Source organism: Zootoca vivipara, chromosome 1 (assembly GCF_963506605.1).
Source record: "Zootoca vivipara chromosome 1, rZooViv1.1, whole genome shotgun sequence".
Lineage (NCBI taxonomy): Eukaryota > Metazoa > Chordata > Lepidosauria > Squamata > Lacertidae > Zootoca > Zootoca vivipara.
In genome coordinates this window covers 104,124,148-104,268,326 of record NC_083276.1, presented here as the reverse complement: position 1 = coordinate 104,268,326, position 144,179 = coordinate 104,124,148, and the positions used below count along the sequence as shown (strand labels likewise).

At 41.8% G+C, this 144,179-nt stretch overlaps 1 protein-coding gene across 1 annotated transcript; it reads right to left on the bottom strand.

Moving 5' to 3' along the window:
* Positions 1-26,556: 26,556 nt before the first annotated feature.
* Positions 26,557-140,059, bottom strand: KCNJ3 (potassium inwardly rectifying channel subfamily J member 3). The gene is made up of 4 exons (XM_035131749.2): positions 139,160-140,059; positions 138,113-138,805; positions 132,060-132,276; positions 26,557-32,635 (listed from the first exon to the last, which is right to left on the bottom strand). The coding sequence occupies exons 2-4, from the start codon at positions 138,791-138,793 to the stop codon at positions 32,049-32,051; spliced, it is 1,485 nt and encodes a 494-aa protein (XP_034987640.1). The 5' UTR covers positions 138,794-138,805; positions 139,160-140,059; the 3' UTR covers positions 26,557-32,048.
* Between the last annotated feature and the right edge of the window lie 4,120 nt (positions 140,060-144,179).

Below are 144,179 nucleotides of genomic sequence, written 5' to 3'. Positions count from 1 at the left end.
AAAATCTATTCTTTTCAAGTCTCCTCCTTGATTTTCAGCACGCATCTTCTGATGTTACTAGTAAGGAGCACAGAATGATCAGTATTCGCCAGCAGCTGTTTTCAACATGGGTTGGACTTCCTACCCCCACCTCCAGACAAACTGGCTTACACTGAGTAATGAACAGGCTGGAGAAATATTCATTTCCTTTGCCATTAGGTATTTGAACCCAGCCTCATCCAACACTGCTCAAGTGGGTTCCTTGGCCCTTTGGAGAACATTTTTTTTGTTGCAGCAGTGATTTGCAGTAGTGAGAGATGGGAAAGTCCCCTTTTGCAAGCATCTTTCTGCCAACACATCTTTTGCTTTGGTAATGGACTGGATGAGAGCCAAGAAACTGAGGCTCAATCCAGATAAGACTGAGGCACTGCTAGTGGGTGAATCCCTAGACCAAGTGGATGGCCGTTTGCCTGCTCTTGATGGGGTTACACTCCCTCTGAAGGAGCGGGTAGGCAGCTTGGGAGTATGTCTGGATCCATTATTGTCGTTTGAGGCTCAGGTAGCCTAACGTGACGCAGAGTGTCTTCCATCAGCTTTGTATGGTGGCCCAGCTGTGCCCCTATCTGGACAGGGATAGCCTAACTTCTGTCATGTATGCTTTGGTAACTGCAATGCATTATACATGGGACTACTGAAGACTGAGACGCGGGTGGCACTGTGGGTTAAACCACAGAGCCTAGGGTTTGCCAATCAGAAGGTCGGTGGTTCGAATCCCTGTGACGGGGTGAGCTCCCATTGCTCAGTCCCAGCTCCTGCCAACCTAGCAGTTCGAAAGCACGTCAAAGTGCAAGTAGATCAATAGGTACCGCTACAGCGGGAAGGTAAACAGCGTTTCCGTGTGCTGCTCTGGTTCGCCAGAAGCGGCTTTGTCATGCTGGCCACATGACCTGGTAGCTGTACGCCAGCTCCCTCGGCCAATAACGCGAGATGAGTGGCGCAACCCCAGAGTTGGTCACGACTGGACCTAATGGTCAGGGGTCCCTTTACCTTACTTCTGAAGAAGGTTCAGAGACTTCAGCTGGTGTAGAATTCAGTGGCCAGTTTGCTCACCGGTTTGAGCCAGTTAGTTTCTGGGCCCAATTTAAAGTTCTAATTTTGACCTGTAAAGCCTTAAACAGTTCAGGACTGCAATACCTCAAGGACCACCTCTCCCCATATGAACTGACCCCAGACCCTGTGATGCTCATCTGAGACTGATCTTCACATACCTCCTCCGTGAGAGTTCTCGAGGGCATCAACACAAGAGTGGGCCTTTTCTGTGGTAGTTCCCCGTTTGTACAATGCTCTCCCCAGCGAGGTTCAGCTGGCGCCTTCATTGCATATCTTTAGGTGAAAACATTCCTCTTCTCCTAGGCCTTTGACTAACTAAACAATGTACAGCCTTTTAAACTGGGAGGGGTATTGTTTTTGTTTGTTACTATGCTATACATTTTGGTGTGGTTTTCATCGTAAACTGCCCTGTGATCCTCGAATGAAGGGTGGAACAGAAATTTAAATAATAATAACCATCATCTCTGCATTTCAATTAAGAAAAATTGTGGTAGTGGGAATAATTAGTAAAGATGGACCAGTACAATGTTTCTGTGCTTCCCTTGTTCAATTAATCTGGCATCGCTTTTGTTGCTACTCCATGGTAGGATCTGGTGTTCAGAAGGGTTGGTTTTAAATGGTCCCATTAGTGTTCCAGAGGTAAATTAGCTTGAAGGGGATAATTGAGAACCAAGGTTGAGTGCTTTTGAGGCTGCTGGCCATCACTTACATGTAACGCAGGTAGAAAATTGTATGGCAGAATAGGTTTGTGAGTGTAGTACTATCGTGCTTTTGCAGGGCCCCCATGTATTTCAATGGCATATGGGCAGGAGAACTTCCCACTAGATTCTGTGCCTCTGCTCCTTACAGACAAAAGCCACTTCATCTGCAGGGGATGAGAGACCCACTTCTCTGAGGACACTATCGCTAGCAGACAGCTCATAAAAACAAGATCACGGTTATTGATAAGCAAACAAAAAGGCCTTTAGAGCTGCAGGATAGCCATTTTCTGAGCTCATTAGAAGCTGCTCTGCTGTTCAATATTTCATCATTCCTTGCTCAAGAGTTTTAAAAAAATTACCCACAGAATATTGCATGGCGAGATTGTTAGACACCGACTTGCTATCAGATTGTAGGAGACACAATTCTGGCAGAAAATAAATGCTAAGCTCTAGCAATTGTGGGTGCAAATACACACACACACACACACACACACACACACACACACACACGTGGCCCTTCCCAGAGCTTTTACATTTGGACATACCAAATGGTAGCTATTTCAGAGTTAACCCATTGAAATTCATGGACCTAAGTGAGTCATGCCTAATTATTTCAGTGGGTCTGCTCTGAATAAAGCTTAGCTGCCAGTGCATTGTAAATCTCCATGTCCTCATATCATGTTACTGGAGGGTCCTGGCTGACACCTAGATGATGATCCATTCACTCCAATTGCAGGTTGCCCCCTTCTCCATTGAAAGGAAAGGGAAGCTCTTGAAGGCTGGCTTATATTCTGTTGGAAGTCACACAGAGTGGTTGGGGCAACCCAATCAGATGGGAGGGGTACAAAAAACCCTATATTATTATTATTATTATTATTATTATTATTATTATTATTATTTATTATTCCTATCAATAACCTCAACCACTGCAAGTGATTACTTAACAGTTTTGGGTTGTATTCATTCAAGAGTAATCTGATGGAGGTTGCATGCCTGCGGTAGGTGAGGCTGGAGCCAATGATGGATGAAGGCAGAGACAAACCTGGACAGGCTGCCCATTCCTGGTTCAACCAACAGCAATAGAATCATAGAATTGTGGAGTTGGAGGAGATCCTGAGGGCCATCTAGTCCAACCCCCTGCCATGCAGGAATATACAGCTGTCCCATTCAGGGATTGAACCTGCAACGTTACCAGCACCATGCTCTAACCAACTGAGCTATAGAATCCCTACTTTCCTTTAGCCCACCCGGTGAACTGTCCTATATCTACCTCAGAGCTAATATTCACATAGAGAAGTAATGTGTGTGTCTGCATTGGTTGTCTGGTCTGAAACCAAAAAGATTATTTTAGTGTTTTATACATATTTGGAAACTGCTTGATGCTGTTGGGGATTTTTATGACATGTGATGAGGCGCATGGAAACAATTAATACAATGCAGGGTAAGAAAACAGTTTCATTTGTTGCACATTGCCACTATTAATAACAACTTGTTAAAACAGAGGTGGCCAACAGTACACTGTCTGGATGTTGTTGAACTAGGACTCCCATCATTCTGGAGCAATGGCAATGCAGGCTGGGATTGGTGGGATTTGGAATTGAATAACATCAGGGGCAGGGGGACCCACGTAAAAAGCTGGTTCATCATTATACACATTCTTTATACAGTATACTTTTAATTTGGCAAAAACCTTAGAACTGAGCTATAAAGCTCATCTGAAAAGTGTAGTCTAAAGGTTCCCTTCTCCTTTATCTCATTTTCTAGGAGGTAATCCATTATCTTGTACAAGTGAAAGAAGAAAACATCTTCAGAATTGAGCACAGAGCTATATAATTAGATCGAAAAACATTGTTTCACGGAAATAAACCTGTTTGCCAATTTGTTCTATGCCAATTGTTATTAATACTAGGCTTGGTAAGATGCAGAGATCAGGTAGGCACCAGCTTCAAGCACAGCAACCACAGCACTTTTGGAATACTTGAAACAAACTAAAGCAGGTTGCTGTACTTTTCAACATGCGTTCAAGAGGTTCCGCTTAGACAATGGAACTCTTCTCTTCCTGTGTCCACCCACCAAATCTGTTCTGGGAGTGTCTCCAATCCATTGGAGCAGGTTCGGGCATGGAGGGGCATTATGGAGGAAATGGAGGGGAAGTTCCTCCTGTTAAAGACACCAAAGAAGAAATGGAAGGGGTTTGACAGCTAGAACATATTTTAACCCATCAGAAAATAATCTAGATAGATATTGATTAGTGGGTTAGACATAGAAACACATGTGAGTAGCAGGGGACCATCATGCAAATTTGGTTTTGATATTGTAAGAGGTGTCCAAATACATACGGTAGTGAATAGACAACTTCCCAAAACATACAGTAAAGGTAAAGGGACCCCTGACCATTAGGTCCAGCCATGACCGACTCTGGGGTTGCGCGCTCATCTCGCATTATTGGCCAAGGGAGCCGGCGTACAGCTTCCAGGTCATGTGGCCAGCATGACAAAGCCGCTTCTGGCGAACCAGAGCAGCACACGGAAAAGCCGTTTACCTTCCTGCTGTAGTGGTACCTATTTATCTAAATATTAAATACTGGGGATCACCATAAATCTGTGACATTTTAGTTTTGGTCATTTCCCTTACAAATATTTTTCCTGACAGTATTTACTGGTGAAATTCTATCCTTGGTCTCTTAAGTATTTGTCCTCTTGTAAAATAAAAAAATTCTTTCAGTAGCACCTTAAAGACCAACTAAGTTTTTGTTTTGGTATGAGCTTTCGTGTGCATGCACACTTCTTCAGATACCAGATGTCCTCTTGTAGATACCAGATGTCCTCTTGTAGTCTCTGAATTTTTGGACTGAAATTTGATCCCAGATACTCCCAGCAGGTGAGGGAAATGAGCTAGAAGCCGACCTGTTTTCACTCCCACCAGATGGATAGTTAACAATATCTTGAAGAAGATGGGTGAGGCTTATTAGCATAGATGAGGTGGTCATCATGCAAACTTCAGCCTAAGCTGCTTGCAAATACCGAGTGACTATCTTTAGCATCAACTTTTGCAAGATGTAGGGTTCCAAACTTTTTGCAAGATGTAGGGTTCCAAAAGCTGAAGCACTGGGTCTTAAAAGTAGTTATTTATATGATCTACTGTAAGAGAACAGCACAAAGGCAATAATCACTTTAGGGACAACAATAAGAGCACAATTATTGACACCAATTCAGTAGTGAGGTTTACAAAGAAATTTTGAAGATTTGTAACACCTTTCCCAACTTTCTGATTTATGTTTTCCTTGCTGATCTTTTGGAATATAATCTATTTTAGCTTTTTGTTTTGTTACTCTGTGCTGTGAGTTTCCCAGACTCTTAGAACAGCTTTTCAACCTACTCAAGAAAATATCCAAGACCTTACTCCTGTAAGGTCCCTCCAAGCACCACACAATAGAATTATCTGTGATTACTGTTAGAAAATTGCATTTTAAAATGACATGCTACTTTTCCATAATTATTCCCCATCAAATCTGTTTTTCCCCGTTTATAGTCAGAAGGCATTTTTTTGGTTTGTTTAAATTCCCAGTACAGAACAAAAATGCAAAACACCAGTCAATTGCACACCTTCTTCTCCTACTCAGACAATTAGACCTTAGGTAATCATTTGCATCAAATGGATGTCTGTGGATTTATCCTGTTTGTTGAATAAAATTAAACCTCTGCCCATCTCTCCAGGTTGCGAAACATAAACATCTTACTTTGCCACTTTAAAGGGTGAAAGATGCTTACTTTATACAGTCAATAACCAGAGTTTTTATTTTACAGATTAAATTGTAATAATGTTATTTTATAAAACCGTAGGAGGTATTTTTACATTTCAAATCTGTTTGATTTGTACATAAGTGGAACCTCCCTCAAGTGAGATATAAAGATATGCAATTGGAAAATGGGATTCTTGAAGTTCATGAATGGCATTTTAAACAGCAGGGACCGTGATTCCATTCCCGTCTTTCATCGAAGCAGAAATTGCAGGTAGCACTTATTAATACATGCTATTCATCATTAGTCTCTCGCTTGCATGCTGTACGAGAAGGGTATGATTTAACACTTCGGGGAGATTTCAGAATATGGCTGCCTAAATCTTTCTGCAGACATGTTTATGGCCAGGCCCTTTGAAAGCTCCAAAGAACCACTTCCAGCTTTTTGATGCCTCTAGCCATAATTGCATGGAACCAAAAATAGAGTGGTAGATAATTTGATGTTTTTATATGTAACAAATGCTTTTGTAGCCTGAGAGGACTGTGTCACAGTTTGGTCTTGCGTGCATAAAAACAAGTTGTGAAACTCATCAAAGGCCACAAAATGAAGAGGGGAAAAAGTGTCTGAATTTGAGGCTTTGAGTTGGAGGCCCCAGGCCTAATGGCCCTCCTGACCCCATGCCCCAATTGGCTCTGTTGATGGTTATCGGTACAAGCCATACATACATTTTTTGGATGTTCTGATTCAGAAAATGCCATTCCTGGAAGCCGTGTGACATCTATTCTGACAGAGCAAACTTGGGGAATTATGAGATGAACATAGAAGGTTCATGCCATCCAAGTTGGGAGCCACCACTGCCTCCTGTGGGAGCAAGTTCCAGAGTTTAACTAGGCACTGTGTGGAGAAGCGCGTTTTGCCTGTCCTCAATGCTCCAACATTTGCTGAACAAATTCTAGTGTTTTGAGAGGAGAAAAGCTTTTCTCTACCCAGTTTCATCATTTTTGTTGTCCTTTTCTGAACTTTTCCCAACTCTGCAATATCCTTTTTGAGGGGAGGTTACTGGAACAATAGGCAATATTTCAAATGCACCCAACTAACAGTGATGACAGAAACAAAATATTGCACAAAATGTACTGTCGGGCTGGCATGCAAACAGACCACTGGTTCTGCCCATGAGATGATGATGAAATAAGTGAAAGCTTGCTGCATTTCTACAACACAGAGGGAGGAATTCAACTAGCGTTTACTCAGAGTAGAACCATTGAAATTAATGAACCTGACTAGGTTAGGTCCTTGACTTTCTTTGGGTTTACGATGAGCAAACATTAACTGAATAGCACCCAGATAGACCAAACTGGGAACCATGTGTCTAACCCAGGCATCCCCAAATGTTGGCCCTCCAGATGTTTTGGACTACAATTACCATCTTCCCCGACCACTGGTCCTGTTAGCTAGGGATCATGGGAGTTGTAGGCCAAAACATCTGGAGGGCCGCAGTTTGGGGATGCCTGGTCTAACCCAATGTTTTCCATATCTAGGCAGAGGAACTATTTCGATACCACCACTAGCAAGCATAGAATTCTGCTACTCTGAAGATCTTGCTCACTGTTTCAATGTGACCAGCTGGTTTACTCCTCCCATAGGAAATTAACCAAGAAGTAAAAAAGGAAGAACTTTCGGCAGAGATAGCTTTTTTATTGCTGGAAAATGAGTTTCCCAGATATCAAAGCAGACATGAAATTCATAAAAGTCTCCACCAAAACTCCCCTAGAGAGCAATTGTTGTTTCCTTTATTGCCACAGAAGATCTGGTGTAAGCCACTGAGCAAACACACATTGCAATTATTGATGAAAAGCCTGCACTGCTTTCAGATGGCCAAGGTTTGGGCATTAAAGTCTAATCAAATGCCTAGAGTCTCATAACACAGAAGAGCATGGAAATTGCTACACCAAGTGAAGCATCAAGTGTTCTAGGTGTCATGCCTTCTTCAGATAGGCCCTAGAAGACAAGGCCACCGCTCATTCTTAAACAAGGAGGCCACTTTTACTGACCAAAGCCCTTTTTCTGGGACAGGCCTAGTTGTGTTTTATGTTTTCAGTAGTTGAGTTATCCAGTCTCCCTTTTATGGTTGCCAGCATATCACATCAATGAGGTCACTTATTTATTTTACATCCTTTCTATTCCACTTTACAGTTTTTGGAAGGAAAACAACCCAAACACCTCAAGCAGTTTACAGCATATTTTAAAATACAACATTCCAAAATCCCAGAAGAAAACATTACACAGACAAATCATTTGTTCAAAATTTTAAAAATCCTCATTAATGCAGCATAATTAGCAGCAAAACAAAACAGCCTCTTAAATGTCACAAAACATTACAAGTAAAAATAAAATAAAATAAACCCATGCATTAAAGCATTGTTAGCAGCTAAACCAAATAACTCAAATAGAAGCTGCACCCATACTTTCTGGCACAGTAACATATTGACCTCGTTCTCAAGCATTTCCACCATACCCATAATACAGTTGATCCCAGAAGCAGCTCAGGTGGGGGCTATGCTAGCTTCCTGGCAGGTGGCTCACTGTTGCTCACCAGGAGGAAGACAGAAAGAGGAGAGCAGAGCCAATCTTGTGCTATTTGGTGGTGTGCTTCTAACTTGCTCACCTTCCTGCCATCTCATCCCTCTCCCTTTTTGTAAGCAACAGCAACCCAACTGCTGGGAAGCTAGTATGGGCTCCAACCCAGCCATACAATTATGTTGCTAAGGCTTAGCATTTGGGGGGAGGTGTTATCAGCCATCCGCAGAATTGTCTGTGGGTAGCTGCCTGTCTTTAGCAAAGGCTCGCAGAATCAACAACTTGGGTTTCTCTCTCCATCCATTCTTACGTTTTAGCCAAAGACACACAAACTTGAACGCTCATTATCTTTGCTCTTTGCTCCTGCTATTAGCATGTCCCTGTGATATTTTTGAAAGGTATCACATTAAAAACACAGGTTACTCAGTAGGAATTTAAGAAAGGTCATTCTGCTTATTAGAGGGGAACAATGACATACTGTTTTGTGCAGAAGGCTTTAGCTGCTGAGTGTCAAAAGACTCCTTCCATGTAAAGTTGAACTTCAAAGTAGCATAATAATATGGTAAACAGCACAGTAACATTGTGCTTATCTCCAATCATTGCATCCTGGTACTCTAATGCAAAGTTAAACCACCAGGGCTACAATTATTCAATGAGGTAACTTTTAAGTAGGGTGGTATCTGTACATATACTATGAGTATGTGCCAATTTTTAAAGAATAATTAAATCTGATTCAAAACCAGAATTATTTAATGCTACAACCTTAACTAGGAACATGCCAAGTATTATCTGGCTTAGATTTTCAGGCCGAAATTTGTGATTTTACAGACGGAAATATTTATTTGCCCCCCTCTCCCAATGCCTTTGTGTTAATAATAATTAGGGCTGTGCATCAGATTGTGATGAATTGTGAGGTGAAGCTGGATGCCCTGGGGAATTTGGCCTTGCCAACGGTGAATCAGATCTCTATCAGGAGGCACGGATTGAAGCAAGGAGCCTTAAAGTGCTTTGTAGCACCTTGCTGATCCAGGCATCAAAATAATGCTGCAGGCAGGCGTCTGCTGAGAGCAAAAGCAATGTATCTAAGCTTACCATAACATAAGGGTAGGGTGGTGGGAGAGAAAACACTGGAGCAGAGTGGGTGCAGAGGCAGAGCCTTATTGTAATTGACACTCCAGCTTGCAGTTAGAGAATTCTTTCACCAGTACTCTGCAATTCCAGTACTGTACTTTGGGAGAGCTATGCATGAGTGAAACCTATGTATCTACTCTCAAGGAAGATGGGGGGGTGGGGAGGTGAGAGAGTACAAACAGAACTCTCAATAAGTAATCAGAAGGAATCAGTTTACCTGGAAATTGAGTTCTCCCAACTCCAAAATCATACCTTTCTTAACTAAGGGTACTTCTCCAGTCAAATCAAGGAGCCTCCTAATTGGTCAAAGTTGAATCGGGCTGTTTTATCAGCACCAAACCGAATATTAAACTTTTCTTCTTTTTAATTGTTGTCCCTGCTGTTTGGGTTTCCACTGGTTGTGGTGTCTTTCTTCCCCGTCGCTTAGTCATATGGGTGATGCCTGCCAACCAGCAATCATAGAAGTGCAAAGCCAATCAGATTTGGCCCTGTGATGACATCACTGAGAGCAAGTCAGTTTGAGAAAGTACACAAGAGAGGGCAATATAAACAAATGGAAATATTTTCACTACCAGTGCCAAAGATCATTAACGGAGAAGTCATTTTAAACGCTGCCAATGATGTTCTGGAAAACTAATGACGCAAATGCTTCAAAATGCTTCATTCATTCATTTAAAAATATTTTAAATGCTTCATGAATGAATAACTTCCTTTCCAAGTAAACTTGGCAGCATATTTAATTAATGTATTTTCTCCTCTTGAGGTCACCAGAGTAGCAGTTGAAAATTGCAGTGTCACAGTGTTCCATAATTCACTGGCAGTGAGTTAGTAGAAAGAGGCAAAGAGGCATGAACTAAGGAAGCTTTTAATTTGGTTAATGGAAACCAGATTCTCAAGGGAGACATTTTTTTTATTTTAAAAAAATCACATAATCTTAACAGACAAAAGCAACACAAAGGGAAGTGTTTATGTGTTTGACCATGGGATTGTTTCACGCAATCCATTCGGCTACAGTGGCACCTCGGGTTTTTGAGCATCTTGGAAGCCGGTGGTTCCAGTTTTTGAATGCTGAAAACCTAGACGTAAATGTTTCCGTTTTCGACTACACCTAGGAAGTCGAACAGCTTCTACTGAGTCCCCACCCCACCCCCAATTTTCTCCATTGAATTTGCAAACAGCCCTTTGCGCCTCAGTTTTTGGATGTTTCAGAAGCTGAACGGTCTTCCGGAACGGATTAAGTTCGAAAACCGAGGTACCACTGTACTTGATAAAGTAATTTTATCAGAAGGTCCACCCAACTGGTTCAGGCCTTTGGTTCTCCTGAGTAATTAATGTGTGAACGCATGGAATATCCGCACCCTCAGGATGCTGACATGCATGCTGACTGTGCCCCTGAGTTGATAGGAGCAGGTTGGTGAGGATGGGCAGAACTGTGTACCTTGCCTCCAGGAAGTGAAGTTGCTGCCACATACTGGGAGGGTGCTGGGAGGGCAACGGGAGCACTGGATTGGCCTCCCTACCACCTTTCCCTCCCATTACATGGAAGGGCACCACCACTGCTGGGAGGCCAGATGCGTGGTGGTGCCCTTCCTCATCTCTGTCAGTCTGAAGGTGCAAATGAGGGCCTGTCTCCATGATAGACCAGGGTCAACATCCCCATGGAAGGAGTCCTATGCATGCACAGCCATACTCAGGTAGAGCATAGTCAGATAAATCACATGTCTGTCTTGGGAGAACAGCTGGCATGCATTGGCATCAAGGCAGGGGACTTAAATTATTTGACAATGTCTCAAGTTAATTGAAGTGCAATAATTTGAGATTGCTACATAATGCTGCGGCAGAACTCCCAAAAAGATAAAATATAAAACTGTATTAAGAAAATGCACTCAAATTCAACTTCCTATCTCGAGCTGAGCAAGGTCTTGATACTTGATACTTGCTGGCTAAACTTTTTTTATCATTGGGTTGCTTATTGAAAGTAGCTGTGCACCTCTAGAAGTAGTCAAAGAAGTTAAGGAAATAATATTAAAACCCAAAATAACTAAATGTCGCGGATGTAAGGTTAAATTGAGAATAGTAATAGTTTTAAAAGTGAATGGATTTTGGAAAATGTGAAAATATGGAGGCTTATAGAGGGAGAAAAAATTAGGCACGGGAAAATAAAATGGGAGTTTGATTTTTCAGTGATTTGAATATTAGATGAAAATGTTAACAATTGATTTATAAGTTGTATAAGATACAAAGGTGTATTTTTATAAACTAAGAAACTGTTGCAGATGATAAAAAAGGGATGAAAACCGGGGAAGGGGGGGAGGGGAAGCCCACAAAATATGGTTTTACAATTATGAATGTAAGAAAAATTTTTCTGTTTTGTATTGTTTTTTCTCTTTTTTTGCCCTTTCTTTTTTCTCTTTTTTTCTATTTCTATTTTTCTCCTTTTTTGGTATGACAATAGATGGTTGGATGGATGGCCTCCTGCGTACTGCCCTGGTTTGCTGGAGCTCCCCGGTGGCAGGGGGGGCTTTGGGGTCAGGGGAGGGGGAGGAGGACAGAAATCCAAGCATAAAATGGACCATCTCTGACTGTTCACATGCATGGGATACTTCTGTGGCAGGGGAGGACCCATGTGGGTGGGTAGGAAGGAGGTGGAAAAGGTGTTTATGTATGTACCGTTTTTTTTGTGTTTTTTTTGTATTTTGTAAAATTAATAAAAAGTATGTTTAAAAAAAAATAACTAAATGTCTTAATTTAAAAAGGTGAAAGCTAAACAAAACTACCTAATAATGAGTGAAAGGGCATCAATAATAAACCAGATGGTTTAACAACAAGGCAGAGATTTCAAATGTGACAAAAGTCACATCTTTGTTCATAGCCCTAAAGGAAAAAGAGAATAATTACTCAACAAGGAACTATTTTATACACTCTTTCCAGAGAAGCCTGTAGCTGCCAGTTATGTTATTTATGTGCCATACACGCAATAAAACTGAATGAAGTCACTCCAAATTTGCCCACTGTGTTTCTTGAATTATTTCTGTGTGTGTGTGTGTGTGTGTGTGTGTGTGTGTGTGTTTGCTTTAATGTGGTAGGCCATAGCTGTTGATACCACACTGATTTTAAATTATCACTTAATTCCTTCCATCTTCTAGCAATTGTCATACTTGCTGCTGCTAATTGATTATTCCCACCCCCCAAGAGCATTCCCCACCTCGTCAAATACAGAAATAAGTACCATTCTAGGATCCAGCCACAAGGGCAGCCCAGTTTGTAAAACGAACTCTTCCCAAATTTCATTTTTGCATGGTACTGCAAGTACAAGTAGGAAATGGTACCAATCTCCCCACAGACCTCCCTCCTGCAAAGGGCTGCTAATTACGTGAAAATCTGCTAAGGCTGTGGGGAATCACACCTGGGAGTTAATTTAAAGGAACTCTGTTGGTGGCTAATATGTAGAATGTACCTAGTACCAGAGGTAAAGTGGGTCTGAATACCAGCTGCCAGCAGAGCAGGGTTATTACCCTCATTTCCTGCCTGTGGGCTTCCCACAATAATCTGGTAAGCCACTATGGGGTCAGAAGGCTGGACTAGATACCACCCATTATTTTGTAAGTTGTGAGTCTTTGCTTCTTAATTTGGCTCTTTTACATGGTTTTGTATGCATTGTTGTATTTTATGTCTTTGTGACTTGCTGTTATTTTTATTGATTATAGTTTAGTAATTATTTGTTGTAATGGTTAAGAGTGAATTTCTGTTTGTTTTTTTATTCGCTGGTATTTGGAGAGTTAATTTTGTTGTACTATTCTAATGGGTTGTTGGATATTATTTGATATACGTTGGTTATTTTATAGCTATGTTTTTATTATGGCTTTTTGCATTGGATTGGATAATTATAAGATATATGATCTTGGTTTATTTTGTTGTAAAGCGTCTTGTGTTTAGTAATATAGAAAGGCGGTATACAATTTTGTTTTTAAAGTGAAATATGAAATATACAGACTGATAATGAGCTGAATGGTATAGTATCCCAAATTTTACTCCATTTTGCTGGATCTGCAGTTTACACCTGAATCATTTCCCCAGTTATCTGTAAGAGACTCTAAGGAGCCCATACGGTAGTTACTTGTAAGAGTATTTTGCAAATTTCAGATAAATTTTGCTTCTCGGCGAAGGACCTTTGTCTCATTAGGCATCCAAAAGATGTTGTTGGTCTGGTATATATGTTTCCTTTCCCACAGTGCTTTGTGTCATATGAGAATAGTAGCTGTTGGATAATTAGTGCCATTTGGAGGAAGTTGTCTGAGACAGTATATGCCATATAAGCCTACAAAATGTGTAACAAAATTCTGGCTGTGTTGCAATTCCAAAAAGTCATGTTTCTGATGCAGACATATATGAGGAGGGGAAAGAAGGCATATTGGTAGCAACAAACCTTGTCCTGTGTGGTTGGGTGGAGAAAATAATACGTTTACAGGGTTCTAGAGCAAATATAACAACTGATAACTGATAACTTTTTACCAGTTTTAGCCAGGGAATTACCTCTGGTTGGTACATTGAAATCAACCAACCATAAATTTTATTTATTACATTTATATACCACCTTTATCTTCCAAGGATCTCAAGGTGGTGTATATGATTCTCCCCCTCTCCATTTCTCCCTCACAACAACCCTGTAAGGTAGGTTAGACTAAGAGATGGAGAGTGGCCCAAGGTATCCCGGTCATCTTCATGGCTGAGTGGAGATTCGAACCCTGCTCTCCCAGATCCTAGTCGAACAATCTAGCCATTACACCACACTGGCTCTATAGAGCTAGTTACCAACTAATCTAAAAGTTTCAATGGTAGCATTTGCCAAAGGAAAGGTAGGAGAGTTGTTATTTTTTCTTCAGTGTGTAACAATGCAGCAATCTCAAACCAGAATCGCAAACTTGACACATTTATTATGGGGAGCCAGCGTGGTGTAGTGGTTAAGAGCGGTGGACTCGTAATCTGGGGGACCGGGTTCGTGTCTCTGCTCCTCCACATGCAGCTGCTGGGTGACCTTGGGCTAGTCACACCTCTCTGAAGTCTCTCAGCCCCACTCACCTCACAGAGTGTTTGTTGTGGGGGAGGAAGGGAAAGGAGATTGCTACCCACTTTGAGACTCCTTAAGGGGAGTGAAAGGCGGGATATCAAGTCCAAACTCCTCTTCTTATAATAAAACCAAAGGTGGCATAGACCAGATGGCTTCCTTTGTAAGTGCATCATCAAATGGTGGCCAAATGTGGTTTCATTTTTGTGTGTGATATAACTGCAGAGCTGGATTTCTTGCCTTTTTTAAAAAAATCTTACATTTCCTGGAAGCTTTTGTTGCTCTATATGAACATATGCAAAACTGGGCGATAATGATGCAAAGTTTTCTTGAACTTGGAAATTTAAGAAAGCTGATGAAAGGGCTCTGTTTAGCTTTGATGCTCTTTGCTTCCTTCAGAAATTGGTGGTGATTAAATGGAAGCAGATCATTTTTAAAAAATAAGGGACATGCATCCAAACATTGCACTGTGACGTATCACACTAAATAGTGCTTTAGACGTATCACACTAAATAGTGGAACGTTCATCCTACCTCTACAGAATAATTTTGGTGCGTATTTTATTATTATTATTTTGTGGAAAGGAGATGGCATTGAGCTCAGCCAATGTACATCAAGCAGAGCTGAGGAAAGCAGACAACCAAGAAATAAAAAAAAACAATATTTCAGCCTTTGGATATTGCAGGTGTATAGCTGAGATACAATGAAAAATGTGAATTCATCCTGTACCCACCTCGGTGCATAGCATGAAATGATGAGATCTCCCAGTCTCATAACGGCCCTGGAGACATGCTGGTGGCAATGGAAACTTCTTATCATTCACATAAATCCTTTGACGACTAGGAAAACATGTTGCTACCAATCCAAGTTGGAGGGCTGAGGGGAATAAATTTTCAGCACAGGGGTTCAAATTCAGAAAGCAGACACATTTCTCTCTTATCTTCCTTCTGTTTTAAATCATTTGCAGTCACACACTCCCAGATGCTGCTGGTTAGATCTCTGTCAATTGGACTGCTTAGGCTGACTGCTCTCTACACAGCTGTCCTAAAAAAACCACATGTTCCAGCACATTCCTGGCTCGTTATCACCATCCAACTAGATGGCACAAGTTCTGATGTGGTTCAGGTTTAAAAGGCCCTGTTTTCTTCTCCTTCATTTTGTCTCCTTGCCTGGCCTATGGTTCTCAAACTATAAAGGATGGCTGCTCTCCATGGAAGTCCATTACAAATCAGCAAATTTTGTTGTCCTTTCTCCCCAGAACCCGAAGCACCTCATTCCAGGCAGTTTCAGGAATCAAAGTGATCTGCTGCAGTTGGATCTCCCTGAATATTCATTTCGTTGAAGGCTGAAAAGGGGGTAAGCAGCATCAAGCTTCAACTTAATATTGCTTTAAATATGCATTTTTAGACATGCTTTATCTCAAATTGTGCATTTCTGCATGCATCTTCTCTCAAAACACACACCTTTAAATGTGTTTTCGTATGTGCTTAGAACCAAGAGCTGCATTGTAACATTACCAAATTGTGAAAGCCAATGGATAGATCACAGCACACAGCCCTGACTGTTGTTGTACATAGGTAAGGGTAAAGGGACCCCTGGCCATTAGGTCCAGTTGTGACCGACTCTGGGGTTGCGCGCTCATCTCGCATTATTAACCGAGGGAGCCGGCGTACAGCTTCCAGGTCATGTGGCCAGCATGACAAAGCCACTTCTGGTGAATCAGAGAAGCACACGGAAACGCCGTTTACCTTCCCGCTGTAGCAGTTCCTATTTATCTACTTGCATTTTGACGTGCTTTCGAAATGCTAGGTTGGCAGGAGCTGGGACCGAGCAACGGGAGCTCACCCCGTCACAGGGATTCGAACCGCTGACCTTCTGATCAGCAAGCCCTAGGCTCAGTGGTTTAACCCACAGCGCCACAGTAGCCCTAAAGGTGCATACCAGGTCACTTCATACTTCAAAAGACTGAATTCTCAAGCTTCCCTACTCCTACGTCAGACACTGAAGTGTCTTAGATACTGTAGGTCTTCCATTGACAGCACATACCTACAGTGCTACTTTGGTTCTCAAACTCCTTGGTATTTGAACAACTTGGAACCCAAACACTGCAAACCCAGAAGTAAGTGTTCCGGTTTGCGAACTTTTTTCGGAAGCCGAATGTGCTCTGTTTCGAGTGCCACACTTCTGTTTTGAGTGTTACACTGAGGTCTGTCTGTTTTTGCTATTCATTTTGCGTTTTTGTTTCTGCAGCTTGTGTGTGTGTGACTGTGGAACCCAGTTCAGCTACTGATTGATTGTATGACTGCGGTACATTGTTTATTGCTTTCATTTTATGGATCAATAGTCTTGTTAGATAGTTAAATTCATGTTAAATTGCTGTTTTAGGGGCTGTTTTTAAAAGTCTGGAATGGATTAATCCATTTTGCATTACTTTCTATGGGAAAGCACACCTTGGTTTTGGAACAGACTTCCGGAATGGATCAAGTTTGAGAACCAAGGTACCACTGTATCAAGTTTATAATACAGTGGTACCTTGGGTTACAGACACTTCAGGTTGTAGAATCCGCTAACCCAGAAATAGTATCTCAGGTTAAGAGCTTTGCTTCAGGATGAGAACAGAAATTGTGCGGCGGCAGTGGGAGGCCCCATTAGCTAAAGTACAGTGGTGCCTCGCTAGACGAATTTAATTCGTTGCACGGGTCTTTTCTTATAACGAAAAATTCTTCTAGTGAATCCCATAGGAATGCATTGAATTTTTTTTGAATTTTTTTTTTTTGCCCATAGGAACGCACTAATTGAATTTCAATGCATTCCTATGGGAAACCGCGATTCGCTAGACGAATTTTTCATAAAACGAATTCGTCTAGTGAGGCAAACTCCACTCGAAAAATCCTTTCGTTAAGCGGAAATTTCGTTAAGCAGGGCATTCGTTAAGCGAGGCACCACTGTAGTACCTCAGGTTAAGAACAGTTTCAGGTTAAGAACAGACCTCCGGAATGAATAAAGTTCTTAACCCGAGGTACCACTGTATACTCTTCACCACCCACGAGGCAGGAGTCGGGCTTGGGGAAGAGGAAGAGTTAGGGATGTCAGAGGCTGGAAGTGTTGCAGGAAGGGGAGGAAGAGGCAGGCCCTGAGAGAGTCTGGCTGTTTAGGATCTCCTCCGTCCCATCCGCTGTCTCCAAGGACAAGGAGGGGCTTAAAGCGCCAGAAGCAGCAGCAACTACCGTGCAGGAGAAGTCTCAGGTTGCTTGCACACACCCTGCCAGCCGAGGTGATTTAAGTTCGGAACCCAATCTGATTTGGACCCTGAATCTGAATCAAAATTCGGAAATCTGAATCTTCAGTCCTCCCATTGAATTACATTAGGAAACCAAAACAGCCGTAGCTCTATTGTATTTTTCACATAGGTGAATGAAATTTGGAGACGTGGCAGCCCGTCAAGATTGTATTAACTCTGCAAAATTTCAGGCAGATAGGTAAAGCAAAAAGTTTGCCTTTAAAAATAAATAATTAAATATTTTTTTAAAGTAAAATGGCCATCACATTCTTGTTCTATCACATCATTACCACCACCACAATTTATTATTTATACCCCACCCATCTGGCTGGGTTTCCACAGCCACTCTGGGAGGCTTCCAACAGAATATTAAAAATGCCTGAAAAGGGCACCACACTCCTGGTATTTAGGTAGATTTCATACACAGGCATAAACACGTGCCCATAAGGGAAGTGTGTAGCATCTCAGTGGGGACGAAATATTTGGCCATTAAAATGCTGAGGCAAATATAGTTACAATGACATTGTCGGAAATTTAAGCTTTTCTTTATTGTTGAATTGCAAAGGACATTTAAATTAGTGCTTACTTTAAATCAACCTCAGGCCATTTAACTTCCCTGAAGGAACAGTAAAGTATTACAGGTAAGTACATGCACTGCACTTCAGCTCATGAGGTGGTTCTTTGGCAATTTGCAATGATGCAAGGAAACTGGTTTTAGCAGCGCAGTGGGTGGATCAATTGTTTCTTTGGTTATTTTATACTTCCCTGTCAGTCCATAAGGAGGTCTTATGTTCAGCACAAAGTGCCTCTGTAGCTGCTAAAGAAAGAAGCATAATAGAAGGTGAATGGTGTGTGTAGTGTAATACTGTATTTCTCCAATAATAGTTTTTGAGCATGTGGACAAAGGCCCAGCTTCTGAAATTCATTAATCCGACCTACCTAGGCCAGTCCTATGCCCCACTGGGGATGAAACAATTGGATGTAGCCTAAAACCAACCAAGTACAAACCCCAAAATTCTGTTCTTTGTGCATAATTAAGAGATTATCACAGATGTTTCTGCAATAATGTGATAATGGGAAATGGCACAGTGTTCAAACACACTGGCTTTTTACACAGCCCTTTTTGATGTTGCTATCTTAGTTTTAATCAGTATCAATGCAATTTTACTTCAAGGCATTCCTGTCCTTTATGTTTTCTCTTTCTGTTTTCTTCTAAAAACTGAATTCTCTGGTTATTCATTCCTCTATCCCCACAAGGAAAAAACACTGTTCCGAAATTACTGATATGATTACAAATTGAAGGTCAAATATTAGGGTGCAAAATATGGAGAACTTTTTTTTATAGAAAAGTAAAACACAGATTAAGTAAAGTCAAACCCAAACTGAGAAAAGTAAAATCAACTGATTTATGCAATAGCTGTGATAGGTGATGTGTTCACTAATGGGGAAATGTGGCTTGATATAGAAGACCCAAACCTTTTTGGTCTTATGGTCACATTCAGAATTCAGGGCAGAACATAGTGCGTGTGATCAAAAAATGCCTGCAATGTGAAAATGTCCATTTGCAAAATGGCTGCTGTGGTAGGTGCATTCAGTCAAAGAACACCCATTTCTATAAATCTCCCCCCCCCAAAAAAAACCACCCCACCTCTAAGTACTAGACAGAGGTGCTGTTTAGGCCCCCAAACACAAAGCCATTTGGGAGGGGGAGAGGGAAACAACAACTCCCCAAATAATTTTTGTTCCACTTTCACAGAATGCAACACACCAATTTTGGAGACAGAGAGAGAAAATTTCTCTGTCTTCCAGGCAAACTACTCACAAAAGGCAGTTCCCACCCCCAATTTCTCTCCATGTCAGGCAAAACACCCATTTCAAAGATGACAAATCTCTCTCTCTGCCAGCCAACGCACACCATTCCCATATTTCTTCCCACCCATATCACTCATACATACCTGTCCAAAACAGGCCCTGGGTGGTTGTACATCTTTTCTCTCTCTCTCTCCCCACCCTCCAGACTGCAGCTGTTACATTTTCTAATTCAACCCCTCACCATTACTTACCTTTCCTCCTAACACTGAAGCACAGGCACAGCCTCCTCTTGTTCTCCCTGGAGTCAGCATCCAATCTGGGCGCATCCAATCTGAACTTTTCTCTCTCTTACCCCTCTGCTGGTGGTGTCCAGTTAAAACTGCACCCTCTCTTCTGATGCAATGGCACCAGCCACTGGCAGCGAGGACCATTCTCTCTCCTCTTTTCCAAGTCTGCCAGCCAATCAAAATGGCACAAGGGCCTAAACAGGCAACATGGCAGGAAGCCTGGACCATTATAATTTTTGAACTGGCCCAGGGAGGATTAGAGAGGTTGGTAGGCAGCCTGGTAAGTCTCTGGGTGTACAATAGTGCCCTCAGGCACCATGTTGGGGACCACAGCTTACTAGCTGGATTATTGTTAAATACAGGTGTTTGTTTGCATGATGGGTGTCATGGACTGGTTGGGCACAGAATGGTGGAAGCAGCTGGGGGACAACCAAGGGGGGAAGGCTCACAGCCTGGGAAGTGGTGGTGGGATTGCAGTGAGTGGTCACAGAGAGAAGAGGGGGGAGACAGGGAAGAGGTGTTAGAAGCTGAAGAGCTAACAGGGCTCAGTGAGCTGGGAGAGTCTGTGGCAGAGAATCAGAGGCAGAAGCTGAAGCACGAGGGTGGGAGGAGGGAGACAAAGAGGCAAATATGATTCAGGCTAGTGAAAAGTTATGGGGTGTCTGCTGCTGCTGCTGCTGCTGTGAAAAGCTCCCATCCACCTTTGTCTCCCAGAACCAGAAGAGGCATGAAAAGGGCAGAGAAGTTAACAGGTTGGAGAAATTAGCAGGCAGTGTCTCCGATTGCTTGGGGGAAAGCCCTGGAGAGGAGGGGACAGGCAGCTGTGACGAAACAGGGGACCTTCATTCTCAACAACTGCTTCATGGGGGCAAGCCCTACCAGAGACGAGTTTCTGTGCTCACTGGGCCTGACACTCCTGTGCAGATTGCGTTCTTGCTAAGAGTCAACCCCAATTTTCATGGTGTGATGTACTGCTGGTTCGCTCCTGGCACTGATGTTGTAGAACATAGGGAGTTGCTTTATTCAGAGTCAGACCAGAGTCAGAGTCAGGTCCACTGAGCAAATGTGAGGTTGCGTAGTGCTGGCTGCTTCCTGCCTCCTATTCCACCTCCCAGCACTAGAAGCTAAGGGCAGGAATGCCCTTGTCCTGTGTCATCTCACCATGGTGGCTGGTACCCTACTGAGGCCATGGCCCCTGGCTTTAATTGCTTCATTTTGACATCAGCTATTTTGTAGACCATTTTCTCTAAAAGGGGGATCGAAATATTTTAATCAACAAAACATGTAAATGCATACATAGTGCGATCCTTATCATCTCTACTCATAAGTAAGTCCTACTGGATTCAATGGGTTTTACTCCTAAACAAGTGGGATTAGTCTGGCAGCCTTAATCATTACAGGATGTTCTGAAAAGTCTCACTTCATCATTGGCAAAGAGTAATTAAGTCTGTAGGTCTGTGGATCATCTATCTATCATCTATCTATCTATCTGCAATAATATAAATTCATACATCTGTCATTTTCACTTTGAGAGAAATTAAAATGATACCATGGTGAACCATTTACAAGAAGCCTAATTTTGAACCTAAGTACTATTTAAAATGAGTGCAGTGCTAGTTTTGTTAATCTGTTTACAGCATTTCCAAGTACAGGATGATTGCTATGAAAAGCACTTGAGATATTACTCCAAAGACATGTGCATAATCTCCTAGATGAAACACATAAAACTGCTGTATCACAGTCTGGTGTTGTTGTTTTTAAAAATAAACATCAGGGTGACTCCGTAGAAATAGATCAAATGTTTTTCCATCTTTATTATCAGTTTCCCAGAAGAGTTTGCTTGTTGATACAATCCACAATTGCAATTAAAATTATGTCCAGGCGGGGGGAAAAATTAAAATGCTGTTGAGCAATCCATTTTCTGAAGGAAACCAATTTCTATGTATGGATCCCCTTCTAAATCGGATCTCATCTCCACTTCCTGCCACACATACAACACAGGTTTTAGAGAGGAAAATGATTTCTCATTCAACCTCTGCTCTATATATTTAGGATAACAACTGAATTCATAGTCTTCCCTATGAAAATGGTAGTCTTGTTTATTATGAAAACTGATAATTTCCTGATATATTTTATTAGTTTTCATAGTATCATTAGTAGCATTTTTTTTTTACAAGAACATCCTAGAATAAGTCGTGGCTTAGCATTTTATAGAACATGTACCCTAAAAAAGTGCCAAATCATAAGAATGATACTACATTGTTACATATTTTTACCAGCTCAATCAGCTTTTGAAAGAAATAAGTTCCAGGTTCTTCATCTGTCATTGCTGCTGGAATCCTGTCTGAATTAACTTTTAACATCCGCTGGCACATTACAGTCATTATCACTGAGACTGGCAGAAAGCAGTCAACCAGTCATTATCCAATTATTCTCAGCAAGAAATTCTAGGGTTAAAATTCTACTGTTTAGCCCAACAGTGGAACTCATAATGCAGTCAAACTCTTCAGCCAGGCAAGTCAGGAAATGGATACAATTAAATGCAAATGAATTCAAGCCAAACATAGTTTGGTTGCTTTTAAAACTGATGCTTTGCCTTTGCTGTGTCTCCAGTGTCCATTTCTTTTGAAATCAACTATGTAATCCATTCCCCCCCCCCCTGTAATGAAAGTTCACAATTCTGCTTTTGTGCAGATCCTATTACCTACAGACAACAGCCATTGCTTTCAATTAACTTTTTCAATACTTTGTGTTTAGGGGAGAGCACTCACAGAAGAAAATGTGCTCTCAACCAGCAGTTAAAATCAAGCTTAATACTTTTTAAATGTTGCATTGCCCAAACTGGCCTAAGCAAATAAATAATTGTACTGATCAGAGGAAAAGAAATGGATTCTGATGTTCATGATCCACTAATTTATTACACACACACACACACACACACACACAGAGAGAGAGAGAGAGAGAGAGAGAGTGTGTGTCTTGACATTATACCACTTTAAAACACTATGCAAAGATCAAAATCTGAGGACTTAAAGTGGTAAACAGAAGTTGCTTGTGACACAACTTGTGGCAGGGAGAAACTCTGGAAGCTTGAAGTATGGCAGTGTAACTCCTGGTACATTAAAAAGAAATATCCTGCCAGTCACTGGAAGGTCAGTTTGAGCCAATTAACTCCCTCGAATGAGCTTTAGAGGGTATGGGGAGTGGGGAAAGGGAAGAACAGAGGGGGTTGCCTAGAATAACTTTTCCTGCATGGTTTTTGTAAACATTTCTGTACCTGCCTCTCCATTAGGAACATGGGAAGCTGCCTTATATGGAGTCAGCCCCACCTGGAGATGCTAGGGATTGAACCTAGAACCTTTTGCATGCATAAGAGGTGCTCTGCTAGTGACCTATAGCCCTGAACAAGACCCAGCAGCTGAAGGCTATAGTGGACCTCCTGCCTAGCAGCCCTCCATCCCCTCCACCATTCCTCTCCCTAAATACAGCCCAGATTCCCTCTGCCCCCAACCAAAAATAGTCAAGGAGATGGATCCCCTGTCAAGGATTTCACTTGTATTCTTGTCTCAGTTTTGCCAGGGCCTTACTGATATTTTCTTACCAACCACATTAGTGCAAATGCTCAGACTTCATACATATGTAATCAGGGCGCCTCCCCCAGGCAGAACTCACCGGAACTCAGTTCCAACACCTCTCAAGTGGGCTCCATTGCCATTATAAGAGAACAAGGGAGGCGTTCATGGTGAGTTCCGGCACTTGTTTATATATAAAAACAGCACTATATGCAATGTTGTAAAGCTGGGAAAGGTGCAGAAAAGGGCAACGGAAATTACCAAGGGGGTGGAGCGAATCCCTGTTAAGGCTTTGCAGTTCTGAGAAAAGGCAAGTAAGATGAGATGTGATAAGAGGTGTATAAAATTGTGCATGGTACCAAGAAAGCGGACAGTGAAACGCTTTTCTCCCACAACAACTCAGGGATATTCAATGAAGCTGAATGTTGGAAGATGCGGAGCAGACCAACTAGCACAGGCATCGGCAACCTCCGGCCCCTGGGCTGGATACGGCGCATGGGGGCCATTTATCCGGCCCACAGGCCACCCATGAACCAAGCCACCTGCTCGGCAAGTCCCCCCCCTGCGGTAAACCAGCGCGGCACGGGGACTCGCCGAGCGGCACCGAAAATTGCGTCTACGCAGCCGCAGAAGCGATTTCTGGCGCTGCAGACATTTTGGAAATGGGCAGCCAGCACCAGAAATTGCTTCTGTGCAGCCGCGGACATGCGCTGAAGCCATTTCTGGTGTTCCAGACATGGGCAGCGCGGCACTGGAAATCGCTTCTGCGCCTGTCCGGCCCATGGATGATGGTCCATGGGAATCCTGCAGCCCACGTTCTCGCACCCCCTTGCATAGGAGCTGTTTCCAGTTGTGCTATTCCATGTGGATGCAGTGAGCGCCTCTTCATTACACATCACACCTACTACCTAAAGGCTTTTTGCTTGCATGGGTTCATCTATTTTGGTACAGAATGGCAACATCTGATGTGGTGACTCTTGAGCACAGACGTATTTTGTTGTGGGAACGATCTTTGTCAGTTGCCCCATGCCTACGTTCTGGCATACTGTGGTATACAGCAGGTTATGGGGGAGAGGCAGAGAGGAGAAAGGCTGGGCAGGCAGGTCCAAATGTGAAATGGTATCTGTTTGAACAAAGTATTTGCACAGCAAATATCCATTATACTTACGGTATTAATCTCATGATAAACAAACTTTCCTTTTATTTATGGCTGTCCTTCATAGTGTAGAGAGGACATTTATTTATATATTCAGGTCTTTGGCACTGGACTTGTATTTTCAAAAGACTTGAATGAGTTTTATAGGACACATTTAATTTCATTTGTAGATGATAAATTGGCATGTTTATTTTGAGATGTGTGCTGTGAAAGCGCAGTGGAGTGAGGAAAAGAATTATTTAGTGTGCTCCTCTATTCAGTCTTGTTACAGATGATAATAATATAATAATTTATTATTTATACCCTAACCCTAACCCTCCCCAGCCACTCTAGGCGGCTTCTAACTGAATATTAAAAACAGTACAGCATCAGACATTAAAAACCTCCCTAAACAGGGCTGCCTTCAGTTGTCTTCTAAAAGTAAAATAATTGCTTATTGTCTTGACATCTGCTGGGAGGGCGTGCCACTACCGAGAAGGCCCTCTGTCTGGTTCCCTGCAACCTCACCTCTCGCAATGAGGGAACCACTAGAAGGCCCTCGGTGCTGGATCTCAGTGTCCGGGCTGAATGATGGGGGTGGAGACGCTCCTTCAGGTATACAGGACCAAGGCCGTTTGATTTATCAAATGAACAAGATACATGTGCCGTCATACCTTGGAAGTCGAACGGAATCTGTTCCTGAAGTCTGTTCGACTTCCAAAACGTTTGGAAACCAAAGCGTGGCTTCTGATTGGCTTCTGATGTTCAATATAGGTCAGTATAAAGACAGACTATGAACAAGTAGCATGAGCATAAAATAAGCTGCAGGTTTACTTCTTTGACCACTACTTCCATTAAATAGAAGCAATGTGATCAGGACTTGGTACCTAACTGCTGTCCAAAGAACACAGAAGAGGAGCCATGGGTGGTTCTACAAACATTAGAAATTAATAGAAATTTAGTGGTTTGCAATAAATATAAATGTATTGAATGTGATCTGAGGTTGCTGCAGCCTAGATTACTGTAACGGTCTCTAAGCAGCCTCTAGTGATTAGCTCTTTGGCCAATCCTGATTCTAGATCAACTCCCTTCATCAAAATGAATATGATTGCTGCTTGCACAACAGATCAGCTGGCAATGAGTTTGGAAAGTTGCTCAACAAGTTATGTGCTGAGAACCCGGCAGTTCACCACAATTTAAAGCAGAGTTCTTTTCCTGTATTTGCCAAATATACGTAAAACACTGGGGCATAATAAGGAAATATGGCTGCTGATCATAAATTTTAAACAGAAAGGTAATGAGGTTAGGATTCAATATGATTTAGTACGTATCCTCAATGAAGGGACATGGGTGGCACTGTGGGTTAAACCACATAGCCTAGGGCTTGCCGATCAGAAGGTCGGCAGTTTGAATCCCCGTGACAGGGTGAGCTCCCGTTGCTCGGTCCCAGCTCCTGCCAACCTAGCAGTTCGAAAGCACGTCAAAGTGCATGTAGATAAATAGGTACCGCTACAGCAGGAAGGTAAACGGCGTTTCTGTGTGCTGCTCTGGTTCGCCAGAAGCGGCTTTGTCATGCTGGCCACATGACCTGGAAGCTATACGCCGGCTCCCTCGGCCAATAATGTGAGATGAGCGCCACAACCCCAGAGTCAGTCACGACTGGACCTAATGGTCAGGGGTCCCTTTACCTTTTATCCTCAATGAATTGGCAGATACGGTCTCTCTCTCCTTTTTGACTAGTGTCTTAATATTTTTACTTCTGTTTGTTGTAATGCTTGTTTTCCATTACCAGGTGTCACTATAATGCTGATTATTAATCGAAAGACTCCCTCAGTGACAGATAAGAAACATATGCTCACAGAACAGCTTGCACATTCCTTCTTTGTTTTAGGGAGGGAGAAACCTCACAGATATATTAAACAAATGGGTATTTCATGGTATACTTTGCAGTACAGCCTGACAGTAACATGTTTACTTGGAAGTAAGCCCCTCATATATATTAAGAATATGGTATAAGTCAAATTCTGAGGCTATTTCCAAAGTCTCTATGCAACTTTTAAAACAAACTGAATATTCTTTTGCTTTTTAAGAAAGTCCATAATTAGATAAACTAGACAAACACTGGTGTTTAAATCCAATAATTTTCTGAAAGTTTAATATAGTTTTAGATAAAACTGAGCTTGCAGTATTAATGAGTACAAGAGTTTGTTAATTTTTTTATATTATCCAAATAAAGTTGTACATTTATACAGTTATAGAGTGCATGCCAGAAAATGCAATCACTTGATTCTAATTTGAATATGTACAATTTACAGTATAATTCAAGCATAAATTCAGCAGTCAAAAACACAGACCTGCTGTGCAGTCAAACAGAATTGTCTGGGTAGCATAAGCATTAGGGCCGGGCAGAAAAGCGAATGATGAAACCAGAGTGGCTGCTTGACTAGTAAAAAAGATTACTAATGAAAAAATATACAATTGCTTTAAAAAAACTGCCATTTTTTTATAACCACTCTTTGATGTATCGATTAAAAGCAAATATATTTTAATCTAAGTACACAGTGCATGCTGCAGGGTTGGCTGGACAATCTTAATTCCGGCAGGAGGAAAAACTATTTTTGCTTAATATTTCAGGTCCTTTGAATAAATTGAAGTTAACTTTTTCTTTTGAACACTCCTGTTTCTGCGCGCAATTTTGCACTGCACAGAGATTGCCTTGTACTGCATAGATGAGTAACTGCTCTTGCTGCTATGCAAACTCAGATCCTAACGCATGATTAAAGAGTAGAAGATTCATTCATTATTAAAGTTTCAATAATGGATAAAGTTAACATTTAAGCATGAGACAGGCAAGTGGCACAAAATGTCCAGCCTCCACACTTAAGTACAGAGAAGTGGGTTTTTTTTTCTTCAAGAAACAATGTGAGTTCTTTAACGTGTGTGTACAATATGCCACAGAAATCAAATTACATGTTGCCAAAGAGGATGTTAAAAGGTGGGTGTGGAAAAAACTGTATAAGTTATTCACACAGCGGAATTCTGGTCACAATACAGGTTCTCTACTTTTTGCTGTGTTTCTTCGCATGGAATTACAGACACAGTGAAATGAATTGACAGTTTGAGCTAAAGGTCGAACAGCATGCATTTCAATTCACACATTTTAAACTAGTAAACAAAATTGGAAGAAAATGCAAAGCTTGTACAAATACGGCGTGATAGACACATCTCCCTGTGGTTTCACCCCTTGGCTCCACAAGCAATGTAGCATAGTCTCCTTTTCACTGCTTATAGTTTACAAAATGATTGACTATTTTCAGGTTTTGGTAGATCTGCTACTATTTTTGCCATTGTGTTATACAGAGCAATGAATTGGTCATTCATTCATGGGTTTTTCTTTCTTTCTTTCCAAATGGTTCAGAGCCCTTTTGAGATGCTAATGTATATATGGAATCATATTTAGCTAAATGTATGCCATATGAATGAAATAACTTAAATTTTTTATTGTCCCACCAGCACTCAAAACAAACCCCCACCCCAACCAACCAATTTTCAGATTATTAAATAAAAATGGCTTCACACAGAATCCCAAACTTGGGACAGATTTAGTATTCATTGGTTTTAATTAACCCTGTTTTGTTCCACAGAATAACCGCTACTACATACTATACAAAGAACAGAGATGAGGGTGATCTAGAAGATATGCGTCAAAATGGCACTGCTACCAGTCATCTTATTATCACTCAGGGTGAGTCCCATTTATGCATGTTGAGCACTTGATGATGGCAAGATCTAGAAATGACTGGTATGTCTGCAACAGACACCTCAGAGCAATCCTGCATCTTTCATACTGCCTCAGCGCAAACGGAGGATCCAGTGATTTGAGTCCAATGGGGCAATCCTAAGAGGGAGTCCAAATTTATGCTGATTCCCTCTTCCCACCACAGCATCCCACATACATCGCATCGTTTCTGCAGCATGTTTTTCGGATGCATGGGGAGGCTGCCACAGGGAGAGAGAAAAAGGAAATCCCTCTTATGTGAGTGGTTAGCTGCAACTGAGCCAGAACGTTTTGTTTGTGGATGTTCACAAGTTCAGGTGAAATTAATCAACTGATGAGAGATCAAGTGATGCACATTCATCCATGGAATTAGCCCTCTATTTGTAGTACTGTACTTAAAACAAATAAAAATTGCTCAGTTCAAATAATCAGTATAAAACCTGGGGGGAGTGTCAGGCAAATTCTCATAATATTATTTGTAAAAAAAATAAAAAATAAGAACCTAACATTTCCTTTATTTTTCAACATTAAAAATACAAGTCCAATTTAAACGCAAACTAAATGTTTGCCATTCAAAAGTTGGTATACAGATCACGGAGCTTTGCTGTGTTCTGAATTTGTTGTCATTTTCTTTTGGATCTACTCCATGACAGCAGAGTAAGATCTAGATCTGAATAGCTACACAGCTAGCACTGTACTTCTAATAAAGCTGTGTGCACTTCTGTTTCTCTAGTTGCATTCCCTCACTTCATATTTTTGGCAAACTGACACCGATTTCAAAATCGGGATCTGCAACTGATAAGAGGGCAGAGGCAGTGAACTTTACTTCTAGTTGGACACAAGCCCTTGGGATCACCTAGTGTGTCTCTTTGAATACTGTCTAAAGATTATGCATTTACATCAATAGTAGCATTTTTGTTTTGGTACTTAATATATTGCCCTTGCTTTGCATGCTCGGGGCTTGACTGATCATCCTATTGGGAAAGTTTTACCCTTGGCCAGATAATCTCATTTATTTGTCTTTCCCCATAGCATGTAGAACACTTCTATAATTAAGCCAGATGGGTTTTATTAAACATTTTCCTGGTCCTACAGGCACCTCTGGCATGATTCACCTTGATCCCTGATGTCTTATGTGTGCAGCACACTGTAAACGGAATTATCGTAGGCTATATATTATGGGCTACTTGTATTACTCCATTTAGCAATCCTATTCTTAGGATTGTGGCTCTTGTCTCAGTGCAGGGGGGAGGTTCAGCTTATGACTTCCAGGCGATTATTGAACACTAATGCTTTAGAATTATATGAATTTCACAAAACAATTGAACATGCAAGATTCTTGTTAACTAGGGGGGGAAAAACCCTAAGAGCTCAATTTTGCCTTGTCTAAGATTGCAAAGAACAAAAGGCTTGTGCTTTTATAGCTAAGTTTCTCCTAAACAGGAATTGGCAGAAACACCTCCTATTGGTTCCCCTACCACCATTATGTTTGGCTTTTTGTTGAAATTCCACAGAGCCCAGCAGATCATGACAGTATCTGTTGGGCCCCCAAGAAGTCTGTACCCATCAATGCTGCTTTTCACCAGGGTGAACCCCCATCTCAACCACTGATTTCTGTATTAGCTGGAATTAAGCAATCCCATCCCTGGAAAATGAAATTTCCTATGCAAGTCTGTCTCCTGCCAGGAACCTCTGACTTATTTGCCTATTTACAAGAGAGGTCATGTGCAAAATTTGTTACCATTATCCTGATACTTTCAGCAGCATTTTGGCTGCAACACTGGTACGCAGAGGCAAGCACAAGGGATCAATACTGATATAGCAACATTGATGGCTCCTCATTGTATGACTTCAGATCGTTACCCCTGAGCTTGCCTATTCTGCTAGCAGATAATGTCAGTTTTAGACTGGGCTAAAAAGGTGCTTTAAAAAAAACATTTTTGTGCACCAAATGGGAGAGGCCCAGGGTCATTATAGAACAGGTGCTAATGCTGCAATATTTTTGATGATGCAGTCTTGGCAGATAGTCACCATTTATCTTCCTCTGCTTTCATGTATCTGATAATTATTGCCTCACAAGGTAAGGTTGGTAGTGTGAGAAAGCACCCTAAACTAACAAAGGCTACACACCTTAATGCAGTAGTCATCGTAAAAAAAAAAAAAAATCCCTTCCAAGTAGATTCAGATGACTAGGAGGCTTGCAATAGACAGTGAGGTGGCACTGAAATGGTGATAACATAAACCAGGCATCCCCAAACTGTGGCCCTCCAGATGTTTTGGCCTACAACTCCCATCATCCCTAGCTAACAGGACCAGTGGTCAGGGGTGATGGGAACTGTAGTCCCAAAACAGCTGGAGGGCCAAGTTTGGGGATGCCTGGACTACAACTTTCACCATCCGGGCCAGCATGGCTAATGATGAAAGTTGTGGTCCAACAAGATCTTGAGAACACGACACTGGCTACCATTGTTAAAGTCAAACACTTCCCCCAGGATTTTAGATGCTACACTTTAAGGTTCTAAGCAGTTACTGGGGAGGCTCTCAGTTGTCTGAATCCAGCTTTATTCAAGGCTCTGAAGAACAAGTTATTGGGGGGGGGTTAATATTAAGTGCAACCATCTCCAAACTGGTGCCCTCCACATATTTTGGACTACAATTACCATAAGCCCCTGGCAGCATGGCCAATAGTCAGGGATGGTGGAAGAGAGCTTGTTTCATATTATTTAAACTGTCAGTAGAGGATGAGACCCTTAATCTCCCAGGGTTGTGGGTTTGAGCTCCACGTTGGATGAAAGATTCCTGCATTGCAGGGGGTTGGACTAGATGACCCTCGTGGCCCCTTCCAACTCCTCAATTCTATGATTCTAAGCACCAATCACTCTTACTTGCTTTGGATTTTTATGCACTGTGTCTAAAATGGAAAGCTGTCCTTATTTTGCACGCATTAAACCCACTTCTAACCATTGCACTTTTTAAAAAAATATATAAATATATATAAAGCACAGGTTCAGGGATCTCTGTAGCTCTCCCTCCCAAAGAAGTGGAGGAAACTGTTAAAAGTAAACAATAAAGTTAGGAGATTAAGTCTAAAAGCATTGGTGTTCATTATTCCTAATACTGATAGTCTGAATCTAACAAAGAAACATGCACTATAACTGTCTGAACAAAACATCACAGTTTACATCAGGAGAGTAAAAGGGTACTGGGCAAGATTCAGCCAACATGAAACGTTTATCATTTCCATCGATGGAAATAGAAGCCATCTAAGCTCTTACTTAATTTTAAGAACGAGGATGCTCCAAATTGTCCTTTATGTGCACTTCTGCATAGTTCTCCACTTACCGGGGGTTGGGGATAGGGAGGGAAGGAGGCTTGGCAGCAGATAACCTCTCCACTTGCTGGGAAGGCTGCAGTGGGCAGATGGATCACGCCTAAAATGTTTTACTTTGGCTGGATAGTCCCCATTATAAACAAATGTATAACCTGCCCTGTTAGTAACCCACTTGGATGTTTTATCTACTACTTAACGCTTAAGAAATATAGGAGAATACACCCCATTTAAACTCCCCCCCAGTAATATACAGTATAAATATAGTAAGAACCATGCCATAAAACTATATGCAAAATTTGCACACTATTATTGCATGCTTGTGGTGTACTACATGCCGATTAATATTAGCTTGTTAGCTTTCATATGGTCCTATACTGAAGTTGTAGAATTCAACAAGAGTCCTTAATTTGGGGGAATACATGTCCCAGAGTGCATGTAACTCTTAAGGAAAACCAGTCATCAAATGCAATTTTCAATGTGTTTGCTTTCCTGCTCAATTGGATTGAATTGTGATTCAAACTTGAAATAATACCTAATATGTCTGTTCATGTTATGTAAACCGATCAGAATTCATTTTCCTCAGTTTTGGGGGGAGGTTTCCTTCCATTCTACCTCCTCCTCCGGATAATCTTTGAAGTTTCGGTGGCAAGTCTGCCATAGACTGGCTCATAGGATCTGACATCATTTTTGTGGTTTTAGATACCAGTTTCTCTTCTGAGTTGCCAGGGACAGAACTTATTCGCTGGAGTTTCAAAGGTAGGTCCCCCATGCTGTAGGCTTTCTCCGAAGTGGTAGAACTCATCCTCAGCAGTTTTTTAGGAAAGTCATCCCTTCCAGTCATTTTCTGCAGTTTTGACGGTAGCTTTGTACCAATGTCATCTATGCCGTCTAGACATTCTACAGAATTATTCCTTTCTTTACTGTTACTTACAGCTGGTGCTATTAATGGGGAGGACATAAGGAGCATTTCTTCCTGTTCTTTCACACTGTAAGGTGCTGTAGGGACTTCAAACGTTGCATGGAACTGGGAATAGTCTACTTTGAAGAATCCTTCCTCTAAGGAAATAACAGGGAAGAAACGGTGGCCCCAAAGAACTTCATCTTCTGTGTAGGATGTTCTGGCTTGACAAGTCATCCCTACAAGTTCAAAGGCAAACAAGAGCTTGGTCAATAACTTGAAATAAAATGGTATAGTTCATATTTAATCCACTAGGTCTATTTATGACAGTGGAACATGGCAATGATTCACATATTAGAAACACCATATGAAACAAGCTTCCACCTATAACATAACAGAACAGCTTGCCATGAGGATCCAAGGCACGGTGCAGACCTTCTCAATTGTTGCCCCCCCCAAAAAAAATGCATAAATATGAATCACAATAAGAATATATTATTAATACACAGCTGACATATGACATTGTACTTCTTGGAGACTCAGTTCATGCATTAATGTGCAGAAAACAGAATTACTGTTACCTATGATCAAAAACAAAGAAGTCACAAACTTACTGAAAGAAGAGGAGAGTCATACTTTGGTTAGAATTCCAATCAGCAGTAGAAACAGAGATATGAAAGCTAGGAGCTAAATGTCACCTTAAACCTAGATTATGGGTGCAACAACACAATGTCTAGGGGTACTTTTTTATTAGAATACAAAGCTGAAAATGAATGACCTGCAGCTAAAATATTATGTTCACTTTTCACAAGGTCTAGTCCTTCCCTTGCCCCTAATATTCTTAAGAGGGTTTCTTTTCCAGTCTTCAGACAGTATCTGGAAGTGGAGAGGCAGAAAAAAGGTCCTCCTTTCCTTCCACTCTGCGGTTTTAATCTGAAATTTTAGGCACAGTATTGCACCCAGAGCTCAGAAACTGCTCGCACAAATGGAAATCCCTGTCACAAAATGCGCCTAGAACAATGGGAGTCAAATTTCACGACTGAGTGGTTTACTATAACACATGGAAAACATTTCATGAGGAACACCCTTCTTATTAGGCCCTTGATTTATCCTTATGGCTAGGAATCACGTGAAAGATTAGATTAGATTCTTATTTACCGGTATGTAACACCCTTTGCCCAAAGGATATTGTATTGACTGTGGCAAACTGGTTCATCTGTGTGGCTAACCGTATACACAGTAAATAAGCAACAACACTAACATAGCATTGATACCAAAGGGAATTTCCTTTCTACCTTGTAGGCTAAATCCCTGCTATTGAGGAGTGCTCCAATGCACCCACCCAAATGAGGGGCAGGTGGCACTGGCAACATCATCCCTGACAGTAGCCAACCATGGCTACTGTAGTCCCAACCAAGGGACATTTTGCGAACACAACTAGGCTGGCACAAGAGCTGCTCAAATGACTTTGTATGCAAGCTTGGTAAAGAAAATGTTACAAAATGACTGCTGGGGAAAACCTACTGTTCACCTAAGACAACCCATCACTTGGGGAGGAAAGATACATGCATGCAATTATATGCAAGTGTTTTTTTGTAATTATTTTCCAAATGGATATAAATTATATCACAGCCCAGTTTTTCGCTCATTCTTAAATTTTGTTTATGAAATTACCACATAAAAAAACCACGTAGCACAACAGGTTGGGTAGACTAGAAATTAATTTTAGACACAGAGCAATTACTCTGAGTAGTCTTGCCAAGCCAGGTCCTTTATTTGCTGCTGTTCATTAGTTATAGCTACATTGGATTTGGGCTATTATGCCAACACGAGGACCATCAGCTCCAGCCTCTCTAGATCTGCATTCAGCTAGAAATCTCATTACTAAAGGTTTGCTATAAAATGAATGAGTGGCAAATGAACATCGCATCGTTAGATATTAGGTACAAGCCTTGCAGTTTAGTTGTAAGAAAACAGTGAGATAAAGCTGGAGTGGATTAAAAGTGAGAAGGCAATTTCATTGATGCTGTTCATAAAAGAGGGAAACCACATACTATCTGTCTCTAAAGAGTAACAAATAATTCCTAAGTCATTCAAGTAGTTGGTGATCCTACTTAATCATTTTAGTAATGGATTTGTTTGTGGCAGGGTGTTTGTGCAACCCCCTGCCATTGTCAAAATCCTGAGGCTCTGGGTGCGTAATGATTTGGCGCCTGCAGTCAAGGAACTAGCTAGTTAATTTCACGAGTATGTAAAAGTAGAACTGTGCCCCTCCACAGATTGCTGTCTTCTCCCCTTCAGGTTATCCAGGCACAATGCTGCAGTGACTTTGGAAGCAACTACTGACAAAAAACCCCTTTCTATGCAATAGAGAACCAGCCCTATTCAGATGTGTAAAACTAACAACCTGGTGCCCTATGGCCCTGAGTCCCCAGCTTGCCAATCCTCCCTTTTGCCTGCCCACTTCCTTCATGCCAACAGTGCAAAGTCCTGCTTCTTCCTAGGCTGTTTTCAGTCCTCTTTGCCTCACTTTTTTTAAAGCTTGCTTGTCCCTTCACCAGACACCTATTTCAGTCCCCTCATAGCACTGAGCTCTTTCTGATGTTAGGGCCAAGGGAACACTTTTTGGCCTGAGCATTACCTTAGCACATCTGTAATGTTCCATGGGCCACAAGGCAGTGGTGGGCAGGCCAGAGGCAAAAACTGGGTGGCTAAATGGTTGTGACTCTTAGCTTTCTATATTTCCAGCCCTGCAAAAGTCAGAGGTGCATATGCATATACCTCTCTCCTCCAGGAAACCAAGAGGCATTATCACAATTCATCCCATACCCAGGCCGGTCACAAGATTGCTCGCCCATACCTTAAGTGATTTCAGCTATGCTCAAAGCACCTACCTATCTCCATTTCCATGTCTCCTCTGTGAAGTTTCTGATAGGTTTGCTTCCTAGAAAGTTTAACACTGAACACCTGGACTAAGTTGAACAGTTCAGCTCACAAACATTCCATGGGTTTCATCACCACAAGCAAAATACAAGCAGTTATTAGAAATAAAACCAACCAAGGCCACAATATTCCTGTGAGGCGAAGTATAAATTCACCTTACTTCTGTTTTTTGGCTAATGCCAAACGAGGGTAGAACGAAGATGTCTCAGTGTTTAGTTTGCTGCTTATTCTGTGGTCATTGATCAAGTAAAATCTGAGAAGAACTCGAACATAATTACCCTCCCCTCCTCGAACAAAAAGAGAGAAAAGAGAATAGGGAAAAGCTGATTCCAGATTGGATCTCCAATTAGTAGATCATTTACCTTCCTTTCTTTTCTGGGGTGGGGGAAAGTAAAGTTGTATTACACTCCCCCCGCAAAGTGCTTTAAGATGTCCTGCCATCAATATGATTTTTTTCCACTTTAGTATGCAAAGAAGGAAAAGCTATTGACTGTGATCTAGTTTGCATGTAATGCTAAGCCAAACCATGGCTTAAATGAGTATGAGGCTACTCAAAGCAGAAATTGTGGCCACTTAGCTCCTCCTTTGGTCCTCCTGATATCCAGAGTGAAGCCATAGATTGGCTTAGCATTAGATTTGAAGCTGGGCTTGTGATTTATCTCGCTCCAAATAAACCACAACAAGACAAACTACAACTCCAAGTTTGGTTATAACACCATGCCAAGCCATAACGTAGCCCTAGGTAGCACAAAAGCAGCAGGGCTGGGAAAGGAGTGAAGCAGCTACAATTTCTGCTATGAGTACCTGCACAACCACTCACCTTAGTGTTACATGTGAGCTGTAACACCGTGTATTGTGTCCCCATTGTTCCTGTGCTGCTCTTCATGCATGCATGCTACAGATGGGCTAAAAGCAGCACAGAAGGAAAATGAGAAATAACGATCAGCAAATAAAAATATATAGCTGCAAAAAAGGCATTTTAGTGCAAAAAACTAAGTACTGAATGATTCATGCTGATTCTACAGCATTCCCCCAAACAATCCTAAAGTAATTCCCAAATCTACGTTGAGCTACTTATTAAGGATGGATAACACCCTTAAAGGGACGCGGGTGGTGCTGTGGTCTAAACCACTGAGCCTTTTCGTCTTCCTGATCAAAAGGTTAGCGGTTCGAATACCCGCGACGGGGTGAGCTCTCATTGCTCTGTCCCTGCTCCTGCCAACCTAGCAGTTTGAAAGCGTGCCAAAAAGTGCAAGTAGATAAATAGGTACCGCTCCGGTGGGAAACTAAACGGCGTTTCCGTGCTCTGCTCTGGTTTCGCCAGAAGCAGCTTAGTCAAGCTGGCCACATGGCACGGAAAAACTGTATGCGGACAAATGCTGGCTCCCTCGGCCTGTAAAGCGAGATGAGCGCTACAACCCCAGAGTTGTTCGTGACTGGACTTAATTGTCAGGGGTCCCTTTACCTTTACCTAACACCCTTAAACAGGTGCCCAAACAAACTGTGAAAGAGAAAGTACATTTCAATACTTCCAGAGAAGAGATTTAAGGAAAGTGAAGTTACAGGAAAGAAAAGGGGTAATATATATGTATTACACACACACTTCTTAGCAAAATTTGCTTAGATGATCCATAAAGATTCCCCTTAGAAATTAGATTCATTGATAGTTCCTTCTATCTCAAGCAAAAAAACTAGACATCTAAAACACTGTAATTCCATGATTTTTTTCACTTACAAAGAAACCCCTTTAATTATTTAAATTAGGTGTGTGCGATACACTTTAAAAGTAAACCTTGAAGGTGGAAATCTTTTTGCTTCAGAATATCACAGAGAAAAGAGCTATGCTAGAGCCTCAGAGAAAACAATTTTCAGGGAGAAGACTCATCCACAGCAGGCAGCTGGAAGTGGCATAAAGTATTAAATGATCTGCTCACCAGTAAAAGGGGCTGACTAGAAAAATGTGTTAAGGCTAGAATTAGAGCGCTATTTAAATCAACAACCTATTAAACTAATCATTCCAAGGCATTCTGATTCGTTACACCTTATTGGGAGGGGGGAAATGACATTTATGTCACACTGCTTTAGGCAACAATTAAGTGTTTGTCTTCAAGCTTGAGTGTACTGTCATGACTAAGGGATGCACTGCTTTTTACTGTCTAAGCTTTCATTAATGCATTTTTGCATGATATCTGGAGCTTCAGTTAACTTAGGTAGTATGAAAGAACCATGCTCTTGCAATTGTATGCAGGCTATGTATAATTGCATTTCTTGGTGAAGCTTTCCCCTCTCACTCCAAGTGTCCTTGGAGCAGTTTTTGTATTTTGCTGTGAAAGGGAAATGATGGCTCTTCACAAAGGCTTCTCCTGCACTATCAAGTTGTTATTATATAACATGATTTTGTCCTTAGTATTACCACTCAGTGACAAATGTGATGTGACAGCAGGGCTCAACTTGTTTGGCAAAGGGAATGAGCATTATTATTTTTATATGTGCATTAGGACTGTCTGATAATACTTTCCAATTTAAATGGTATCCAGCACGGCACACAATTCTAGCACTGCATTCATAGAAAAGAGTTGCATAATTATCTCTGTGTTGCTGTTACTGCAGACAGCTTCCATCACTGTTTCTGAACTATATAGTTGCTGAAACCCTGCAAACTGAAGCAGGCCACAAAAAAACCCGACAGCTTCCTTGGTTCACCGTGTTGCCTTTTAGGGGCAATTGGATTCGATTCCAGCTCCTGGGAAGGCTCAGTAAACATTCTCACAAGTTTTGCGAGTGGTTTTCCCTTGACTAAACTTCAGTTCACAAGAGGTCATAGCGAGAATCGGGTGTTAAGAGACACCATGCCCATTTATAAACCTCCTTAGCATCATGGACCTGGAACCTGGGGTTTTCTATGCTTCATGTTCGATAAACGAAGGGTGGAAGAGATTCTATGAGTTGTATGCAGTTGTTAAGAAGACCTTCCCTGGAAATACTGGCTTAATAGTATGTGAACCTTAATATTAGTAGCTGGCTTTGCAATAAAGTCATGTACCCTAATTAGAAGTGTTTTAGAAATGTACAAGTATATGGAAGCACAAGTTAGGGTAATTGAGTATATATGAGAAGTACAAGGTCCAAATTCTAGCACAGTGGTGGGGAACCTCTAGCCAGGGGGCGGCAGCCCTAAACCATGTTCCCTCCCCAAAGACCACACACCTTACAGCTCTGTTCCACACTATCCATGAAAACCTGCTTGGAATGTGTCATTGAACTGTGGTAATGCTTCTCGCTTGCCTGGATGGAGAGATGTGAAAATATGCAGAAGCCTCTGACCTTTGCATGGCTACTATGCAAAGGTAAGTAAGAGATCTGTCCACTTTTGCCCTAAGCAACATTGATATGAAGCATTTGGACGTTTTGTCACAAGGGAATGCAGCCCTCAGGCTTAAAAGTGCCCCAGTGATGCTCTTGCTTCTCAGCTTTTAGGAATGTTATACTTGGTCATCCTGGACCAAAGGAGTATGTTGGGGCTTATACAATGGAAGCACAGCTCCTTTGCCAGTGGAGCCCAGCAGAGGCAGAATCCGAACACCACAAGCCCCAGCAGTGCAGATTGCGGTCTAAATAAATTATTTGAAAGTAACCCCACTTGTTTCCAAGAGCCTTTCTTTTGAGTAAGTTCTATGACAATAACCGAAAATGCTCTCCTTGGGATAACGGAGTCCTTACCAAATATATACAATTTCAGTACATAGTGTAAATTCTATGCAATGGGTCTATGCAGAAAAGAATGCCTGCTTAGTGTGGATTTACACTTTTAGCTAGTCTCCCTGAAAAATCTGCATACCTGTTACTATGGAAAGCTATGGACAGTAATGCATAATTACTAGGATCAACATAAGATTGCCTATTAGTGGCAAAAAGGTGTATTTGTTGCAGTTGTTGTTGGAAGGAGCGTACAAGATGCAATCCAACTGTCTTAGAGACTACATTCTAGATTTGTGTAGGGTTGACTCCTAAGCGTTTCCTTCTCCGGATGGGCTACCTTCCCAGGTTGACGGACCCCATCTATCATTCACTTCCCTCTACAGCACAAGCAGAAACTGCCTTCTTGACCGTAAGACCCACTATTAGTCTCATCCACTCAATCCACCGGAACCTGTAATCAACTTGTAACCAATTTAGCTATGTAGACTGTATCCCCATTCTTCATACTTTAATTTCTGAAATCACAGTGTTAACTAATAGCAAATGACATTTCACAAATACTTCCATATGGGAAAAAACAGTAGTTTTATGGGGACTGGGTCTCGGATAGGTGAATCTAAGATATGGAAAACGTCCTTTTAAAAAATCTTAGAAATTTTTCCTGTAGGCTTTTAAATATATTGCTACCTTAAACTTTTCTCATACCCCTTCAGTGTTTTATTGCTTTTAATTATCCCTTGTTCTGTTTACTGTAATAAATATGTTTACTCTACTTTGGGCAACCAGCTAACGCTATTCATCTAACTTCAGTTTTATTGCTTTATAAGCTAGACAAATTGAGTTTTGCAAATACATTTTACAAAGTAAAGTGATAATAATAGCACGTGCTATTCTCATAAAATTGTGATAAAAAGCTATATAGGAACATCACTGTGTAAACAGCCTTGTTTAAAAACATTTTCAGAGGTTGTCCTGAAGCCATGCAATGCACACAGAGCTTCCGACATGGTCTTTTCACAATCTGGATGTCAGAAAGAAGGTATGGGATATGCATATCTATTTAAACCATTCAAGAAGTCATACATATTTAAATAATGCAGGAAATTCTAGCATGATTCATGTCTCTGAAATGAGGAGGTGACACTATTCAATCAAATTATTCTGGAATAGATATTTGTATGAAGGGAAATATATGGTCTCAAGTAAATCATTTTAAAACCTGTGCAGTTGTTGTTGTTGTTGTAAGCCACTATTTTTGCCCCAACATTGGAGTGTTCAAAATGAAGCGCTGAGCTAAAAGCAACAGTGAACAAGTCAGCTTTAAAAAATAGTGCACAATGGAGTATGGCCTAATGAGCTCTATGGGGCTGACGCCTGAGTAACCATTGTTTCAATTGCACCACACAACCAGCAGATAAAACATATATACTCCCCACCCCAGTATACCACAATACAACATAATATTCAAATGCTTTAAGCCACCAGTGGAAAAAGAATGGAAAGAAGAATAGTAGAGTTCATTTGGATGAGAGTTTCGAGGCACAGCACCACAACAGACAACTGCTCAGATGTAAGATATTACAAACTGAATTCTATGAAAGTAATTCATGTATTATACTACTAAAACTTGTTAGCTGCTTTACAGTGGATCCTCGGTTTATGAATTTTCGGTTTATGAACGCCACGGACCCATCTGGAACGGATTAATTCACTTTCCATTACTTTCAATGGGAAAGTTCGCTTCAGTTTATGAACGCTTCAGTTTATGAACAGACTTCCAGAACCAATTGTGTTCATAAACCGAGGTACCACTGTATGTTGCTCAAGGCAACCCAAAGTGACTTACAAACAACAACCCCCGATTAAAACCAAGGGAAGGAAACCACCTCAATACATTAAAAACACCCTGCCCACTTCTAAAAGGCCATAAGGCCCAAGACCTGGTTATAGAGAAAAGTTTTTGCCTGGCACCTAAAGGTGATGGTGCCAGGAGAGACTCTCTGGTGAGAGCATTCCACAAATGGGGAACCACGACAGAAAGGTCTGTTCTCGTGGGTGTATTTAGTGGGTGGTTGTCACGTCCAACTCACATCTCAATTGTGTTACTGCAATGCACTCTGTGTGGGGCTGCCTTTGAAAAGTGTTTAGAAACTTCAGGTGGTCCAGAATACTGCGGCAAGATGGGAGCTGGTTATCAGGAGGAGCTGCAGGGTTATTGCTTTTGGTGGCAATCGCACATGACCTTTAGCATCTAGCATCAATCCAATTTTGCCTTAACTGCTGGTCACTTGTACCTCTGCTACCTAGCACCGTCTGAATGTTTTCTGTTCATACAACTGATGTCATTCTCTGTCACCTTGATTTGGGCTACACAGATATGCTTCTCAAAGCCGAAATGATTTCACAAGTGTGCCAGATGTCACCTTTTCTCATTTGGAATTATACTTTTTATTGGGCTTTTTCTTTGACAAAAGGTTCAGTTTAAAAGCTAATAATAACTATTATAGTGATTATAATGACATTATGCTACTCAACATTTGTAAGGCCTGTTATACAGAATTACAATATATTCTCTCTAATCTACCATGCCATTGTCTTAAGTACTGGCTTTCTTTACTGTATTAGGGGACTAAACCAAATGATTAATGTTCATCTCCTTTTTGTATGTTCTTTTATTTTATGTAGATTCTTTTTTAACAAGGAGGAAAAGAATTGGTTCATTACGAAGTTATGGTGACAGACACTTTTTCTTGCTTTCATTAAGTTAATGGCCCTGTTAAGATTTAACAGAGTCTGTATACTAATAATGTCTGTCCCTGAACACATTCTAATTGCACTTAGGAAGACAAGTTTTGTTGCAAGCTATATGTTTACATTAACAATCATCCGATGCACCGTTTATGAAGGTTATCTTAATTTTATGTGCTACTCCCCATGTTAATATATGCACTAGCAATTCAGACTGGGTTTTAATAGCATATGAGAAGACAATTGCACAAACCATTTTCCGTATAGCAAGATCCATGTGCAAATAGGTGTTAGGTTGTTAGTTGAGGAAAAGGAAAAAAGAGGCCGGGAGATAATATTTACTATTGGCTCATAGTAAATATTCTTAAAAGGAGATTAGGGTTGGAGGGATGCATACTCTAAGGTTAAAAAAACCCACCTTTCTCTTTTCCCTGCAATATATAGGGATGTTTCCAACTGGTAAGCCCAAGAGCTGGGGGCCTTTACCATTTTTAAAAAAACCTTAATAGGGATGTTTCAGAAGAAGAAAAAGGGAAAGCAACAGCTATTCCTTTTCCTATTTTCCATACTTCTTCTACTCTTTATATCAGAGTAACCAAAATGGGGCCCTCTTGATGTGGATGGGAACTATAACTGAAGAACAGCTGTAGAGCACTATGTTGGCTAACCCTGCTGCCTTTGTTAAGCCTGTGCTTCATGGCTCAGCCAGGATTTGAACAGGGGTCTCCCAGATCATAGTCCAACACTCTAACCACTAAACCACACTAATCACAACTCAAACGAAAATATGACCTAGAATACTGACAAAGACTTTGTAACATTCATAAATAGTAGTATGGCATTTTAGCTTTCGCTTTTTGCTTCTAGATTACCATTTCTTACATGAAGACCCTAGCAGTTATTCTTTCTCTGTCTTTTGTTTTATTGTTGACAAGCATTTTTCCTACCGAAAAGGGCATCCAAATTGCCAACATATAAATGATCAAATACAAATTATTGCATTCAATGAGGTAGAACTTTTGGCTTCAGAACATAAGATCTATGACCATGTTGTTGTTGTTGTTGTTTAGTCGTTTAGTCGTGTCCGACTCTTCGTGACCCCATGGACCATAGCACGCCAGGCACTCCTGTCTTGCACTGCCTCCCGCAGTTTGGTCAAACTCATGTTCGTAGCTTCGAGAACACTGTCCAACCATCTCGTCCTCTGTCGTCCCCTTCTCCTAGTGCCCTCCATCTTTCCCAACATCAGGGTCTTTTCCAAGGATTCTTCTCTTCTCATGAGGTGGCCAAAGTATTGGAGCCTCAGCTTCACGATCTGTCCTTCCAGGGAGCACTCAGGGCTGATTTCCTTAAGAATGGATCGGTTTGATCTTCTAGCAGTCCATGGGACTCTCAAGAGTCTCCTCCAGCACCATAATTCAAAAGCATCAATTCTTTGACGATCAGCCTTCTTTATGGTCCAGCTCTCACTTCCATACATCACTACTGGGAAAACCATAGCTTTAACTATACGGACCTTTGTCGGCAAAGTGATGTCTCTGCTTTTTAAGATGCTGTCTAGGTTTGTCATTGCTTTTCTCCCAAGAAGCAGGCGTCTTTTAATTTCGTGACTGCTGTCACCATCTGCAGTGATCAAGGAGCCCAAGACAGTAAAATCTCTCACTGCCTCCATTTCTTCCCCTTCTATTTGCCAGGAGGTGATGGGACCAGTGGCCATGATCTTGGTTTTTTTGATGTTGAGCTTCAGACCATATTTTGCGCTCTCCTCTTTCACCCTCATTAAAAGGTTCTTTAATTCCTCCTCGCTTTCTGCCATCAAGGTTGTGTCATCTGCATATCTGAGGTTGTTGATATTTCTTCCGGCAATCTTAATTCCGGCTTGGGATTCATCTAGTCCAGCCTTTCGCATGATGAATTCTGCATATAAGTTAAATAAGCAGGGAGACAATATACAACCTTGTCGTACTCCTTTCCCAATTTTGAACCAATCAGTTGTTCCATATCCAGTTCTAACTGTAGCTTCTTGTCCCACATAGAGATTTCTCAGGAGACAGATGAGGTGATCAGGCACTCCCATTTCTTTAAGAACTTGCCATAGTTTGCTGTGGTCGACACAGTCGAAGGCTTTTGCATAGTCAATGAAGCAGAAGTAGACGTTTTTCTGGAACTCTCTAGCTTTCTCCATAATCCAGCGCATGTTTGCTATTTGGTCTCTGGTTCCTCTGCCCTTTCGAAATCCAGCTTGCACTTCTGGGAGTTCTCGGTCCACATACTGCCTAAGCCTGCCTTGTAGAATTTTAAGCATAACCTTGCTAGCGTGTGAAATGAGCGCAATTGTGCGGTAGTTGGAGCATTCTTTGGCACTGCCCTTCTTTGGAATTGGGATGTAGACTGATCTTCTCCAATCCTCTGGCCATTGCTGAGTTTTCCAAACTTGCTGGCATATTGGGTGTAGCACCTTAACAGCATCATCTTTTAAAATTTTAAATAGTTCAGCTGGAATATCATCACTTCCACTGGCCTTGTTATTAGCAGTGCTTTCTAAGGCCCATCTATGACCATACACAAGGCTAAAACACAAATGTAATTGCTTTAGCCTCAGCTAAGATAGGAGACTAGTTAAACTTTCATCTTAGCTAATGAAGAAATGCATTTTAATCCCAGGAGCACTAGAATGCCTCAGAAAGGCTGAATTGCAGAACTATTTCAAGCCAGCTTTTATGTCACATTACCTAATTAGTGTATGCTGGTTTGCTACCCCAAGTACTCCCCACATTACAAATACCTACACTTTCTGACCATGCTGGGTTTCTTTGGGTATGCAGGAACAGTTTAGATCCTGCCATTCTGCTTTCAACTAACACCGAGTGGACTAGAATGAAATTCATAATGTTTATATTGTCCACAGGCTTATTTTTCAATTCTGGTAAAACGAACCATGAACACGGTCCCTTTTCACTTGGAAACACATGACACAATCCCTGTGTATTGTCAGAAATGAGCTGCCGTTTGGTGTTACGTTTCGCTTCCATGGAAGCCATTCTGTGCTATGCCATCTCCCACAGCAACATTTTGTGACGTGTTAGTCCCCATGGCAGCCATTTTGAGAGTGGCACTTGAAGCACTTTCTCAAAAATTCCAAACGTGCACAGTGGCAGTAAAATGCAGGTGGCTGCAGTATCAGATCATTGTTGCTGTTGTGAATTATTACTTTAAGCTGAAGGAATTGAGGCTTTCCCATGTTGGTTGATTCATTCATACCAACCCCTGAATAGGAAGAGAAATGAGTCCAATCTTTGCAGCATGCATTGGTGGTTTGAACTACTAAGGCCAGCAGTTTATAATTAGGGCAATTTGAAAATGTGGTGTTTGGCTCCGACTCACAATGGGTTTATTCAGCCAACCCATTGTCTCCTGCTCCCAACCAAGTTTACTCTTGCCGATGATGAGGAAATGGCAGTGGAGATGGCTAGACAGTCCTTACAGATTGCATCCTGAATGCATGCTTCAAGTGTCCTTCGCTGCTTCAAAAGAAGGGAGTTGCAATTTTCAATGCCCCCTGCTTCAACGTATTGAACTGAAAAAAGAGCAAATTTCAAGGAGAACTGAGCACAGTACTGTTTGAAAATCATGAAAAACCATTTCAGAAAATGTTATTTTAAGGAACGTTTGCTGGGCAAAGAGAAAGAATGTAAGAAAAAAAGCAACCTGTGCTGTTGATAAAGACAGTGCAACACATACAACACGTTGGCCAAGAATCTGTAAGAACGTTGCTATATCGGACATTATAAGTTCACTTTATTTTGGGTAGCTTGAAAGTTTTTGTGGCACTTCACAAGTAATTGTCTCTTGTTCACAAATCAGACAAATAGGGCAAAGAGAAAGAGCACACATGCAACAACTTCCCTTTCTACTTGTAGTAAAACTGGTGCTTAGCCCCAAAGGACAGGCAGATGCCACAGTTGCCTTATACCACATGCTCTTTCTGTTATGTCAGCACTTATCATCCTGTGCGAGAAGTGAGGTTGTAGGGAACCAGGCAGAGGGCCTTCTCGGTGGTGGCGCCCGTCCTGTGGAAAGCCCTCCCATCAGATGTCAAGGAAATAAACAACTATCTGACTTTTAGAAGACATCTGAAGGCAACCCTGTTTAGGGAAATTATTCATGTTTGATATTTTATCATGTTTTTAAAATTCTGTTGGGAGCTGCCCAGAGTGGCTGTGGAAACCCAGCCAGATGGGTGGGGTATAAATAAATTATTATTATTATTATTATTATTATTATTATTGAGTGATTTTGCTCTCCTCAAGCTTATCACTGTTTTCGAACTTAGCTCCAAATCTCCAAAGGGAACTTTGTGAAAGCTTAAAAGGCCAAAGCAAGATAAACCTATTAGCAATATATCTTTATGGATTGAAAAAGTTCAGTTAAAGCTTCTCTTAGGTAATAAATTCAAACAGTGACTTACGTCACTGCAGCATTCATTTTATATGCTAAATAGTATAATATCTAATGCAATGTTCAAACTAGGGCTTTGCTGCAGGTTTGCCAGGTTTTTTAACCACTTATTTGCTGGTATCCACTGTCATTGCCTCACCTCTCTGCGGTTCCAAAGGCAAAATTTCCCCCTTCAAATGACTTCATCTTCTCCCTCCCCCACTGTGATCCCAGCCAAATGAATGAATGGGATGATGTCATGGTGCTATTTCACTGTGGACAAGTGAAGTGAATTAAGAGGGCAGTTCTGCCTACATTGATTATATGGATGAGCTCAGCCAATCCAATTGTATGCACGGTTAAACGCTCTTGCTCACATTCCAATGCAATTCCTGAAAAGCTGCCCGAGGGAGGATGCTGGGGGGTTTTTATGCTGCTGACTACGTTTTGTGAAAATGGCCCCTTTGAGCTCAGCCCTACTTCTAACTTCCTTGTAATATTTTTTTGTACTCAGAGATTGGAAAGTTACAGTTCTTGAGTTGCGACAACTGTGTTATGCTACGCTGGTGCTCAGCAAAATATTACTTCGGCGAGATGTACTTGAGACCTCTCACAAGATAGGAGATGAAAATGTCTCCTGTCATGATCTCATACTTAGGATGCTCACCGAATTGTATTAACACCGAATGCAATTCAAATATTACCGGTAAATTAACTGCTGCCTTTAGGGAACAACTGCTTGCCATTTTCAGACAGTAATGCTATCTTTACTTGGAAGACAGGTGCTTTCAGCACTCTGCCATTATCTGTGCGTCTATAGTTTATTACACAACCACAGATGGAAGTTAAATGTTAAAAAACCATTTCCCCCTAACTTGATGTGTTCCTTCATTCCTATAAGCAAATCATTTTGCTTCAGTTTTGGTTTGCTCTATGAGACACAGACAATATAGAGGAGCCTTCAGGACTACGGTAGCTTCCCTTTGGAGGAAAGAACACTTGAAGACTTGCAAAGTTTTGTAATCAACAGAGCCACAGCAATCATAAGGACACACAAAGGTAATACGCCTGGGAGGCCAACTCCAGAACAGCCTCTCTCACGGAGACAGCGAGTAAGAAAGCATGCAGGCGAAGGCAGGAAGAGGTGGGAGGGGGTCGCACTCAGAACACTGATTGCTTTCAGTTCATTCTGCATCCAACAAGCAAACCCTCTCCTTTCGCTTGCACCCCTCTGCTGCTCTCCTCGCCACTTGTCTATCACTCCCCCTTGCTGCAAAACCTTGCCGCAAGAGTACTTCTTGCTAAGAAGTGCTTTTTTTCCACTGCACCATTGCGTGTGTGTCCTACCCTCTCTCTTTTCCCCCATTTGCTGGCATGATGGAGTTATATTTCATGCATTTGGTGCAGATCATCCTGCATAATCCTATATGCATTTACTCAGGAGTAAAACCCCACAAATTTGTACTATTTATTTATATTATTATTATTAGTAGTAGTAGTATTAGTATTAGTATTATTATTATTATATTTTGGGGAGGGCAAAACTTTTTTGCCCTAGGGTGCCAGATGCTATAAATATACCACTGAGCCTTTGGCTGAAAAAGTTCCCACCCCTGATCTAATCACTAATATACCAACAAAACTGGAGAGAAAGTGTTGTTATCCGGAAGCAAGCTCAGATGAGCCAACTGCTGTGGCTCACCCAGCAGGCTTTCCCAGGATCATTCTTACTTGCCTCTTGGCAGTCTCTAAGCCTACCCTAGATTAGTAAACCACCCCTGGGTCCAGGCTTCAAATCCTTTGCAAAGTTCCTCTTCAGCCAACCTACGCTCCCCCACTCTCGGTGAAACAGTGCAATGAGCACAACTGACCTAATCAAGATTGATGTATTTGTGTTCCACTCCCAACATTCTATGTGCTCCAAGACCACCAAGACACAAAGCCCAGCAGGGCAGCCTCTGGTTTGCAGAGGTATTACACACATACATACATACATACATACATACATACATACATACATACATACAGACAGGAGAAGCAGTTGGTAGAGCATGACACTTTTAAGCTCATGGTTGTTGAGCCCCACGTTGAGCAAAAGATTCCAGCATTACAGAGAGGTGGACTAGATGATCTTTATGATCCCTTACAACTCTACAGTTCTATGATTCTATTAGAAGTGTGCTCAGTGCCCACAAGATGTAGGCTGTTGAATGAAAAAAGGGGGGGGGGATACTTGAAAACTTGATAGAGGTGGGAATGGAATAGAGTGGCTGGAAAAGAGGGATGGAAGAAGAGACACACACACATATATATGAAAAGTCTGGAGAGAACCAGATATGATTATTTCTATGGCCTATTTCTAGGTTCATACTTACAAGCTATTTCCCCAGTGACAGGAAATCTTGGGATTTGTCTATTGATTTCCATAGACAGCTCTGTCTATGGAAATCAATAGGAAAAATCCCAAGATTTGAAGGGAGTTGGAACTGGGCACTAGTGTGTCCACTCAGCTCCTACCCCCCACAAAAACCTCCCCCAGAACTGCCCAATCAGGGGGCATGGAATGTGGTCAGACTATTCAGCCAAAAAAAAAGATAGGAAGCCTGGACGGGGTGAGGGTTTGCCTATACATGCAATCTGTAGGCCAACCTTACACAGGCTATGTTTATACAGTGGAACCTCGGTTTATGAGCACCTCAGTTTACGAATTTTCGGTTTACGAATGCCACGGACCCATCTGGAATGGATTAATTCACTTTCCATTACTTTCAATGGGAAAGTTCGCTTCAGTTTATGAACGCTTCTGTTTATGAACAGACTTCCAGAACCAATTACACCCATGCTTCGGGTTAAGTACGCTTCAGGTTGAGTACTCCGCGAACCCGTCTGGAACGGATTAATCCACTTTCCATTACTTTCAATGGGAAAGTTCGCTTCAGTTTATTAACAGACTTCCGTAACCAATTGTGTTCATAAACCGAGGTACCACTGTAGACTACTTCAAAAGATCTGGTTGGGAAACTAAATTATTCAACGACATATGCACACTTCTGAAATGCCATGTCTTTTGGAGCGACATCTTTTGTGGGTTGTCTCCACCACCTTGTCTCCACTGTGTCAGAGATAGTGTAACAGTTCCTACTGCTTCCCATGACATTAGAGTGATGAGCAAAGGGAGAATGCATGGCCTTAATGGATTAGAACCAATATAATTTTGGCATAGGTTGAGTGAAAATCACCCATTCCACATGCATCTTTTCTGGGTACAGTAGATGACCGACTGTAGAATATAGATAAATGGGCCTATTCTGTGTGGATGCAGCTGTGAACCCCGTGTGAATTTCATAAGGCAAGAGACAGAAGAGCTCTTATTGCTTCTGTAAGAGTATCCTGAAAATGTGAAAATGCATCAGAGGGTCTTCTAATGGCTTTGAGAAATACGGAGAAAGGAAAGGGACTATGAAGGGTGATTTGCACTTGTCACTTCATAACTTGGAGGCATGGGATGGCTATAGCATAAATCATTATGAAACAAATCACTATGGACCATTGCTTCTTTTCACCTGAAATCAAGGCATCAGAATTGGAGCAGAGAGAGGAGGGGCAGAGATCCCCGATGACCCCAGAATGTGGTGATTTAGCCACCTGAATGTGTGAACTTTCCCTAAATATTATGGCAACAATCACAGAAAATGCCAAGCATATTTTGCTTCCTTTTTTTTAATGGAAATAGTACATCACACTGAGCGGAAACACAAAAGGCTTTGTTCTACTATTTTTATATTTAAATGTTTAGGGCATGGCAGCACACATCATTGTTGTTATGTGGCGAAGTGTGGGATGCATGCTAAAAAAATGAATGTTCTTCTGTTTCCTTGGCTCATTTCAGTACAAACACTTGAAAGCACCTGAATTTTATTATAAATTAAATTATTTATATGCCGCCCGTTGCATGCCACATGGTGGTTTACAACAAAAACAAGATAGAAACGATATATAAATACACAAAGCAATGGATCAAAACAACACAACACACAAAGTAGCAATTTATAGCAACAGCAGCTATTTTATCTATTCAAGTGTCTTCTGCTCCCAATAGGTATATCTTAAACAAGCCACTTGAAACTATGAAAAGATGGGGCCAAATGCACCTCAGTAGGGGAGGAGGTCTGTATGCAAGGAGCCACCCCAAAAAGTCATTTCCCTGGGCCCCCACACCACATACGGTACTTCTTTCTCAGTAGGGGCCAACAAGAATTTAGCACATGGCTTAAGATGGCTGAGGTGAGCTTTTAGAAAGTTTGAATGGAAGTGAGAGGGATGGAGTGTACCATATGAGTTCTCCCTCAACAGTGCCCCAGATTTTGGGTTGTTTCCTTTGTCACATAGAACTCAATGGAAGCTACTGAGAATCAACGTGTCCAGAGGAGGGCAACCAAAATGGTCAAAGGCCTGGAAACAATGCCTTATGAGGAACGGCTTAGGGAGCTGGGTATGTTTAGCCTGGAGAAGAGAAGGTTAAGGGGTGATATGATAGCCATGTTCAAATATATAAAAGGATGTCATATAGAGGAGGGTGAAAGGTTGTTTTCTGCTGCTCCAGAGAAGTGGACACGGAGCAATGGATTCAAACTACAAGAAAGAAGATTCCACCTAAACATTAGGAAGAACTTCCTGACAGTAAGAGCTGTTCGGCAGTGGAATTTGCTGCCAAGGAGTGTGGTGGAGTCTCCTTCTTTGGAGGTCTTTAAGCAGAGGCTTGACAGCCCTATGTCAAGAATGCTTTGATGGTGTTTCCTGCTTGGCAGGGGGTTGGACTGGATGGCCCTTGTGGTCTCTTCCAACTCTATGATTCTAAGCTACTATGTCCTATAAAAAAGGTAAAGGTAAAGGACCCCAGGATGGTTAAGTCCAGTCAAAGGTGACTATGGGGTGCAGCGCCCATCTTGCTTTCAAGCTGAGGGAGCTGACGCTTGTCCACAGATAGCTTTCTCGGTCACATGGCCACCGTGACTAAACCGCTTCTGGTGCAACAGAACACTGTGACGGAAACCAGAGCACACGGAAACACCATTTACCGTCCCACTGCAGCAGTACCTATTTATCTACTTTGCACTGGTGTGCTTTTGAACTGCTAGGTAGGCAGGAGCTGGGACAGAGCAACAGGAGCTCACCCCGTCACACGGATTACCTCCCCCTGTTCATGTGACTGTTGTCATTTTGGCTACATAGGTGACAAGACTTTAAAAAGCTGAATTTGAACATTTATATCACCTCTTTCCTCCAAGAAGCTCATCCTATATCCCCCCCCTCCAGTTTATCTGCCCAACAAACCTAAAGACTAAAACTGAAATATAGTTACTGGATCCAGATGACCTGAACGAGTTTCATTGTTGGGTGGGGATTTGAACCTGGGCTGCCACTGTTCTAGTCTGACATGTACGCCACAAAACCACACAGGTAGCTGAGCTGAAGCTCTCTGAATTGAAAAATATGGTCTCTATTTCTGTTCTGTCCAGGCCTTTTGAATTCCTTTGAGTTGCTCCTACAAATGAGCCTATATAGCAGTATCTCCATCTTTACTGGAATACATACAAATAATAACAAATAAAACAAATTGAATATATCCCCAACATAAACCAGACAAAAGATCTGTATTCCTTTGCTTTTCTTAAACATATCTAGATGCAAAAATGCATGCATCCACAATAACAACATTTAAAATCTAACCATGCAGAGTTCTCATTCTTTTCTTGGCTGTTTTTGAATGCTGCAGAGAAAACTGGAGCTTTTGTTTTGTTCCTCAATTTAGATGCTTTGTTTCTGCACCAGTACTATAAATACTTTTTCTGCAAGTTTAGATTGTGTTGTTCTCCCTGGAACAATTTCATTTTGTGAAAATATAGTCCCTCCTTTTTTGGGGGGGGTGTATTTTCTTTAGTCATTAACTTTGAATCATTATCATAATCTGGGATAGTATAGTTAGTAAGACTTAATATTATTATTGTATGCAGCAATGCCAAAATGGAGATCTGTGAAATGTCACATAAATGGTAAGCAGGATCTTTACATTTATGCCCACTCAACAAAAGGGGGGGGGGAGAGAAATATATTAAATGAATTACAATTGTTTGGTATTTTGTATTTTGGAAATATCTGCTTTTAAACCAATGAATGAATGAATGAAAGAATGAATGAGGTAAGTAGGGGTCCCAAGCAATGCAGAGATCGCAAGCGATGCAGAGCCATACTGGTGGATTACTTGGAAGAAACTTCAGTAACGGTCCATCATTATCCCTCTGTCTATGCCAGCAATGCCTACAAGGGTAGTCTGTTTCTAGCCCTGAAGGCACAGTATTAAAATACAGTATGTATTCTGAACACCGAAAGTGGAAATTATTATATATGCTGTAGTATGACAATGATATATGCCTTGTTTGTATATGTGAATGTGCATAATAAAGGCTATTTCACTGAAACAAAGCATACAGCACCATACTAGTGATATAAGCAGATACAGGATAGTCTCCGGATTTACAAATCTGTCCCCGGACAAAATCCATCCCTGGAATGTGCCCAGATTTCACTTAATGTCCCTGGAAAATGTTGTAGATTTATTAGTAAGGAATGAATCCTTCTCCTCTCCTTTTTTCCCCCCTGCGTCGGCTCCGGGGTTTTCCTGGCCCCAGAACTCTACTGGGCAGTCGGTTGGGCGGCCAACTCCTGGCTTGATGTGTCACGCACAAGGCACATCATACGGGGAATTCCGGCGAGGCAAAATGATGGGCGCCACAGCAGCAAGCAGCTCCTGAAGCCAGCCAGAGCCAACTTGTGCTACCCGGCTGGCTTTCGGCTGCTGAGACTGCTGCTGACCTCTCTCCTCACGACCCAAATTGAGCCAGGAGTGAGAGCGCCCAGCCGACTGCCCAGTGATGCTCCAGGGAGGAGGAGGAGGAGAAGAGAAGGAAGAAAGAGAAAGAGGAGGGAGAAAAAAGGTCAGAGGAGGAGAGGTAGGAGAGCACTGGGAGGGCAAGGACATGTGGCCGAGCCCAGGCCCAACCTGACCCAAGCGTACTCCATGGCGGCAACGCTCCAAGAGAGCAGGCCAGGGCCCAGAGGAAGGCCATGCAACAGAGGAGACCACAGAAGAGAAGATATTACTTCTTATTCTTAAATAAATTTTAAAAAATAACTTATTTTCCCTCTTTTTTTAAAAAAAGTGTCCTCAGATTCTTTGAAAAAAAAAATCTGGTAACCTTACTCTAGTGCTGCCGTAAATGCACAGACTGGAGTCATGATCCCCATAATGAAGAGTATATACCACGTGGCAGCAGAATGCCAAGTAATGATGTGAACAGGACTGGCTGGAGAAAGGGCTCGACTCCCATAGGAAGCTCATATGGACAGTGTTTGTGGACAACTGTTTGTCCAGCTAATTCAGTTTTGTCAGTGCTGACTGACTATCCTAGATTACGATAATGGGTCAAAGTTAATGACTAAGAAAAAGTACACCCAAAAAAGAGGAGAGGCTATAATGAATTCGATCAATATAGGCTGCCACCACTGTATTTTCACAAAATGAAATGGTTCTAGGGAACAGAAGCTGTCAGTCACTATTGTGCCATGCTATCCAACAGCACAGGTCAATATGCTTTATATATCACATCCAGATTTGACATAGAAGTTATTCTGACTCTTACAAGAAGCTGCCTTATAAGTATATTGAGTAAGGAGTATGAGATTTGACCGGAGAAGTAAGAAAGAGCTGCTCATATATTCACTGTAGCTACTTCATTCCAAGCAGCACCAATAGATATATCACTGGAGTGTAAGGATGCACTTTCAAGCACACTTCCCTATAAAATATGTTTGAAATCAGTTGGCGTTGCTTTCATGTACTTGTACTCAGCTTTGAAATGGAAGTTCTTTAGAATTTATAATAAGTCCTGGTGAGCAGCATTTTGAAAATTCCTTCGGTTATGATGGGAGAAGGGCTGGAGTTAATGCCAAAACGAAATCCATCACGTTTACAAATTTGCAGAGTAAAAACCTGAATTGCAACGAGAGCCTGGAACTTGTATTTGAAGCTGACTGATGTGGCGGTCAATTTTTATTATTGGCATTGTTTGCGCTTGTGTGTTAATATAGGTAGGTGAGGAGAATGCTAAGAATAGCACAGAACACGGGCAGCCTCATGAACTGTATAAAATAAGCCACAGTATAAACATGGTGAAATGAGTTTAGTTTTTTCATTAGAATGAACACACAGCAAGTCTCGATCTTCCAGTACAAGAAAAATCTTGACTAGTTGCGCTAGGTGTCAATCCTACAATTCATGAAATAAAGACTCAAACAAAAGAATGTGACACACTTAAGAAAACCCAAGATTCCATTTTGTGTAGCTTTGAATAGAACAACTGAACAGAACATTCTACTAAGCAGCTTTGTTACCTAGTAACACATATTGTAAAAACACACACACCCATATACTACAACCAGGGAGTAAGGAATTTTAAGGTATAACATGATCTGGAGAACTGTGTGTTTATTATGACAGAAATAATTGAAATAAATATGAGTATGAGAACAATTAAAATGTCAGCTGGGGAAAATGCTAGCCTCCTGCTCTCCCAAGAACACTTGAGTGGATAAATGATAGTCACTGGAAATGGGTATTTAGAACATGTGCAGTGGCAAGTTAATATTAAAATTCAAGAGAAGAACTGCAGATGTCCAGCAACCCACAGCTTCTTTCTAAAGGCATAATGCTAAGGCAATTATTTTACTATTATTATCCCTCGAAATGACCATAAATCATACACTTGCAGAAATCCACAGAGTGAGCTCCTATTCTCTCTTTCCCTCCCTCCCTCCCTCCCTCCCTCCCTCCCTCCCTCCCTCCCTCCCTCTCTCTCTTTCTCTCTCTCTCTCTCTCTCTCTCACACACACACACACACAAAGAGAGAGAGAGAGTGCACATATGTACATTGTGCTAGTGTGCATCCTTCCTTCCAGTCTGCGATGGTCATTTTGGTGACTTCAGTAATAGAGGGTCATATATGAAGCAATGGTGGAGTGATTTAATGCAAAGAGTCTATCTATGTCTAAAGCGAATTTGACTTACTTGGATACAACCTAGAGTTTATTTTGTTAAGATCTGCACATGATACACAGCTTGCTTTTACTGATGCATAAGCTTACTACTCAAATGGGGACAAGTTAAGATGCTGCAATAAATAAATCTATCATCTACGGTATCTATCTATCTCTGTCTATTTCTCTCTATATATCTGGAATGTATTATCAAAATGATGTGCACATTGGTCACAATAGAAACAGGACCTCATAAGAATAGCACAATACTTTTGCCTCTGTCATCAAAAACCTTTATGATGCAGCCAACCTCTGCCTTTTAAATACGTTAGTCCCACATTTCCCCCTAGCTAATAGATTTTGGTTTTTAGCAGTCGTTCTGTTAAAAAGGGGGGGGGATAGAGAAATGCTATTCTATTTCTAGTCTTGTGTCATTGTCAGAACTGTGAAAGCTTTAGGCTTTGGGTTTTTGTAAGAAAGGATTTCTCTGTAGATTCCACTGAATCACAGCCTCAGCAGTATTTTTTCCCCCTTTTTTCAACTTAGCATACTATTTCTGAAAATGAGTGTACATCTTCAAATAATTTTTTTTCTGAAAAGGAAAGATGCTATTCAAGGAAAATGTCTTCTTTTTAAAAAATGAAATAAAAAGTTTTCCTTTTAAAAAATGAAATAAAATAGTGTTTTGAAATGAGGGGCAGTCTAATGATTTGTACAAAAAGCTTGAAGTCAGTACTGAACTGCACCTCAATTTGACTGCCAGTTTTATTTGTCATAAAACTGAAGGTTAAGTCCACCATTAATAGTTCAACATCAGCTTTTTTCTACCAGAATTCAGTCGCTTCTATCAGACAATGCTAAAAACAGGAACAAAAGTTTTCAGAGGTAGATTTTGCCTAGTGGGTACCATTCTATTGAAGAGGTGGGAAGAGGGACTCTCAAATCTAAAATATAGGGTACTAATACGATATGCTTAATTGACGGCTGATCACCGAAGGTTGAATTATGATGTTGGAGGAGACTCTTGAGAGTCCCATGGACTGCAAGAAGATCAAACCTATCCATTCTGAAGGAAATCAGCCCTGAGTGCTCACTGGAAGGACAGATCCTAAAGCTGAGGCTCCAATACTTTGGCCACCTCATGAGAAGAGAAGACTCCTTGGAAAAGACCCTGATGCTGGGAAAGATTGAGGGTACTAGGAGAAGGGGATGACAGAGGACGAGATGGTTGGACAGTGTTCTCGAAGCCACCAACATGAGTTTGACCAAACTGCGGGAGGCAGTGGAAGACAGGAGTGCCTGGCGTGCTCTGGTCCATGGGGTCACGAAGAGTCGGACACGACTAAACGACTAAACAACAACAATGCGATATGCTTGCCTCCGATTGCATCGGGTTTCTATTGGGCAGTGATAGGTAGGGAAATGGGCAATTCGAGGCTTCTCAGAAGGTGCTCCCCCTGTGATTTCACTTATGCACATGGGGAGGAACGTAACCCCCACATAAGTGGGGTGATGCCTGTATACGTACTTTTCACGCTGGATTTCCCTAGAAGGGCAAAGAAGAACACGAAGGCACAGTGCCCATTTTTTCCTGCTCCCTAGCTCTCCTACTCTATCACCAACCCAAACAAACCTTGATAAGATTTTGAGCTGAATATTTGCGCAGCCCTCATAAGCCTGTTATTGCTTTGGTCAGCTGCATTACTTAGGGCTGAATTAAAAATCTGGCAACTACCATTTCTCAGAGTAAGGCAGCTGGGAGATTGCTAAGGAAAGGTAGCATATGAGGGAAGAGGGCACGAAAGCCCTTGCTCTCTGAATATATAAGGCTGCAAATCCCATGGACAATTCAAAATAGCATTTGCTCAGAAGCCTTTATATTTGAGTGCTTGCACAACTACGTATTGGATCCGCTCCCAAATCACAACAAAAGTATAAACAGGTAATTTCAAATTTAGCTCTCCATCATGCAAGGAAGTTTACAAAGCACAAATAGCCTTTGTGGCTATCACTGAATTAAACATACTTTTCAGATCAAGGTCTGTTTCAGATTGGGAACACTGCTGATTTAGCTTAGAATAGTGTCCAGTCACTTTCTACTACACAAAAGCCAAATTTGCACTAACTTTTGGTGCAAAACAACTGGATTTTACAACTTGAAGAGTTTTTGATTTAAAAAAAATACTGTTTCAGTCCACACAATACTTCAACTGGAACATTATGTCCAGGCATAGTGGAAACTAGCAATCACTCTGTCAGAAGGGAGAAATTAGAAGTTAAATATACCGTGTACTGAAAACAGAACATTTTAATTCTAGCAATAACAATCCTCATCAACACCAACAAATAAAGTTCTTAGCAGTTTTGAAGTAATCCAGTGTGTCTCTTTTTGAAGTAAACCTGTGTTATATGGAAATTTAACTTTTCCACTGATACTTTGACTGTGTCCTGTCAAGGTTACATGGATAGCCCAGTCCTATATATATATTTGTATTTTTGCAAAACAGTCCCTTCTGAATATTTGGACATCTAAGAAGTTTGTATTTGCGTTTTGGCAACATTAAAATTAACAAAAATAGTTGTCTTGAGAGTAATTTTTTTCCCCTGTGTTGCCAGCAGAACTTGTAATAGTGAGGATTCTTCCTAACACTCAAATTTCAGCATCAGGCTTCCATGTGTGTTCATTTACATACTTGATAAGCAGAGACCAAAGATAGTTACTGTAGTTACCAATCTTCCCAGGATTTCAGTTTTCAGTTAGCTTTAAACTACTTCTTAATGAAAACTATAATAGCTAGAACAATGACTCTTTTTCTCCTCTTCTATAGATATTAACTTGGCAACTACTGACAGCACACACTGGATCCTGACATTTAGAAGAAATCCCCTCTCTCCAAGCACGCCAACCATTTCCTCGTGATTCACACTAGTCTTATTATGAGGCTACAAAAATGTGCTTTTGAGGTGACTGAAAAAGCTATGTGTCAGATAGATCTAATACTTTTCTGTTAAGCACGTTTGTGGTCTGCAAACCTGCAGGGGTCAATGTGGTGCATGCCAGATGTTGTGACCTAGAACTTCCATCATTCCTGGCAACTGGCCACACCGCTGAGGCTGACTGGAGTACACAACATCTGGGGGGGCACCACATAGAAGAAGAAGAAGAAGAAGAAGAAGAAGAAGAAGAAGAAGAAGAAGAAGAAGAAGAAGAAGAAGAAGAAGAAGAAGAGTTTGGATTTGATATCCCGCTTTATCACTACCCTAAGGAGTCTCAAAGCAGCTAACAATATTCTTTCCCTTCCTCCTCCACAACAAACACTCTGTGAGAAGTGTGACTAGCCCAAGGTCACCCAGCAGCTGCATGTGGAGGAGCGGGGACGCGAACCCGGTTCCCCAGATTATGAGACTACCACTCTTATCCACTACACCACACTGGCTCTCTGACCATCCCTGTTGTACACTGCCATGGGCAGAATGATGCTGCAATTGTTCCACATATTCACTGGTGCTTGTATCTGATTAGCCTAGCCCTAGCGAATATAAACAGAAACACAGCTAAGAGGTATCCTGTATACAGAAAGAAGATATAAAAGGGCCCCAAACAGCTAATTTTTAAACAATTGCTAATTGGACAGAAACTTAGAGTTTCCCCCCATGAATATGTCTTCTTGCATGAATTGTCCGAAAGAATACAAGTATGTCTTAATATATTACTGATATTTAACAAACAAAGAAAGTATACCACCTTAAATATGAGAATCTTTTCCTTTACATACAGTAGGTTCTTATTACTGTAATTAATGTTGTGACTGACATAATATTTGAATATGATTTGCCTTCAAGTGAGTCAAGTTTACAAGGAAATAAGTTGAACTCACATAATGGAGTAAATAATTAGATGAATAATTTGATGAATCAGTAACACTATGACAGAACTATTAGGAAATGAAACCTACAATTATGAGTATTGCTTTTTGAACCAAGCCCTGCTTATTATTCAAAGGATATAAATACTTTTGTGTGTGGCAGAACTTGAATGTGGATATATGTTGAATGAAGAATCTAAATAAAACCAATTGGTTATAAACAAAACTCACCAACCCACCCACATATTTTAATTTGGAGAAAGGGGGAACATTCCTGCCCTGCAGGGGGTTGGACTAGATGATCCTCAGGGTCCCTTCCAACTCTGATTCTATATCTGATAGTATGTTGACAAATTTCTTTCTTCAGTTGCTTACCCCATAGACACTTCTTCATGGGATTATATGGATGACTGAACATTCCCCTTTGGTAATTCATTGAACTTAACGTTCAACCACGATTGAAGGCCATTTATGCATGCGAGCATACACTAAGAATGAACTTTCTCGGCTATTATTGCAGAGATTATAGCACTAAAAGTTAAAAGATAAGTATGCTCACAATGAGCCCAATTTTAATGTCAACTTTCTTCATTCTTCCCATGGATTTTTTTTCCATTTATTGATTTTTTAAGTTATATTGGTTGAAGTGCTGGCTCAATGCCCCTAAATCTTCACTAGCTCCTAATCATTTATTATAATGATTAGGAAGTCTGAGAAGTCTGCAAAAAAGCCCATTTGCACAGTAACTTTTCCCTCATGCCATGGGACTTTCCTTTCCTCTCCTCCTCTATGCAGTCCCTCCCACAGCCCCAATACTACTCTACATAGGGATCATGGAGGGTTTCAGTCCTCACAATAAAATATTTGAGGAGGCCAGGCTTCCACAAAGTTGATGGGAATTCCCATTCAAATGGTGTGTGTGCACTGCATCATGTGGGGTGGGGCTTACCTGGGCCCCCACAATATTTCATTCAAGTTGGCACCCCCTGCTGCTCTAGATTGTGGGGGGTCCCTCCAGAGCAGATTGGGGGCATGAAAGGCTGCAAGAGGGAGCAGAGGAAGAAGTCCCACTGTCTACGTTGGTGTGACATTGGATATTATTCTTAGTTTACATTGCAAGCTGTGATTTTGAAGGCAGACCGATGTGCTTGTGAATATCTTTTTGATATTTTTTCCTGTTGAAAAAGAAGAATACTGGAAACTGTGGTGTGCAAAGTCAACATTCACCTCAAATAATTCCCAGTGTGAGATCTGTTTTGTGATTGAACTAGCAATTAAAATGCAGCTGGAATGCAAAAAAAAAAAAAGGAGCATCTGAGCATATGGTAGATGCATTTAGTTGTAAATGAAGCACACAAAAGAAATCACTGGCTCAAAATGGATTTGTTTCAATTACTTTCCTGCCTTGTACCGGGGCTTCATTGATTAAATATTACCATACAGTATGTCTTTACAAGAGTTGGTCCTCCTAGGAGAAAATCATGCAACGTTTCTGATTATTATTATTTTGCCCAAGATGCCCAGAATCATTAATAGCCAAGTAAGCATTTGAACCTCAGTCTCCAACCCAAATGTGACGTTATCTTCACTCTGTAAACCACACTGGCTGAAATTATTAAATCAGCAGTATTTTTGTGTACACTGAGAACTCTCGTAGGTGTAACTGGACACAATTAATGTCATGTTTCCACCAAGCATACTGGTGGCCTTTGCAGCCTTGAATTCCTTTACCTTCAGTCTCCCTCTTCTTCAAGTCTCCTAAAAACGGTACTAACTTCTTTCTTTTTTAAAAGCCCACCAAAGATTTCATTTGCTCCTGGTGGACTTCTTCGAGGTGGCACCCAGATTGTGAAATTCAGCGCAGGAAACCTTGTTTTACAGCACTAGCTAAGAACAGTGCTTTTTAAGCCTGTCTTTTACAGTGGTACCTCTAGTTATGAGATTAATTCGTTCCGGAGGTCCGTTCTTAACCTGAAACTGTTCTTAACTAGAGGCGTGCTTTCGCTAATGGGGCCTCTTGCTGCTGCTGCGCCGCCGGCACACGATTTCCGTTCTCATCCTGGGGCAAAGTTCTCAACTCGAGGTAACTCTTCCAGGTTAGCGGAGTTTGTAACCTGAAGCGTTTGTAACCTGAGGCGTTTGTAACTCGAGGTAGCACTGTATAGACAAATTTGCTGTTTTGGGTATTGCTTTTCATGCTGATCCTTGCACTGTGATTTTTATTTTGTTTTATTGTTAGATTATTTTAGTTGCCTTGAAGGCCTCCGTTAAATAGGTCAAAAATGTGGAGTATATACATAATAAAGCTCTTTCCTATTTATTATAAATTGTTGTGAGAGTATGCAATATAAGGACACATTTTAAGCTTAATATCAACCTTACTGAAAAGCCTTGGGAGAAATTGAACTGAAATATAAAAGCAAAATGACAAAGGATTTAAGGGTACCCTTCAGTATTAATTAAGCAAACATCAATAGCTTTAATGTTTGTAAGAGCCATAAAACAAGACAGAGAAACCTTTTGGGATGTAATTAGTACAATTTTTGCTACCTTTAGTGGACTATAACCAGAAAAAGCAGAACAATATTCACCATTATTCTTATGTTGTCAGTTTGGAACAACAAGAAGATGAATCAGAATTAAGTGTTTGACAGTGCCCTAAGAAAATATTTCCAAAGTCATTATGGGGTTATTACTTATTACTGTACACTGCAGTGGGCTTTAGGGGAAGGCAGCAGGAGAATGTAAGGAAATAAAGTGAATGGAAAGGTACCATTTTCAAGAAAAGCTAGGAATTCTCTCTCTCTCTCTCTCTCTCTCTCTCTCTCTCTCTCTCTCTCTCTCTCTCTCACACACACACACACACACACACACTGCTTTTTTCTTTAAAAAATGTTTAGGGGTACTCTCATTTTGACTCAAGAAAATCACCATTTTATAGTTCAAATTGGGGGAAATACAGTAAATGGACAAAAGTACAAAGATTCACAAAATGTTTAGGGGTATGCGTACCCCCATAAAAAGCACTCTGTGTGTGTGTGTGTGTATACACACACAGATATATACAGACACACACACACACACACACACAAAATGTGCAAGGTATTTATTAAGATGGATAGATACAAAGAGGACTGAGCTCTGGCATCTTTAAAAGCTGTACAGAAGAGAGAATTTCATCAGGTGTAGCTTACATGGGTACCCTAGTACTCATCAGCCTTCTACTTATACTTACACAATGGTACCTCGGTTTACGAACTTAGTCTGTTCCGGAAGTCCGTTCTGAAACTGAAACCGTTCATAAACTGAGACACGCTTTCCCTAATGAGGCCTCCCGCCACCGGTGCCCTTCCACTATTCTTAGACTGAGGTTTCCGTTCTTAGACCGAGGTAAAGTTCTCAAACTGGGACACTACTTCCGGTTTCGTGGAGTTCGTAAACCGAATCGTTCGTAAACAGGGCTGTTCTTAAACCGAGGTAGCACTGTATATTAACAGACAATGAAGGGTGCAGAAGGTCTTTATGAAAGAATGAACAGGTGACACCAAGACATTCCGGTGGCCAGCAAAGTATCTACCTATGTACCATTTCACTTCTATGGTGTGAATTCTATAGTGTTGAGCTTTTCCAACAAACTTATACTTTGCGAAATGTAAGTTTTTGTGGAAAACATCACCTGTATGCTCACATAGGTGTAATGTTCCCAAAGTATAACCATGATTAGACTGACAACACGACATGAAGTTGCATGCTCCCTAACTTCTCAGACAAGTTAAATCTTCAAGGCCCAAGCTATGCTCAGTGCTCTGTAACCAAATTTTGAAACCAGTGTTTAAATAGATAACCAAACATTCGTTATGAAGAAAGCCAGGGTTTTCTTTAGTTAGTGGTGAGGTGGGCATAACTATCACCATGATTAAAGCAAGTGACAGAAAAGGAAATTCAAGCAGGAAACAAGAAGAAAAATGAAAGGAGTATATATATTCCTTTATTTTGTAAACCATCTGCTTAATATTAAAGAGCATACTATCATACACACCTAATCATATGATAGAGATAAAACAAAGGAACACTTTAGTTCCCTAAGGACACAATTTATTTCAATGGTTTAATTCAAACAAAAGCGTACTGTTTTATTTAAAAAGAAGCAATAGTATCAAATGCATTCTGAACACTGAACTCCTACAGGCTTGTATTTTCACAGGCTGCATTATTTTTACAAGGAGACATAGATGTTGCACATATTTAACATGCATGCCAACATTTGCAGACTTCTTGTTATAAGGCACCAATCTTAACTGAGTTTTGCTGTCAGTTGAAGACCCTTTTTTGTCAAGTATGCACAGACTTTAAAATCTAACCTTTAGGGAGTGTGTGTGTGTTCTACTGTGCTGTTTTCACATTACTGTGTTTTAATATATACTGTTTAATACATCTACCTTTCAATATATTTTGTTATAATATACAGCCGTACCTTGGTTTTTAACAGCTTAGTTATCGAACGTTTTGGCTCCTGAACGTTGCAACCCCAGAAGTGACTTCTGGTTTCCGAACTATTTTTGGAAGCCGAACATCTGAAGGGGATTCTGATTGGCTGCAGGAACTTCATGCAGCCAATCACAAGCCACGCTTTGATATTCAAATGTTTTGGAAGTTGAATGGACTTCCAGAACGGATTCTGTTCAACTTCCAAGGTATGACTGTACATTGTAAACACCCTTGGAATTTGATAATGAAAGGGGTATATCTAAAAATAAATATTTACTCTTAATTGAGTCTGCCATTCCAAATGACTTAAGCATTTCTCTCTTACATGCACATACACAAAATGAAAACCATCCCGGTGATGGTCTGAATGGTTCTTAGCTCTTTAATGATACCTTATTTCCTCAGCTGAATTTAGATAAGAACGTATCATAACTTCCTACTGCTGTGGTAGAAGTAACAGGTCCAGATGGCATTTAGCTGGGAGTTCGCATCTGCTAACAAAAATATACAACTTCTTCCTAAGATCAGCCTTGGTACCTGAGAACTGGAAAGTGGCCAAGACAGCGTCAAGTTTTGCAAAGGGATTCTGGGGGAATCCTGTAGACTACAGCCTTGTTAGCTTAATTCTTGTTCTGGGAAAGCTGGTGGAATGCATTGACAAATTAGCAAACATATAGAGGAACAAGTCTTGCTGAGGCTGACCCAACATGGCTTCTGTAAGAATAAGTCCTGTCTCACTATCTTATTCTTTGAGAGTGTCCACAAGCATATAGATAGCAGTGATTCAGTTGACACTGTGTACTTTTAAAAAGCTTGGGCTTGATAATCCATTAATATCTGGAGGCGACAACGTTTGCTACCCCTGATATAGGTGATGTAACACAACACAACTTATGAAGTCAGAAATGCAACACTTTTTAAACAAGACACTAAGATCTCTCAGACTCTTGAACCACTGACAAATAACAATGATTTCTTACTAAAACAAAAACCAAAACCTTGAGACTGGCGACATGATAAATTAAAAATATCAAATAAAATCCCAAATAAACTTAAAAACTCTCTAACCGCTGGAAACACCACTTATCTGTTCCATGTTGAATTAATTCACTAACATGCTACAACTGCAAAGCCTCCACGGAGATTTTATGTAACAGTCACATTGCCAGCACTGTGCATGTTTTTCAAAGAACAAAACAGTAATGTGGGTGTTAATATGGCTGAGTTTTAAATAGCTATTAGTTAAGTAACTATAGCATCAAAATAACCTGGATGAAGAGAAATTTCGCAATCTACTATGCCAAATTGGCTTTTATCACCCGCCAAAGGAAGCACATTAACCAGTCCTCAGTGACTACCAGTACTCAAGTTCATGCAATGAAACCGAGTGTTGGAAGACAGACAAAAGGAAGTACTGTACTTGTGCACACACCACGCAGTTCAGCCACTGAATTTGGTCACCAGTTTGGTTGACTATAAAAGATGGTTAGACAGGTTCAGGGAGGATAAGGCTATCAATGGCTCTTTGCCATGACGGCTATGTTATACCTCCACTCTCGGATGCATTAAGCCTATGGATGCCAGTAACATGGCCCTGTTTTTTTTCCATTTGGAGCCCTCTTCACATGTATGACACATGTATAAGCACTAAGGTCAGGAGCACAGGAAACTGTGTAATACTGGACCATTTGTCCATCTAGTTCAGTGCTGTCTAGATGACTGATGGTGGCTTTTCAGGGTTTCAGTTAGGGGACACACCCGGCCCTACCTGAAGATGCCATGGATTGAACCTGGGAGCTTCTGCATGCAAGTAGATGCTCTATCACTAAGCTATGGCCCTCCCTGCAAATGATACCCATAATGGTTGTCCAGTATTTTTAATATTTCATCATTGGACAATTGCTGTAGTGCCTTTTTTTTTAGATTAGAATCATGGGCCAAACTTTGTCAGTGAGACTAAGTATACAATCCTAAACCCAGCTACTGAGATATATTTCCCATTGAACTCAAAAGTACTTCTGAGTGTACCTGCTTTGTTTTTTGCTACACATCAGCTTACTGTTGGGCCCTCCTAATGTTGGCTTGTTGCACTCAGGGGCACCACTGAACTAGGAGCTTAATATCAGTTTTCCCTCTGTCCCAGTTGTATCCCAGACTGTTCCCTGTTTACTTTGCCTCATATAATCAGATAGTAGTGATTTAAACCCCTTCATGGATCAATGCCTTGTCGTGGCGAAGGGGCTTGAATAACTCAGAGAAGCTATGAGCTATGCCATGCAGGGGCCCCCAAGATGGACAGGTCATAGTGGAGAGTTTTGACTAAATGTGATCCACCTGGAGAAGGAACTGGCAAGCCACTCCAGTATCCCTGCCAAGAAAACTCCATGGACAAAGACAAGACAGGAGTGCCTGGCGTGCTATGGTCCATGGGGTCATGAAGAGTCGGACACGACTAAACGACTAAACAACAACAACAGTGATTTAAAAACAAGTCTGTTTTTATCTTCTCATCTGCAAAGCCCTCCTAGATTCTGGCACAGAGAGATATACCAATAGATATATTTAATAAGGGCTTGGCATTTCCATTCAACATTATATTTAATTTTTCCCACATTTGCTAAGTGAACAGTAATTCACCTACTGATCAGAATTTTAGCCACCATTCTGTAATTGCTTTGTAATACTGGCAACATCATAATGCCCGAGTGTTACTGTTACAGCAAAGAGAACAGGGTGATTGTTTGGGCCTATATTCTTTTTCAACCCAAGTATTTTAGAGATGCCACATCAAAAAGCCTTTGCATTTCCTTTTATCACATTTACAGTACAATCCTATACATGTCCACTCAAAGAAAATTAAACAAAAAACACAGATTTAATCTCAAGTAAACAGACAGACAACTGCAACAGTAACTGATTAATTACTGCTGTCCTTTCTCAATCTAGCATATTTTCTTATTTTATTGTATAAATGCATGACTACTTACCCCCACTGCTTTAGGACCGGTTAACTCTGAAATCTAATCGCCTCAACTGCTGGATGCACATCTGTAACTAGTTTATTCCATTACCCAAATGCTATTAATTATTCTGTTTGACTTTTCTGATGTTCTCAGGTTGAAATGCTCAGCACTAATGAGGCATTTACTCTCAATTAGAAAGCTCCTTCAGAATGTAGCTTTAATTCCAGAGAGTTTCACAAATGAATTAATTAGTGCCTACATTCAGGCACTTTTCTTGGAATGTGTTGACAATGTTTCTGAGCACAGACCTCACACTGATAACCACAACCCTTATTGTGCTCCATATCAATGCTTTTGTTTTATCTTGGATGAAGAACAAATTGTGTGGCTTAAGCAATAAATCACATCTCCTGGAACACATTTTTGGTAAGTGCAATAGAAAGCTGTGTTTTAAAAATAATTAACAAGGTAAGGAAAAGCTTATGTAATGATTCAACAGACCACGAAGCACTGGATTTCCAGGGCATATTCAACTTGCATTTATGTTATATAAAGCAAAGAACTGGAAAGCATTCTAAGGCAAGCCTAATAAACCAGCAGCAAGCAGTGTAATTGCAGATTAAATAAACTGTACTTCAAAAAGTATGGAAATCCCATTTGCAACCTATTACAACAGCACCTAAGCGTTTTCCCCTTCCATCTATTCAGCTTCCTACAATCTTAATCAAACCATTCATTTCCACATTTACTGTGGTGGTATCTAAACCAGTATGAATCAATGGGGAATGCGTGGTATTCAGAACTGTCTCTGCTACATAGTGCCTTCTTCGTTTGGGCAATGGAGCAAATCGTTTTCTGAAAGGGACTTATTTTAGAAATGTTCCTATTTCAGAGATACTTTAGTAAAAGCACCTTGCACAAAAAAGTCTCCATACTGAATTGTGGCATTCTACTTGCACAATGGGATTTACCTGACCTCTCCTTTCCCCCTCCAGCACCTACCACCATGTGCCCCCCAAATCTGCTCTGGATGGTTTGGCCAACCTTTACAGAGCTGTAGAAGCACTTTGCTGCTGAGCGGATACCGGTGCCTGGCACAGACTGTTGATGTACTGGCCCATGCCTGTGTGAGGTCGTGCTAGCTAATCAGTAGCCCCACACTTTTACGGCGCCCTCTGCAGGTACCTTGCGATGCTCTCTCTGCTCAGGAGGACAGCATCCTCCATTTCCCTTTGCTCAGCAATAAGCAACGGCTGCCTTTTTGCAGGGGAACCACACAGAGAGCTGCCATTGTGCTTTCAGCGTATCAAAACAAGTAAAGCACACTGCTTTTAGATGCTCAGCATAAAGTGTACAGCACCGCTTTGATCCTTTAGTGCTCTTCCCAGGCAGCTTCATCAGTGAAACACAGACTTTACACAGGCTTTTGAATGCTCTAAATTGTATTCAGTTGACAAACCCACCAAAGCCTATTTTGAATGTACCAAGTGGAAATAAACAATCATTTATAGTGAGAGCTGTCTCTTCTGAAAGACCATGAGCAGTAAGTCACTGTATGTGCTCTATGCAATGTAATGAGGAATATTCCATACAGGCATAGAATTGGAGGAAACCCTGTAAGCCATTTGGTTTAACCCCTTGCTCAAACTCCAGAGGGAGAACATCTGCAAGAGAAGCAAGAGATGGTTGTCCAGTCTCCAACTATCTTAGGCTAAATCCACTCTTTGGCTCTTAACATATAGTGAGGTGTGACATAACCTTACTATAATAACCTCAAATTGTAAAAAACATAATAATCCATATGATATCAAGAGTATATACAACCCTACATGATATATACATTGGGATCTACTGAGCTGCAAATCCATTTACAGTACTGGTGCTAACCATTCACCTCGTAAACCTATTGCACTAAATATTTCAGGATGAATTAGCTTTCCTTGAGGATTTCAGGGTTTATGTGCATGCAAATCCGATGCTCACTTGCGGCAGATTGAATCCTATAGTTCTAGAACTGTGGGCCAATTCTCACAACAATTTTTTGATCACAAGGCTTCTGGGCCACTTATTTCATAGCAGAGATTGTGTGCAGCCCCTTTATTGCACTCAAGAATGGACCTATAAGACAAACCACTGCAATATCCTCATAAACCCTGCAGACCTAAAAAACAAACAAAGGGGTGCTTGATGCATAAGAAGTCATTCATTGGAGCACATTTTGAACTCATTCACAACAGAGTTGTCTGCATTTGTCAAGTGATGACTGACAGACCAGACAGTTGCTGAGAGAGAAAAACATCCCCCCCACCTATTAGTAAGGGACAGAATTTCATTCAGGGCTATGAAGCTGTTATATAAGCATTAAAGAACAGCAAAATGAAGGAAGCAGGAGATTGTTCATCATCATAGTCTGAAACTGGCCTTAGATAATAACAGATGGAGAAATATTATGTTCATTTTGGAATAGTCCCTGGCTGAGTGATTGCTCCCTCATAGGACACTAAAAAGAATGCAGTGGCAATGAGATATCTAGCCAAGAAAACTGAAAATATGCATGTAGGGTTAAGAGAAGAATGGAAGCAAGTTTGTGTGTATTGGCAGGGGTGGGGGCAGGGGGGGGAATCTCTAATACTCTGGATGCAAAAAGCCAAAACGTTTTGGTAGTTTCTTTGTAAAATAGCTTAGGCCAAAAAACAATATGAACAGCGGAATGAGGAAGAACATGATGATTAGCTCCACTAGGAGCACTCTTAATGCCTTGTCTCTCTCTCTTGCACATTGTTAGAGTGCTAAGGCGCTTTATATCATATAATATAAAGCGGATTGTGGTAGGGCTGTTAAGAAATTTAGCTTAGGGTTTGGTTTGTGTAAGGCCACAGCTCATGCTGAGTAATGGGGGGCGTGCGTATGCAAATTCAGTGGACCTGATTGGTTGATGGGGCCCCTCTTAAAGCTGCGTCCACCATTTTCTAGTCACATTTTTGCCTGGCGTTTGAATTGGTAACACCGATTCCTGACTTGGCAAAGGAGCTCTGTGATCTTCATTCTGGTTGTATTGGTTGTTATTATTGCTTTTTATCCCCTTTGATTGGTTTAGTATTTGTCTCCAGGACCCTTACCTCCCTGTTTATTCTTTTCGTTATTTGTGCCCCCGTTCCTTTCCCCTCCCCCTGCCCAACCCCCCCCTCCCGTTTGCTTTTTGGCCCCGCTGACGGTTCGGACTCGGCCGGTGTGGGGCTGGGAGGATCGCTCGACTTTAGAGCGTGTTCTTTGAGGGGGTTGGGGGGGGGTTGGATCCTTTTGCCGGATAGCCGGCGTGCGTGGTGCCTTCCCGCGGTTTGCCGGCCTTTGTGGCCGTTGCAGCGGCCGAGCGCCTGCGCGCTGAGCGCATTTTGGGGGCAGCTTCCCTACGAAGTCGGGCTGGTCCGGGGGCCGTGGGGGGCCTGGTTTTTCTTTTATTGGAGCGTATTTCGCTTCCGCGCGGCCGCCGGAGGCCTCAGCAGGGTCGGAGCTTTGCCTGTAAAAGCGTCCACTCCGACCCCCACCTTTTTTCCTGTGGCGCTGGGGCGCGTTAGCGCTCGCGCCTGAGTGCATTTCGCCGGGCTTCGCGGGGGCGGCGTCGGCCGACGGCCTGCCTCCCGCTGAACAGCTGTTCCCCCCCCCCCGGCTTACCTCGCCCGGCGACTTTGCGGCGGCGGCGCTATCTGGGAGTGGGGCCCGTGCTCCATTGCGAGCCTTCGGCTCGTGATTTTGCGGCGCGGCCTGATTGGTGCTCCGGGGGAGCTGCGGGGGGACTGCTATCGAGCCTCTGAGGGCCGCGGCGTTAGCGCCAGAGCGCGGGGGAACTTGCTTCGACGCGGGGAGCCTTTCGCGGGGGCGGTCGTTTCCGCGGCGGCGGGAAGCGCCCCTGCCTTTTCTGAGGCCACGTGACCGTTGCCATTTTCCCCATCGCCTGCGTTGGCGTCCCGAGCGCCAGAGGTTCTTGATTTTACCTGTTGCGCTAGCCTGTGGGAAGCCCATTCTCTGCATGGTTATCGGGCGCTCTTTATTGAGGCCTGTGTGCTGAATTTAGGTGACTTGCGCCATCTGCTGGCCTTGTTTGAGTTGGGCAGCCTGCCCATTTAAGTGGTGGTTCACCCATTGGTATTCATTGCTTTACATTGAGTGCATTGCTTGCAGCGCGCAGGTCTCCCCATTCCTTTTGTTTGGCCTATTCCAATTTATATTTTAATTATATTTGAGTCTAATTTTGATTCTGCTTGTTTGGCATTTTTACCTAATTCTATTCCTGCCTTTGTTAATTGGATGGTGGCCTATTTGTGATTGCTGTTTTTCCCTTGCAGGGGCTTGGGCTATCCCACCTCCCTCCCTTGGGTCTACTTTTAAGGGGTGTGGTTTGTTTTGAAGCTTGGCCTAACAAGGCCTAGCTTTGGGCTCTCTGCCTAGTCATAGTGTGGGGGCGCCATATTTTGGGCTGCCCCAATTTTGCGTGGCGTGACGCCACCTGCTGGGGGATAGGGAAATTTTTGGCTAAGCAAGGGATTTTCGGTTTACCTTGTTTTTGTGGTTTTGTTGTTATCTCATATTTCTGCTCAGGATGGCAGCCCGACCGCCCACGTCTGGGGGCTCAAAGAGGCTGATAAAGGGAGCATCCAGGAGGCTGCGATCTCCGTCCACGCCCACTGCTGCTGGTCGCGTGGAGGCCTTCATCGCAAGCCTTGCTGGGGATCCGCAAGCCCTGGCACAGCTTGGTGCGGGGTTGGATGCCCTGTTACAGCGCCCAGCCGCTTCCGAGGCTCCTTCTACCTCTGCGGGTGTACCTCAGCAGACTGGACATGATCCAGCGTCTGCAGCGGTGCCTCCAGATTTCCAGGGCCCAGCCCCTCTTTCTGCTCCCTCTACCTCTGCAGGTCCGTCCCAGGATCCCCTACAGGCCCCGGCGGTGGTGACACAGCCCCTGTTTACTATGGCAACCATTACTGAATTGCCCGAGACCACGTCGGGACCAGCGGATACTTCCGAAGACGACGTTGTCGCGCCATCTGGCGTTATGTTTCCGAATGCCTCCTCCACGCCTCTGGTGGCGCCGGCGGCCCCTCCCGTCAAACGACGAAGCGAGGGGAAGCAGCCTCGGCGCACCAGGAGGAGGAGGCAGGCCAAGGGCAGAGTAAGTGGGCAGGGGCAGGTGGGGCAGACGGGGGCCTCCTCTAATGTTGTTGTCTCACCCGTTGCTCCACCCCAGACTTCTGCCGTGGCCTCGCGACGCGAGGCGCTGTCGTCCGCATCCGGCGAGGAGGCCCTCCCAGTGCCGGCTAGAGTGTCGCAGGGCGGCAAACGTCATCGCAAAAGTCGTTCCAGGAGGCGTGCCAAGAGGCGCAAGGACGATACCTCTGCTTCAACCACCTCAGGTTCGTCCTCTAGCTCCGAGGATTCTGATCATTCTATGGGATTGTACTGGGCTTACGGGGAAGTGGATTCGGGGCTCCCTCGTTGGGCCTGGGCTCGTCGAGCGAATTCCCATCGTGCTCGTTACGGAGCTGTACAAGAATGTCTCAATGGGGAGTTGGTCCCTGAAACCACATTTTCTACCAACAGTACTAGGGATATTATTCCGGGTAGCCATCTGTCCTCTAAACTGAGATCTAGGATTCTTAATGGTAAATACGTAGACATTTTTGACTTGGCCCCGCCAGAGGACGTGGTCCCCGAGCAGGGGAAGGCCATCGTTAGTACTAAGAGAAAAAGCAGAGAGAGGAAGGTGGAGCGGACTTTCGAGCGCTGGCTCGATTGTTACCAAGTTTTTTCAGGGGTAGTTGTGGCGGCATATCCTCGCAGGGCTCTACACCTTATCGTGTACCAGTCCATCGTAAGGTCAGCATATAACATGGCGGGGGAAGCGGCCGCAATTGCTTATGATGAGCGATTTCGTAGGCGGGCGTCAAACATTGACACCGCCCGCTTTGACAGGAAAGACTTGGACCTTTGGACCACGTATGTGGCTCCGTCGGTTTCCCGAAAACCCGCCGAGCAGCAAAAGTCTAAGACCCAGCCTTTTAAGGCAGTACCCAAATTGCGCTGCTGGGACTTCAATAAAGGACTGTGTCAGCGCCCGCAGTGTATTTATGCGCACACTTGTGACCGGTGTGGCGGTAGCCACCCGGTTGTTAACTGCTATGCGGGCCGGCGGCCCTTTCGTGGGGGTCGGGGAGGATTCAGGCAGGCTCCAAGGGGCTCCGCCCCTGCCCTCCCCGCCCCCCCCCCGCAGCCTCCACATCAAAGTGAATTGCTTCAGTTAGCTTTTTCTCCCATTAAGTTACCGGCCCTTAAACACTGGTTAGCCTCCTATCCCAATATTGAGGCGGCTGCATATCTTCGGGATGGTTTCTCCTTCGGGTTCCGGATTCCGATAGCTTCGGTTCCCCTGGCTAGGAATCCTAGGAACCAGAAGTCGGTGAGAGAGATGCACGAGGTCGCAAGGCGGAAGGTTAACAAAGAAATAGCCCTCCAGCGTATGGCTGGTCCTTTTGAGTCTCCGCCTTTTCCCAATCTGCATCTCTCTCCCTTGGGAATCGTCCCCAAAAAGGCTCCGGGTGAGTTTAGGCTCATTCATAATTTGTCTCACCCTAGGGACACGTCCGTGAATGACGTGATCCCTCCGGAGCTTTGTACGGTCAAATACGCTTCTCTCGACCAGGCAATTAAAATGATCAGAAAGTTTGGGCCGGGGGCCTTGTTGGCAAAATGTGATATCGAATCGGCTTTTCGATTATTACCAATTCATCCACATGATTTTTGGTTGCTGGGCTTTCAGTTTGAAGGCGCCTATTATTTTGATAAGGCCATGCCAATGGGCTGCTCCGTAGCCTGTGCGGCCTTCGAGTGCTTTAGTACGTTTTTGGAATGGGCCCTTCGCGCTAAGACCGGATTAACGGGGGTCACTCATTATTTGGATGATTTTTTAATGGTTTCTGCGGCCGATACGGGTGACTGTGTCACCCTGCTACAGGCATTTAACGACCTTACCAAGGAGCTGGGCGTGCCCCTTGCGGAGGATAAGACTGAGGGCCCAACTACCAGGCTCACGTACCTGGGTATCCTTTTGGATACCGTTAACCAGACTTCCAGCTTACCTATGGAGAAGATCACCACGCTTCGACGGGTGATTGAGGAAATGCTGGTGCCGGAAAAAGTGACGCTTCGCCAGCTGCAATCGTTGCTGGGTCACTTTAATTTTGCCTGTAAAGTGGTGTCGCCTGGTCGCCCCTTTTGTGCGCGTTTGAACAAACGCACCGTTGGCCTGCGTCGGCCTCATCACCGGGTGCGCTTATCGCAGGGTGAGAAGGCTGACTTGAGGATGTGGCTGGTATTCCTGGAGGAATACAATGGGGTATCCTTGTGGCAGGATGTTTTAAACCTGCACAACGATTTCCAAGTACACTCCGATGCAGCGGGTTCCCTGGGATTTGGTTTGTTTTGGAATGGCAGGTGGTGCACTCAAAGATGGCCCCCTGCCTGGCAGGACACTGAAATCACGCGGGATTTAACTTTTCTTGAGTTCTTTCCTATAGCAGTTGCAGTCCATATTTGGGTTGACGACTTCAAGGACCGCCGCGTATGCTTTTGGTCAGACAACCAGGCTGTGGTGACTGTCCTTGCGAAACAATCTTCTAAGTCAACTCGGGTATCGGCTCTGCTGCGGGCATTCGTGCTGCAGTGCCTGCGTTTTAACATTATTTTCTCAGCGCGTTTTGTCCCGGGCGTGGCCAACGATATAGCTGACGCTTTGTCACGATTTCAGATGGAGCGCTTCAGGTCCCTGGTTCCAGACGCACAACATCAGCCGGAGATTTTCCCGGATCGTCTTTGGAACCTTGGCAGCTGCTAGTCTTGCAGGGAGTAGCTGCTTCTGTTTCCCCCTCTACCCTGCGGGCTTATCAGAAAGCTTGGACTGACTTTTTAACTTTTCGCAGTCAGTCGCTCGCGGTGGAGGGAGCGGCCCGCCCCTCTTCTTCCCAGGTGCTTCAATATTTGGCACACCTGTTTCACCTGGGAAGGGCTGCCAGGACCATAAAGCTCCAGTCTGCGGCCATTTCGTTTTTCTCGAAATTGTTTTTTAATAGGGACCCTTGCGCCAAATTTGTGGTGCGTAAGGCCATGGAGGGTTGGGGCAGGCTTTGTCCTCCCCGTTCCCCTACCAGGAACCCAATTTCTTTTGACCTTCTCACTAAGATGAGATTGAAGCTTAGGGTGGTGTGTTGGTCTAAATATGAGGCCCGTTTGTTTTCGGCCGCCTTCTCAGTGGCCTTTTTTGGCGCATTGAGAATTGGTGAAATTGTAGTGGGTCAAATGCGTCAGGGGGTGCCAGGGGGTTTGCTACTTCAGGACATACGCCTGTCACCAACGGAATTGTTAATCACGATTCGGAGTTCCAAGACCGACCAGGCTGGTAAAGGAGCAGTAATGCGACTGCCTGCTACGGGGCAGACGGGCCCCTGCCCGGTTAAGGACGTAGCCAAATTCTTGGCGGAAAGGCCAGCTGGGGAGGGCCCCTTGTTTGTGCATCAGGATGGTAATCCGATGACTAGGCTGCAATTTACTAGAGTTATGAGGAAGGTGATAGCGGCATGCGGTTGCGTGGCCGCTAATTACGCTCCTCATTCCTTTCGCATTGGGGCCGCCACTACGGCGGCCCACTGGGGTCTCTCGGTTGATGCTATTAAGGATTTGGGCAGGTGGAAATCTGCAGCGTATAGATCTTATGTTCGGAAGCGCTCCTAACTTTGTCGTTTGTTTTCCAATGTTTCTCCAGGGCTCGCGGACGTGCGCATATGGATGGTGGGACATTCCATAGTCCATTGGGCAGGCCTTCGCGCTGGCCAGACGCCATTGGGTCCTCGACTTGGCCTTCCATCCAACATCCAAGTGACCTGGATGGGCAAGAGGGGCATGCGCTGGGGGGAGCTTCTCCCTTTGCTGCGGCGCAAAGCCCTCTTGCTCGGGTGCCCGTCCGCCCTGGTGATCCAGCTGGGGGAAAATGACATCCCCGCTGTGGACCCGTTAACTCTTCGCCTGGCTATCCTACGGGATTTGTTGGAGATAAGGACTTGGTTCCCTGATACCGTCGTTTTTTGGTCCCAAATGTTGCAGAGGATGCAATGGCGGGGTGATATTCCTCCTCTGGCTGGGGAAAGAGCCAGGAAAAGGGTTAACAGCGCAGCATCCAAACGGGTGTACGAAATTGGGGGGAGTCTGATTCGACATCCCGAAATTAATGTTAGAGCCCCGCTTTTATATCGGGATGATGGGGTTCACTTATCCCCTGATGGGTATGATATTTGGCTGCGTGATGTGTCTGAGGGTTTAAAAAGTTGGTTAGGTCTCTGAGTGTTGGCGGCAAGCCAGGGCTGGCTTGATTGGCGGTTAGGCTTTTGGTTGGTTAATCGGTTGGTAGAGGGGGTGGCACACGGATGCCTACCCTCACCTCCGTTTGCTCCATATAGAAGTATTCCGTTAAAGGAATCTCGGGGCTTACACTCTTGTCCTTACCATCCCGCCATTGGCGGGAATGGTGGGCCCAATTTTAAGAGCAAGAGCCTTGAGGAACATTCTTGGTGAAGGTGAGGAGGGAATGACTGGGCGCAGCCACCTCCTCACTCCCAGGTATGTTTACTTGGCTTCCATTCGGAAGTCGGAGCAGGAACTGTCCAAGCGGACAGTGGTGAGTCCTGTCCTATGGTGACAGCTGATGTGAGTCCTGCCACGTGGGGCAGATGAGGTGAGTCCTGTCCTAAGGGGACAGCTGATTGAGTCCTGTCCTAGATGGACAGATGGGGATAGTCCTTCTTTAGGAAGGACGAGTGAATAACCAAAAGCCTAAGCCAACACTCGGATTAAAATTGTGTATTTAATAAAGTTGTGGCCCAAAATTATTTGCCAAAAACCAAACCATAATTCTGTTGTCAGTTGTGAGTTATTTAAGGTAATTTTCTGGGAAGCCTCGACACACAAGGCGCTTTATATCATATAATATAAAGCGGATTGTGGTAGGGCTGTTAAGAAATTTAGCTTAGGGTTTGGTTTGTGTAAGGCCACAGCTCATGCTGAGTAATGGGGGGCGTGCGTATGCAAATTCAGTGGACCTGATTGGTTGATGGGGCCCCTCTTAAAGCTGCGTCCACCATTTTCTAGTCACATTTTTGCCTGGCGTTTGAACCCCTCCCACCCGCCCTTTCTTTCTTGCAGGTTAGCACGACATTGCTATTGCCTTCGGGGCCGCCTGTATTCAGGGGTCAGTAGGAATTTTTCCAATTGGCTGATTGGCCTTGCCTCTTGGTTTTCGCCTACTGCGCTAGCAAATTGTCACAACTTGTTAGGTTGGCGGTTAGGCTTTTGGTTGGTTAATCGGTTGGTAGAGGGGGTGGCACACGGATGCCTACCCTCACCTCCGTTTGCTCCATATAGAAGTATTCCGTTAAAGGAATCTCGGGGCTTACACTCTTGTCCTTACCATCCCGCCATTGGCGGGAATGGTGGGCCCAATTTTAAGAGCAAGAGCCTTGAGGAACATTCTTGGTGAAGGTGAGGAGGGAATGACTGGGCGCAGCCACCTCCTCACTCCCAGGTATGTTTACTTGGCTTCCATTCGGAAGTCGGAGCAGGAACTGTCCAAGCGGACAGTGGTGAGTCCTGTCCTATGGTGACAGCTGATGTGAGTCCTGCCACGTGGGGCAGATGAGGTGAGTCCTGTCCTAAGGGGACAGCTGATTGAGTCCTGTCCTAGATGGACAGATGGGGATAGTCCTTCTTTAGGAAGGACGAGTGAATAACCAAAAGCCTAAGCCAACACTCGGATTAAAATTGTGTATTTAATAAAGTTGTGGCCCAAAATTATTTGCCAAAAACCAAACCATAATTCTGTTGTCAGTTGTGAGTTATTTAAGGTAATTTTCTGGGAAGCCTCGACACACAAGCTGCACTTCAAGGCTTTAAGAATGCATGAGAGATGCACTTACAAATGCAAAGATGTTATATTCTGTATCTAAAAATACCTATCCTTGCACAGGACTGCAGGATAACTGGGCTGCCAAACTACCCAGTTGGTGCTTGGCTCTGGTACAGCGGCAGGGCATTTTAAAGATTATTATGCCTATACAACAATGCTACATAAAGTGAACTTTTATTATATCAAATTCAATTCTCAAACAGAAGCTGTTTTGGAGCATGCAGTGCTCAGCAGTCTAGCCCCCCAATTCCTCATCTTTTCTGTCACCTCCAAGCCCCTTAAATTCTTCTTCTTTTTGTTACTTCTAAGCCTATTAAACAAAGAAGTACCAAATACAGTCACATAGAAGCTACCACACCTCACCTGGAATAGCATATCTGAATGGCTGTGCAAAGGGATAATTGGTGGGTCTGCTTTGATATAGGATTTAAGGGCATTCTGTCTTCTGAACTGTACTAAATGAAGAGGTTTAAGATCTTGTAACCATTGTATCACACATTCAAGTCCAGTGAGCCTTATTGGGACACCCTTTTACCAATGAATCAAGACTGGACGCCTGCAGTTCTTGTTTGTCAGATTCAATGACAATTCAATTTTTTGGGTGGCGGCACATTATTTATCAGGGACGAAGGAGCTTTACATTGCAAGAGCTTCTCTTGCCGTCTTCCCTGACAAGAGGTATCGACGGAGAAGATGGGACTGTAAAGTCAGCACAGCAAGTGAGCTAAGCAGAATTAAGGGACTATCTTCCTCCCCTGCAACTCTCCCTCCACATTCTCTTGATTGACAGACATGTTGGTTGAAAATATCAGAGCATTTCTTACCCAGACTTGACAACGCCCCTTCTTCTCTGCCAACATGTTTCAATAGTGGGCACTGTCTTTAAACAATGCATTTGTTCAAAATCATCTGGTGTAAGAAGTTCATATATGTGAAAATGCTGACATTACTATGAACAGATAACCTACCAGACACTTTCTTTGAAAGCAGCTGAATTTAGTGCACAAGTCTGTTTTATAGAGTGGGAACTATGTTCACATTAAAAAAAAAAAACCAGCACACCAGTATTTCTTTAGTTCTCAAACAGCTCAGTTGGTAGACCATGAGAATCTTAATCTCAGGGTCATGGGGTTGAGCGCTGCAGTGCAGGGGGTCCAACTCTTGGGGTCCCCTCCAACTCTACACTCCTATGAGTCTATGAAATTATATTGCCAACAAAGGAAGACCATTTCAAACAATTATGAAGGTAACAACAAAAAGTAAATTTGACTGATGAAAAGAATACAGTGGTACCTTGGGTTGCAGACCCGATCCGTTCCGGGGTGCCATTCACACCCTGAAAAGTCTGCAACCCGAGCAGCGCTTTCATGCATGCACGAAAGCGCGATAGAGTGCTTCTGCGCATGCGCGAAGCGCGCAGAACGCTTTTGTGCATGTGCACACGGTGAAACTCGGAAGTAAACACTTCCAGGTCCGCGGCATTCGTATCTTGAAAAAACGCTACCCATAGCGGACGCAACATGAGGTATGACTGTAATTCATTTGTTGGAACTGGAATGAAATATTAGCTGCAGACAGTACTATTCCCACCCCCGCACCCCAATGAACATAAAACTATCACACTGAATTAACTTCTCCTAAACAAAATACCAGAGGAAAACCACACTGACAACTTCATTAATACATTATTTTTAAAAGTTTTTAATGCGTGAGAAAATGTGCCGAGCTAAGGAATAAAGTGGCCTTCTGATCAAGAAGCTATTGCCTTTCATAGAAGAAACAGAGATAAGCAAGATATCTATTGATTTATTTTCAATTGCTCTTTGCAGTATATATGCATCACTATCATCCATGATAATGGGAGTGCACATTCACTTTGAGGAGTTATGTGGTGTGTGGCAATGCGAAGTAGGTTTTGTATCAGCAACAGGGAGCCATTACTGTACATGTACAACTCCCTGCAAGAAGAATTAATGCAACCACCGCCACACAGACCATATGAGCGTATGAATCTGCCTTAGGGCCAGAGAAGATGCACAACTATTCACAAATGGGAGCTCAATGCAGGTGGATTCGAACTTAGGCAGATGGCAAAGAACTTCCAATATGGATCAGGAGGCTCCACACATGCCCATTCCTTTTAAAAAAGTGCAACCACCAACTGCATGAATGGTATCTCATTTAGTTTGGGTTTATGCATAATCAGACCATTGGACTAGTTACTCCATTGCTGTTTGCTCCAAGCTTGACAATGGTTCTCCAAAATCACATGCAGTCTTTTTTTTTCATAACTGCAATCTGAGATCCTTTAATTGGAAATGCCAGGGACTGAATGTGGGACCTTGTGCTTGCAAAGTACATGCTATACTACTCGGCTATAGCCTAGTCTATATCATTATTGACACTTAGATCCTTTCCGCACTTACCATTTATAGTGGTATAGTTGCTGGCTTTTTTCATTTTTAATTTTTGTTACGGTGCTACATGACACCATCATTATTTAGCTATTATTCTGGAACAATATTCTAAAAAAAACTTTTACTGCAAAGTAAAAGTGGCCTTTGTGGAAGATCCAGAATGGATTTTCAATATTTTCATTTTTGTGTGGCATGTGTACAAACGTTGTCCTGGTTTCTATTTGAAGTGGTTGGTGGGCCTGGTTTGGGAGACATCTGTACAATCAATTACAAGTTCACTTGTAATAGTGTTGGACCAAGCCGCAATTATACATCTGTATATGGGCAGTGCAGAGAGGGAAAAATACAGACAAGATTTTTAATGCACTGTTCTTTTCAGTGCTACAGTAAAGAAACTGGCTAGTCACTGTTGTTGGCCCCATATTCCTCAGTAGATCTACAAAAAGCATCTTCAAGAACTCATACTTGTTCTGTTAAGCATCAGGTGTGAGGCTTAAAAATTACATTGCAAGTATACAGGGGGGCATACTTCAGGGCCGTCTCAAGCACGTCGGGCGCCCGGGCGCCGTGGTGTGGAGATCGCTCCGGTGCCCCTGCCCCGCTCCGTTTCTAGCCGCGGCTGGTGGGCGGCCACAGTGCGCAGCACGGTTCCCATGCGGGGCGGCGCCCTGGCGCCCTGCGCCACCCAGACTACCCCTAGAGCCGGCCCTGCATACTTGAATAAAATACGCCCCACATAATCAATCACAAGACGCAGTACACACACACACCATTTGAATGGCAATGGCCAGAAACTTGGGTGGGTGGGTGGCCCCCTCAAATATTTTATGGGAGGGTGTAAGGACCTTGGTCCCTAAAGGTGGCTCCTATGCCCCTTATTAAAACAGATCCCTTATTTCACAGACTCTTCTGGGTCGTAACAATTGACCCACTTCTCTGCTCTGCTTGTGTTATAATCTGGATATGACCCAATCTTTAAGCGGGGTTGGTATATATTAGAGTAACTTTCAAATTAGTCCAACATTAGTTGATGTAAAAAAGTCCAGGTCTTCACAAAAATAACTGGTGGCTGGTAGAAAAGCACTTCTTGTTGTCCAGGCAAAGAAGATTAAAGAGGAAAAAGCATTCTCTAAATTCTAGAGGGGTGTTAAGGAAAGCCAGTGGTTGTTTCATGAATAATTAACAATAATTTATTATTTGTACTCTTCCCCCCCCCCATCTGACTGGGTTGCCCCAGCCACTCTGGGCAGCTTCCAACATATATAAAAACATAGTAATAATCATTGGCCCTTGGCACCATCCATTAATTCAATAAGCACTCTCATATTGTGGGGGAGGGGTGGGAGGGAGAGAAGGGGCCAAAAGTAAATTGGCTGTGCCACCTTCAGCCTGAGGAGATATGCCACACACTCTGAGAGAATGGTGGGAGTAGATTTGTCATTCAGGGCATGAGGATTACAATGTCTGCTGGATCTTTTCCAGGTCAATACAGTAACTGCATGAGAAAAAGCATTAAGGTTGGTATCCAGCTATATTTTACTCAGAGCAGACCCACTGATAAACCTGACTTAGGGCCATTAATTTCAATGGGTCTACTCTTGAGTAAAGGTTAGCCGAATACCACCCTTAATAAAAGGGGGGGAAACAGCAGTCCCCGTGTGAGAAATGTTATCAAGACTGCCCAGAATTGTCTCGTCATGTTAATGCAAGCACTTCTTGATTTCAATATTTGATGTATAAATGAAAAAAAAAGCAGAAGCCACAATATTTCACCATTATGGAAGATATATGCTTTTATGCTGAAAGTTTTATATGGTAGCATCTGTGCATGCTCTCATGGGTAATGAAAGAACGATATTGCTCTCCTGAGAGCCAAGGGATATTTTTAGAAGCTATTCTACAAGGACTGCTGCACTGCAGATTGAATGTCCTTCTGTCATACTGTACACCTTTATGAAAGCAGTATTAATTATTAAATACATTTATAATACAATTTTCTACTCATGATAATATCCCAAGTGCACTCAAACACATTTTATTACTGTAGTCTTAACATCTTCATAGGATGACGGTCACTGAAACAAATGCCACAGTTGGTTCATTTTTGCAGGCATTGGTGCAAAAATTCTAGGTTTCTTGATACACTAGATTTTCCATTCTGTGGCATGCATATTAAAAATGCGCCGTTCCAGACGGCAGTTTGACAAAACACAGAACTATTGGCATATTTTAAAGGAACGCAGACTGTTCTGCATCAGAACGAAAGAGCCATACATGTAAGCAGCATTTCAAACATACTGCAAATGCAGATGAACCTGGATATACATCCATATTCCAATGCTCACTCTTCCTGAACCCTACAGATGTTCGACTACTTGTCAGGAATACATCTCACCAGTGCAGAGAGCTCCACTGGCTTTCAGTCTGTTCTGAAGGTCCTGGTGTTGATCTATGAGGCCCTAAACACCTGCTCACACCAGCCTTTTGTATCCGCCTGTCAGTCTGTGGGTTATTGTTGTAGGACAGGCTTCCTCAGTCTCGGCCCTCCAGATGTTTTTGGCCTACAACTCCCATTCTCCCTAGCTAGCAGGTCAGGGATGATGGGAATTGTAGTCTCAAAACATCTGGAAGGCTGAGGTTGAGGAAGCCTGTTGTAGGACCATAAATGATAATCTTGGGTGAGTTCAATATCTGTACAGAGGTTGCTGTTGGCTCGAGACTTCATGGCCTCCATGGCTGAGCACTGTACAATGTACTCAGGTTGAAATTCACTACTATATTTTATGGGGCACATTAATTAATGCTAAATTAGGAACCTTAAAATGGGAGACTTGTTTACTTACTTGCAGAGATGTCTGCAAATAACCATTTCATTTTTTCCCTTTCAACTCCCTCCTACAGTGTTCATTATACAGTGTACAACAACATTTCAAGCAGGACAGCAACTGGCTAGCGAACTGTAACAATATTTTAGCAGCTAATTACAGAAATACAGCTGAGAAGACCAGTCATGATCATCCTGTTAAAAATGCAATTAAAGTTTGGGCAAATGGTGCCATGCCGGGAGAGACTGTTCACTTATATTAACACAATGCAGATGTATCTATGGTGTTGCTAGGAGACAAGCTGTTGTTGCATCATACTTCACTTAATTTCTTGTTTATTTTTTCGAACGCAAATGCAAATCCCCATAAAAGCAAACAAGTTGTACAACCGTGAATAATATATACAGATAGTCCTGGGAAAAAAGCAAAATTTAGTAATGCTTATTGAATTCTTCCTGTCCTAATAGTGATGCCAAGCAAAGCTTTTTTACATTTTGAATATAGATCTCTATCTCTATCTCTCTCCCCTTTTAAAGATAGTATTAAAATAATGAGAGGCAATGAGATGGAATAGACAGGGGAAGCAATTTTATCAGTGCCAATCACTTGCTGAGGGACGAGAGGAAGGAAGACCAGACTCAATCTCAGTATTCTCCTCTGTCAGAAATGACAGACCACCTGTTCACCACTGTGACTGTGACTCTGTCAGAAATGACTGACCACCTGTTCACCACTGTGGATTTTATCCCAATGCAGTAAGGTTTACCTTGGTAATGCTGGAAGGGATGAACCAAAAGGAACTATAATCTCGTCTCGTTCCCAATCCCAAGAAGGATGATAACACAGAAGTTTTCTTCTGTGAGCAGATACCTTTGTCTTGGGGCACTAATCTTGGCTAGAGACCAAGAAAAACACACTTTGAAATATTTCTGTGTGGCTTCCAAACCCTGGGAAACCTACCGTATTTGACAGCTGTTATATCATGCCTACACATAGTATGAACCAACCCCTTCCATGAAGCTGCATTCAACACTTTAAAAAATAGTACATATTTACAGCAACTCCAATACTTCTACAATTACATCATACATCACCCAGCTACGGTGCCACCACTAAACAGGCTCTTGGTCTTTTAGTGACCTTTGGCTCTTCAGATAGCTAGGTCAACCCACAAGAGACACTCTTTGGACAGCTTCAATGGCCTAGGCATGATGAGGAATATATGGATAAGGCAAACTAGCCAAATCCAATAATCTGCTCCCTAACTTTTTGAGAGTTGCAATTTTTAATGTCTGAATTCTGCGGATTAATTTCAGTTTGGCAGCTTCACACTGGAACCAGCCTTTCACACTTTTTAAAAATAGTATAGCGACCTTAAGGTCTGTTATAGAATGTATTGGGAGACCAAAATGTTGGCTCACTAATTTCTGAGTATAACCATTTTTTATGGACAGGCATAAAAAAGGGAACCTCTCAGAAACCAGCAGGCAAAAATGTCAGTCTCCCAAGACATTTCTTAATAGGCCTTAAACATTGAAAACAACTAAAAACAACAGCAGCAACAAAATTCTCAGGAGACTGCCATGAGTTCAGTTTGGGTTTCTATTAGCAAATTTGACCTGAGTGGAGGTTGGTCTTAACAAATCCTGAGAGCTGTTAGGTTGCTAAAGAGCTGGTGTTCATTAATTTTGCTACGGTATGTCTATTTGTCACCAATGGCTGCTAGTCAGAAATTTGTATTCTGTACTCATTTGTGCTCGGAAATGTATTATGACCCAAGTACTAATACTCTTCCATTGCTTGGCCTTCTGGCCTCACGGCTTCACTTTGTAAAGAAACAAACAACTTCCCATTATACATGCACGCCCTTGGGTGACCCAAGAGAACTTTGGTCCACAAAAGCTTATCCCACAATAAATTTGTTATTCCTCCAAGGTGCCCAAAGATTCCATGTTGATTTTGCTGCAGGAGAGTAACATCTTCGAAATTTCTCATTAAAGAGTAACAATGAGCTTGCTTTATGAGATGGAGGTCGACTCCCGAAGCTCATGCTACAGTATCTATACCTATTTGGACATATGGGGCCTGATTCAACCAGGCCATTCCACTAGTGCAGGGGTCCCCAGACTACGGCCTGGGGGCCGGATGCGGCCCAATTAGCCTGCCAATCTGGCCCGCGACGACCCCCACCGCCCGCCGCTGCCGCCCGCTCTTACGGTGCGCAGCGCGGCAGCGCTCTTCCGGGTTGGGAAAAAAGCGCCGAAAATCCTTTGTGCGCATGCGTATGGGCCTCTCCCGACCCGGAAGAAGTCATTTCTGGTGCACTTCCGGGTCGGGGGAGGCCCACGCGCATGCGCACAACGGATTTTCGGCGCTTTTCCCACCCTGGAAGCGCGCCGCCGCGCCAGTAGGCACCCGTGCACATGCGCACGGGCGCGCACTCCCCCGCCCGCCGGCCCACACAGGCGCGCGCTCCCCCGCCCTCCGGCCCGCCGCGCGATCGGCGCGGTGGGAACCGGCCCAAACGCCGGTAAGTCTGGGGACCCCTGCACTAGTGGAAGCAAGCACAATAACTCCTTGTAGTACCTCCTCCAAATCTTCTCTGGGTGATTGGGAGAACCACCCCCTGAACAGTGGATGGGGAATGAGAGGGGAGATAACTGGGGAAACCTAAACCGATGGACGGGTATAAATAATAAATTATATCACCACCACCACCATCATTATTTCTTTGGGCTAGCAGAAATGTTCATGCTAAAAGAAAGACCTCCCTTGTCCTATGTTGAATTCTACCCATGGACTGCTTATATTAATCTATACATTTAAGTTAGAATTGATGGAATAGTTTTTGTCAGCTAGCAATGTCTTTAAACCATTTTTCTCCCCCTCTTTCTTTTAATTTTTAAAGAGGCAATTCTTGCATGTGCTTTTTTTACAGTGCTGTAACAAACTACTTAAGAGCCAAAAATCTGAAACCCAGCTCAGATAAGGCAGAGACACTGTTAGCAGGAAATTTCTCGGCTCAACTAATTCTTGACTGGAGTGCATTACCTCTGTAATATCCTCCCTGGCACAAAGTGCCTTTTGACCAGGCACAGCTGGTGATCTCTAATACTGCCTCCTTGATCAAAATATGAGCCCAATGCAGTTACTTTGAAGTAAAGAACCACCATATAGGAGACCTGATTATACGTCTACCACGTGACATCTAACTTTAGCCACAGGCCCCCAGCCTAAATGAGAAAAAGCCAAACTTTCTTGGCGCTAACAAAGAGAAGTATATTCTGTCCTAAAACAGAACCATCCTACCAGTCCAACCTATACCCTACCCTATGACCCAATAAAGCCGGTGTGTGTGTGTGTGTGTGTGTGTGTGTGTGTGTCACAGACCCTGCTGCCTTTCATCACCACTACCACATTTATGGTATATCTTAAACTATTAGATTTCAGGAGGAGTGGGGGGGGGGCGGAGAGAGAGAGAGAGAGAGTACTACAGCTTGAATGAAGAATGGCAAAGTTTACTATTATTCAAAAAGATATGTGGCTGGAATTTCCTTTGTAGAATGTAATTACTCAAAACACAGATTAGCCTAGGTTTACAAGGTAGCATTAACAGTTTCATTCTCTCTGAAGAGAAACTAGAAAGGAGGGTAGACCCACAAAATATTGTGTCTCTTAAGCCCTTTTATTGTTCCTGTTACCTGTAAAGTGGCTGAGAAAATCTTAGCTACAAGGAAGAGCCTGTAAAAACTCATCATTGCCCATTTGAGAAGCCCTAAGGCTTTTCAGAATGGAGAAGCATGCTTTTCATTTTAGAAGGATTCAGTCTGAGGCAATTTTCTTGTGGAACTTCCATTGTGTTTCTTATGTAATAGTACTGTTAGCCTGAATTGACTTTCATATTTTAAAAAGGAATAAGGGGCTAAATTTTGCCTAAGGATCACAAATCATTTCTTAACCAATTCTGTAAGAGTTTTTGAGAGCCAATGTGCTTATTACCAACCTTTCAACATGAATATCTTAGGGAAGAGTGGATATTATGTTGTGAAATCCTGAATAATGATTAAATTTGCCATACTTTCCAGCTAGTTCACACATCATGTATGTTTATCGCTTGACAACAGTAACACCAAGAAGTATCTTGAATGTTTGAATTCTCTATTCAAGATGCAACACAACAGATAAAATACCCATTATAATCAATGGATGTCATATCGAACCAGTATCCCCCCTCCCCCCGCCCATGAAGTACATTTAGCTAAGTAAGTGTTCACAAATAGTAAACCTTTTTTAAACAGATTCAGAGAGTAGCATGCTCCTGTCTCAAAATCAACATAGTGACTTTCATTTGGCCAGTTAATGAATTGGACTAGAGGATATTGCTGTTCAGCTCGATTTCTTCAAGCCCCAAGTATCTCAAAGTTATTTATATTCCTTTAGCATAAACATAGAGGATCACACAGCATATCTAATAGAATTAAGATCTAAACCTCTTGAAGTTAAATAAAAGGATCTAGTACACCAAGCCTATTAGCACATTTTGACAGAGTGAGCTCTGTGTTCCCCAAAAACTTTTCTATACAGTACTTTGTTTACAAGTTTGCCAAAGTTGCAAGCATTAGTGTATAAATCTTTAATGGTAATGATTCCTTTGCCTGAGGCTAATTTCTGTGCAATCTGGATAAATTGCAAATCTCTGATAATCTCTCCTTGCATCAATTGAGAGTGCTTTATTTTTAAAGATTTAGTTACAGGTAGGTAGCCGTGTTGGTCTGAGTCGAAACAAAATAAAAAAATTCCTTCAGTAGCACCTTAAAGACCAACTAAGTTTTTATTTTGGTATGAGCTTTCGTGTAGTGTGCATGCACATGAAAGCTCATACCAAAATAAAAACTTAGTTGGTCTTTAAGGTGCTACTGAAGGAATTTTTTTTATTTTAAAGATTTGTTAGATATGTCTCTCTCCCACATAGATTCTACAAATGCTTTGTGGGACAACTTCACAGTACTGCAAGAGGATTTTTCTACAGTTTCTTCAACAGTAGTGCAAGAGGATTTTCTGCAGCTATTTTTAACAGCTGTGACCCACAGGGTTGAGTGTGTGATTATCGGACTTTAGGATTTCATTATTTTACATTGGCCATTGGATTAATTATTGATCATCTTTGGCAGCTCAGCCAATACATTTTACAGTTGATACATCATGCCTGTCTTGCCAACAAGTCTATGCAATGGCCCACAAATGGTTTTGGAATAATAATAATAATAATAATAATAATAATAATACATAATAATTTATTATTTATACCCCACCCATCTGGCTGAGTATCTCCAGCCACTCTGGGCGGCTCCCAATTGAATATTAAAACAATACAGCATTAAATATTAAAAGCTTCCCTAAACAGGGCTGTCTTCCGATGTCTTTTAAAATTAGGATAGCTGCTTATTTCCTTGACAGCTGATGGAAGGGCGTTCCACAGGGCGGGTGCTGCTACCGAGAAGGCCCTCTGTCTGGTTCCCTGTAACCTCACTTTTCGCAATGAGGGAACCGCCAGAAGGCCCTCGGCGCTGGATCTCAGTGTCTAGGCTGAACAGTGGGGGTGGAGATGCTCCTTCAGGTATACAGGACCAAGGCCATTTAGGGCTTTAAAGGTTAACACCAACACTTTGAATTGTGCTCGGAAATGTACTGGGAGCCAGTGTAGATCTCTTAGGACCAGTGTTATATGGTCCCGGCAGCCGCTTCCAGTCACCAGTCTAGCTGCCACATTCTGGATTAGTTGCAGTTTCCGGGTCACCTTCAAAGGTAGCCCCATGTAGAGCGCATTGCAGTAATCCAAGCGGGAGATAACCAGAGCATGCACCCCTCTGGCGAGACACTCCGCAGGCAGGTAGGGTCTCAGCCTGCATACCAGATGGAGCTGATAGACAGCTGCCCTGGACACAGAATTAACCTGCGCCTCCATGGACAGCTGTGAGTGCAAAATTACTCCCAGGCAGCGCACCTGGTCCTTCAGGGGCACAGTTACCCCATCCAGGACCAGGGAGTCCTCCACACCTGCCCACCTCCTGTCCCCCACAAACAGTACTTCTGTCTTGTCAGGATTCAACCTCAATCTGTTAACCGCCATCCATCCTCCAACCACCTCCAGGCACTCACACAGGACCTTCACTGCCTTCACTGGTTCTGATTTGAAAGACAGGTAGAGCTGGGTATCATCGGCATACTGATGAACACCCAGCCCAAACCCCCTGATGATCTCTCCCAGAGGCTGCATGTAGATGTTAAAAAGCATGGGGGAGAGAACAGAACCCTGAGGCACCCCACAAGTGAGAGCCCAGGGGTCTGAACACTCATTCCCCCCCCACCACTTTCTGAACACGGCCCAGGAGGAAGGAGCAGAACCACTGTATGACAGTGCCCCCAGCTCCCAACCCCTCTAGACGGTCCAGAAGGATGTTATGGTCGATGGTGTCAAAAGCCTCTGAGAACTAGGAAACAGCTCTCACCTTTGTCCCTAGCTCGCCGGAGATCATCAACCAGCGTGACCAAGGCAGTTTCGGTCCCATGGTGAGGCCTGTGTGATTTCATGTCAACATGGATGAAGAATCATGGCAAGGAGGACCATAATGGACAGCCATAACACCATGAACTCCTACCCCTTTTCCTCACCAGATACAGAACTGTGGGGCAAATGACTGGTCTACAAAATGTCAGCAGTAGTGTTAAGCCCCTCTAATGCTTACTATAGTATAAGACAAGACAATAGAGGACAGAACATGCTGTTACTTGCACACTATTGGATATATCCCCTTGTAATGCTTTGGAATTGTAATTTTTCTTTAAATTCCATTTGTATAAGATAAAATCAATATAAATAATTATTCAGTTCCCAGAACCACTGAAATTTGAATTTAACTTAATCACACTTTCCCCCGGTTTAGTTATTTTCTTAGTTCTCCTATTTCTTCTACAATTCATCTTCTAAACTGATTTAAGGTGACTATCCAGTCTAAAGTACAGTTTGTGTAGCTGAAGTCAGTGGCTTCTACAGTCCTTTGTAGCAATGTTTAAATCTGTTTTACTTAATTTTGCATTGTTGTGTGATTGCTCATTTTGGTTCCAAGACACTTGTTATTCTAACTAATAGTCAAAGGTAGTATATCATTTTTTTTTATTTCCAGTAAACATTTCCCTGGCACTCAGCAACTTCCCTGACTTCCCTGATCTGGAAAAGTCCATGGAAGGCATTGCCTGGTGGTGTCTTCCCTTAGGATTTAATAGATGTGCAGGTACCTGGGAAGGCTGCAGAGGGCAGAACACCAGCAAGAAAGTTTGTAGGATGAAAGAAAAAGGCACCCCTCAACTGCCTAAAAAATAAGGTAAGCATTTCACCACAAATTTACCTCTCCTTTGGTCATTTTCAAATGCTATTTCTTTTCTCCCTAATTCATGGAGAATGGTAAAAAAAAGTACCAACAACATAAACAAAAACCAACGGAGGATAAGGTTTTGAAACAGCACTGTCGGGATTGTTGCGGCTACTCTCGAGTAAAGACGCTCCATTCTGCTCTGTCTTTAAGAGCTTTATTGTGCATGCTATTTACAGTGCAGAGAGGTCAGAAAACATGACTGCCTAGTCTGATTCAGAACCCAGCAATGGCTTCCATCGCGTCTTGAACCAGCATAAAAGCCTGGGCACCCCAAAGCGCCTTCCCCTAGCCCTGCGTGTGGGCGCGTGCCTCAATTCGGGCACCGGAAGGGGCTGCGTTCCTTCTCCCATCCTTTGGCTGGAGCGTTGCCAAGGTTCTGACACCTCACTGCGCTGTCCTTCCTCCTCTGGGTTGGTGCTGAGGCTCTGACACGTCATGGAGCCCCCTCTCCACTCCGCTCCATTCCTCATTCCCTCCTTCTGACACGCTGCTAGCACTATCACTGGGCGAAGTGCTGGTCAGGATGACTGGGGGAGGGTCCCTGTAAGGGGTCCCCCTGACAAGCACTAATTCAGACCAAGCGATTGTGAGCAGCCCGGCAGTAAAAATGCAGTAACGTACAGGGCAAAGCGGAAATGTAAGCTATGTCCCCAGAGTACCCTATACTACTTGATAATCCAGATATTGCATATGATTCCCACTGTGTTCAGTTACCTCACCCACTCATGGAACAGAAGCCACATTCCTGACTGATCACACACAGTTTGCTCCCGATTGGCCGCCAAGGACCGATGCAAGTTACTTTTTTGATATGGAAAAGTCAACATGAGATTATTGTACCTTGTCAGTTTTACTTGGTGAATAATTCTTGTGCATATGCCCACGCACTGTGACAGCTGGTATTTACTGCAGTATGTGGATCTGCATTAGTTACAATTTGCCAAATTCATACTTGATATTAAATGCTTGTGATCCAAACTGACATGAATAACCTGAGCCTGGCCAAAAGCTAAACATTCTCGGTTTTCATAGTGGAATGGTCTGCTCAATAGGAACAGAAAGAAATGTGATATGTGTCCCAAGCAAGTAAAGATGCTATTTGCTAACAAGAGCTAACTAGCTGCTCCTGCAAAAGTTATTGTTGCTAAGGAATTACAAAAGGTCGGTCTTTTGGAACGGAGCAAAAGTTTATTGTGAAATGCTACAGTTCCCATAAAAATATAATGTTGGTTCTGTAACTTATTATCCAACATATTTATATCCTGCCTTTCTCCTAAGTTGGGATTCAAGGTGGCTTACAACGTTTTTTTAAAAAAATCAATTATAGAATACTAAAAACAAGCTGGTTAAAAATAATAATTAAAATACAGTACCTTAAAACTATGCAATGCCAGCAAGTAAAATACAGTTTGCCCTGACAGCAACCCAGTGATTGGGTCTGAAGCTTAGTTTTCAAAGGCCTATCTGAATAGGAAGGTTTTAGTTGGTTGGCGGAAAGGCAATGCCAATCTTACATCTCTTGGGAGGCAATTCCACAACATGAGAGCAGCCGCAGAAAAAGCTCTATCGAGTCACCAACAACAATGCTTCTGGTGGTAATGGAACTGAGAGGAGGTGCCCACTCAAGGATCATAGTACCCAGGCAGGTTCACATAGGGAGATGATATCTTTCAGGTAGCCTAAACCCAATCCATATAAAAGAGTTTTATATAAATGTTATATAAAAGAATGACAAGTGGAATGCCATAGGATTCTGTCCTGGCCTCATCTGTTGTTGAACAAATGTGAGATTCTGCACCTAGGCAGGAAGAACCAGCAGAAGAAATCTAAGATGGGGGACACCTGGACTGCTAGTAGTACATGTGAAAAGGATCTAGGGGTCTTAGTAGCTGTTCAAATCTTGGGCTTAAACTTTAGCCTGATACTGGATCCTTGTTTCAATGCCAGCTCTGTAATATCAGTATAAAGTATAGACATACTTTTAAGTGCATAGTTTTATTGCTAATTTTATCCCACTGCTACCTCTGATAACATTTTTCCGGGAAGTTTTGAATTGTGAATTATATCTCCATCCAGTAAGACTGTACTTGACTTTGTTGAATGGTTCATATAAATATGTATCATATAAATAAAACATTGATGAGAACCGTGAAATTTCTATTTCATTCATGTAAAAATAAACTTGCTAAAAATAATTCTCCTCAGAGGAGAGATCAAATAAGTGCATAATTCTTAGCTATGCAGATACTTATGCATCGCTATATAGTAATTTTTAAATTACCATATTAGATATGATACGGGTCAAATGCTTCTGGGAATAGAGCTTTAGCTTTTAAACAGCTTTGATAGACGATGACATTTCAGGCACTCGCTACACTTTAAAATCCAATCTGCAATAAAATGGATTTTTTTAAAAAGTTCAGGTTTCGAGCATGCTCAACTATTTGACTGAAAAAAGGTCCTTTTGGAGATAGCCTTTTCATACAAGAAAATCATGGTGTGGTATTTAATTTATGAACTACAACACAAGTGCAGTTTTAACCTTATACCCTGATCTCACAGAGCAGCACTAGTGGTATCTGCAGAAAAAGTGACTTGGGCCATTGCTGCTATAGTGTCCCAACTTTGAGAAGGGAAGCAGAGCCATCTGCCTCTTTCCATTGCCAAACAAATATTATCTCTAATCATTTTCATTCACTTGAGGTTAGTGCAGGCTTGTGCCAAGGTGAGCCTGCAGGAAAAAACCTGTCGGTGTCAACCCCAAAACCTTAGGTCCAGGTTCCACCCAGGGACACAGCTCAAGGCAAACTAAAATAAAGTGGAATTCTCAAACAAATCTGACAATCTTTGCAGAGTGCCCCAGTCTGCAGCCACAACCCTTGGCAAACAAAGCCAACTTGGAATTTCAGGCAAAGCGGCAAGAATGTTAGACAAACAGTCTGTTGACACCAGATATAAAAGTCCAAGGGCAGCAATCTGAGAAATAGATTAGACTAAATAGAGAGCTAGACTAATAAGAGGAGACGCTTGAAGAATTAAACCAGCAGCCTCAGTATCAAAATGTTTCAACTTCTTGTGCAAATTCTGCGTTTAATTCCCTGAAGGTTCGCAAGGCATCCCAGCGGCCAATCAGGCTCTCACCGGTCAACAAATAAGGTGGGGCTAAAACACAAGGAGCTGTTGAAGTCACAAAAGTCCAACCAAAGTAGTCAGTAATGACAGCAGGTGACATTCATTTAACATGGCCACCATTACTACAGCCCCACACTTACTGCAAACTGTCCTGGTATAGGAGAAAACCACTAGTAAAGCAGAATCACCAAATCCTACTACACAAGCATTAGTTCCTTGAATTAGATCCAGGTATTAAGCAACACAGTCGCTTGTGACTTTGTACTGGGCAAAGAAACAGAAAGCCTAACTTGATACTGCAGTAGACATTCGCACAATGGGACTTTCTTCCTCTCCTCTCCCATTTGCCCTCTATATTTGTAAAGATCTACATCAGGATCTGCTGCCCCTGTGGATGTTGCTGCCCGAGGCGATTGCCTCACCTTCCCTCATAGGTTGGTCAGCCCAGAAACTAGGCATACTGGAAAGGAGCACACAAGGCACATGGAACAGCTATATGTGCCTTAACTTCTAGTGAAGCCCAGACCCTATGGACCGCTGTGTCAGCTCGCTCGCTCTAGGGGATGCGGCTGATATAGCTAATACTGTATGACAGTTCATACAAACATTAAAGATAGATACTATCAACACAGAGAGTGTTCACAGTATGAAGCTCCCTATGTAAAAAGCTCAACCCTTCAAGCAGTAACGTTTTTTTAAAAAACAAAAACAAATTTGTTAATGCATTCTTTACTTCGCAAGCATTGAATCACCTGCTGAGAAAGATTTGACACTACCTTAAAAGAATGGAATAATAGAGTGCATTACAGATTGCACCATTTCCCTTCCCCCTTGAATACTGAAATAAAAAGTAAATGCTAGGTACAATGGAGGGGGGACACTCAAAATGTGCTAACATGAACAAGTCCCTTTGCCACTGATATGTAAATTCAAGTCTTGTCTAGATCAGGAATCAAAAAGTATAACATATTACATAACCATCATATATAAGTACAGTATTAATAAAGAAATTGTGTATGGTGTCCAGAGGTTTATTGCAGCTTGCACCAAAACTATAAACATACTAATTAAAAATGAATGTTTTTAAATTATTTAGAATATCAGTACCATAGAACTAGATTGGAACAACAGATAAATAAACAACTCTTGCACCTTTTAAAAAGTCTTTGAACAAGTAAGGATTTTCAATATTAGAAGACAGTTTAAAAGGGGAGGGGGGAAATGCAAGATTGCTGTACAAAGATAACATGTAATGAAAAGTCTAACTATTTATAATAAAGTTATTCCATTCAGTATTTTCAACCTTAATAATTTATTTCCCTTTGAAGGGATTGATGAGAATTTGCAGTACTGAAATCCTGAAAGGATATGTCACATGGTTGTATCATTTTAAATAAAGTAAACTCATGGTAAAGATTTAGTACTGTACAGTCGTACCTCGGAAGTCGAACGCCTTGCAAGACGTATCTGAAGAAGTGAGCATGCACATGAAAGCTCATACCAATGACAAACTTAGTTGGTCTCTAAGGTGCTACTGGAAGAAAAAATTTTTTTTGTTTTGGCCTTGCAAGACAAATGTTTTGGCTCCCGAATGCCGCAAACCTGGAACCGATTGTTCCGGTTTGCAAAAGTTCTTTGGAACGTGAACCTCTGCCGCAACTTCGGCGGCTTCCGATTGGCTGCAGGAGCTTCCGAAGTACAATCAGAAGCTGTGCCTTGGTTCCCGAACATTTTGGAAGCCAAACAGACTGCCGGAACAGATTCCATTCGACTTCCGAAGTACGACCTGTCTACACTTTTCTTTTGCAGGTATGAAGAGGCTTCATTTCCTATAGATGAACAAAGCAACTTCAGCACCAGTCTCTGTTTCATAAATGATTCCGACACTTGGGAGTCTTATTTTGTAGTAGAGTTTAATATGCATAAAATGTAAACTAATGGTACAAGTTCACAGTATAAGAATGCAACCTTATTCGATTCATTTGCCACATACTACATCTACATGTACATGCCACAAAGAACATCTATGTACTTTGTATGTATAGTTGTGGTTCAGTATGGTGATGACAAACAAACTAGAATCTCCACTTTAACAGAATGGGAGGGAATTACCAATGTTATTCTTATTGCACACTGGTGGTTTGGTTGAACTCCACTGAGTAGTAACTAAGTTAGATTAAGTAACATATAGAAGTGAAAGAGTTCAAGACCATTCATGTTATAGTTCCACATATCAGCCACAAACCAGCTCATTAGAGACAAGAAGAATTCAGCATTATGGTGCTTCTAAAGTGATTTGCTTCAAATAAGAGAAACAAGTGAGTTGTGTTCTTCTCTAGCACAAAACAAAATATTGCAAAAACAGGACTTTCTTTTGGGACAATATGGAAGAAAACGATTCTAAAGGACCATCTCTCTCTCTCTCTCTCTGGCTAGGCTAGGGCATACATAAAGTGAGGTTCCATAAATACACCCACTATTTTTAAGTGGGATGAAAGCTCTTCATGCCACAGTGAAGCAACCTCTGATGCACTAGAACAAATCTTGTAAGATATCTATTGCAAGCATATTTACAACTGCTCCAGGAAGGCTTTTCTATCCAGATTTTATTTCAAAACGGTACATCTTATTGGTTTAAAATCTTTATTTCCGCCTTACACATTAAACTTGTTGTAGGTACCAGATCTCATTCCCACAATTATCTTTCAACAAAATAGTATTAGTCCTGTGTTACTCCTCATATAGATATTTGTAGAATAGTTATATCTCTTTTCAGCTAACTCCTTTCATTTCCACTGACTCTTGCCATGGATTTTTTGATCTGATCTGGGCCACAATTTCCAAAGGAGTCCCCCCAAACACCTTAAAAACTACAAGATTAAAAATTATTTTGCTTAACTCCAGTTTAAGGCTATTCAATTCACCTTGCTAACGATTTAAAATATTTTGCTTTGTTTCCAGTGTTTATACCCACAAATTTCATCACCAAATTTGCCTATCCCCAAAGCTCTCCGCATTTGTCACACGTCAAGGAGAATGGATCTTTTACCAAAATGTGTGCAATTATTTGAAGAACAAAGCGCATTAGCCACATGTTACCTCTTGATTTGCAGACTTAGACTGACACAGATGCTTTAAATGGGACTATGTATGAATTAAGCACATATTAAGTGTGCAAAATAGAAGCAGAAAGAAGCTAATTTTAACTGGTAAAAAAAATCCATGATAGAATTTAGAGGGAGGCTTATGTTTCATATCTTCAGACCCTCAGTTTGCTACCAAGTTTGGGGAAGGAAGGAAGGAAGGAAGGAAGGAAGGAAGGAAGGAAGGAAGGAAGGAAGGAAGGAAGGAAGGAAGGAAGGAAGGCATTGGGAGAACGAGACTACCGATATATAGATTTTTTTTTTACACATCCAGTGATTTTTAATATACCTTCACAAACATATCTGAGTCACAAGTCCCCAGTCCTAATGACTTGTTTCTGCTCTCAGACCATGAAGTGCATATCCTAAAGTACTTTTGAACTTGAAACATTCATGTCAACCTCAAACAGGATCAAGTGAAGGGTGAAATTAGAGGTCACTTAATTAGAACAGCTTGGCAATTAAAGGAGGTAAGAAAAAAGTGAGAAGGCTCACATAAGCAAAATACAGTAGTTCTCTAAATCTTGAAAACTTATATAATCAGAAAAGGTTAACACGGGGGAAAAGGCTTGTTTTAATGCTGCACTGTTAAATGGGAAAAGACAAATCAGAAAAAAGAATGTAAACAGAATTATCACCAGAGGAAAATTAAGAAGCAGCTGTGGGTGTTCAAACACCTACTGATGAAACATGTTCTCATTTTCTCCTCTGCTCCCTCCTTCTTGCAAACTACCAAATCGATACACATACATTTAGTAGTCTAGGAGAAGTCATAAAATCTATGAGAGCTAGTAATTTAGGATTAAAACCTAATTAAAGTCTCTGCTGTTTCAGACACGTAACATAATTCATCAGCAAGAAACTGGAAGACACCATAAATGAGATACGAGTTTTATTATAACAAGGATAAAGTACATTTGAATATTGTGCCTTAGAGTGTTTTTTTAAGAACAAAACAAAACCCATCACATACTAATCTGTCCAAGGCTGTCTCATGCTACAGAAGAGAAAAGGAAGACTGCAACCGTGATGAAACCACCACGAGTAACTAAATTAAGAGCATAAGCAAAGAGTTTCAGAACCGGATACTTAATAATAACAAATAACAATGACTTTGAAAGCGCAGAATTATGCAAAGCTGATAGTCCTGGTCAGGCATTCCCACCCCTACCCCCCGGCCACCATTTTTTTTCTTCCAGGGCAATTGCTTTAGAATGGCATGGGTTAATTTGTAACTACAACATGAAAGAGATAAACCATATAAAATGTTTTTAAAAAATAAATAAATGAAATCATTATGTGCACTCACACACTAGAATTATAATATGCACGAAAAAAAGAGAGTATATTAAATGCTTTTGAAGCCGTACTAACGTCTCACCCTCACTGCTTTCCATTCTAAATAAGTAATTTCGTAAAAGAAAGCATTCACTACAGATAATTTAAAAAATTCCTTTTAAAATGGTAACAGAAAAATAATTAATTCCTTTGGATATAAACAAATCTTTTTCTACTCAACTGATGCTAACTGGAACTTTCTATTGGCATCTATCCACAGAATTTGGCCCTAATACAGTGGACATATGGTTTATGGCAACATGAGTGACAGCTATGTTTTGTTTTGTTTTTTAAGATCACTGAGTAGAAAAGTGAATATATTCGTTTAATGCTACTCTGGCAAGACATTTCACATAAAATGCTAAACCACAAAGGGGAGGTGAAAAGGATGTGTGTGTTTGTGTTTCACAGTTGTTGTGATAATGAGATTTAGGAAATCGTGATACTCCATATACAAAAATCTCAGCCAAATGCCAATTCTACATCAAGGACTGAACATGCCTTAAGCAGTGAATCTGGCAATTCACATTACCTATTTTTACTCACTCTTACTTTTAGACATTTAAATATATGTGAGTGCTTTTTTATTTCAGCAAGATCTAAATCTAAGAACATATAAAAAACTGAAATACCGGCACAGTAAAAGAAAACAATAAAATGTTTCAGAGAGAAATAAAAGAATACTAAAGAATAAAGAAATGGATTCTGACCCTTTATTTAAGGAACCAAATATTAAGTCTATTCCAGGGCACACTTTCTGGGCATGGGTTCAATAAGTTTTCCCCTTGCTTCACTCATTTCCCAGGGAAAGACTGGTCTTTAGCTCTAAATCTGAAGAACAGCAATTATGCAGAAAACCTGAGCATTGTTGAGCAGTTTTCCCAAGTGCGACAAGAGGAAGTGTGGATAAGGCTGCAGTCTAAGGACTCATCTACACAGCTGCAAATAAAACGTTTTAAATGTGTTGAAAAGTGCAATATACAAATGTGACACCAGATGGCGAGAGTGAGCTATGCAAAATTCAATGCATTTTTCAAAACTTTTATTAAAAAGGTATTTTCACAGTGTTTTTTTTAATATGTGTGTGTGTAGATTCCACCTAAGAATCATATCAAATGGTTTTTTTAAAGTAAAGTACTGTACAGAAGAAGAAGTCATGGAATACAAGCTAAATTAGTCTGTGTCCATGTATGTGTGTCTCTGCATGCATGCAAGCAAGCAAGCAAGCACACACACACACACACACACACACACACACACACACGTATTTGTCATCTGCTCATGCTTGCCCAATTATGTCACCATCAACTACTTTCCATTCCAGACCAATCATGGCTTGAAAAGGTATATATTTGTTCAGGCTTCCTCAACCTTGGCTTGCCAGATGTTTTTGGCCTACAACTCCCATGATCCCTAGCTAGCAGGACCAGTGGTCAGGGATGATGGGAATTGTAGTCTCAAAACGTCTGGAGGGCTGAGGTTGAGGAAGCCTGTGTTAGTTCATTAATAAATGGAACCTGGTAACTATTGGCATAGCAGAAATCCCAGCTGTTAAATCTGAGCCTCTTAGAAAGGGGGGGGGGACTTATCCTGACTGTATATAGCACTAAAACAATGTACAAAACAAGCACTATACAAAAAATAAAAAAGGTAGCACAAAGACCTAACTCGGTGATGGCGAAACTTGGCCCTCCAGCTGTTTTGGGACTACAGTTCCCATCATCCCTGACCACTGGTCTTGTTAGCTACGTATGATGGGAGTTGTGGTCCCAAAAAAGCTAGAGGTCCATGTTTGGCCATCACTGATAACTGAATAGATGTCACTGTATAGCACAAGATATTCACATAATATAGAACACTGATCTTCAATGGTGGGTTGGGAACTACTAAAATAGGTAAAGGAAAAGGATCCCCGACAGTTAAGTCTAGTCGCAGATGACTCTGGGGTTGCAGCACTCATCTCACTTTACAGGCTGAGGGAGGCAGCGTTCGTCTGCAGACAGTTTTTCTGGGCCAGCATGACTAAGCCATTTCTTGCCCAACGGAACACCGAAACCAGAGCAGCGCACAGAAACGCCATTTACCTTCCCGCCACCGTGCTTTAGAACTGCTACCAGTAGGTTGGCAGGAGCTGGGACCGAGCAACGGGAGCTCACCCTGTCGCAAGGATTCGAAGCGCCGACCTTCTGATCGGCAAGCCCTAGGCTCTGTGGTTTAGAACACAGCACCACACACATCTCTTTTGGGAACTACTAGTAGATCACAACAGGGCAGGAGCACAACCACCACACAGTTATATGGAGAAAGGTTAAGAAGTGGGTCCCCAAATGCATGTTTGGGTTAAAAGTAGGTTCCAAAAAAGGTTGAAGATAACTGATCTATAATGTCTGTAAAAAAAACCTGTGATCTGTTATTTTAAACACACATCCAAAATAACACATAGCGTTAAACACAATTTGATGTGTTTCATAAGCAACAACGCGATAGAACCCTTTATCTTATAGCCAAGATAAGCAGCACTTCAAAACAGTTTTTAATTAGAAACAAGAGGCAGGCCATCTTTATCTTTATAATCACATTAGCTGAGGACTCTTTGCTGCAGCACTACCAAAAGCATTTAGAATAGAAAATACGACCTTCACAAGCACGTGAAAATTACACAATCTTCTTCAGCACCCTTTCTTGATCCCTTATTCTCCCCCGGCCCCTGCCCCCAATCTACTTAAAATGTAGTCCCTGTTTGCATAGTTCTGTTCTTCTATGCCAAAGAGTAATTCCTGTTCCTGCCTATATAACTGCAATCATTCGTTTTCTCCAAGTGCCTCAGCCATCAGAGGTGAGGTAGGTAGGAAAGGGAGAAAGATTGCTTTCAGCTAGGGTACTTCATCTCTGGAATTCCCTCTCTGTGGAGGCTTCAATGGGACCATTTCTGTTGAGGGAGGCTTCAAGGGAAGGGTTTTCCCCATGCAAATTACAAGGGGAGAGGAGCAACCACAGAGAATGGTGTTCATGGCACTTCATTTAAAATCCAAACCACGGTTTTAAAAGGGTTTGGTGGCCCCCTGCTTTAGCATTATGTCCAAACTTTGACAAACTATGGTTTACCAAAACAAGCCATGTTCAAACTGTGACTCATGAAGCTGCTTGTTTCAACAAGTCATAATGATAATAATAATAATAATAATAATAATAATAATAATAATAATAATAATAATAATATATTATTTATACCCTGCCCATCTGGCCGGTTTCCCTCAGCCACTCTGGCCAGCTTCCAACAAAATATTGAAATATTTTGTTAAGATTAACCACTTAACCCTAATCATTGGATTCAAACATAATGCTAAACTGTGATTAATCAAAAACAGAAGTTAATGCTTCAAATTTCCTGCTTGTGGCCACATAAGCCCAAGGCTCACCTATGCTCATTCATAAAATAATAAACAATACTTTATTGTCACATTCTAATGCAACCACAATGCCTCAACTTTCATATAAAGTACCACGGCTTAGATAAAAGGACAATTAATGAGCAGCTAAACAGCTTAGGCATTAACTGCACGGAATACCTCAGAGACAGTTTGACTTTACAACCTGTTTTAATAAAGAAGGAAGCGCGTCTCCTGAATGTTATACAAAACATGTCAGAAAGGGGCAGCATTAATAAGATAGCTCACAACCAGCCTCATCATGAACGGTTCCATAACAGACAAAGCTATGAAACTAAATTCCATTCTACACCAACCCAAGTGCAGCCAGCTAGCCATATGTGGCAGTTCCTGGGAGCGTCTGGTTTTTGTTGTATTCCTAGGACTGAAAAAAAAGAAAAGAAAAAGAAAGCAAGAATGGGTGTCATGGACCATACCAACTTGCCAGGATGTTAAGGTCACTGGCTGTGCTGCAGCCAGCTGAGATCAGTTGTGCAGCAACCTGGGCAAAGTTCTTCTCTGTGCTGACAACCCAGCTAAGGAATGCCCTCCCTTCTTGGATTGGGTTGTGGCTAGCGTTGACTCTTGTTGGTTTTCATCACCTTGTATTCATTGGATTGGATGTTTATTTTGTTAATTGCTGCCCCTGAGGCTCTCCCTGAGGTCTCATTGACCTTTCTTGAGTTTCTACAGTAGTTGCCCTGCTCTGGGATTGCTTTGTGATGATGGCTAAAATCCAAATAAAAAATACGGACTTGGGAGATCAAAATACAGGGCTTTAATTGCTTATTTAGGTACAGGTTGCTGATCGCAGGCCTTTCTAATGGAAAGGCAGTCCTTTCTATTTTTGGACTGCCTTTACATTAAAAATGCTCAGGGCAGTTTTCATAATAATAATAAAAAAAAGTACTAAAACTAACCACAAAACTGAACAGCAGCAGCTGTGTGCGAGAAGGGTGGCGTGCCACCGTTCCCAGTGGCAACAGCTCAGCCAGTTGCCAACATAGGAATTTTGTTCTGTTCTGTTCCGTTGGGTTGTATGCCATGGCTAAATGCTAATGCAATAAAAAAAAATTGATGAACATAGGAATGCAGCTCAGCAAATACATATGGATTTGTGACACTGTCATCACCAACCCAGGGCCTCCAGCTGTCACCTTGCCTCATCTCCTCCCTGGTAACAATAACAACAACAACTTATTATTTATACCTCACCCACCTGGCTGGGTTTCAAAGAGGTAAGTGGCAGCACCATTGCCGGGAGAGTGCCACAGTGTCTCTACCCACTCTTTCCCAACACGCCACAGCTGTTTCTAACAAACAAATGAACAAAGTTGGAATACAGTGGAACCTCGGGTTGCAGAAGTAATCCATGACAGAGGCACGTCCACAACCCGCAGCGTTTGTATCCCGCAGCGCCGCGTCTGTGCACGCGCATGGCGCGATTTGGCACTTCTGCACATGCGGTACTTCTGGGTTTCCCATGGTACACAACCTGAAAACGCATAACCCACAGCGTCTGTAACCTGAGGTACCATTGTAGTAAACCCAGAAGGTTAAAAATGTGCATTAAAAAAAAAGTCTATCCAAGTGTAGTTTAAGGCTCTGAAAGATGGGTTGTGGGGCAGGGGGTTCCTGTATTAATATACAGTCGAGGCCCTCTGCTTTATATAAAGAAAATTCAAACAGAGAGCAGAATTAAATGGGATTATGTTAATTCTCACTGCGGAATATCCACAGCTCTTCTGTGTGAAGATGCTCGTATTAATTTACAAAGCTTAAATCCAGAGCAAACACTGGGAGTTTGGAAAAGCAAGCATTATAACCACCTGAATTCTGCTCAAGTTCAGGTTAGAAACTCAGCTGGAGAAGAATTCCCAGCTTTCAGCTGCTTTGAAGAGTTACCCCACAAGAGAACTGGGATTGCAGACCAAAAAAAAAACACCCCAAAACCTCCTATTTCCTGTAACCAACCTATTTCCTGAAAGACACACTAAAACATGTAGTAACCATGCCCTCCTTTGGCAGGAACATGACAATCCACCAAGCAGCGGGAGCTCTTCACTGCCCGCATTGTCACTGCTCAAAATTCATCTTCTGATTTTGTTCTCTTGCCCTTTCCTTGTACGTTTTGGGTCCTTGGTGAGGAGAGAAAGGAGCGGAAGGAGAAGCAGGCGACAGGGAAGGTGGCAGCTGGGTCTCAAGCCCTTGAAACTGCTTTGTGCATGCAAAGGATCAATTCCCCACATGGGATGAAAGAAGAACATCATTTCTATAAAACGAGACAGGTCAGGTTGTGCATTGTGGCAAGATCATTCATAGCTTTGGGTATCTGCAACAGGTGCGGAGGGAGGAATACAAAGAACAAGGTTTTTCTCTTGCTCCAGCTGTGGAAAAATATTTGATGTGTGTGGGTGTATGGTTCAATATATTTAGAAAGCCATCTATCCCTGTGATTTGAGTACTAAGTGGGAGAGGGACAGAAACCCTTGAATGGCTCTACACTACACCTCATATTCCCATCCACTAGTCACAACAGACAATAAATAAACAAATAAGCAAATAATTTAAAAACACGATAAAACATCAAACATTAAAAACTTCCCTAAACAGGGCTGCCTTCAGATGTCTTCTAAAAGTCAGGTAGTTCTTTATTTCCTTGACATCTGATGGTAGGGCATTCCACAGGGTGGGCACCACTACCAAGAAGGCCCTCTGCCTGGTTCCCTGTAACCTCACTTCTTGCAGTGAGGAACTGCCAGAAGGCCCTTTGAGTTGGACCTCAGTGTCCAGGCAGAACAATGGGGGTGGAGACGCTCCTTCAGGTATACTGGGCCGACGTCATTTAGGGCTTTAAAGATCAGCACCGACACTTTGAATTGTGTTCAGAAACTTACTGGGAGCCAAGACAAGAACTCCCAATGTCTCAACAACACAGGCTTGAACTTAAAAAAGAGAACTGAGTTTCATACCCTCAAGCTCTTGCTTCTCCCCTGGAAAACAAATTTCCCCCCATACTCAATGACCTTATTGAGAAAAAAGACCATTTTCAACATCAGCAACAAACTGAAGGCAGCTGAGATCCATGGGACTGCAGAGTGCTTGGAATAGGTCAGCCTCATAATATATTGCAGAAGCCACGGTGGAGACAAAGAAGCATTTCCTTTTCCACCGAGCAGTCATATCATGATTGAGCACGGAAACAAGTGGCAGACTCCCATGTCTCGCGTATCTGTAATACGAACCAGAATGACAGCAACGCTGAAATATTACATGGGCAGAAAATGAGCTGCCAGCTTTTATATGTTCGTGGGAACTTAAAATGCAAACCAATAAATCCATTTTTAATACCGAAGCCATTCCTTGTCATACAAATGAGAAAACATAAACATATTGAATGCTGCGGTACTTAACAGCACTTGGCCTTCTGCTTGTACTATGGGGTGAAATAACTCCTCCAAGATGAGAATTTTCCTGCTTACCTCTTTGAAATAAGAAAACCACAGATTATTTTCAGACTTGAGCTGCATTAATGAATATGTGGAGCATACCACTTCTGCAGCGTTGTGCATGACATCTTACACTGATCTAATCAGAGTTGCAGGGATTGAAACTAAGCTTCAGAAATGCACTCAAGTGACGGATTTGTTCACTTATTATACTCTATAGTAATTTGACAAACTAATGGAGAAATGAAAACTTAACAGGAAAACGCTAAGAAACTGCAATAGATTTTCCTCTCTTTCTTTATAATGGTAGGTTTGGGGCATCTTTCTGAGGAGAAGAACAGCTTGAATTAGCTGTCTAAATGTGTTCTATAAGGATTTACATAATGAATCTTTCTGCTAGAAAATAGCAGGGTATTACTAAGATTTCTCTTAAGAAGGCCAATACATGTTGATTTAAAAAAAACCCCTCTAGATTGTTGACGTTATTTAATTAGTGTCTATTTTACTTCCCTGAAACTAGCATTATTAGTCATTATTGGTAACTAATAACTGTTTGAGCTGTATGCTTTTGAAAATGCATTTTTAACATTTTAAAACGCTTTTTTTCCCCTGCAACCAATGGTAATAAACCTCACTTCATTTAAGAAAATGGGACCCACACATGGAAGCAAAGGTGCAGAAACCTCCCCCCATCTAAGGGGGATTTGGAGATGGTGATCACGGTGTCACAGCAGCTGTACTTATCCCATAGGTATCAATTCAGCAATAATCTCCCTTTCCCCCTACTGCACCACAGTGGTACCATGTCAATTCCTCTGCCTGCCACAGGCTATGACACAAAAACAGAAATCTCTTTCATGTCTTCAGGCATGGAATCCAGGTACCTACTCCCCGGCTGCTGTTCACATGCAGATTATTCCTGCTCAGCAGGAGCAGGGAGGGAGGGGGGGGGGACGAGTTAGCAGAATTCTGCACATGACCCTTCTACAACAGGTCTGGAGGGTGGCAACACAAAAATAAGCCTTTTCTGTGGTGGCTCCCCATTTACTGAATGCTCTCCCCCTAGGAGGCTCACCTGGTGCCATCATTATATATATATTTAGTTGCCAGGCAAAAAACTTCCCTCTACGGTCGTACCTTGGAAGTCGAATGGAATCCGTTCCGGAAGTCCGTTCGACTTCCAAAACATTTGAAAACCAAATCGCAGCTTCTGATGGGCTGCAGGAAGCTCCTGTAGCCAATCAGAAGCCGCAGAAGCCCCTTCGGACATTCGGGTTCCAAAGGACCGTTGGCAAACCAGAACAATCACTTCTGGGTTTGCAGTGTTCAGGAGCCAAAACGTCTGAGTTCCAGGGCGTTCGGGATCCAAGGTATGACAGTGTAACCAGGACTTTGTAGCCGTTTAGAAGTGGGTGGGGTGTTTTTGGTGCATTTGTCTCTTAGTTTTAATGTATCTATGTGGGGCTTGTTGTCTGCTCATTTGTTTGTAAATCGCTTTGGGTTGCCCTGGGAAAAATAAACATCTAACTGACTTAATAAAACAACCACAACAAAATTTACAAAGAACAATATAAAATGAGTCCATGGATTAGAACATTCCAAAGTATATTCCTGAAGATCTGCATGTGCTAGATTTCTTATCCTGTGGTTCCCCACTCCCTTCTCAAGACAATTGCTTGTAGTGAATTTGCTAGCCAAATATATTTGCTAAAAGGTAAAACCGGGGGGGGGGGGGGTAACCCCTGCCTTCCATTTCCCCCTGTATCAGTTTACCACAAAATAAACAATACTCTTTCAGACCTAGACTGCAATCTGACCTCCATTCATCTAGGAGTAAGCATCACTGAACTCTAAGGTACTTTCTTCCAAGTAAGTACACAGGGTTTCATTGTTATATAAACGCTTTGTAAGCCTTGACATATTACACATTTGTATGGACTGTTCTGCTGTCCATAGCTTTACACTGCTTATTGCAGAATCCTCTATCTACTTTTTGGGTGGCGCTGTGGGTTAAACCACAGAGACTAGGGCTTGCCGATCATAAGGTTGGCGGTTCAAATCCCCGCGACGGGGTGAGCTCCCATTGCTCAGTCCCAGCTCCTGCCAACCTAGCAGTTTGAAAGCACGTCAAAGTGCAAGTAGATAAATAGGTACCGCTACAGCGGGAAGGTAAATGTCGTTTCCGTATGCTGCTCTGGTTCACCAGAAGCGGCTTTGTCATGCTGGCCAAATGACCTGGAAGCTGTACGCCGGCTCCCTCGGCCAATAATGCGAGATGAGTGCCAAAACCCCAGAGTCGGTCAAGACTAGACCTAATGGTCAGGGGTCCCTTTACCTTTATATCTACTTTGAAGTAAATCCATTAAGTTCAATGGGACTTACTCCTAGGCATGCGAGTATAGGATTGCAACAAAAATGAATATAATAATTACAATTTCTAGGGATCCAAAGCACAGTAATCATGTATTGCAGTGGTCCTCAACCTTGGGCCTCCAGATGTTTTTGGCCTACAACTCCCATGATCCCTAGCTAGCAGGACCAGTGGTCAGGGATGATGGGAATTGTAGTCTCAAAACATCTGGAGGCCCAAGGTTGAGGACCACTGATGTATTGTATATCTCCCTACACCACAGCAAGTTATTATTACTGCAGTGCAAGGGATTCTCGTCTGGACTATTCATTATTTTGTTATCTTTTGCAATCCCAGTTTTTCAAAAGGAAAAGGAAAAAAAGACTATCCTTTTCAACATATTCTCTATTGTAAATAAGAAGCCACTCTAAATGTTAATAGGCCATTCCTTCATCACGTCCTCCTGACAGCTGACTTGCATTAATATTTTATTAGAATCATGCTGGGTCATCATTCTGTCATTGATATTCAGTAACAATACGTTTCATTAAATGTTGGAAGAACTCCCTTCACACCGACATTTCCCAGATCAGACAAGCAAGCAGAGGACAAGACAATTATGCAATCATTCTAAACACTGGAACAAAATGTTATTAAAATAGATTGCTTTGGGGGAAACTCTGCCTTTGCAGCCTTCTTCGGTTCTTGCTGTTAAAGCAATAGAGCTGGCTAATGTAAAGTGTCAACACCAAAATTCAATAGGCGGATCTGGCTGAGTGCTTAGAGACAGTTTTAACCTGGTCTTTAAAAATATGCACTGTTGCATTTAAATTCTGCACATTCTGAACAATTATCCTGGAGTTTTCCTTATCATTAGAAATATGCCTACCAAGTGATGGGAACATTAAAAAAATGGCAGAATTGCCCAGCTTGCCATTATGCTACGTTTCAACCCATGCCGGGGGTGGGGGTGGGGCAGGTAGGCAGATTGGTGAATTGGATGCTGATGTCAGAATGCCCAAAGATGCAATTGGTGAGATGGAAGATTAGAGGGATTGGTCTACTGGCTGTTGATAGACTCCCCCTTCCTGCTCATCCCAATGGGCTGGTGCATTTGGGGGTTCCTCCTCTGGGCAGAAGGGCCACAAGCCATCCAAACACAAATTAGCACAAACATCAGGCGAAAAAAACCTTAATCAACACAAATAACTAGCCCGGTGGAATGCCCTCCCATCAGATGTCAAAGAAATAAACAACTAGAAGACATCTGAAGGCAACCCTGTTTGGGGAAATTTTTAATGACTGATGTTAAAATGTTTTAATTCCAATCATCTGTTGGAAGCTGCCCAGAGTGGCCGGGGAAACCCAGCCAGATGGGCTGGATAGAAATAATAAATTGTTGTTGTTGTTGTTGTTGTTGGACAAAGGAGTATGTTAAGGATCGAAAGTGTATTTATTTTTAATTTTTTAAATAATTTTTATTGGATTTTATATAAGGAAAAAAAAAGAACAATAGAAAAATACAGAAAGGATATAAAGCAATTTCAACAAATCTTATTCCCCAAAATTCATCACATTTCAATAACAATAGAAATAGAAAAAAAAGAAAAAAAAAGATAAAAAGATAAAAAAAATTCTACTACCTAGCTTCAGATCTAAACATTTCGGACTTCCTCATTCCCCCTTCTTGAGTTCTAAATAACACACTAACTCTTGCAGTTCCCAATTCTAGAATCGCATTCTTTTTTCCAAATTATAACTTCTAAAGTGTATTTAAATCTCTATCTTCAATTCAGGAGATAGACTGGATTGGAAACAGTTGTTTCCTACAGTTTCATATATTTTTTTAAGAAATCAAATTTCCAGCCATTTTTATACTTTGTATAAAAGTACAAAAATCAACATGGGACTTGTATATTAGTCATGAATACAGAGGCAACTTTGAAAGCAATATCTTGCTGGTGCACACAAGTATGTCCCATGATACATATGGGTAGGTAGAGAAACACAGGCCTCCCACTGCATTAAAGTGCCTAAACACAGAGTCGTGAAACTGTGACAACAACTCTGAACATTATAATGCATGTTTCTGCATGCATGCTTCATTCAAGTATCTATATAATGGACTACTCTCAAACATACAAAAAGCTCTAACTAGTATTTACTACCGAAAACAGTATTCACTGTGAAGGCAGATGATTTCTTTTTTTAAGCTAAACATGAAGCTGAACAAAATGCTTTCACAACACCATACTATCACCTGAAGGCATGCATAGTTTAAAATGGTACTTTGCTATACAATTTGCTGCTATGGGATGAGCCATACAATAATAAAAGAAAAAAGTATTAGCTTACTGAATAACCACAAAAGCTGATCAGCCTCCGATGATAAACATTGTAATGTGGATGTTTTTCAAAGCATGTGGTTGTAAATTAGAGAGAAGATATATGCATGTTGAGCCCAAAGCCATGAATTTTTTTTCCCCGCAACTCCTGAATGATCATGAACTATCTAAATCTGCATTGTGTAATATGTCCTTGTTTCTTTTGAATTAGGGGGAAGTCTTCCAATAATTAAAACAGTTTAAGACAGTGAAAGGATCTAGTAATTTTGATACATTTATAAATAAAAATAACAATATTTCTAACATATGCTGAAGGGTATGACAACTGCCAAGTGTGAAATCTCAGAACTAACACTTTAACTTCCTTCTTATATATTTATAAAGTATATCAGTTGCTCATCCAAGATCGCTCAAAGAAATACACAAAAACTGTTAAATCATGACAGCTAAAATGTAAGCCAAGTAAAATAATAGCAATTATAAAATATGTTAAGACAAGCAGCCTCAAAGCGAACATAGATGCCTTTTCCACTAAGCAAAGTTTGATCATCCAACGGAAAACATCATGTGGCTTAGAAATATTTTTTAGGAAGTCTGTGTAATAGACAGGATACCGTATCAATAAAGGTGCTACTCCAAGCACTACAAAATTTTAAGGCAGAGAGAAGAACCCCACATGCAGAGATGCATGGATGGGGGAAGCCTCTCCTTCGTTCACAAACATCACAACAAACAGCCATAAACTAGTCTATCTAGAACAAATACATCAATAATTATGCCAAAACCCTCAATAACAAATCTCTCATTCCTAAACCTCATAACAACTCCATCATTAAGATCAACAAGCATCACTACATCATACAGTGGTACCTTGGTTCTCAAACACCAAAAACCCAGAAGTAAGTGTTTTCGAACGTTTTTCGGAAGACGAATGTCTGATGCGGTTGTCGTCTATTGTTTCTGGGGTGCCTGCACCAATCAGAAGCTGTGCCTTGGTTTTCAAACATTTCGGAAGTCAAACGAACTTCCGGAACAGATTAAGTTTGGTGTTTTTGTTTTTGCTATTTATTTTGCATTTTTGTTTTTGAGATTAATTTGTTTTTGTGACTGTGTGGAACCGAGTTCAGCTACTGATTGATTGATTGATTGTGCAACTGCGGAAATGGATAAAAAAGAAACTCCATCCACACAATGACTATCATCAGTGCAGGTAAGAATTTTTTTAAAAAAAATCATAATAAAATTCATGTTAAATTGATGTTTTAGGGGTTGTTTTTAAAAGTCTGGAATGGATTCATCCATTTTGCATTACTTTCTATGGGAAAGTGTGTCTTGGTTTTGGAACGGACTTCCAGAACGGATTAAGTTTGAGAACCAAGGTACCACTGTATTTAAAGAGGCATCCATTAGCACAAGGATTTCATGTGCCCTCCACCCTCTCCAATTCTGCTCCAGAGGGTTGGAGGAACCCCTAGAACAGATTCTGGCGTCTCCCCCCAGAGGGAAGAAGAAGGAAGGGAAGTTCCAACAAGTAGACCAAAGTCCTTGCCCTAATGGAACTACAGTACTTCAGTCCTTGCTATCTAAAACTAGCTGTTTGTTGAGAACCAATTTATGTCACTTAGAGATTTGTGCAGTGTTTGTCTTCTTCTGTTAAGGCAGCTCTGTTCAGCAATGTGGCACTGCCGTAGAATACATTGTACAACTTAAAGCTAATCATCTAAAAACATTCAGGAATGAATTTACAAAACCAATAACCCTTCTTGGGAAGTGAGGTCGCAGAAAACAAAATAACTAACTCCCTTTGTTGATGGGGAGGGAAAACCTTTGGGATTTGTGGGCTCTGTTATAAGCTTTAAATTATCTATCAAGATGCACATAAATACATTATCCTCTCACACACAGAATATGTTCTCTAAAACTGGGGGTGGGGGTGGGTGGGAGACAAGACCTGTGATCATTGAGATGTTGTTGGTACTGAAGCTGATTTTTTTTTAAGTCCCTGTCATCCCTTCCCACCCCCAACCCTCATTGTCTATGCTCCCTTCTCCTTGAAGCAAATTGCTACAGGAATGCACTGAAGCTGATGGGTCAATTACAGAGTCAACTAACCAGCTTTGGGGTTTGCCCAGCAACACTCGATTCTCACTTAATAAAACCAAGTGGCACGTGGTTTGCCCCATTGTGAGTATGTGTTAGGAAATTTAAAGTGATACTCCTACACTTATCTCATGTGTTTATTGTTTTCAGCCTTACAACAGGAGTGCCATTATTATGTTCAGGTAGCAGAAATAAACACAGGGCTGAAAGGCACAGTACTACCCGCCACCAGAAAGGACATATTGGAGTCTAAACCCATGATTTGGCCACAGTGGGATTTGCTAGTTGATAGTTCATAGAGGCAACAGCGTTTCTCCATTTCCTCAGGAATCATGATGGCATGATCCTCAGGAAGGCACTTGCCTTCTTGTCCTGCCATGCTTCAATATATATATTCCTTTATTATATTTATATTGCCTTTACTGCAAGAAGCTCAAGCTCAATTCAGTTCATTCTACTGCCTCCATGTTATCCTCATTACAACTCTGAAAAGTAAGTTGCACTAAAATAAAGTGAGTGGTCTAAGGTCATCTAGAAAGCTTCACGGGGGAACGGACCTTGAACCCACATTTTTCCAATCCCTGCCCAGTCGTTACACCTCGCCAGTATTATCAATAATCTAAATGTCCTCTGGACTGTGAAGAAAGGTAAACAGAAACTAAGGTTATTCAAAACACAAATAGACTAGCAACGTATCTTCTATCTACTGAATTATATGTAGACCATCTATAAACCTAAATTATAAGATGCTCAGTCAGCCTGGTTATCAACAAAGGAAAATGGACAGGAAGAGATAGTGATGTTCTCAAACTGGTACTCTCTCTCATCTAGACCTTTTCTTCCTTATTTTTCTTCTATAACAATCATGTTTTCTTTTACTTGTAATAGTAAACCTTCTTCAGCAAGCTTTCTTTCAAATAGCAACCGCCTCCCTATTGCTGCTGAAGGCTGCAACCTGTCTGGAATAGGAAGCAATCTTTTCATTTGAAGCAGTGGGAAACTGCCAGTTATACTCTGAGCCCGGTTTCATCACTTAGCATCTCTACAAGAGGTAGCCAGGCTGAATTTAAATTCATGTTTACTGGAGATAGCAGGACTTGTTGATTCTGAATTCTGGTTCCCCAGCACCAAGGACAAATACTCCCAGCCTCAACCTTTGCAGGCCATTTGTACCCCATAAGAGCAGGGGAGGGGAGGGGAGGGATGGTGGGTAGTCCAGCAACACCTGGAGGCCGAAAGGTCACCATCCCTGTGCTGTATTCCAGGACCTTCACTGGGACTTGGACAATTATAGCAAAGCCACAGGACATGCATTTCTCATGGTTGCTATTGTTACTTAATGCTTCTGTGTAGGCTGGAGAAGTGTCCAGAACCTTATAAAGTCTCAGTATGTAATGCAACCCAATTCTGATGCCCTTGAGTTTGGAAAGGAAATTATGAACAAGGCTTGGAAAAGGAGCCATCCATTCTGGACTCAAGTTGGAGGCCAGATGGGGTTGAAGGATATTCAGCAACAGAATCCATATTCCTCAGATTATTTCTGAAATAGACAGAGATAGTCTAGATGTCACTAAAAAAGTAAATGTAAGTCACTTATAGAGGTTGTGTTTGTCAGTTGCTTTGGGTCACTTTTGTGAAGAAAGTCACTAGATTAATCAACAACAACAGTAGAATCAGAATAGAGCCCAACAATACAAATATCTTTAACCATTTCCAGATACCCCCACACCTATATTCTTAGTATATATGTATGTATAAACACACCCCTCTGTGCCAATTTGCAAACTGCTTTGCAGTGCAGTCCTCAACCTTCAGAAGTGTTTTTATTTTCCAAGGGATACAAGTGGATGTAGTAAGAAAGCGTTTGAAAATCTCAAGTCTGTTCATTAAGGTGCCTTTTACCTATTTTTATTCTGTCTGTCTGTCTTTGTGTATTGGAAACAACTCTAAAGCTGAGCATCCAACAGCAGATTTCAAGTTATGGTACCTAATCCTGCCAAGCTTAGAATACACAATGCATTGACAATGTCCACGCGTGGACTGCAAGCTCTGCTCTACAAAAGCCTCTGTCCTCATGACTTTACTTGCTTGCTTGACCATTTATGTCTTGCACTTTCCTATACTCAGAACAGATGAAATGATCCTGGATGTTTCAAATTATAAACGTAACAGGATATATAATAAGAATGATAAAACAAGAAAGGTTACAGTATAGTAGTGTCCAGAATGCCAAATATTTAGGGGGAGATTTAGTAAAATGATATATTTGTGAATATTTAATTCCAGAACCCTATGTATATGGGATTCCCCACTCCTGATAAGGAAAGGAAAACTGTTATGTACTGAGCTGAATCCTAGAACAATAGGATTCAGAATCAGCGGGAGCTACCCAATCCAACTCCAGGTGGAAGTGAATCCGCAACCTGATTGGCCTGCTGGAGCAGCCAATCAGGCGGCTGGCAGAAGTGAATCTGCTACCTGATTGGCCTGTAGGAGCAGCCAATCAGGCTGCAGGCAGAAGTCAATCCACAATATAATTGGCCCACAGGTGTAGCCCTGAAGTAGCCAATCACGCAAGGCCCATTGTGTAAATAATGTATATAAGCAGATGGTTTTGGGAAAAGAGCCATTCGTCTTCTCTTCTTCTCCTTGATGAATATGAGCTGAATAAAGAGCATGAAATTCACTCTCGACTCCGAGTATATTTCAAAAACCCACCACACTAACAACAGATTTGGAATTCCTTCAGGGTTTCGTTTCCCCTTGTAATGTTCAAATCAAATTGCCATTATTGTGTCTGTCAACAGCAATTGAGCAAATGCCTTGAAAAATGCCAGAACAACTCAAGTAAGCAAAGACTTCTTTAAGTTCAGAAACTTGAATTTCACAAACCATCTCACAGAAAGTGACCCCTTATGCTTTGAACAGTCAGCACTGTCACTTCACAGCAGTCTAAATAAACATAAAAGAAAGTGCCGTGTGTGTGTGTGTGTGTGTGTGTGTGTGTGTGTGTGTGTGTTCACAAAACAGCCACAAGTCACAGTTAAATGCTGTGCATAACTGTACAGTATAGGCTTCCGGATTTGGAAAGGCTGCAACAATAATCACCATTATTTATTAAAAGCCCTGGGGCATGAACTGGAGTCCTCACAAAAATTTCTGTCTTGTTCCTTCGTTTCAACCCTACACCGTTAACCCAGCTTCTCCCGTGACCTTTCCCATCCCTGGGAAGTGGAAATTGTTTCCAAGACTTTTCATCCTACCACAGGACCCGGCTTCAAGAGCAGGTGTCATCTTTGGTCTGCTGCTAATTGCTTTGACACTGTCTGAGCATGACAGTTCAGAGCACTCAAAAAACATAGGATGTTGGGAACTGGCCATGACACACATACATGGACAATGTGTGACTGAGAAAGGGACAACAACAAATTAAGTGTAATATCACAATAATCTAATCTAGTGCATTAGAACAGCAACTAGTATAAAAGCACGAATGTGGTGATACACTTTATATTACTCCCCGCCCTTTCTCTGCCTCACATTCATATCAAACTACCAAAATTGAGTCCCATGAGCACCGTGCTCAGTGCAAGACAATGACAACAAGGGATATATGTGCCTTTTGCATAGTGTGTTGGGCCTGTTTCAATATATGGCAGTATGCACATGAACACAGTATGCTTGAGTAAATAATAATAATAATAATAATAATAATAATAATAATAATAATAATAATAATAATAATAATAATAATTTATTATTTATACCCCGCCCATCTGGCCGGGTTCCCCCAGCCACTCTGGGCGGCTTCCAAAAAAACAGAAATTCTAAAATACAGAAATCAGATGAACTTAGAGTTAGGCAAGACTTAGAGTAATTGCATTTAGCCATATTTAGTCCCAATGAAAAGTATTAATCAGGCTATAGAACTAATTGTATATATTGACTTGAGCGGCACAGTTCGTGAATCAATTTAGATAAGGCGGAAATAAAGAGGCAGCAAGGGTAATAATTATGCTGGATAAAAGCTGCTTCTCAGCACCACGTAAGATGGCCTCAGGCATTTACATTAATAGCAGGAAGGAAATCTATTTAATATGCATTTGGTTAGTTAACAGAATTGGCCAGGGAAAGTTTCGGATGTGACTTTCAAAACAAGGAAATTCTGTGGTTATGACTTCCAGCTCTCAGGGTCGTGGGTTTGAGACTTCCAGCACCAGACTCTCGGGGTCGTGGGTTCGAACCCCATGTTGGGCAAAAGATTCCAGCATTGCAAGGGGCTGGACTAGAAGACCCTTGGGGTACATTACAACTCTACAATTTCTATGACATTTCTATGAAATTAACAACTAATATTCCCATCTTAATATCTATTGCAACCTGCAATACTAAATTAATTAATTTGTTACAGGGCCAAGTTCAAGGTGTTACTATGGGTATATAAAGCCCTTAACAGAAAAGAAATGCTTTCTCCAGAAATGGTTTAGTTAAGCATACTATCACTGAGTAAATTTTCGTTTAATTATACACATCAAATATAGATTCTCCTCCCCCCCCAATATTTTCCCAGATCGTGTTAAGTTCCAGCCTTATTTCAGACATTGTGATATATCACAATGTTTAGCTGTCAATATATCATGATATTGAAAACCAGGTATCGCCCAACCCTAGCCTAGAACACATCAAAACATGACAAGCAAGCCAATTCATCAACTACATATTGTTAATGTATTAACATTTTTCTTTAAAAAAATGCTGTTATTTTTTACCTATCACATTTTAAATTGTGATATTAATGTTGTATTCTTAGTTTTAGATTTCGAATTAGGTGGAAATTGTTTTCCATTTGGTTGTGTATTTTTTTGATGCGGTTTATTTATTGTTTATGACTTTTGTAATTATGTAAATCTTGTCATGTTGTAAGTCGCCTTGAGCATTGTTTTTAACTATGGAAAGGCAGCATACAAATAAAATGATGATGATATTGGTCCAGTAGCAGTAACAACCAAATTATGGTTTAGGCAATCATGAATGGGATTCAGGCACATTTGCTCTCTCCTTTCCAGTCCCTTACATGCATTGCTTCATTTCCCCCCTCTTCCTGATTTCAGCAAGCCACAGTTCCCCATAGTTTTATGAATCAGACATGATCTCCGCATCGGAAGTGAAAACCTAATTCAAACCACAATTTGGTGGGAACCTATGATTTGCATAAACCATAATTTGTTCAACTTGGACATCAAAGCAAACCTTGGTTTGCCCAAACCAAGATGACAGGGAGAATATGTGAGTGCAAAACTCATTCAAGACAATCAGACTATTCTTTGGCTCTTTGGTCGCAATGTTTTATCAAAGTAGGCAAGAAAGAGTATGAAGAATCACAAATACATGCTTTCCTGCCATCATACCCTGCAGCTTTAAAATAAAACTACCATTTTACTGGTGGCCCTCAGAGTTTGGGTTCAAAGTCTATGTTTGAAAAACGACTGGTGAATGAGCATAACACTGCCAGCTTCTTTGGAAGTACAGTGGTATAGCATTGGTTTGCTGTAATGCTTGCTGTCACATAACTCAGGTTTATTAATGATGTAACTGTCAAGTATAACAACGCCACAATAAGAACAGCTATTCAAACCATAGAGTAGAATAGCGTATTGCATACTGTAGGTACTATTTGTCATCCACATTAGAAAGAGAGGGGAAATAACCAATTCGGTTTTGTGTCAGGGATTGTTGCATTCTTTCCTCCTCCCTGCAAGTTCTCCATCTCAATATAGTCATGCAAATGTGTTGTTGTTGTGCTAGTGGTTTTATTTGAGACATACATTACACAGTTGACATTCTAATAGCAATTTTGAATTGCAACATGTTTTGAAAGTGATTGGCTTTAAGCAATAATGTAGAGGTCAGAATTTAAATACCGACAGTCGCACGTCTCTATCACTGCGGTACTGAGGAAATAATGTAGTACATTGTGTATACATACATTCTGTGGCTTATTTAATATGTGCTTTTTAAAGCAAGCTTTTAGTTAACTCAGCAAAATGAAAGAAAAATACTGACAGAGGTTATATGTACAGAATGTATACATGAGTCTTTTGATTGCTATGAAAGTCTTTGGGTAACTGCTAGGCGCTTGTCTGCAACCACGCTGTATACAAATTATGATGCTGTTGTTCATCAAAGCACAGCTAAAACCATGAACAGATGTGGAATTGTACCTAATCTGTGCTAATGCTGATTTGTGCAAACGTAGTGCTAACCATCGTTATCTTCCAAACTGAAAGCAAGGATGGGATTGACACATAAGAAAAATTGGGGTAGGAAAGGTCAGTAAAACCTAGCGGGTGATACAGTCTTGGCAATCAGGGAAGCCTAGATATTTCTTCAAATGAAGGTTGCAATTCTTTACACAATTAGGTTGCTTAGATTTTATTAGCTTCAGCTGGATTTAAGCATTCAAAGTTTGTACAGGGTTGCAGACCAATTGTCTTGAGGGGATTTGGACTAAAATGCTAGAGGGGAGGGAATCCTGACGGGACACAACAATGTTTTATTAATAAAAGCAAATTTAATGTCTTATACAGTGTATTGCTTGTCTTTGTTAGTTTAGTAGGTTCGTCTGTTCATATTTTTTCTGAAATATTGCTCCATTTTTTTAAAAAAAAAATCCACACAGAACCACCTACAGATTCTAATTTGCACTTGCAATTACTGTAGTTAAGGATTCAGTAGCACTGGGGCACATAAAATATAAGATTGATAGCTAGCATTTTAGGGAAGGAGAATGTAAAGATCTGAATGTGGTATAAAAGGCAGGTGGGATGACTTCTGTGAAGAGCTCACCCACCAAGCACCAAGATACAGTACTGTATACAACCTGAAAAGTAAACACCTATTCACAATCAAAGAAATAAGAAGACTTTGCCGAAATATGGACTGAAGGTATTTTCTTTTTCATCACGAACTTCATTGTGGGACAAGTGATTTAGGGCAAGAATTAAATGGCACATTGTGTGTGTGTGGTAGAACTTACTCATCCTCTGGCGCTATTGCGCTGTCTCTCTTCTCTGCCCACACTCCATGTGTGAACAGGGGAATGTGCAACATAGCTGGGTACTGTTGTCAGGAAAGCACACAACATGGTGGTATCAAGACAGAAGGTATGCAACTTTTATTACATTTCTCAGACAGGGGAGAGAACAGTCTTTGGGGGTGCTATTTATTTCCCAGTGGAAGTCCCAGGTTTCTCGGGTATAGTTCTCCCATTCATGCATTTAAAAATATTCAAGGTAGGAAGGTTGTTTTGGGGTTTTTCTAATAGAATGTGTCCTAAACCAAATGCTGTAACGCAAGACACATAACAAGAATTGCTAGGCTCCTTTCTGGGAACTACTGACGCCTGATCTCCATTTACCTTCCCTTCATCACCATAATACCTGTGTTCAAGGATCGTCTATGATTCAATGCAACACATCCGTGCTTGCGCTCCCATTTTATTACCATTACCCAAAGGTTAACTTGCATCCTGGGCATCATTTACTATACAACCGTTCCTAAAGAAAATACAAATATCCTTGTTGCATGGGGAATATAGATCACAAGTGCTTAGTAAACTGGGAATTAACATCTTGCTTCAAGCACTTCTCGGATTTATGGATTCCACGGAGACCACAGTTTTCTGGATCACAGCACAAGCCAATCCCTCTTGTTTATTGCTCTAGCACTTGCTCATGAAAACATTGAAAGAGAAGTGAAGCTACAGCATGGATGATACATCCCTCACAATCAACAGACGAAGGTATAGTGTAAATGTACATACAAAAATTTGGTAACTCACTGCAAACTCTATACAAACTACCAATTTTTATCTGCCTGTCCTTCCCCCCATTGCTCTGGTTGGTTGAGCACCAGCGCAACACACTCACTAAAGTAATGGAAAGCACAAACTGGCTTACTGGAATTCTAAAAGCAGCACAGCCTGGAAATAAACATGTTCGTTTTTGCATCTTTCCCATTTTTAGCAGCACCAGTTCCCCCACCTCTTTCTGTCTGCCTTTGACTCAAAAGCTCCACAGACTAAAACTATGTCAGAACACGATTTCAACCAATAATATCCCTCATTCTTCTTTAAGCCTTTTTGAAGACTCCATATTAACTGAAGTGCCTTGTGCCAGAGAGAAGTTCCATTGTCCTAAACTAACGCATCAGTCCAAAGTGTCCAAAATGTTATCACTGATCATCTACAAAAGCAGTCTATTCCTGATTCAAACTCATCTTCTAGCTCACGTACTTAATGACTACCTACTCACTTTTGTATAATTGTCAACAATGATCATTCACGTAAACTCTCAAAGCAGTTTTCAATTAACATTAGCATTGTCTATCATGGGACTGCGAAGTCCTCCAATCACGCCACAGGGCTGCTTAAACACCTTTTAAGCATCATCACCTCTTACTAACCAGGTATTAAATTAAAACACTTTATACTAAGGCCAACATTAGAATCCTGGGAAATTGCTGTTTTAATTGGAATGCCACTAGCAGACGAACACACACCACCTTAAAAAAGGAGAAACTAACAGTAATTCAGGCTTCCTCAACCTTGGCCCTCCAGATGGTTTGAGACTACACTTCCCATCATCCCTAACCACTGGTCCTGCTAGCTAGGAATCATGGGAGTTGTAAGCCAAAAACATCTGGAGGGCCGAGGTTGAGGAAGCCTGGAGTAATAGGAGAACCTCTTTTAGACTTTTTGTATGGAGGTGGGGGGAGAATTCTGGATGCTTGGACTTGAAGTCTGAGTAACCATTGCCTAGTAGGAGGAAGAACAGTTGGGTACAACCCTGGATTAAACATTTTGAATACTTTGAATAACTTTTATATATACAACTGAGATGGAGAATTGGAAGTCCTCTTTCTTTCTTTCTTTCTTTCTCATTCTTTCATTCTTTTTGTTATTTTTCCTTCTAATTTGATTTATTTTTTATTTTGCTCTACTTTGTTTTTTGTTGTTGTTATTGTCCTCTGGGTTAAGGAGGGGGTTGCACACAGATTAAGGACCCTGTGTGAGAGGCACGGAAGGGAAGATCTCCCTTAGGGTGGGAGGCTGGGAGAGGAAAAGGAAGTCTCTTTCTGTATGAGACAGGAGTTAAGACCTGCCTGCGAGAGAGAACTTTGTATTCTTCTCTTTCATTCTTTCTTTTCCTTGTGGCTTTTGTTTGGATTAGTGTTTTTAATTGTAATGCATTATGAAAAAAGCCTTAGTAAAATCTTATAAAAGCAAAAACAAACAAACTTGCACACTGTCTAGCACTTACCATTATGTGGATGTACTTAAGGAGGTGCAATCCATATTCTAGTCAAATTAATGGCAAATCCCCTACTGGTGTCAAAAGGTCTGGACTGCACTTCAAACTGCACTCTTCATGGCTTGACCTCTTAGGATTTGTACACGTGTCTGGTTGTGCATTTTAATAATCATGAGTTGATCTTGCCATCAGTTTAGGTGCTACATATCCCCAAACTGCAAGTTAATTATAAAGAGTGGCCAGAACAGCAATTTAAAGCATCATCAAAGCAGGCTTAGCTCATAAGAATTTCATGACTACTAGCTTGCTTTCATGACCAAAGTTGTTAATGTCCAGCTTTCCACTTCAGCACAGCTTCATTCAATGGTGCATTCGACCCTGAATAATTTGTAAATAGTTTGTTCTCTCTTCTTATATAAGCAGAAACCAATACTTCTTTCATTCTTTAAACACCTTTTTCTGTTCTGAATGATGTTTTATTATTTATATTGGTGTGCTTCTTAGCTTTTTTATAACATAACCAATATGGCAATTCAGTAAGCCTGCAACTTACGCAGTCAAAACCCATTGGGTTCAATGGCGCGTGGGACTGCCAGTCATTTTTCCTAGAACCTAGCAACTTTCCAATACTTCTTAATAAAAAAGAAAGAAAGATTTGCTACGTGCGTAAAGCTGAATGCACACAAGTTAAATGTATGTAACTTGTGGGCTTACTGTATATACTAAGGCAGCTCTTAATTATCTGTCAAAAAGACAACTGCCAATTGAATTCATAACTTTTTAATTTAGGAAAAGAGACCAATTCAAATTCCTGCACTGAATGCTGATGCATAATTCAATGAAAAAGAAACTAAATCCTTTAGCACTTTGGAAGATTACATCAACCACACCCACAACAACCCACAACAACCCACAAAAGCAAGTGAAAATTTGTGCCACAGAATAGGCAACTCCTCTAGTTACTTCTTCTGTGGCATTAGAGATGAGGAGAAACTACTCTGCATGCAGATGAATGGTATGCTTATTAAACTTCTCCCTGCTTATCTAAGATATTGGCCATGGTGAGAACATAAAGAAGGCAATCTCTAAGGCAGGGGTGGGGTGGAGTGGGGTGGGGAACATGTAGCCCTATGGATGTTGCTTAATGATAGCCCCAGCTGACATGCTCAATGGTCAGGGATAATGACAGTTGCCGTCTGAGGTATTTGGAGGCCACAGGTTTCTACATTCCCTACGGGGATACAGAACCTAAACCAATTCTGCAAAAGCAGAATTTATTTATTTAAAAAACATATACATCACTTTTTGCACAGGTATCAAAGCAGTGTACAATGTAAGATGTAAAATTATTTAAGAAACAGAATAAAACACAGCACACAGTGGATCACTGAGCAGAAAAACGAATCAGGATCAAGTTAATGTTTGGACAGACAAAAATATTTTGAATTGCCAGGGACAGTATACAGCCATGGATGTTCACCAGACCTCTGAAGGGAGCCTGTTATATAATAGAAGTACTACCCTCGAGAAGGCCCTCTCTCAGGTTATCACCAGGTATGCTAAAGCAGGCCGTGACACCACTAAGAGATGGGAAGAATATTCTGGAAACACAAGAGGGACTAGATAATATGCCAGAATAACCCATACAATGTGTTCCTGGTGGATCATCTCTTTCAGAAGTACATTTTGTTTTGATTGAAGTTTACACACACACACACACACACACACACACACACACACACACACACACGGGTAGTCTAATCTTACAGTTATCAAGGTGTGAGTGGTAATTCTAGGTCTGAATTTGAAGGAAAAGATTATAAGTGTTACAATGTCGACATTGGGACTCACATGAATGGTTCAGCCCTCACATGTAATCCTACGTACACTCCCAAGAGGTTTTTGCTGGAGTTATAATATGCATCCATTGTGAATATGTATTTACTCTTAACCTTATGCACTAATTATTATTATTTATTAATTAATTAAATTTATATACCGCCCTATACAGTCTTGGGGCTATTCACAGAATATAAAAACACAAAATGCCTAATAAAAACAAAAATAACAATCCTATAGCACTCCCCCCTCACAAAAACCACATTTTTAAAGGGCATAGGATGTAAACCGGATCAACCAAAGGCCTGGTTAAAAGGGAAGCTATCAAAAAAGAGGAATAAAGAAAGATTGGTTTATTAAACATTCAATTAAAACCATATCAATTTAAAAAACAGAGTATATGGATGCTGCTTCAGAGAGTGTAATTTTAATGAACAGAGAACCATACAGCTTACACACTTGATCTAAAAGAATAAATAGGATCCCTATCCATCCCACCACCCTGGAAAAAAACCCAGAGACACAACGTATATGGCATCTTTTCCACAGTGAAAGTAAAGTGAGAAAGGGAGGGAAAGGGTAGCCTAATCTTGAAGCCTAATGGAACAGAAAGCCAGGAATTAGAAAGCCTAACAGTTGTCTGTACCAGCAAGCCTACAGTGTCTATCCCACCCATTCTGTGCTCTGCGTACCAGCAAAAGCACAGAGCCTTGTTCTCAAGAGCATAGAGTGAAAATGGGTCCCTTCTTGGAGCTTTGAAGGCTACCCAACCATTGAAAATCTGGAGCTTCTGTACTATTTTGAGCCAACGTATTCTAATGGAAAAGAGGACATGGGTCTTTTGGATGAGTAATCGTCATAACACCTTTATTTCATTGTTTATTCCCTACAAGTTAGTGTCTTATTCTGTTTAACTGACTGAGTTGTGGTAAAAAAAAGGGGGGGACATGATCACCCTATCAAATGCATAGAAAGACTTTTCAGTTTGAGCAAGTACTTCTTTAGCAAACAAGGACAGGTGCAGGTGATTTTTAAAAAGTTAAATGATATCAGCAATTCAACAGTCTCGGAAGCTGGTGAAATATAAAAGCAGGAGTCTTATGGGGCCAGGACATGCGACAGTCTTTTTCTGGAGGTTTTCATTGCCCCTAGTGTCCCCCGGCATGAAATATGCCAATCCCTGCTCACTCCCTGACCTTTCCAGCAGAACCTGGTAACTGTCCTTGAACACACAAATGTGACATGGCAAATGCAGGGGCAAGCTACCAGGCTCGCCGGTGTATATTGCCTATGGTGCTCTCAGTCTCTCCCACTCACCCTGGTGAAACCACTTTAATACAGATCTGTGATGAACTATTCTTTTTTCCGACGTGACAAGTACAGTCTAAGTTCCGTTTGCAGAAAACAAGGCTAAAGGTGTTCTTGAAATAACATTAAGAACACTTTCAGAGAGCATTAAGAATGAATCCATGAACCAGTTTCCTTTGAGGTTTCTCTGTATTTCAAATTCTCATTAGCTAGGAACATGTAATACGTTCTGTAGCTTATCACTGTGTTGCAGGGTAACACTGCAGTTTTATTAGGCTACCAACAACAGATAAGCAGGCAAAGGGCTTCCAACGTATCATTTCTCCCTATAATAGCATTTGATAGTTTTGTCGCACCCAGATTAAATATATTATTTTTAAAACGCCGAGGATTTCTTTTTGGCTCTGCTTCAAAGCTCAGACAATAAGATTGTTGTTGTTGTTATTTAAAATGCTTTCAGGGAACTGATTACTTTTTGTTTTAGGACAGGTATTGCAATTTTAAAAGCATACCAATAATAGATGAATAACATCTGCATAGTCCTCTCCATGTAAAGAATTAATAAAATAAGGACAAAGTACTTACAGGAACCCCTTCTGAGGCAGCTGAGGAAATTTACAACACAACCTGAAACTTACTTGCAGTTTTCTGTAAATAATCCCAAAATATTGCTACTTTGTATTTTTATTCCCATTTGTGGATATAAACTTCTGTCAAATGTTAGCATATATATTAACAATGTCTTCAGAACAGCTGAAAAACTCATAAAATTAAGAAAACAGATTTAAAAGAGACTTCTGTGTTTTCAAGAGTTTTAATCAACTTTGTTTTTCACTGTACTAAATACCACCATCAACAGCATGCTATATTAATGACAATATATTTGCCTTTCCAAAAAGCAGAATGGGGAAGAGGGTCATAGAAACAGAACATTCTTTTGCCTACAATAAAACGTTTTCCTAGTACTAAGGAATCACCAGAATTAATGAACAAAACTAAACACTTTGGCCTGTGCACATGGCTCTCTGCAAATCATAGTTTGCAAACCACGAACTATCTCTCCCCCTGCCCACCTATCCTTTCTGGAGCATTTTTTCCCTCTTCCTTCCCCTCATCAAATCATAGTTTCTCAGTTTATGTATACTGACAAAAACCATGGTTAGTACAAACTGTGTCTCCCTCACAACCAGAGATTGAAACCATGTTTGAAGGAAAGCTGGCTTTCACTATCCATGGTTAGGGAAATCCATAAAGCACAAGGTTACTGTATGGTGTATTTATACACCACAGTTTGCAGAAGGCCGGCACTGTCCCTGCACTGAGCTTTTTGCATCAAAGCTGCATATGCAATAGGTGTGTTACTGGAACTGCACGCATTTGCAACACATTCAAAACAGTATAGACTTCCAACATGCACCTCCTACTAAACACGCATACAGACAAAACATGGTAGAAGTGAGCTTAGAGAGTGAATAGGGGGTGGAAAAAAATCAGAGCTAGGATGCCACCCAAAGCTCTTCTCACTACTGAGCACCACACACAATTTCTATTTTAGGGATTTTGTTTTTCTCTGCAATGCTCCGATGTCTTGGGAAAAACAGGGAGCGTTTAACAAGAGAAGGCTTGCCTGTTGACTTGATCATAAAAGAATCTCTGTGTGTGTACTTCACAAGAGGGAGAAACGGAATATTTAAGCCTCATGCTCATTATACAATTTTGCAAGTAGCTTACCCAAGCAAAATTTATCCCAAAAGCTTAGTACAAGCAGGCAGGTATTGGATTTCCATTTAAATTCAATAAGCTTTATAAATAGTAAGCATGAAGGCCTCTTCTGTTTATTTTGACACATTAGCCCTAGTGAATGCTCAGGATTAAGATCTTAATGAGAAGCAGGAAGGGGCAGCATGGATCAAGTAGTACCTTTGGGGAGCTCTTCGCAAATGAAGGGAAGAAAAACACAACTCTTCAATGTGGCACTTTTATTACCTCTGTATTGATCAATCGCTCATGAGGCTGACTCTTGTGTGCAAGTCAATTTTATATAAACAGAGGGCAACTTCACAACACTGTACTTAAAATAACATTGCATGATGACTACATTACAAAGCAATCCTACTGGGCTGGGTCAAAAGCTACTGAAGGTAATGGGGCCCTTTATATGTCCAGCTGTCCTTTGTCAACAACAAATTGCCACTGTTTTTGTGTTGAATATATTCTATATGGTAATTTATGGACCTGACAGGTATCTAAAGCCATTTGCACATAACAAATAGGAGCCTACACAACACAAAACACTGCTGCTGTATGTAGGTTTTATTTTATTTGTTTTTTATCTTATATTTTGGAAATGTACATCTAGGTTTCTTTTTTCCTAAAAAAATTTGGGGGGGACCCAAGAGAGTGGGGCCCTCAGGTATAGCTTGTTTAGCTTATACAGTACATAAATCTGGCACTGGTCGCTGGTAGGAAAGAAGCTAAGTAAGAGGGTGCAACTTGTCAAATCACCAGTTTTCTTATTTTCCCTCCCAATAGTCCCAAGAGGTATTCTAGGGATGCGTCAGGGAATCAAGGTGCCTTTGGACCCAGCAGATCCCTTCATGACACACCCCAGAATGCTGCCTTTTCTACCCCTCTTCCATTGGAGCACCAACAGTTGTTGAGGAATAGCCATGGAGGTTTTTACAGCTGCAATAAGGCAGTCCCTATATACTGACCTACTGCTGTGCCCATGGATTCCGGCCCCTCTGTCCTCAAAATCCTATGGCTGCTGGGAGACCTGCCAGAGCCCTAGGCTTCAGCTATTAATGTCTCATCATTTCTGCCATAATGTTTTATCGTGACCTGTGTGCTAATTGTACATTCAGTACAGGAACATGAAGGGAAGGGTGGACAAACAGAATGAGACGCAGGCAATGCATGACAACAAATATGGGTTGGATCTGGGGTAAGATTTTTCTCAGTTACTGTACATTATTATTATAGTTGCAACCCAGCAACTTAAATCTTTACCCCTCGTGATTAAGAATTGCCTCCAGGTGACCGGTGACGAAGCAGAGGTTTTGTTTTTATTTTTTTTTGCAACAGTTGCTTCTCCTTTTCTACCCCCCCCCTTTCTATTATCAGTGTTGCGTGCATTGAATAAGTGGGTAGCCTGGCTAGTAAAAATGTTTGTGAATGAGTAACTCTTACAAACTTTATCTGAAAATTTCTTTTGTTCATTGAAGAATCCCATGCTCAGGGCAAACAACTGAAATGTAAACTGGCTAAGGTTTAAAAGACTTCTGAATTATAATCCAGTGATATTTTAGGAATGACTGAGAAAGAAAATGATCCTATTCCCAAAAACCTTAAGAGCTACTTTGTAGATCATTGTTCCATGCTTTTTACATTTTGCTTTAAGGTACTAGGGCTTTAATATCAGGTACATAACCAATAATGCTGCCCAATAACTGCACTGAATTATTATTATTTGTATGTTTCAGGAAGTCTTTGAATTGCACGCTCTGCAGTATTGAGGCAGTAGTGCTTTGAATTCAATGCTATGTTCCCAATAGGTAAAGGTAAAGGGACCCCTGACCATTAGGTCCAGTCGTGACCAACTCTGGGGTTGCGGCGCTCATCTCGCGCTATTGGCCGAGGGAACCGGCGTACAGCTTCCATGTCATGTGGCCAGCATGACAAAGCCACTTCTGGCGAACCAGAGCAGCACACGGAAATGCTGTTTACCTTCCCTCTGTAGCGGTACCTATTTGGAAATTTCGAAGTATTGTTTACTACTGTGCAGGTGACAATGTTCTATAATGACTACACTGTACATCTACTTCTGTGTAAATTCTGAAACAAAAAGTGCTCAGGAGGTGTAATTGCAACCCCAAATATCTGGATCAGGGTTTAAAGGCACTGACCTGGTCAATGTAAGAACACATCTGTATTACATCTATATTTCACATTTCCACCAAGGATCTCAAGGTTGCACACAGTTTCCCTCTTCCCCATCTCTATTTTATCCTTATTAACAATCTTGAAAGGTACTTTAAGCTTTGAGACTGTGACTTACCCAAGATTAACTGTGGCCTAACCCACTGAGCCTCTTGGGCTTGCCGATCATAAGGTTGGCAGTTCAAATCTGCGCAACAGGGTGAGCTCCCGTTGCTCTGTCCCAGCTCCTGCCAACCGAGCAGTTTGAAAACATGCCAGTGCAAGTAGATAAATAGGTACCACTGTGACGGTTAGGTAAACGGCATTTCCATGCGCTCTGGTTTCCATCACGGTGTTCCATTGCGCCAGAGGCGGTTTAGTCATGCTGGCCACATGACCCAGAAAAGCTGTCTGCAGACAAACGCCGGCTCCCCCAACCTCAAAGCGGAGATGAGCGCCGCAACCCCATAGTCAGATTTGACTGGACTTAACCGTCCAGGGGTCCTTTACCAATCTTAGAAACTGAGATGGGAAAGCAAGGAGCTAAATGGCACCTTAAACCTAGATTATGGGCGCAACAATGGAATGTCCAGGCACTTTTTAAAAATAAGAATACAAAGCTGAAAATGAATGGACTACAGCTAAAATATTATGTGCATTTTTCACATGCTCCAGTCTTTCCCCTGCCCACCCAGCTAATATTCTTAAGAGGGTCTCTTCTCCAGTCTTCAGAGAGTAGCTGGAAGTGGGGAAGCAGAAAAAGGTCCTCCTTTCCTTCCTCTTTTAATCTGAAATCTTAGTACTGCGGCTCAGAGCTCATAAACTGCTTGCACTAATGAAATTCCCTGTCGCAAAATGTGCCTAGAACAATGGGAGTTTCGAACACTGTCCTTTGCCCTTTACCTTTACTCAGTGAATTTCATGCTGAGTGGTTTTCTGAACCTGGGTCTCCCAGACCCTAGTCCAACACTCTAACCACTACACCACACTGGCATGGTGACATACCCTTCGTTAGGCTACAACCTAAACCTTGGAATAAGCCCCGTTGGCTTACTACTGAGTAGACATGCTATTGAAATACACATAGTACATCAAAACTAGAATACGAATCAATCTGGCTAACCTGATTCAAAAATACACTCTCATACCCCACTCACACATAAAAACAATTCTCCCTACAGCCAACCAAAGACAGCCAACCACACTCTAAGCCACCCCCCAACCTCTCTCACCACCAAGGAAATATAGCAAGAGAACCCATACAAGTAACACTGACACAACCCCCCCCCAGTAGAATGATAGAAACATAAGCACCCAGCCTCACCCCCTCACCATTTCCCCTCCCCCTCTTCCCCTTTTCATTTTCCCTTCTTTTTCCTAATTGTTGGAACCAATTCATGAACCAAGAACCTATACATTGACCATTAATAATGAAACATGTTGTAGATATTTTTCTACATTTATTATGCTAACTTTGTGATTATACAAATGACAAGAGGAAACTTGGTATACTTATTTGAATAACATTATTCTTGTTTATAAAACCCAATAAAACAAAACTAGAATCACAAATCTGAAATAATGCTTCATACCTTTTAATACAGTGGTGGACAACCCGTGGCCTTCTAAATGTTGCTGGAATAGGAGTCCCATAATCTCAGACCACTAGTCATTCCCTAACAAGGAACTATTTAGTGCAGCTGATTCCATTCATGTCCTTTCCTGCCTGAGGTCACATATTATGTCAGGTGTTGAGCAGGTGGTCATTGTTTGGGGAAAACAGCCTCATAGGATAGAGGATTCCCATAACTGATTTAAAGGTTGCTTAAATGCAGATTCCTTAAGTTTTAAATTAATACCAACTCTCTATAACCCTATTTTGCAGACAGCCACCCAATGATCCATTTGTTAAAAAGCCCTTTAGAACCTAAAAATCAGAATTATTTAATATAATTAATGTTAGGACTGTGATGCACTTCAAACTGACTTACAATTTTAAGTCCTACGTACAAATGTGAGTAAACTATTCAAACTGACTCATTTCTGCTACCTACAGCATTTGCTAGAAAACAGAACTACTGGGAGACTGAAATTTACTACTCTTCTCCAACATTGTCTTCTGCTAACTTGTTTTTTTACAATCTGGTTTAGGTTGCTTTGCTACACAAACTAAAGAGTGAAACGGCTTACTACCAGGAAAGTATGTACCTGTATAGGCTTACAGACACTGTTTTACAATGTTTTCACATCCAAACCAGGTCCACCCTGAGATGTGGCTCAATGGGGTAACAGCCACTTCCACCTTGGAACTGCCCCACGATATTCATGACTATAAATCAGGATTTCCTTGGTAACAATTGCAACTGTTAAAACACTATCATTGTCAAGACATTTAGAGGATGCTTGGTCTCCACGCTCAAAGGAAGGAAATAGCAAAGCTCAATCTGGGGCAAGCAGTTCATCAAGGTATCAGAATGCCCACTATATTTACTGCTAAAATTAACTTTCCGAACCTTCTTGGTTTAATGAATGTACACTGAATGAACCCACATTGTAATTTGGATTTAGCTTCCTTACCTATATATCACTGGCCATTTCTCTTCTCTGAAACATATTCAATAAAATCAATCTATAGCACAGAAACCCAATGTATACGTCTCCTGCATGAAATCAGTTTCCGTTTTCATCTCTGTCAACTTACAGCACCATCCCTTTCTCCGTTAGGTATATTATTAGCTGCCTTTGATTCTACACTCAACTCCAATTCTCCAGCTACAATTGCTAATAACCATATTGATTAGGTTTCTGAGCTCCAGTAGTTTCCCCTTTCATTTCTACTACAGTCTGAATTGTTTTATCCTACTATCAAAAAGTGAACAGGGATACAAAACAAGCAACATCCTAACCACCAAAGCAAGCGGAACTGGTGTGGCCTTCACACAACTCTGGATTTCGACTGAAACAAAACACAAAGAATAACTGGAGGGGCTCATTTGTTGTAGTAGCATAAACATATTTGACATACTACCGTAGGAAGCAAGTGGGGATAGACCAAACAGAGGTAAGAAGCACTAACAGGCTCTAAACTGCTCCCCTTGATCAGAGCATGATATAGCTTGGAGGGATAAGCACATATCTGTAGTAATATGCTTTGCATTAACCAGACAGACAACTTTCTCTAGCATTGGAACCCACTCCTTTGCTCCATGCAAGGTTGGTGTAAGGGGATCCGGAGCTAACCACTGCAGATAATTTGAAGGTTGTATGCGCACCCAAAGTTAATCCATATCTGCTACAGTGAATGCAAAAGATTATTATTTCTTACATTCTCCAGCCAAATTTCACAAAGTGAGGCTAATTAATTACTTGCAAGAAAAATCCAAGTCCACCTTTCATCATGACACCAGAGCAGGTTACAATACAATAAAACCATTTGAACACAGTTTCTAAAAACAGATTTAAAAGACAGCACAACATTTTAAACACTCAGAGGACCACAACTTAGACTCATCACTTGTAGCAGCAACAAAATCCCTAATTAACATATTACTAAAGAGGTGGGGCTCAATTCTACAACCTCTGCACAATTACAATTCAGCTCTGGTCTATATTTGTGGTTTTGTAATGTGTATTCTGATCTGAAGTCTCCATAGCAGTGTTTCTGGAAAATTATGATTATGATTATTATTAATACCCGTCCATATGGCTGGGCTTCCCCAGCCACTCTGGTGGCTTCCAACAAAATATTAAAATACAGTAATCCATCAAACATTAAAAGCTTCTCTAAACAGGGCTGCGTGGAAAATACTGGAATTAGAATTAGAATTAGAATTCCTATGAATTCCCCTCACCTGCCCAGGACAGATCTATCAGGCACCTATTATCATACTATGTCTTGGAGGCAGGGAAAGCAAATCCAAAGCATCAACTCGGTTACCTCATGTACAACCTACTGTGTGTTAATGCAATATCAACATTAATAAATAACCTTTTGTTTTATTTGCCTTTAGTGCCAAGGTAGGGAGGAATAATATTTGAACACAAACACAAACATGTGGTTTGAGCAACTTTGAGATCACTGTACTCACCAGTTGTTTCCACGATGCCCTCTAGGATGACAACAATCTCAAATTGTTCCGTCTGCATGCTTCGTTGAGAAAGGTCATAGAAGGGGCTTTTGGAATCTATCACATGGCAGATTGTAAGTGGCGAAACAAGAAAAAGTTGGTCTGCCCCTGTGCTAAAACCTACATCCAGTTCAAGTTGATCGAGGGGGAGAAATTCACCCTCAGGGGTTTGCCGAGACTATGTAAAACATGGAGAAAGAAAAAGAGAGAGAGAAATCACAAGCTAATACAGTGAGTTTAAAGAGAGTGACAGCAAGTCACATCCTTGCCAACAATTCCCACTATCAATCATCCAAGAGAAAATCCAAACAAAAAGATCATGCAGAAATGCTGTTTTTAAAGGGAGGAGGGAAGGAGCCAAACATTACAGAACATGCATGAATTATTTATAAATACATCTTACTATAATTAAACGTTCAGCAGCTCATGAGCTTTGGAGAATTGTTGGGTGTCATGATGTGGCTGCTAAAACAAGCGAAAGAAAAGTGTGTACATCATTTTTAGTTGTGTCACTGTAGGACAAGAGGCAACTGCAATTGTTCTGCATTTCGGTATGAAACAGTCCAGTATCTGAATTACTGGGAAGGGTTCCTTGAACGGCTCTGGAACTTGAACAATTCTGTCAGTGTGTGACTAAATGATACTGTTCCACCATTTCGTGTTCTATTTGGTTGCTATGAAATGGTTCCTTCCTGCTTCAGGTGCTCTCTACCACAGGAGAGTTAAAAGTTCAGAGGGGAAGTGGAGCACAGGAAGGTCAAAGGTTTGCTAGTGGGCGCTTTGCAAAGAAGGGTCAAGGCTTCACAACCTAGGAACCTTGCAGTTAATGGGAAACAGAAACTATTCCCTTTCTGATTGGCAACATCCCTAAAATGTTGGCAGGAAAAATGAAAATACGGTCAAACTAGAAGATAGGGAAATAGGGGAAATTAGTCATGGAATCAGAAAATTGAAGAGCTGCAAGACAGAGAAAGGCCCGAAACCTTTAAAAAGTGTTAGATAGTAGTGTTGGGCAGGTAAGAGCCAGGAGAAGACCACAAGAGAGACTTCAAAGGTGAACATTAGTTTGGTAAGGGAAACAGTCTAGAACGGATATAGCTGGATGCATCTACCTTTGTTTATTTTTACTATTATTATTTGAGGGGTGTGTGCTGAAGAACTTCTTATGACCCTTGACCAATCTCTGAAGTTATTCAGACTAAGAATTTGTTGTCCGTTTTCTTTCAGTTCTATTTATATTCAATTATTATATTAATTTGTCTTTTTTTCAAGGGACACGGCATGCTTTACATGGTGTTACACCATGTTATTCTCACTATAATGTTGTGAATAAGTTAGGCTGAAAGTTGTTGAAATACCCAAGAATATTCAGTGACTATGATACAGTGAGAAGTTGAACCCTGAGGAAATACTCTATCCACCACATGCCACACTTTCTACTCTTGGTGAATGTTTCTATTAATTCCGATATTGCTTCTATTTCCTCCGGCATCTACTGCTATCAGGCAGCAACTGTATTCAGAAACATTTGCTACTCTTTTTTGGAACTTAGGCGTACAACTACAGTTAACATGCAGCAGTATAAGCAGACATTGTTAATTAGGCAGGTGATTTTGGCCAAACATACGGCTAAGCTTGAAATATTTTAAAACAGCAGTTCTAAAACTACAGGCAACTCCCCATGTGTGATTGGAACACGCATGACCACTGATACTGCAAGGTGGCGGGGCGGGGGCAGAAAAGGGTGGGATTCAGCACATCCCAGTAATGTGTACAGGGCCTTGGAACACAACCTCCGTGTAAATGAGGAGTTGCTTGTAATTCATATCAGCTGATCAAATACATGGGGGTTGTATTGGGCTAAGTCACACTCAGAGTTGTTCCACTGAAATCAATGGTGCATGGAAAAGGCTTCAATCAATCAAACCACCACCATCTGTATGCCAGGCTGCAAAAGGGTTTAGACTGAGCGCAGAAGTCCCTACCACTGGATCCTGAATGGCTCTCACAGCCAGCAACAGTTGGCATCAGGCCTTACGTGGACCTGATCATTATGCCAGACTAGAGCTGGCACAGGGATCTGGCCCAATCCACCTGCTCCCCACAACCTATCTAACGAGGAAGCAGAAATGGGGAACTTAGGACTGCTCTGTCATACTCTGAATATGACATATTTGGATACAACCCAACTATTTTCATTAATATCATTCTTGGGGAACTTAATTTCTTTCTTTCCACATTGTTTTCTTAACTTGAAGGGAAACCCCACCAAATTGAATGACAACAGCCTGTGAACATTGCCGTATCCTTGCCTGGCCCTATTTATTTCACAAGGGTGTGAATAAGAGAACCCACCAATTAGAGCCATTCCTGAATTGCTGATTGGGTATAAATTTTAGAACACATAAATATGTTTTAGAATAAAATAGAACTAACCCCACTGCAACGCTCCATCTCCCTGTATGCAATTTACTCTCTCTCCACCATCTAACTCAGGCCCTTTAGTGTGAATTATCTCTCTTCATCTACTGTTAATACCTAGCTTCACAAACTATACCACCCAAATTAAGGTGCCATTCACTGTGATTCATGTTTTCTGAACCTTGCTTCACCAACATGACAGTGTTTTCTTTAAAAAAAAGAGAGAGAGTGTATGAACTGAACATTAAGATGATTGAATGGGTTCCTTTGAGATCTCATACTTGCAAAATAAATGCATATTCTATGCTAACTTTTCCAAATATGATGTCCTTACAATCCTAATTTGTTCAACCTCAAATTATTTTCAACAAACATATATCACATTGCTCTCTGTAGTCAAGAGATGAGGGGAAAGATAACTGCCACTTTGACATTGGATCTAGATTTCACTTTATTGAATTTGCTGTGATGCTTCTTAAGCATTAAATCCTTTACTCCACCCTAAAGTATGTCATCCACAATTTACTATTTTCTTTTCTTGGGGTTGTTCAGCAATTCAGCTTTCACACACAAGCATGACATCTGTGCAACTATCATTCTGTGTTAATGGGCACAGCATATAGTATGAAAGATAGATAGACACTGTACACATTTAAAATACAACATTAAATTCTTAATGCTTTGGGTCTAAATCCCCTTTTTCCCCACCCACACATGTTCAGAAGAGTTAAAATGAATATATCCTTAAAGATATTCTGAAACAATCTACTCATTGGACAAGCGTAGACTACACAGCTATGTAGCTGCGAAGTATGGTTCCCTCCTATAAAGTTGATCACATTTTCTGAGCGACTGCCTAACTCTAGAAAGCTGCTTCAGCTGTCTAGTAAATCATATGCAGAGACATCTCAATGTTATAGAAAGGAGCAACTTCATAATGTATCAATCAGCATGGTAACTGGTGTGCGACGCAAATCAGAACTCGGGGAAATAATTAATTTAAATTCAGGGTTGTGCTAAATTCCATCGTCTGTACTTCATAATTGGTTATTACAGCCTAATAATGAAAGTCCATTCTGTGGTATATGTCGGTGCCCTCCAGACAAATACTAATGAGGATACTGAACCTGCAATTTAGTTTACTGATTTACATTGCCGATAAAAAGCTACTTCTCTACATGGAAACTGGAAAGTTGTGACTACAATGCTTATTAGTGGAAATTTCCAGGTTTTGTTTTTTTTAAGTATGTCTTGGTAGGAAAAGCTGCAATAGTTCTTCATGCATTTTTTATCACAGTTATGAATTTTATCCTAATGCAGCTAAGGATCATCTTTTAATAAATAATAGCTTGGGGTGTGCTATGTCATGGTCCACTTTCCTAAATTTATTGTAATTTACTTTTCATTATCCAATCAATTAAGAACTAGGCGTGTCACTAAAAGTTTCATTGAACCAGTGACTCCTTGAGCACACAAAGGTTTAACTATTGTTGACCTCTTTCTTAATGTTTTGAATTTCTTCACTCTTGGATGTTGTATTGATGTTTAGGGGTTCGGATTCAATTACTATTAATAAAAGTCCCATCTAGCCCACAGTGCTAAAAAGCAATGTGGGCAACCTACTCAAACCTATATGGAACTTTCTCTTCACAATCTTCATTCATGAGTGACACTAGTACCCACAATGAGAGTCCCAGGAAGCCAGTGTTATCTCCATCAACTTAAAATGCAATAAGACTTTCAGCCCCATTAAGCCTCTACCACAAAGTCTTGAAAGAGTGTTTGGGGGGAAACCTAGCAGAATGGGGGGGGGATTCTTGTTACAGCAGCCTTCAAGAATTACAAAACCAGAGAAGAACATGTCCCTCTCAACAAAGAGCTCTAGATTTTATTGTCACAATAGTCTTTCATCATTAATCTATTTTTGATCTCCTCCACGCTAAGCTTAGCATTACTTTCTGCACCAGTATTCACTCTAGCCATAGTTAGCCCAAACAGTTTGCAAACCTGCCTTTAATCACGACTGCAAAATGCAGTTTGGCACTGATTCAGGGTAGTGAAAATGCCACAACAGGTGTAACTGTAGTTAACTCCAAAATGGAAAGGAAGGAAGAACTAGGGAAGGGAAGAGCGTGAGAGCTTATAGAGCAGTCCCAACAATTAGGAGATAGACAGCACTGCATCTCACAAAGCCTCGGTGGCATGAACTGCCCTTATTTGTTATTATATAACCATGTACAGTAGACAGTATTTTAACTGGGTGTTTAAAAGGCTGTAGCTATACTCCTATACACAGACCCTCAAGGACAGTGATGATAATACATCTACGGTATATGGTGCTTTAGAACATTCAGATCACATGGTATACATTTAAGCAAGCTAACTGTGTACATAGATGTGGCCGGTGGAGAATATTATTTTGACCTGAGGCTATTGGAGCAACTCTAGATTGTGGGTTCTGTTTATCTGATCGGTCTTAAAACAGAGGCAAAGCAATATTCTGGATGTAGAAAAAACGAGTCCTTCGAAGGTACATGTGACATCACTATTTGTCACCCATACTCCACTGAACTCAGTTGACCTTTATGATGTGGGGGTGATCAATATTTTCAATTGAAGGATTGCACTCTGAAAAACATATTGTTCTTGTTCTATTAAACTGCACCAAACACTCCAGGGGGGGCAAGAATATTTCCATTTTACTTATAAGAATAACTGGTTTAATGGATTTAAAGGATTCTAAACAGGTAACATGCTGGTGGACTGTTTCACACAGTACTACAAAAAGAAGCAGGTAGGGGAGTCTTGATTTAAAGGCTGGATGTCTCAGAGTTTATTGTGAATTCCAGTTTTTGGAATTTGCCTGTGGAAAGGGGGTATGCCCTGAGAACTGGGAAAGATATGAAGGAATCCATGCCTTTTAAAGGTGCTGTAGGGACTACAAGGAGAAAGGAACCACAGACAGGCAGGGGATATTCGCTGAAGAGAACTGATGAGAAATGACAATGCAACTGCGCTAGAGCTGGAAAACCAAGGAAAGGAAGTGCCGAGAGATCTCCATAGGGTGGGCAGAAAGTAGATTGATCGGGATCTGCTAGTAGATTTGAAATCTGATTGCAAAAGTTTCTTACTCTTCGTTGCTTAACAACAGCAACAAAATGACTTTCCCCACCAAAATGAAGCAGCTTAAATGAAGAAAGCTATTGAGGAGTGGACTTTTGTCTAAAATGACTAGGAGCTCTGGTACTGAAAACCAATTCCAAGGCTCAAAACGATATGGGCAGAGGCACCCTCTTCTTTCCTTTAACGTATACAGTATGTCTCAACACCTGGCTCTGGTTGGTAGACCTTGAGGTTCTAATGAAAAAGCACAGCAGATCCAACAAACTTAAAAGTGTTGAAGACTGCATGGAGGCAAAGGAGACACCATAAGAGGTGAGCAAAAGGCAAAAAGGGAGGCATGAATGCTTCAATGAAATCTCGTTTAATGAAGAAAGGTGTAGAGTGCAAACTTGGAAAAAAAATATGAAATGTAGAGAGGAACGTGCATGTGTGGTTAGCACAGATGACAAGAAAGAGAGCCTTGAACTTACTTTGAGGAGTTTGCAGCGGATCTGTGCAGAGACCATGTGACTGTTGCGGAGGTTGCCCACCCTGAACATGAGGGTGAGCTTGCCATCTCTCATGGAGATGGCAGCATGTTCGCTGAACATCAGCGTCTCTGCCCTTTTCTTAGGTTGGGACATCTTGATGAACATGCAGCCAATGAGAAATGCATCCACAATGGAACCCAGGATGGACTGGAACAGGAAAAGGATGATGCCCTCCGGACATTTGTCCGTAATGTATCGGTAGCCATAACCAATGGTGGCCTCTGTCTCTATGAAGAAGAGGAAGGCGGAGGGGAAGTTGTAGACGTTGGCCACGCAAGGAGTGTACTTCTCGTCATGGGCTTTGTTCAAGTCACCTCGCATGTAGGCAATGACCCACCACATGGAGGCCATGAAAAGCCAGGCCACCGTATAGGTGAGGATGAAGATGAAGAGGTTCCAGCGCCACTTGAGGTCCACCAAGGTGGTGAACAGGTCTGACAGGTAGCGGCTCGTCTCACTGCCCAGGTTGCCATGTTGCACGTTGCACCGGCCGTTCTTGTCCACAAACCGCTGGCGCTTCTTCTTGTGTGCCGGCGCCTGCTGCTGGTGGAAACCAGAGCCACTGGACGAGGTGGTCACTACCTGGTAGTCGTCCCCAAATTTCCTTCGCAGTGCAGACATAATACACCCAGGCTAGCCAGTGTCGCCAATCCACAGTTTGTAGGGTTGGGGGGGGGAGGGAGGAGAGAAAGAAAGAAAGAAGGTGGTAGGACTTGGTATGACTGCTGCACCCTTCCCTCTTTTCTCTTCTCCAACCTTCCTCCTCTCCTCTCCTCTCTCTTACTTTTGTTTCCCTCCCCTTGTTTCCAATACACACAAACACATTTGCTCTTTTGGACCACCTTCTTTCTTTCCCCTCCCCACCCCACCCACCCCGTCTCCCTCTTTTGGGGGGAGAAATCAACTCTTCCTTCCCCTACTCAAACCCAGCAGGACCCCGCCACGTACAGGAGGAGCAAGGGTATCACCATCACTTTATCTTTTTACCTTCCAGCAGCAGGCAGCTCAATCGGGCATCGTCCTCCTCTTCCTAATCCGCTCCTGGAAGTTGCGCGGGTGGGGTGGGGGAGGCGAGAAGAGAGGCGGCGGATTCGGCACAAACTAGCCGCAGTCCGCCAGGCGGGCGGCCGCTTTTTGGCGCCCTTTCCTCGCCTCTCGCGGGCACAAAGGCATCTCTGGGCAGGTCCTCTTCTTCCCAGCCTCTTCCTCCTCTTCTTGCCGTCCTTCCTTCCCTCAGAAGCGGGGGGACAGGGGACAAAAAACACTCCGAGAGCGAGCTGCTTCGTCGCGCCTGAGGAGTTGCTCTGGGGGTGCGCGCCGCGTATGGCGTGCGTCCCCGAGGGAGAGAGGAGGAGGAGGAGGAGGAGAGTCCCTTAGAGGCGCCTTGCCACCAACTGGGGCGCAGCAGCCGCGGCTCTGCTGCCACCCATTCCTACGGCTTCTTCGCCGCCGAAGGAGCTGCGTGTAAAAATAACATTAAAAAATAGGGGAGGGGGCGTAGAGAGAGAGAGAGAGAGAGTCCTTCCCCTCTCGAGGCTGCTTTTTCGCCTTCCCCCTTCCCTTCCACCCGCTCAGCACTAAGCGAATGGATCAATCCACATTGCTCTCTTGCTCAGCCGCCCTTCAGCCTGCGCGGAGGAAACGACTCGCGTGGGTTTCTTCCCCCTCCTCAGGCTCGTGGGAGGCGGGAGTTGGCGAGGCGGCGGCAGAAGACGTCTCTGGCTGCGCGCGTGAGTTACTGCCTGCGGTCATCTGCGGACCTTCTGCTTTAGCCCCGCCTGCCCCTTGCCTTCTTTTCCCGACCCTTCATTTCGCGCCGAGGGGTCGAAGGAGGCGCCGGCGTCGAGAGTGCCAAAGGCCACCCCTCCCTACCCTACCCCGGGCGCCCTCGCCTCGCCCACCACCTGGCTTTGGCCCCGAGGCCCCGTCTCCGCTACTCCGCGCGCACACACCCACTTCGCCCCCCGGGGCAGATCTCGCTCCCGGGGAGAGAGAGAGAAAGAAGCCACGGCGGTCGCCCAGGAGGCCGGTGTGTGCCAGCTTGTACGGCGGAGCAGTGGCACTTACAGGGAAAATAAATAGCATAGATCGAAATGTGTGCACAGGGGAAGCTTGAAGTGGAAAAGGATTAGACGCTCGCCAATGCAGAGCAGAGTCACCCAATGGAGGGATTTGATAGGGTGCTGCTGGTGGAAGTCCAATCCTGCCAAATAATAATTAATAATAATATTGAGAGATCTTGCTAGTTTCTGGGTAGCTGCTTTTTTTTTTGTCACTCTGCCTGTTGCAAACATTGCACCAGAAGCTACCCACTTCCTTAATTTCATCAAAGGAGGAAAGAAATGCTGCAAAATTCCAGCACTGCAGCAACAGCACTGCTCCATCACACCCGGGCATGGATAAGTGGTTCCGTATATGTTTCCCTTCTCAACTAAAATATACTTTCTTGACACAAAGTGCATAGTAATGTGGGCTATAATTATCACGCAGTGGGACCAAGGCACAAATGGAGGAGGGGTGATACTAGCCGTAAAGTCTGCTGTGGGCCCAAACAGAGAAGGCAGAGAGTGGCAGCCAGAAAGGCAGAGAAAGGGGAATTTGGGGTAGAAAATAGGGGCCAGCGCAGATGAGACCTTTCCCCCCTGTGGGGCACAGCAAAACCTTTTGGGTGTCGTCTCTTCCCATGAGACTCGAGGGTGTCACTGCGTGGGTTGGAGGGTGCAGGAGGAAAGAATTGGTTTGAGCTAAAATGTTTTAAAGATCAAATCTCCCTATTGAGAGAGAGGATACAGAGTGAGCGGTTTTTGGAACTCTCTAAGTCTCATGGTGTGGCAACCTCATGCGCGTTTCAAAACATCAAATTAGCAATCTCTTCTGAATGCTGCTAGTATTATGCACATAGATATCTTATATATTAAAAACCATCTGTTGAATTGCTTTCAGATCCTAGCATATTAACATGTGCATCACACCTTTTTTGACTGGGTGCCATTTTAAACATCAAAGTGGCAATTTTTTTTGAAAGCCCTCTGCACATTCTCTCCCCTTGGCCCAACCAAGACCTCCCTCCATCTCTTTGCTTGGAGTAAACGGGAGTGTGTGAGTAGTCTTATCTATCAAACATGACTGCAGAACTTAGGCTCCACAAAGGTACCCATGATTTATACCAGTGACTTAATCTCCCCACATGCTCAGGTCAACATCTGAGGCCACTGGTGGTGTGATTGGTGGCTCCTAGGAGCAGAGCCTTTTGGATAGTGCTGAAATGTCCACTCAAGTGATATCTCTCAGGTCCTGACACTGCATTCCTTCAGGCATTTGACTAAAACATAGCTGCGTTAGGTGTTCATCTGAATGCCTTTAGTTTACTTACTTAGTCTTGCAAACTTTCTTTGTAGCATCACACAGCCATCTTGATGCTCCACTGTTTTTACGCATTTCATATTATATATGCTTTCATGCCTTAAAATATACACTACACTGGTATTTTATATGTTGACGCAATATAGAAAGCTCTACAAATAAATAAATAAATATGTACCTTATGCTGTTCCTTTATATGGTTTTCTTAAAGTGTTTTTTTTTCTTTTGCAGGTTTTGCTTCTTTTGTCAATAATTGCACACTGTTGATGTATTTTTAAAATGTGGACATCTTCTTTGAGCTTCTTTGAGCCCACCTGGTGGGAAAAAGTGGAGTATAAGGATTTTCCTCATTAGAAACATATACAGGTGAAACTCGGAAAATTAGAATATCGTCGAAAAGTGCATTTATTTCAGTAATGCAACTTAAAAGGTGAAACCAATATATGAGATAGATGCATGACATGCAAAGCAAGATATGTCAAGCCTTTATTTGTTGTAATTGTAATTATTTGTCGTTAGGTGGGTCAACTATAAATGGAATGTAATTAATGAAATGTAATAGCAATGTTTATTTTTGTTTATTTTTGTATTATTGTAACTATTTGTTTTATTACTGTGGAATTTCCAAAAGAAAGCATTTGTAAAATTTAAAAGAAAAAGAAAAAATAACAAGTTGCATTACTGAAACAAATGCACTTTTCGACAATATTCTGATTTTCCGAGTTTCACCTGTATATCTGTCAGCTCCCAGCTCATCTCCTCCCAGTTTTCCCATTCACCATTTACAGCATAGTTAGAGGAGAACAATTTGAGATGGGTCCTGCTGCATCAGCCAAAACACCCATGTAATCCACATTCTGATTCCCACAGTGGCCTTGAATCGGGATGTACTGGTAAGTGGTTTAGTGAAGGGGAAATATAGGGCGCTGTGGGTTAAACCACTGAGCCTCTTGGGCTTGCTGATCAGCTAATGAGACCTCCCGCCACTGGCACATGATTTCTGTCCTCATCCTGAGGACAGAATTATTGGTCACTGAACTCAGTTCACATTTCTTACTTTACCTAAATGTATTTCTTTATATCCCATACAGTTATTAATTCTTCTGCTTTTTGAGGGTTCTTTACATGATTCTGATATCTGCCAAATGGGAGTCTTTTTCGTTGCAATGTTATTTATGCATGCTTACCTGGAAACTCAAGGGAATTTCCTCCCAAATAAGTGTACTCAAGTTGTGCAGTAAAGGCAAAAGGTAAAGAGACCCCAACCATTAGGTCCAGTCGCGAACGACTCTGGGGTTGCGGTGCTCATCTTGCTTTACTGGCCAAGGGAGCCGGCATACAGCTTCCGGGTCATGTGGTCAGCATGACAAAGCCGCTTCTGGTGAACCAGAGCAGCACACGGAAACGCCGTTTACCTTCCCGCTGGAGCAGTACCTATTTATCTACAGTACTTGCACTTTGACGTGATTTTGAACTGCTAGGTTGGCAGGAGCTGGGACCGAGCAACAGGAGCTCACCCCCCTCACAGGGATTCGAACTGCCGACCTTCTGATCAGTGGGGCTTGTGCTTATTACATTTCTCATATTTCTGCCCACGTACAATCTAAAAGCCCTGCATTCCATTGTTAAACATGTGGCACAACTTATATGTAAGAAGGGATAATAACGGAAGATTTCTTGGAAGAGTATTTGTGGAATATACCAAATGAAGCCTAGAAATAAGTAATGTACATGTGCAACCGCCAGCAACAAATCCCATCGCTACTGTACAGCACTTTATAAAAAACAACAACAACATCCAGCACACTGTTTTGCATAACATTTCTTTGAGATTAAAAATGGAAAGTCGTGATAAAGAGCTTTAGTATCCAAATCACTGATTTAAATTCAGTTCTTACATGTTGTGCAGAACAAGAGCTGAATGCTCATTTAGCACCTAAAAAATGAAACAAGCAGATGTTTCACTGATAAAATGTTTATATGCAGTGTCTACAAATACAAAGAGCATAGCTAATGGTGCTTTAACAACACAATTCAGACAATTAGGCTCTACAAATAAGTCTGGCCCAACTCGTAGCCGCGGACATGCCTTAGACCTGGTATTCACCTCTATGGATGCTGGTGATCTGACACTAAGTAAAAGCGAAACTAAAGAAGTGCCAGAGGAGAGGAGGCTGAGGGAACACTTCACAAGGGAGGGTGCTCGGAAAAGTGTGAGAGGTGACATAACTGGGCTCCTGAGCCCCACAAGGGTGCCGCAGAAAGAATGTAGTTGGTCAAGGGAGCCGTGGACTCAAAAAGTCCACAGATATAAGAAGTTGGTTGGATCCCACCCATATAAATTAAAAGACGTAACTAAGGTCCAGTGGGTGGCAATTCAGTGTAGCGCTAAGGAGACCCCACTCAATCATCACAAGCATTTCTCCTTGCCTGACGGAAGAAATTTCCCCCCATCCCCATACACTGTCTTGTGGGTTCTCCCAACCCACTCAAGCCAATCAGGTGAGGAAATAGGGAAATAGAGGAGCAAAGCCCAGTTGGGTTAGCAGCACTCCTTGCATGAGGTTCTGCCAGGGAAACCTGTTACTTGAATCTACCTCATTAATGTCAGTGGGTCCATTCTCAGCACGACTTACAACCCAGT

Bases quoted from the DNA above. Each gene is read 5' to 3' on its own strand.
- KCNJ3 (XM_035131749.2), bottom strand. From the start codon at position 138,793: ATGTCTGCACTGCGAAGGAAATTTGGGGACGACTACCAGGTAGTGACC. The intron at 132,277-138,112 runs GTAAGTTCAAGG...TGTTTTACATAG, and splicing joins TCCGCTGCAAACTCCTCAAA to TCTCGGCAAACCCCTGAGGG. The intron at 32,636-132,059 runs GTGAGTACAGTG...TTGAACTTGTAG, and splicing joins GGGCATCGTGGAAACAACTG to GGATGACTTGTCAAGCCAGA.